The following is a 120027-nucleotide window of genomic DNA, read 5'->3' on the forward strand; positions in this document are numbered from 1 at the left end:
TTTACAATCGTGGTTTTTAGCAAACACAAAATTCCCAAAAATGATGCCTCAAAAAAACAAAAAACAATTTAACCAAGTGAACTTTGAAGTTGATGTTTTTATCTCTTACTATGCTTACAGCAGACAGCTCAAATATACAAACTTTATGTTGGAGCTGTTTAATCTTTTAAAAATATATGGTTGCTCAAAGAGCATTATGGCAGCCTCACAACTGTCATAGATTTGCATTGAAGCAGCCTCACAACTTTCATAGATTTGCATTGAGGCAGCCTCACAATTGTCATAGATTTGCATTGAGGCACCCTCACAACTGTCATAGATTTGCATTGTGGCAGCCTCACAACTGTCATAGATTTGCATTGAGGCAGCCTCACAACTGTCATAGATTTGCATTGTGACTTCCTCACAACTGAGATTTGCATTGTGGCAGCCTCACAACTGTCATAGATTTGCAGTGTGGCATCCTCACAACTGTCATAGATTTGCATTGAGGCAGCCTCACAACTGTCATACATTTGCACTGAGGCAGCCTCACAACTGTCATAGATTTGCATTGAGGCAGCCTCACAACTGTCATAGATTTGCACTGAGGCAGCCTCACAACTGTCATAGATTTGCATTGAGGCAGCCTCACAACTGTCATAGATTTGCATTGAGGTAGCCTCACAATTGTCATAGATTTGCATTGTGAATTCCTCACAACTGTCTTAGATTTGCATTGTGGCAGCCTCACAACTGTCATAGATTTGCATTGTGGCATCCTCACAACTGTCATAGATTTGCATTGAGGCATCCTCACAACTGTCATAGATTTGCACTGAGGCAGCCTCACAACTGTCATAGATTTGCATTGAGGCAGCCTCACAATTGTCATAGATTTGCATTGAGGCACCCCCATAACTGTGTCGTATATTTGCACTGAGGGAGCCTCACAACTGTCATGTATTTGCATCATATTTTTAGTTGCTCAAAGAACATTGAGGTAGCCTCACAACTGACATGCCTTTGCATAATTTTTTTTTCTTTCTATGTTTTTGGGTTCGGGTTTAGACCATCCTATAAATTAATTTACAGATTATTTAGATATTATCCAGAAAATCTGAATATAGATACTTAACAAAAGAAATATCCCACAAACTATAATAAGTCTGTTTGTAAAGACCTTTCAGCATCAGATGAAGACTTTGCCATAATATTCTTTCCTCGTGCTCTTGGGTTCCTTTAGAGTCATTGCACTTGGACATAATGCTTCTTATTGATGCGGGGGTGGATAGGGAGCATTCAGAGTTCTTTTGGAAATCTTGATATTCTCTGATGGGATTATTTAATGTACTGACTAATCTGAGTCACAGAAATGTATATGACTATTTATGTAAATATTATGCAGATAACTAGGTCACCACAAACAGCATATTGAATTAATCAGTTTGCATCAAATTGCATTTGTCCTTTTTATTTACTGCTGATCACTTGCTAGGAAATTTTTAATTTTGTTTTTATTTTTATTTTTCATTTTGCTTAGACTTTTCATCATCTTAGAAAGTTTACTTTTGTGCAAACATGTGAATATTTATTGTTCTGCACTTGTCATTCTTTCTCTTAGGTTGTGTCTGTGTATTTCTTTGTTCCCAGAAAAGACAGTGCTTTAGGTTGAAATGTAGGCTTTGTGTCATTATATGTATATATACACAAAGTGAAACCCCACTCTCACACTCCTCATTATAAGTCAAATTCAGATATGGCACGGTATGGTGTCTGGTCAGAATTCATCTCTGCAGCCCTTGCAGAATTTGATTCACTGACCATGCAAGGTCAAAGTAATTACAAGGTGTGGGACCAGTATGTATGAAACGTGGAAGAATCTGGCATATTACAATAGGATTGATGTTGTACTTATGATATAGTTATGAGCAAGCAAAATCATCTTAAAGGCTAATGTGTTAGAGTCACTCTCAGCTTTTATATCATTGTCTCCCAAAAGGATAATGACAGTATTTGGACATAGAAAACAAAGAAAATACAGTAGTCCCCCTCTTGAACGGCCCCCCGACCAGCGGCCACCCGCTCCTTACGGCCAGAATCCGTTGGCACCGACGAGTTTGTGTTCAAAAGTACCCCTCGCAAAAGGCCACCCGGATAACGCGACCAGCGGCCAGCATATTAGTGCAAAATTATAAAATTTACCCCTCACAAGCGGCCGCATTTTATTTGAATATGTATCCAGAACAAGTATTTTATTCATAATGTGTGTTAAGTAATCCGATTTCTGTTTCCCGATGTCAGGTTTTCGTTACTGAAAGAAGTGTTGAGTAAAGTACATTTACCACTAAGGTTAATATTATATCATTTACGCCTCACAAGAAGCCAAATTTATTCCATAAAAACCGAGAAAGACTCAAATTTTAATCCATACAAAAGGGTACGTACATGTAATCCAATTAGCCTTACTGCTGTGTTATCATAAGATGTCCGGTTTCGTCACTCTGATAGTTGTTAAAATTACAATTATTGAACAGTAGTAACAGCTGAGAAGTGGCAGTATCGATATACAATACCCAAGTCAGCAGGAAAATGGTTTGGTAGCCTTTATGGCTTCCCTAAGTAAGATGTTGAGATTGTTCACTTTGATAATCAGTGGCTATTACTACTGACAATAATTGTCAAAAAATTACGAATCCTAGCGGCCGCGAGGTCAAATCTGCGTGATGTTAATGGTACATATCGAAGCCATTTTGGCTTCTCTCACTCAGTTTCAAGAAATGTATAAAAACAATAGGGTACCAGACTGCGACTAACGAATCACATGACAAGATCACTTCCTTTAAAAACACACGGCAATTTGTTTAGATGCATACAAAATTGTTTTATCAGTATTGTAGTTGGCAACATGAATAAATTACTGCAAAAAGATCAACATGTCATCAAGGAAAATAAAAATTCTCAGTTTAGAGGAGAACGTGAAAGTAATTCAACTGACGGGAGGGGGGGAGGGTCGTCGAGGATCCTTGCAGAAAACTAATGTCGGGAAGACTCCGATAAACAGTATCGTGAAAGATAATGAAACAATTCTGCAGAAGTGGAAAGGTGAAATGGACGGAGAAAGGAAGATTGTTTGAGCCAGGAGACGTTTGTATCCTGATTTGAATGACAAGAAAAAGCAAAAATTTTGTCAGTTGAATTGGGATATGATGACCACAAGTAACGGTTGGTTGCACAGATTTCAAGTACGACACAATATCAAGTGTTCTATCCTTAGTGGCGAATCGGCTGATGTTAATAATGAAGTTGTCGAAGATTAATAATGAAGTTGTCAAAGATTGGAACAAAAGACTAAACGATATATGCAGGGGATATAACAGAAAGGATATTTTTAATGTGACGAGACTGGTTTGTTTTTTAGACTGTTACCAACAAAGTGACAGATGATGTGAACTGTAACATAATTATAAAGACAGTTTTAAAACTATATCAATGGTTATTCATAGCAATCTTTTGAAAATGATGACAAAGTTTGCTTTACGTTTATTTCACATCATGCATGTGATTTTTTAATTAAAATATTAAATATTTAAAATTAAATGTACTTGTGACTTTTTTCATATGTATTTACTATTCACATTTGTCATCCCCCTGTAGAAAGGCCACCTGCATTATAAGGCCACTTCCCTGCTGCATTAGGGGTGGCCTTATAAGAGGGGGACTACTGTACATGTCAAACTTCATCATTTCTTCCAGTGCTCTACCTCCAAGACCATATAACTTCATGCAAGTGATGTTTGTTAAGTCAAAATCTGGGGCAAGATGATTGCCTGTGCCAATGATGAGAAACCATGCTAGCCATTTACAAACAGAATTAGATCAGGAGGTATATTTAAAGTAGAAGTAAAATGGTAGTTACATTACAGAGCCTCAAGAGCTGTAATGCACTGTATTAACTACTTTGCGAAATGTAGCCATGCGAAGGTGGGAATTAAATTATACAAGCTATTTTTTTCTGAATAAAAGTTTTGTCTCTCCTCTTTTGTCATTCAGTTGAAAGTGATGCTGATTACAATTCAGTTAATTGTGTACAGTTGCAAGTCCCACAATAATTGGTCAGTGAAACCCATGTGACCACTAAGGGGGAGTTCAGTTGGATCTTTAGGGGTCAGCCCATTATAATAACAGTTATGTAAAAAGTAGACCGAATCTCATTACATCATCCATAAATGTACTTATGCAAGCATAAGTAGTTTATATATATATATATATATATATATATATATATATATATATATATATATATATATATATATATACACACACACACACACACACACACACACTTCACATTATACTGTAAATTCGGATATAACACAATAGTGGCATGTCCCCCACATTTTTCAATAATTTCACCAATTTCTTGAAATATTACAATGTTTTAGAGCCAAAAATAAACAAGAGCTTGATCTAAGAATTTGGCAGGATATGTTGTATTCTTTAAGAATGAATGATGTTTGATTATTATTTGTTTGACATTTGAGTCCTTTAAAATTTTATAATTGTTGATCTAATTATTATCAATCTGTTGTCAATAAAGCCATTAAGTTTTCCTTGTGTTTGTATTCAGTATATATTTGCTGCTAAATTCAGGGTAAACAATAGCCAACAGATGTTCACTCAGCCGTCTTGCATACACAAACAGAGACCTCAAAATAGTGATCTAAAATGTTTCTCACCCAAATTTATAAATCAATAAATATAACTACTGAAACAAGGTCATCGTCACGCTACTACTACCCCATTAAGCTTAATCTTTTTTTATTTTGAAGTCAGAAACGCAGACAGCAGTTTCTAATCATTCTCATACAAGAGTGGCTTCCTTTTCATTGTAATCTATAGTTAACATGGTAAACATGTACTTACTGTTGTCAACCATTGACTGGGACAGAATCATTTAATTTTTTGGGGTGGAGGATTTGATACTGTATTCAGACGTACTGCTTCCTGTCCTTGCTCTGCAGTAATGCAAAGTCATTGGTATAAGTTTTAGTAATGTTAAGTTTCTGTTGTCTTTTTGATGACTAAGCTGTTTTATGGAGATCACTCTTTACCTTTGAAATTTAATGCTTTTGTCCCAATGTTCATCCAGGCGGTGTATACACACTATTTAAATTTTCATCTCAAGTACATTAGTAACCTTTGCCTCAGCTATCAATTTCAGTTGAATTATTTTTCAAGCATAAATACAAGTTTTTATTATATAAACTCCTAGTATCTGATTTTGCTTTAATTGTCAGTAATAAATCATGCCCTTTGTTCACATCCAGTAAATATGAATGTTTGTAAAGACAGTGTTTCATACATTAATGTGAGTGTATTACCAAGTAGGTGAAATTGAAAAGAAACTAGCAGAAATATTGTGGAAATTATGTTTATGTAAACTTTTACTGGAATTACTCCATTTGAAAAAAGTGAGATTGACTGGTGAATACATGTATTCTAAATAACTTTGTTATCCACTTATTTGTATGTACCGATGAAATATTCATGCCCCCCCCAAAAAATAATTTTAATTATGTAATAACTATTTGAAATATTTCTCCATTAATATGCATTGGGATGGTAACAGCATCACTTAAGTCAGTTCTGCCCCCCCCCCCCCCCCCGCCCTGTCTTGTATAGCTAAGACGATAGACATACTATCTCATAATAATGCATAACATGATGGCATTTTGTGGACGTTATTATTCTAAAGCTGGGTTTCACAGCATATACATACAGTATGATGGCACTATGATTAACTTCATTATAATGCACTTTCTTTTAATGAACTCCATTGTAGTGCAGTTTTAATGCATTATAATGAGTGAATGCTGTGTGTTTGTAATTATATATATATATATATATATATATATATATATATATATATATATAATCATTTCATCATTTTTCCCCTAACCTGGCTGGTCAAAGGGGCACTAATGATTTTGCAACAATCTCCATTGGGGGGGGGGGTCCTGTTCTCCGCTGTTCTTTGGGACAATGAGAAGTCCAAGCCTGTCCACTCTTTGATGTTATCTTCCCATCTCTTCTTCTCTCTACCTCATTTTCTCATACCTCTCACTAGGATTGTCTTCATCAGGCCAGATGAGACTGAGATGTAACTGTACCATCTTATCTTGCATATCTTTACAGTGGTGAGCAGATCTTTATATGATCCAATTGCACTCTGATGTGAACTGCCTCATTAGAAACATGGTCAGATTATGAGATGTTCAGGATCCTTCAGACATAAGGTTTCTAGGCATGGATTCTTCTCTCTAGTTCTGCTGTCAGGGTCCATGTCTGCCATGCATACAGGAATATGGACATGACAAATGAATACATAAGCTTGATCTTGGACCCAAGAGTTATTTTGCTGTCCTTCCAAATAGGTTTCAGTCTAACCAGTGCAGTCGTTGTTTGGAACCTTCATCAAAGACAATAGCATCAAGGTTCTTGAAACTTTTCAGTTCGTTCACTCTTATTCCTTATGGATGCTACTCAAGTTGTTTGTCATTAACTTGGTCTTTTCAGCAATGATCTCCATCCCATTCCTCAGTGATGCTTTTGGTTGAGGTGGTTCACTAAGGTTTTCAGTTCTTGTTCATCTTCTGCAAAGCCATTGATATCATCAGCAAAACGCAGGTTGGTGATTGTTCTGCCTCGAACACTGACACTGCCCTCATGGTCTTCCAAGGCATCAGACATCATTTTTTCTGGGTAGAATTTGAAGAGAGTGAGTGAGAGGATGCTCACTGTCTCACACCTGTGGTTCTTATATCTCTTATTTTGCCATTGACAAGAACTTTGCTAGTCACCTTGTCATACAGATTTTCTATGGTACTGATTAGTTTTGCATTTATATTGTATATACACATGGTGGCCCACAGAGCTACGTGGCATACCTTGTCGAAATCCTTCTTGAAGTCACAGAGGATTCTAAGGTTTAAGATCTGATCTATAGTGATATGTCCTGCTCTGAAACCAGCCTGTTATTCAGCAATGATGTGCTCTGCTTGGGGTTTCATTCTGTTGAGGATCATCTTAAGCATAACATTGCATGTGTGACTGATAAAGCTGATTGTTCGGTAGTTCTGCACAGCTGCAGATTCCCATTCTTAGGGAAAGTGTTGATTAGAGACTGGGTCCATGGGGTAGGCCATTAGGAAAAGTGTTGGTCAGAGACTGGGTCCATGGGGTAGGCCATTAGGGGAAGTGTTGATCAGAGACTGGGTCCATGGGGTAGGCCATTAGGGAAAGTGTTGATCAGAGACTGGGTCCATGGGGTAGGCCATTAGGAAAAGTGTTGGTCAGAGACTGGGTCCATGGGGTAGGCCATTAGGGAAAGTGTTGATCAGAGACTGGGTCCATGGAGTAGGCCATTAGGGAAAGTGTTGATCAGAGACTGGGTCCATGGGGTAGGCCATTTGGGAAAGTGTTGACCAGAGACTGGGTCCATGGGGTAGGCCATTTGGAAAAGTGTTGATCAGATAATGGGTCCATGGGGTGGGCCATTCTCCTGTTTGCCAGATTTTGTTGCAGATTGTTGTGAGGACATCTCCTGCTTTAACCAGTTCTCCTATTATATTTATCTAACCCAGCTGACTTCCCTTTCTTTAATCCCTTTATTGCAACCTCTATTTCTTCCCTGAGGATCAGGTGGTTAGCCTCTGTTGTGGTCAGTGGGAAGTTTTATTTAGCTTTATCTCAAGAAGTGTCCTGGTTATAAAGTGCAGAACAGTATTCTGTCCATCTGTTAAGAATTTCTTAGTCTTTTGTGAGACTCTTGCAGGCCTTGCCTAGGATCATGATAGATCTCACCTCTTTCTCTGTTGTCAGGTCTTTCACCTACTGGTATGCCTTTTTTACTCTTATGCTGGTTCAGGCTTTCCTTCACTCTTTTTAAGCTACATGTGTTGTTCGTAAGGTACGTTTGTGGCCGCATATATGCTTCACACAGGTTCCACCATCCAGACAGGACATCCTTGCCGAAGGGGACATGTTGTGCATAAACTATAGTCATCATAGCATTTTCTCGCTACGTAATGTTTCACTCATTTTTGGCTTCTATTTTTGTTATCTACAATTGCTTGTATTGTACCAAAGTGCTTATGAACATTTGCGATAATTTTCTTTGCTGCGCCTGTATTGATAGTATGTTTTAAACCTAGTGACACCCAGTCACTGGATTTCGACAAGTGTCGTATTCAAAGATACCATCCATTTTCAAGGCTATATCACCCAGTAATAAAAATACACAGACGAACAGCACTGTCCAATTTTATTTGTAAAGAATATATTTAATTCCAGAATTTTGTCAAAATGCTTCAAAATGGTATATTCTGTCTATATTTATTTAAAGCAGAGGAACTGAAGCTGTTCAGGAATTCAAGAGAAGACCATTTTAAATGTCAAGTGTTGCAACACTCTGTGATATTCCTCAGCGATAACAAGATCTTAAAATTAGCTAATGTGGTACACATATTGGGTATTATCTTGGCACCATTTTCATTTAGGACGGAGTAAACATCATTAGTTGTTTTTCGATCATAACACAGGTAATCCTGATTATCCTTGGGGCGGATGATAACAAGATTTGTATGAGAGGTTTTGTGACAGCTATATGACTGGCACAATTTTCATTTGGGACCAATTAAGTATCATTAGAGGTCAATTGGTAAAAAACCAATATTGATATAGCCATCAATTTAAGAGAAGTAGAGATGATATTTTCAAGATATTGCTTGCATTCAGGAGGAGTAGCGATATCACAATTTTCCAGAATGCTTCTATGGTGGCATTCTGGAAATGTCAGATTGACGTTTATAGGTTACTGCATTTATATGTGAAAATACGAACGAGTTTTTTCGGATAGATATACTGCACGACCTTGCATAAACAAGTTCATATTTTCCCATACAAATGCAGTAACTTTTTTATTATATGCTCATTTTATGATTCTTCCTTAGGCTTAATTATTGTGGTGGCATTGTTTTGGTGTTGGTGGTGTGGCTGATTGGCAGATTGTACATGAAGTTCGCTTTGTTTGGTTATCGTTGTCTAGAGGGTGGAGCCCTCGGTGTTGTGGCCAGGATCGAGTAAATATTGATATAAAGTGTGAAACTTAATAGATGAAATAGATCTGAGCAGATATATAGAACAGAATGACACGAGAAATACAACAATTTAATCAATTGCATAAACAACTGTGATAATACGTTACATTATGAAGATACACTTCTCTTTTGAAATAAATCATTCGCCGAATTTCAAACATATATATACTTATATAAATAGCGATCTGTTTTAATGATAGAATTGGTTCATCATAGAATCGAGTGAACAGTCAAAGCCAACATCACTGTGACTGTTCTTCCTGGTCCTTTCTCTTTTTTTTCTTCTCCATACCCTCTATTGTCTCGACTCTTTCAGCCCTCAAACTTTGTGTGGGTAGGTGGATACGTAAGTAGGTAGATGCTTGGATAAGTAGGTACGTGGATACGTCAGTGGAGCTATTTCCCGTTTTAAAATCAACAAAGAAGCAACCTAATCTTCTGTCAGATATCCTACTGGAAGTAGATCATTACTCCCCTCTCGTTCTGTCAGATATCGTCCTATCAGAATTCAGACAGATAACAAAGGCTATCTGGTCAAGCCAAACATGGCAGACCATATACAAACCTAGTTTCATAAGATTAATGTTCTTCCTAACTGCTATTTTCACCACTGTCTCACATTAACATCACAGGAGACACAACAGTTCCATTCTCGTCTCAATTACACAAATGAATGAATGAAATTCATTATATGACTTAACCACGTTATTTTCAGTGAATACACACATTCATGTCTTTAGCATAAATGAAATATAACTTAATGGCTTAAAACGATAATTTCAGTCAATACGCACTCAAGTCTTTATTATACGTTTATATATCATCTAAAATCTGAGAATTCACACGGATTCTCGTAACTCGTATCAACTAAAGTAATGCATGAAATTCTTAGAGTATCTGATTCCTTCTAACGTTAAAACGATAAATTCAAACAATTCGTCAAACTTATATCAAGAAGATCATTGTACGAATTCAGATAGATGCACTCAGAGTTATACTCGTAAAAAGAAAATTGATCTTCGGATTTAAACAAATAAATTCAAGCAAATCATTTTATTGGTACCAACGAATTTCATGAAATTGACGCAAATACCTTGTGCTTTCAAGCTTTGCTCGCTTCTACCGCCAGAAATGTGTCCGTCGACTTTCCAGACATGCGGTCCCTCGGATAAATGTTTTACGAGAGAATTTCTTCTAAATTCAATCTATTAAGAAGTATATCTCCATAACAATACTAAAACTTCGATGCACAAGTTTATGTGTTAATTGTGACATCACTGAAGAACTCAATCAGCCACCTGAAACGGACTTTAATTCACACCATCTAGCAGTGTGAAGGGGCAAATTTCTGGTGATCTAACAAGAATACATTAGTTGAGACCAGAGAACCATTAATTAGATTTATGGAGACAGGCACGTATCATATCGCCATACTACCGTGGTTCGGTAATGTCCTTTAGAGAGAGAATTTTATTCTTAATTAAGCATTTGTTTATACAGCAGCCAGACGGACTGTTAGGGACACGGTAAACTTTATTTTCATGGTAAAGTTGTCACAATTGAGAAATCGCAGAAACTCTGTTACTCAAACTACCAGGTCAAGCTGACCCCGACTTTGGCGCCTCTGAAATAAAGGCGGCAGAGATATTTGATTCTGATTGGTTACGTTAAATAAGGAGAGTGTTTCCAACACAAAATTCTCTAGGTTTTAATATCACCCACATCGGAAATTTTAATCAGTCTAAGCTTTTCTGGAAGAGAAATCAGAGTAGGCCCCGGGGATTTGCAAGAAATTCCTCGTAAAAGAACTGTTGTCCAAAGGGGACTGTTGTCGAAAGAAACCGACGAAATAATTTGGCGATTAGAGGGAGGAACGTTGAAAGCAAAGGGAGAAAATAGCTCCTGGAACGTATGATGTGACGTAACCCTGAAACATATACTGAGAAGTATAGAGAGAATTGCAGTAAGACGTATAATCCTGTGACGCAATCCTGCGACGTATTAATTTATGAAACGTATTCTGAGAGTATCCTGAGACGGATGGTGGAAAGTATCATCCTGAGATCCAAGGTACTGAACAGCTACAGTGGAAGCGGAACAAACTGAGGACGAGCAGGTTATGCAATCGTACAAGACGTTGACTTCGATTGTTCACTCGATCCTATGATGAACTAAATCTATCAGTAAACAGATCGGCTATTTAATTTAAATCTATTTGTGTTTTCTTTGTAATTCGGTGAAAGTTTTATTTCTAAAAACAGAATATATTCCTGGTGTAATGAATTCTCACGGTTGTTTTATGTAATTGATTAAGCTGTTTGTTTGCATGTACGGGGGCTCGTGTTGGTTTGTTCTATATATCTGCTGAGATCTCTATCTATTTCACCTATAAGTTTCACCACTTATATGTATATTTACTCGAACCGGGCAATAACAACGAGGGCAGTCAACCCCTAGATAACGAAAACCAAATTTGGCGGGACACCCACCAGAGAAAACATCCCCGCCTTACAAGCAGAAACTTGGAGGAGGTGGAAGCAGACTATGCAGTTTTACTTAAATGTTGCGCTTGCAGATAAAGAAGACAAAGAATAATTCAATACTTTCCTATATATTATTTGTTAGGATGGTAGAGACATTTACAACACATTTACATTTGAGGCCAATAACTGAAAAAAATTGCTCCATTTATCAAGAAGTTTGAGGACTATTGCAGTCCGAAGCAGAACATTACATTAGAAAGACACATATTCAATACAAGAAACCAACAAAAGAATGAGACCATTGACCAATATGTAACTGAACTTAAATTGGTTGCAAAGAACTGCAAATTGGAAAATCTACAGGATAAAATGATTAGAGATAGAATTGTCTGTGGGACTAATTCTGATAAAGTAAAAGGAAGACTTTTATGAGAAGATCAGCTGGCACTACAAAAAGTACTTGCTATCTGCAGAGCAGACGAAGACTAAAAAAAGCAGATTAAAAGTATGCAAATTGAAGCGCCTGCTTCAAAAAGTTCATGGTGTGAAAATGAAGATAAAAGAAAAGAAAATGGCACAACCAGAGAAAGCGGAAATGTTATATATTTAATCAGTCTCCAGATTATTCAACTATGGTAAATGTGGCAAATTACATGCAAAAGGTAGGTGTCCAGCTTATGGAAAAACATGCTACAGGTTTAGAAAACATCATCATTTTCTGAAATGCTCAAGACAAAACGGTGCATAGTATGCAAGAATACTCAAGTGGAGAGGGAGAAACATCTTTTTGTAGGAACAGTGAGAAAGGCAAACACTGAAAAATCAGTGACAAAGAATGCTACGTCACTCTGACTCTTCATGGTACTGATGTCAAATTAAAAATTGATGCTGGCTCGCAAGTAAACATTCTAAATCACAATTTTGAAACAATGAACATTGACAACGTTGAAGTAAAACCATCCAAGACCTGTATCACAAGCTACTCTGGTGACAAACCAATTGTCATAGGCAAATGCAAATTAAACTGCATGAATTAAGGGCTTGATTTTTATATCATAAAAACAAACAAACCGCCTATTCTTGGGTTCAAAGTGTCTCAAGATTTGCAATTAATGCAAGTTGTTTGCATTGTTCACAGGAATAAGGACAATTATATCGTGAAAGAATTTCCCACTGTGTTCACAGGTCTAGGATGCCTGCAGTTGACAAAATTGTGAAACCTGTTATCATTCCACCACAGAAGGTTCCTACAGCTTTACGAGAACCACTTAAATCAACTGTGGAAGAGATGGAAGGGAAAACTATAATATTAAAGTAGATGAGCCAACATAATGGGTCAGTTTATTAGTAGTTGTTGAAAAAAACAAGTCGGGAAAACTACGAATTTGTCTGGATCCGAAAAACTTGAATCAAGCTATCAAGCGAGAGAAATATTAACTTCTTAAAATTGAAGATATAACCACAAGGATGGCTGGAGCCAAGTTTTTCTCCAAACTAGATGCCAATCATGGTTACTGGCAAATACACTGAATGAGGAAAGCCAGTTCTTGACAACATTAACACCCCGTTTGGTAGATATTGCTACCCGATAATCCCTTTTGGTATTAAATCTGCTCAAGAAGTGTTCCAGAAACGCTTGGCACAGTGTTTTGAGGACCTGCCTGGGGTGGAGACTGATATAGATGACATAATTGTTTGGGGAATTTCAAAGGAAGATCATGATGGAAAACTGAAAAATGTTTTAAAGAGATGCCAGGAAATAAATCTGAATTTGGAGAAATACCAATTTGAACTAACACACGTGTGCTACGTAGGACACATGTTGATGTCGTCAGGTATTAAACCTGACCCAGAAAAAGCAATAACAATCACAGAAATTACCGCTTCGACGGACAAGAAATGAATTTAAAGATTACTTTGTACGGTCAACTACCAAGCGAAATGTATCCCAAATATGTCTACAGTGACAGCCAATCAGAACAATTTTGAAAATTGACACTGAATTTGTTTTGGAAACTGCACAAACACATGCATTTCAATAGATCAGATTCTAAGCACACAAAAAAACCTGTGCTGAAATACTTCGATGTTGTGAAGACTGTCGTTGTTAGTTGTGATGCATCAAAATGATGACTTGGAGCAGTGTTAATGCAGTCAGGCAAACCCCTAGCATTTGCATCAAGGTCTTTGACAGATGCAGACACAAGGTATGCACAGATCGAAAAAGAACTGCTTGCTGGGTTATTTGGTTTTGAAAGATTTAATCAATATACTTATGGTCGTCAAGTACAAGTTGACTAGCATCATAAACCTTTGGAATCAATCCTCAAGAAACCTCTATCTGCCGCACCGCATAGACTTCAGAGAATGCTTTTAAGACTGCAGAAGTACAGTTTTGACTTAACGTATTGTCCAGGAAAAGGGTTAATTGTAGTAAATACATTGTTGAGAGCATACAGACAGACGAACACATCTGAGATGAACATGGATAGTGAAATTGAGTGCTATGTACGCATGATCATGTCAAATATACAGATTGCAGATACACAGTTAGAAGCAATAAAGAATGGAACTAAACGTGATAATAGAATGACCAAATTACGAGAAATGATTCAAAAGGGATGGCCAAACGATAAATATATCGTACCTTTTGAAATCAGAAATTTCTGGAACTGCACAGATGGACTTTCAGAAATGAGCGGATTAGTTCTTGAAGGAGAGAAAATTGTTAATACCAGATGCTCTTCAGAAACAAATGATAAAAGAGTTGTACAAAAGTCATATGGGCATTGAGAAGACAAAGCAAAGAGTAAGAGACATTATGCATTGGCCTGGCATAAATGCACATATTGCAGACACAGTATCGAATTGTCCTACTTGCCATGAATACAGAAAATCAAATAAAAAAATAACCATTGTTGTCTACACAACCTACTGCACCATGGGAAATGGTTGGAACAGATTTACTTATGTGGAATAATTACAATTGTCTTGATAGTAGACTATTGCTCCAGATATTTTGAAGTTGCCAAGTTAGAAAATACACGAGCAAGCACAGTAATCACACACACACACACAGTCAGTTTTTGCAAGACATGGAATACCACGGGAAGTAAGGAGTGATAATGGACCACGGTTCTCCTCAAAAGAATATAGTCAGTTTGCAAAAACCTCGGGATTGAAACACACTAACTCAAGTCCCAAGTATCCACAGTCGAATGGTTTAGCAGAAAGAACCATTCAAACTGTCAAAGGAATTCTCAATAAGGCAAAGTGGTATGTAAAAGATCCATATTTATCGATATTGGAGTATCGAAATACACCAATTGACGATATAGGATCTCCCGCACAAATACTGATGAGTTGAAGACTTCGATCGACTTTACCTACAACCAACATACAGCTACATCCCCAAGTTATAAAAGAAAGAAACCTAATGTGGAAACGACCAACTTTGTCAAACGTCAATACTCGGTCAAAGCCCTACGCTGGTTACATTACTTGTGCGACAAGGAAGACAAATCGATCCAACATGCCTGCAATGGAGGAGGCGAAAAGACTATCGGAAAGTATTCGATGGATGGCTGGGACTTAGAGAACCCCAAGATCGTGTACGAATTTAACGGTTGCTTATTTCACGGATGTCCCCTCTGCTACCCTGAACGTAACATTAAAAATCAGGTTTTACAGCGTACCATGGAAGACTTGTACGAGACCACTTGTCAGCGGCGATTGAAGTTAGAACAGCAAGGATACCAAGTGGTGGAAATGTGGGAACACGAGGACGATCACCGTTTGAAAACCGATCTTGAATTTAAACGCATCGTAGAAAGTTACAAGTTGATGGACCCCCTGAACCCGAGGGTCAGTTTGTACGGAGGAAGGACAAATGCCACTTGTTTGCTGTACCAAGCCAACGAGGAGAAAGGAGAAGTAACCAAATACTTAGACGTGTGTTCGCTGTATCCTTACGTGTGCAAATTTTGTCGCTTTCCTGCAGAATACCAGCAATTGCACACGAACACACTGACCTGGGCAACATTCGACAATACGAAGGGTTAATCATATGCAAAGTCTTGCCTCCAACGGACTTGTACCATCCCATGTTCCCTCACCATTGCCAAGGAAAACTGATGTTTCCCTTGTGCCGAAACGTGTAACCATGACCAACCTTGTCATCACACCCAGGAAGAACGTGCCTTGACGGGAACGTGGGTCAGCGTGGAATTGTTCAAAGCTCTGGACATGGGATACCAACTGTTAGAAATGTACGAAATTTACCACTTTCCCAAGACACAAAAATACCACAAAGGTGACCAAACTCAGAAAGGAATTTTCGCAGACCACGTGGATGCTTTTTTGAAACTGAAACAAGAAGCCAGCGGCTATCCTTCCTGGTGTCACACTCCCGAAGACCAAATTAAATTCAAGGCGAAATACTGGGAACATGAAGGTATTACTTTAGACCACATCGAGAAAAATGAAGGAAGGCGATCGTTTGCCAAAGTGATGTTAAATTGTTTTTGGGGTAAATGGCACAACGACCGTGTTTCCTCAAGACAGAGTATTTGGCAGAACCTTCCCGGTACTTCCAGATGATTCACGACAAAACCAAATACGTGAAACACCTGGACGTCGTTCCTGAGGATTTGATCATACTCAATTACGTAGAAGATCTGGACTTTGTACAAGGCGACGAATTTGGAAATGTCATCATTGCGGCTTACGTGACAGCCCATGCTCGCTTAAAATTGTACGAAGCTTTAGAACTGGTAGGTGACCGTGTCCTGTACTTTGACACAGACAGTTGCATCTACATCGATCGCCTGGGTCAACGTCACCCTGAGATTGAAGGAGACTGGTTAGGAGCCTGGACAGGCGAACACCCCGACGACAAGATTTTAACTTTTGCTAGTGGCGGTCCTAAAAATTACGGCTACGAATACCGGGACCCAGAAGGAGAAGTGCACACCGAGTGTGAAGGGAAAGGATTGACTCTCTATCGCACCAGTCAAGTGGTAAACTTTGGCGTATTGAAAGAGGCCTTGCAGTCTGGAGAGGATGAAAACTTTAAAGTTACCACCCACGAACCGAACAAGATTGTACGTTTACCCACTCACCAAATCATCAGTCGACCGTTGGAAAAGTTGTATCAAATCGTGTACCAGAAGCGAGTGAGGCTTCCCAACCACTTCACTTTGCCGTACGCTCACGTCGATATTGGTCAGCATATAAAAGGGGACAATATGCAAGACCGATAGTTCATTGTCACTACCAACGTCAATCGACAAAAATGAATCCTTTCAAACAGCAAGTATGGAGCGTAAGACTCAAGTCGAACGAGAAACTCAGGTGCGATTCTATGCCTCACGATCACATCGCCAATGTAATACCACATCTTAGTTGTTTATTTACTAATACCATGACAAACTATGTGCAACCAGTGCAACTTCCAGACCACAAAACTTTACCTTATGGACATGCTGATATCACCCAGTATAAAACGGGACGACTTCCAAGAACGACACATCATTGCGAGGACAAGCGACGAGAAAGATGAATCACTCTACGCGATGAAAAAAGAGAAGGAACAAACATCATTGGCCTCTTTCACCACCATACCGTCACAGCAAAGTGTGCCCAAAAAGGGAAAGCATTCAGTAGACCTAAAGGAGTGTTTTAGCATCCAAATGACTCAGACAGCGACCTCAAGAAAATTTAGGACGACAACTTACACCTACACGGTGAAATTTAAAGACTTCACTTCTGACGTTCCAGCCGAAGAAGTAGCAGGTTTCATTACGGACCTACTTGACTCACTGTCAGAGGAACTCAAATGTCATTGCCAAGTCAAAGATCGAGATCGTTTGAGCCTATCTATGTATCACGACAATTTGAACTCGCCTGTATGTCTTGGGTTTAGCACTCCTGCAGAACTAACTTCTTCAAACCTTTCGAGGGCTATAGAAGACGTGCAGACGATGTGAGAAAATTTGACATCACCGATGGAAAAGTGACCATTCATATAACATACGTTGTACCTCCATGGGAAGACGACGATAACTGCACTTGATCTGCTTACCGATAAGTGTACCTAGCACGATGAACATAGCAACATATCTACGAATGAAAGGGAGTACGTGATGGGAAACCTCTACGCTGGGACATAAAGTGTAGCTGACCAGATTTTTAACAATGTGTGAGACGGATATAGAGAGAAACATGAAATTTGTCCTCTTTGATTAGTTGTTACTTGTTTTGTTTGAGCTTTTTCTTATAAATGAACATTAAATGTTAATACGTTGCATATGAAGTGATTTTAGAAAGGAGTCAACTTTAATTTTAAACAGTAGTTTACTAAAGCCAAGAACTAAATAACTCGTAAATAGGTTTGTTTCATGTCCAAATGTTTATGTATTAAATGGATAGTTCTTAAACCAATGCACAGGCCAGAGAGCCCATGAATATACTTGAATAAATGTTTTGAACCCATACAATAGACTTTTCTTTTTCGAGTCTCTATTCTATCTGTGAGTCTTTATTTAGAACATTTCTGTCCTCTTTTCTGTGTGTTTGAGTGTGTATTTGTTTGTTTCTGTATGTCTATGTTTGTCCCTATCAACCCTTTGTCCCTACAAATACATTTAACCCTATAAAAAGTTTTGACCCTATAAACCCCATGACGTCACCAATGTTCAATTCCCACTGACCCCCAGGTGACATTCCCATGTTAAATTCCCATTGACGCCAAAGTGCAAACCCCATATTTTAACGTTAAATTCCCATTGACGCTATTTTGTCCCACTTAACAACTCATGAATATGCTTTTGTAAAGAAAAGCACAAAACTCATTTTTAGGGGTTCTTGTGGTAATATACGGTATTAACATTTTGTTGCTACAAATGGTCTGACATTTACAGGTCACCTAAGGTCAGCTCCAGGCTCTCGCTCAGTTGTAATCCTATATGCCTTTCGATAACATTAGTGTCAGAAACTAGTGTACGTGTTTCCACTGCTTAAGAGTAGTGATCTAGCCACTGAAGTAGTTAGAACAACCATGTTTCGTGTTATCTAGTTGTTGTTGTGGGGTTTAACGCCATTTTTCAGCACGATAGGCTATACATGGCGGCCAGTATTAATGGTGGAGGAAGAACCCGGAAAACCCCGGAAAGAACCACCGACCCACGAGAAGCTACTGGCAAGCTTTCTCACATGCCCACATTGGCTGAATCTTAGACTCGAACCGCCGCAGACAGAGGTGAGATGGCAGTGATCCGTAACGAAGAGCGCTTTAGACCACTCGGCCACTCGGGGCCCCTTCGTGTTATCTAGCAAAACATAACAAAATTCATACATGACATGGAAACCCGCGTCTAATAGAATGTATACACAGGATAATTGCTTGAAACGAGTGAATAATGGCGTCAATGTCGGATTAAACCCTGTGAAGGCCCTATGCAATCGAAATCTTGCCCCCCCCCCCCCGTCCCTACATTAATAAGTATTTTCTCTAAGGAGTCTTTAACGTAAAGTTTTCGTTTCTTTTATTCACTTTTTTCTTCTATCTTTTGGAAACAATTTCAGAAGCTTGATTGTAATTATCTTTCAAGATCAAATCAATATTATTTTGATCCCTTGTCGCCTGGCCCCTAAAAGGTGTGGGACCAATATGCCGGTGCCTACTCTGCCTATTAGCAATCCGGCACTGAATGGAGTGGGTGAAAAACTATTTTATATTAGACGGTGAACAACAATACATATGTTGCTTGAAAACATACACTCGCCCATAAAAGCTAATTTTCTTTTTCTTTTAAGCTCTAACAGGTGATAAACTCGGTTAAAAAATACTTTTTTTTCTCTCACCACGATATGAGTTTTTTCACCACGATATGAGTTTTTTCACCACGCCATGAGTTCTTTTCACCACGACATGAAATATAGCCATTATTCACTTCTAGCAAGCAAATTTTGTTATATTTCATGCTCAAATGTTTTGTCTAGCAAGAGGTCCTGTATAGCAGATTGAAGTATAGTATTCGTAGACTATTCGTACCCCAGAGAGATGTAACTCCAATATTTACGGAATTATTGAGATTATGTAAGACATCCGTTGCTTGAAAACATAGCCATTCTCATGCAACTATGGCGACCATGTTACTAAAGAATCCCCATTTTAATTAGAAACACCAAATAACTTGACAGTGTCGGGACCCCCTGGAGACAATCTGGTTAGACATTATACACTGATGAATGAAATGACTAAGTTTTGTGCATTCTTTATATCCTGGATGCTTTGCATTATAGATTGCACTGAAGCGTAATGTGAAAGGCCACTTCCATTAATATACAGTCTCGCTCGGTACGTCTGAGATAGCTATGATAATAATTTACATGGATTTAGAGTTTCTTCGCTATTAGAATTAAACAAGAATTATATTTATAATACTTTACCGTGTCATTTTCATCAAATAAAGAATACAGTCTTCCTTTCTTGGACTGTTTGTCAGTTTACCAGTGTTGTGGTAAACTATGATTTGAAGTTCTAAATTGTCATAAATGATTTGAAATTTGTGCCAAACAAACTACATGATAGGATTTAAAGTTTGATTTTAACACAATCGATATGTAGTTACATTGCTCGAAGAATCTTTATTTACTGTGCCAGGCTTGACTATAATAGTGAAAAAATTATTTTTCCCTCTGATACAGCTTTCGTTCTTTTTATATCTTAAAAATACGATAAAGTTTAACAGGTCGGTAGGTCATCAGTCAGCCAGGAATAAATCAAGATTTGTAGTTATATATCAATTCATGTATTTATTCGTCAAGTCTGCTAGTTGCGTGAGTCATTATGAACAGTTAAGTCTAAGGAAATAGAGTATGTTATGTTCCAGATGTAATTCAAGTCGATCCAGTAAATTTAGAAAAAGTATGTTATGTTCCTGCTGTAATTCAGATCGAACCATTAAATTTAGAAATAGAGTATGTTATGTTCCAAATGTAATTCAGATCGATCCAGTAAATTTAAAAAAAAAAAAAAACTTGCATAATTTATCATGGCTGATAAAGATGATAAACATTTCTTGCTTGCTGTAAACGTGTTGGAATGAATTGCAATTTTTTCACTATTGTAAGAAAGATTGAACTGGACAAGAAAACGTTTTATGTTTATATTTTCTAAGAGCAATACTGTAACCTGCGAGAACTAGGGAACGCGCAAAGTTCATAAAAACGAGGTAGACAGTACTTGTGCATTTCGATACATTTATTTGAACGTTTATATCTTCTAAAATGTGTAGCTATGTGAATAAAAACTGTACATAAAATACACTTGGGCATTTTCCTCCTTTTCACGTGGACGCATCTATACTGAATAGAATATGAAGCAAATATGTAAGCCTTATTAGTAATATCAATGAGATTACAAATCAGTGGTTACCCTTGTTTTTGGATCGTAAAATGTTAAAAGGTCTATTATTTATTGATAAATCAATTGCAACCCGCCTGACTGAGCTCAATGTCCTCCATCTCCTTCGTCACAATGCGTATTATTACCGACGTAACCGTCTCCCATGCATTCTTGGTGGATTTATCCATTTTACTTCCCAGAGTATCCTCCAAAAATGTCATGAAAACATCAAAAACGTCCTGAAATGGAGTAGTTGTGTGTATATATATATATATATATATATATATATATATATATATATATATATATATATATATATATATATATATATATATATATATTCTTTTAGGTTCGTCACATTTGCTTTACTGTTCTGTTAATAGCAATTCTGGTTTGATGCCGTAAATACAACTATGATTCTATCAGAATGAATACAGTTTAACTGAATCTGCTGCACATTTGCAAATTGATGCCAACCCATCCCATGGAGATCACCGCCCTTGCAGATTTCCTATATTTACAACTTCACCACCACCAATAATAATAATAATAATAATAATAATAATAATAATAATAATGATAATGGCAACAACATTTACGATAAAAAATAAGATGCCCTTTTAAACACGAAATACGAGTATGCTCCAAAATTGTTGTTGTTGTTGCTGTTGTAGGGTTTAACGCCATTTTTCGGCACACGATACATGGCGACCAGTATTAATGGTGGAGGAAGAACCCGGGAAAACCCCGGAAAGAACCACCGACCCACGAGAAGCTACTGGCAAGCTTTCTCACATACCCACATTGGCCGAATCCGAGACTCGAACCCACGCAGATAGAGGTGAGATGGCAGTGATCCGTAACGGAGAGCTCTTTAGACCACTCGGCCACTCGCGGCCCCTCCAAAATTGTCAGGAAAACCGCATAAAAGGTCCTGCAATATATATATATATATATATATATATATATATATATATATATATATATATATATATATATATATATATATATATATATAAATTTAAAATCTTCCATCATGTCCAGTAAAAACCACAAAAATGTAATTTATTGCGACAGATTTTCTCAATCCAATCCTGCTGCTTTCTTGAGTCAGTTATATTTATGTAATCAGCCTTGAAAGTGAAGGGTATTTATGGAAAGGGGGTGGGGGTGAGCATGTTGTACCGAATAATGAGTTTAATATTGTTAAGTTCGAGTCTGGAGCAAGAATGGTATATAATAAAAATACATTTTCTTTTCCTAAGTTAATACCGGATATATTTCATCAAGGGGTAATATATATATATTATAACCGATAGGAATACCTGGATTGCCATATTGTAATTTCAGATAGGTTAAAATATTTAATCAAATGTATTTTGTATATTCGATTTGCTTTGTTTGTTAGTTTTATTTCATTTTATTTCATTGCATGTTATTGTAATTTAATATTGTGTATTGGACTTGACCTTGTTCAAAACTGTGTTCAATTCTGCTTGAGCCAAATTGACTTTTTTGTTATTTTATTCACTATAAACAACTAATACATGCTAAATTATTCTCTATATGTGGGTTGAAAAATCAGTATTATTATTATTAAAAACAAGTAAATATGTTTGTTTGGGTCTAAGTTTTGGAATTTCCTGAGTTTAATCCAGGTTATGGATTTGATTTTGTAAACATCAGGATCGTTCTAGAAGGTTATTTTCCACTAGGCAATGTTTTTGTTGTTGTTGTGGAAAATGCTAAATGTGACCTGAGGTTAAGTAGAGAACTATATATATATTGTAACCGAGTGGATCTTATCATTCGTGCCTTAACATCTAGCACTTTCAGGTTGTATATTATATGCTGTGACCCGTAGTTTTGGGATGGAATCTTTTTTGTTCAAATTATTGAATTCAAGTGATTATTTTCTCTGAAAATACAAAAGTGCTCTGATAAAATTCTTGGAAAAAGACATTCACTAGAACTTATAGTGAATTCAAACCTGAATTATATTACTGTGAATCAAAAAAATACTTTTGGCACATCAACACACTAGGAGCTATAACAGACACGTCATCGCTTTCAGTTTTTGGATTTATTCTGGACTTTTACTGAATTGTATTCAGGGATTTAAATTACTAGGACTTGTGTCTGTAATTCTTGGATTATTTTGGGATTTAATTAGCAATACCGTAAGTTCTTTTTTCTCATTTTCACTTTGTATTCTAGGAAAATAAATTACTTGTTAAATTTTACATAGCTTGTTGTCTTTCACTCTTTTCTGTTACTTATTTTAAGAGTATAGACTCGTAACAAACGCCACTAAAACAATTTATTTTGTTAGTTGCCAAAACCTCATTAAATATTTACTAAGTTGCACATTAGCATTCAAATTTGAGTTGATCCTTAAAACATATAGTCGTTAATTTGAGGTTACTTTCCAGTAAAGTAAATGACCAATATGGTTTGAATACATAACCAGTGCGACGCCAAGACATCTCTGGCTGTGCTATCCTATATATATATATATATATATATATATATATATATATATATATATATATATATATATATATATATATATATATATATATATATATATATATATATATGTGTGTGTGTGTGTGTGTGTGTGTGTGTGTGTGTCTGTGTCTGTGTGTGAGGGGGTTGTCTTTACAATAAATTTAAAATTTTTTTAGCTTTTCATTTTTAGTAACGTTTTAGAAACTAACAAAGAATTACTCAGTTGTTCCAATGGCATTTAAAAATTTTTTTAAAATCCATTATTATATCCATTATTATTATTTACCATTCTGTATTCCTATCTGTTACAATTAATTACAGTGTGGTATAATGACTAAATGGGAACGTAAGCACAGAGAAAAAATTTCAACTACTGTTTCCAAATAAATATCGTGCTGTATGATCGAAAAGCTTATAAAAGCGATCGTGATTGTTTGATTGTTTATACTTCCACAGCAATGCTTTGATGCAAACATTGTATTAGTTTTTATAGCCGTGTAATTTGGAGCTGATGATTCGCACATACACAATGTATGACCTACTTACTGTTTTCAAAAGTGATATTTACATTAGTGTTCTCAAAAGTAAACGAGTATAACACACCTTAAAGTTTTGCGGTTTGATACCCCTCTTATGGTGGTTTATGGTAAGCTTCTGTATTATACTGACTAGACACTCAGCGTCATCCAGGCTGTCTATCATCCCGGTCACCCCGTGCATGAAGTTTGAGGCATGTGCACGCAGTTTGCCCGATTTCTCCACCTCACTGAGAGGCATTCCATCGAACGTCTTGAAGAAGCTCAGGGCGACAGGTAGAGTTTTGAAGAGTCTAAAACAGACAGAGACTGTCATTAACTTCAAATAATAATAAACCGTGCGTTCTTTTTTGCTTTTTGTAAGTGGAGTATCTTGCTTATATGTTGCGTCATATGTCACGGACTTTTAAAGGTAAAGTATTCCACATCTGGTAATAATTAGTTAGGAAAACAGACTATTTTTAACATAAAGACTTGGACGAATAGACAACGCAAAATATAAACAACGAACGGCTTCGAAATAATTACAGAACACTTAGCTAATGAAAAAGAACCTTTTTGGAATTTGAAAATATTTCTTAAATTTTTTCCCCTCTTTTGACACTGTTGTGCAACAACGTAAAGTTAATTCAGTGCAAAAGTTTGTTTTAAACTGTACTGAATATTTGGAAAATTAAATGTATGCGTTAATATTTTGCAATAGAGCTGGGTACCACGCATAATTTTGTAACACGTTAATCCGTGGTATTTCTGAGTATACCGCGATATGTATCACGATATACCGCAACTATATTATGGACCAACAATTCAGGGACTGGAGCCTAAGACTTGTTTGTTTCATTTCCGCCTGTCATTGGCTGGAAAAATATCTTGCTCCGATTGATAGCAAAATAGTACCATATTATATTCAGGACACTTTTTAGGAAAAAAAATATTAATTATCTTGAGAGAAAGAAAAGAAAATATTTCAACTCAGACGAACATCACAGCTCTCCCCACCCCACCCCAAAAAATCAAGTTGTCAGTACGTTAAATTAGATGAATTTGCTACGTGTATGTTAAAAGGTGTATACACTGCATTGAATCGGGATGATTAATGCTACACTATGCCTGATATTGTGAAACACATCGTGCTGTCATTATAGAGCATATTGATAAAAAGGAAGTGTTGGTAATTAAACCTACAATTTTCTAGCTACACTATAGATATAATAGGCAGGGAAACTTTGAGTGGAATGCCATCCACTCAGCGAGATATTTATGAGAGTAGGTAAGTAACCATGAAACGCATTTACTCGGCAAAAGAGAACATATTTAGTGCACTGGAGAAATTACGTAAAGTTCAGACAGGAAACAAGTGCGCTCCTAAAAAACGATGATTCGTGATCTTACAAAGTCATACGTATACTTAACACATTCACATACGCTACTAAAAAACTAAAACATGACACGTATTTTAATACATTTTTACGAATATACAATACAGACATAAACTAAGTAACCGAAAGAAGCAAAATCAAGACGTTTTGTAAAACTTAACAAGCAATTTAATTATCAAAGTTATAACTGAAAATGTGACAGGAACTTGCAGTATTATGAAGTGAATCCAAAATAATCCTAAAAAGTTACATTCAAGTCCAAAAGAATGAACAGTTCCGTATAACTTTCGAAACCGGAAATGTACTGGTCTGCCAAGAAAAGTGACGATGTCAAAATGGCGTTGTCCAGAACTCCTTTGAATAATTCTCAATAGTTCCAAAAACATATTATAGTTTAATGAATACTTTACATTGCCAGTGAACAGTGCAAACAAATGTTTTTTTTCCTATCAGGACTTGATGTTACAACAGAACACAAGAAATAAGAATGACTCCAAAATAGGAATGAATCTGGTTGCTCAGTTCTCTCCTTATTTATACCTTCCACATTTATTTACGACTATATGTTGAAATACACCCCACCTGACAGATCTTACTACTCCATCGACTATTTAAAATTACATATTCATGTGACCTAACCCATGCAGTAGGAATTAACATAATTCTTTGACGATACCACCTGACCGATCTCTCCAATACGAAAAGGCCGAATCTTATCAACATATTTTACTAATAATCATATTCTTAATAACAGTCAAAATGAACGTAAGCATTTATTTAGATCATATGCAATTTTACGTTCTTTAATATCTTAAAATAAACCTTATATAGGTACACCAAATCCAACTATATAGATCATCACTACAATTTACAGTCATAAATATATATATATATATATATATATATATATATATATATATATATATATATATATATATATATATATATATATATATATATATATATGAATGATATAATTCCGATATTTCTTCGAAAGTTGGATTAGTCTCGACTATGTTTCACAACATTCCCAAACATTTGATTAAAGGATCACAAATATAGTTATATTTGTAATATGCACCATTAATTTTTAAAGATACAACCGTTATGTAAAAATAATATAATTTAACTATTTTTGACATGAATATCGAAAACATTATGTTAATATCTTTCAACTCGGAACAAGATTCGCCGGGAATTTCCGTACTGTCACGTGCCTCCTACGGTATTATTTCTAACACCGGAGAAGATGTACAATCAAAATTTAAGTAGCTTCGAGTCCCCAGTCAGCAATGCCGACAGTATAGGTGTATAAATAACTTAAGATGAAAGGTATAATTTAATAAAATATATCAAATGTATTCAACTTTTCATCCACAAATTTCTCAATCGCAGTTTCTTTGGAACAATTACAAAGAATGACATATTCACATTTGCCACTTACTATCTCATCATATAAAATTAAAGTCTTCAATGAGAATGTTTCCCTTCAGTATTGTGACTGTTACTCATCTGTCCGCCTCTTGTTTCTGTTTTGGTACTTCCTGTATCCTTGACTATAGTGCTCTCCTGACACTTCCGGATCCGTCCTTCAGACACTTGTTCCTTCCGGCACTTTGCTTCCATATAAACTGCTGACGTCACAATAAACCTCCCACGTGCTCTCAATGTGTCTTCCCTCTCTCCGATTCTCGGGTGTCGCCTCTCACACCCGCACGGTAAGCTTCCTCAAGAACCCTTCGTTCGCAATCCAAACTTAGAATTTCCTTAGAATTCCTTCCCACCGTTTAACGAGCGCACAACTCGGAGTACAGTCTAATGCCTCCCGACTTCTCTAAGATCCATGAGGTTACAACAATGATCGAGATCAATCCATATCATTGAGACTACAACCATAATTGAGATTAATCCATATCAATGAAGTTAAAACCATGATCGATATCCACTCATATCAATGAGGATACAACTATGATCGAGATCAATCCATATCAGTGAGGTTACAACCATGCCAGTAAGGTTACAATCATGATCGAGATCAATCCATATCAGTGAGGTTACAACCATGCCAGTAAGGTTACAATCATGATCCAGATCAATCCATATCAGTGAGGTTAAAACCATGATCCAGATCCAAGCATGACAGTAAGGTTACCATCGTGATCGACATCCACCCATATAAATAAGGTTACGTTGCACATGATAGTCTGTGTTTGTCAACACATTAGCCACTGTATTTTGAATCCAGTTTGTAGCATAGATATTAAATAGCCTGTTAACACATTAGCGATTGTGTTTCGGATCCGATTTGTAGCATACATAGTAAATAGCTTGTTAACACATTAGCGACTGTGTTTCAGATCCGATTTGTAGCATACATAGTAAACAGCTTGTTAACACATTAGCGATTGTGTTTCGGATCCGATTTGTAGCATACATAGTAAATAGCTTGTCAACACAGTAGCGACTGATTTTCGAATCCGATTTGTAGTATAAATAGTAAATAGCTTGTTAACACATTAGCGACTGTGTTACGGATCCGATTTGTAGCACACATAGTAAATAGCTTGTCAACACTTAGCGACTGTGTTTCGGATCCGATTTGTAGCATACATAGTAAATACCTTGTTAATACATTAGCGACTGTGTTTCAGATCCGATTTGTAGCATACATAGTAAATAGCTTGTCAACACATTAGCGACTGATTTTCGAATCCGATTTGTAGCATAAATAGTAAATAGCTTGTTAACACATTAGCGACTGTGTTACGGATCCGATTTGTAGCACACATAGTAAATAGCTTGTCAACACTTAGCGACTGTGTTTCGGATCCGATTTGTAGCATACATAGTAAACAGCTTGTTAACACATTAGCGATTGTGTTTCGGGTCCGATTTGTAGTATACCTAGTAAATAGCTTGTTAACACATTAGCGATTTAGTTTCGGATCCGATTTGTAGTATACATAGTGAATAGCTTGTCAACACTTAGCGACTGTGTTTCGGATCCGATTTGTAGCATACATAGTAAACAGCTTGTTAACACATTAGCGATTGTGTTTCGGGTCCGATTTGTAGTATACCTAGTAAATAGCTTGTTAACACATTAGCGATTTAGTTTCGGATCCGATTTGTAGTATACATAGTGAATAGCTTGTTAACACATTAGTGACTGTGTTTCGGATCCGATTTGTAGCATACATAGTAAATAGCTTGTTAACACATTAACGATTGTGTTTCGGATCCGATTTGTAGAATACATAGTAAATAGCCTGTTAACACATTAGCGATTGTGTTTCGGATTCGATTTGTAGCATACATAGTAAATAGCTTATCAACACATTAAGATCCGATATCAGCATACATAGTAAATAGCTTGTCAACACAATAGCGCCTGTATTTCGGATCCGATGCGTATCATACACAGTAAATAGCTAATCACCACATTAATGATCCGATTCGTGTCATACACAGTAAATAGCTAATCACCACATTAATGGTCCGATTCGTGTCATACATAGTAAATAGCATGTCCACATATTAATGATACGATTTACATCATAAAGAGTAAATAGCTTGTCAACACATTAACGATACGATGTGTATTATACATAGTAAATAGCTTGTCAACACATTAACGATACGACGTGTATTATACATAGTAAATAGCTTGTCAACACATTAACGATACGACGTGTATTATACATAGTAAATAGCTTGTCAACACATTAACGATACGACGTGTATTATACATAGTAAATAGCTTGTCAACACATTGACGATACGATGTGTATTATACATAGTAAATAGCTTGTCAACACATTAACGATACGATGTGTATTATACATAGTAAATAGCTTGTCAACACATTAACGATCCGATTTGCATCATAAAGAGTAAATAGCTTGTCAACACATTAACGATCCAATTTAGCGACTGTATTTCGGATCCGATTTTTATCATACATAGTAAATACCATGAAATCCTGGAGATATTCTTTAAGTTTAATTACCAGCGTGATCTATTTGAGGTGCACTTGCATTTAATTGGCTAAGGGTTTCTTTCTATTTATGTTAATGAGGTGGACTAGCATTTGATTGGTTAGGAGGTTTCTTTTACCACTCTATTATCTGTATTTCTAACCCCAATTTAATCAAACTTTATGAATAGGCTTATTTCATACAAATGCTGGATGGCTTTACTTACGAGTAAGACCTTTCTATAATCTTGTATATGATGGGTTAAGCATGCTACCTACCACTCAGGAGATCGTATTCCAGTCTTTTATTGCTCATGCTTGGTCAGTAATATCATCTTTGTCATACACAGCGTCTACATTAAAGCGAGATCTACGTATATTATTTAATGTTTATTTATGGTCTACAAGGATAAGAACAGAGCATTATAAATTTCAGTCTTGTGAATATGTTTGTTTTTAAATCTGCTTGAAATTAATGTTAAAAATTATTGCATGCATAAAAACTCTTAAAGATAATTTTAAACCGCATAATTCCCGTAATCATTTCAAACAAAAACTGAAGGGAGATAATTGCTTTCCCCTGATGAGTGTGCATCTAATGTCGCGAAACTCTTTCTGTGCATTGTGCTAATTACTAATCTTATAACAATTTCTGGTATTCGGATGTGTCTTAGAGTTTAAATTCCACCAATGATGAGGGAGGGGCAATGCTCAGATAGTTTACAGTGAGGTATATCAACAGCTGAGAGTAAAACGAAGGCAAAAGCCGGTATGATAAAAATGATTCAAGTTTAAAGGTTTAATGAAACTGAGCACGCATGAACTAAGTGTAGAACCTACCTAATAAAGAAGGCAACACCCGTGGGGACGGGGTTGACTGAAACCACCTTCCAGGTTGATCGTAACGCGTCCTTCTGGCGAGGCGTTAAGCCGGTACTGGGGTCAGGCTCGTCCATGTCGATTCGGGTAAAACAAGCTGTTAAAGAAAATGTTGAACATCGGCATTATTACTATTGCTGGTTTCTTTCTTGTTATTCGGGTATATTATCGTATATTATGTATTATATTGACTACTTAACATTACAAATGATTTAATTATCAAGAATAAAAAATATTAATAAATGGTTCAAACAGGGCTATCAATAGAGAAACAATCAAGATGGCGGTCGTACTCAAAACGACAGTTGTTTACTCTCAGGATTCTTTTTTTTAATTCTTTATAGAACACCAATAATACAGATAAAACCTATACAAACGCTACATCACCAAGTGAGCTGAATCACGATGTTGAGACATTGATCTCGAAGCTCTCTTTCTATGATCAGAGCCAGCGTGTATCTACAATTTAAGGTGGATTGTACTCTGAGATTAAAAAAATGCAAGAAATAGGTCACATAGATGATCGAATGGTTCGCATCAAGCAGTGGTCGTATGTTGCTCAAGCTACGATCTGATTGTTCCAGTGGGGTCTCAGCGTTAACAAGAAAAACAATGAAATACCTAGGATTGTCATGTGATTTAAATGTTGTCACGCCGCGATATTAGTGCAGAGGTGGAATAACGTTTTAGTTCCAGAACAACTCGCCAAAGTTCAAAACAAAACAGCTCATCGGCTGAAGCCTTTTATCGAATCAAACTGCCAAATAGACAAGTTCAGTAATTCTCGAATTGAAAAGCGAGATAAATACACTGAGTGCTGCTCACACACAGTGCCGGGTCAGTACGATGGAAAGAGAAAACAGTTTACGAAACTTAACAGGAGCAACTAAGTAAGCTTGATGCACTAAAGTTGTAGGTCCCCGTCAAGTTGTTATTGCAATGCAGGCCACATACCCATATCATAAATAACACATTTTAATTGTTAATAACACATCTGAAAAAGGAAATGAGAGCATAAAAATTGCGACAAGTCCTATATGGCGGTTGTCATACTAGAATGTTTAAGTTCCTTTCTGAGTACAACTACAGTGAATTCAAGGAAGACAATCGTTCTTGCTTCTGAGGGTTGAAAAGACAAATATTTTGGTAATTGTAACTGACCTTAAAGTTGAAAGATCTCACATACACAGGCAAAATAATATTCAGGCTCAGACCCTGAGTTACAAAAGGAAAATATTTCTTCATAGTAGAGTGTATGATCATTCCTTATTGTATTTACTCAACGACTCAAACAAACGCCTCCTAATTTACACAACACTCCGTTACATTATTACATCAGTTATCGGGCGGTTCCAGTCCAGCATAAGCAATTGAGAACCATTGTAGTAGTATAAACAACATTTTATCTTAAACCACCTTTCCAACAGTATGTACTATACACGTGGGCATATGGGGGAAAAAATCAGCTCAACCCGTTCTATTGGAATGTCAAAAATATATAGCTCTAAGACATCGTGTTCTTTTTACCTTATTGACTTAAAATAGAGGCATTATTATTCCGTTTTTCGTGAACTCCGATACAATTAATACACAGTTGATGCTGCAAAACTTCTAAAATTATCACAGTGCTGCTGATCCATCCATGGATCAAAAACCTCGCTTGTCTTTCCTTAGTGTCTTCAGATGATTGCATTGAGGTGATTATTTTCTCTGGAAATACATAAGTGCTCTGACAAAATTCTTGGATAAAGACATTCATTGGAATTTATACTGAATTCAAACCTGGAATAATATTTCTGTGATTCAGCAAGAAAATGTTGACACAGAACTTCGCTGATCATAACAGACACGTCATCGACTGCAATTTTGGATCTCATCGGAACTTGAACACTGTTTCATTTAGGACTTTTTGTTACTAGGATTTGTGTCTTTAATTATTGGATAATAATTTTGATTTAATTCACAATACCGTAAAATCTTTTTCTCATTTTTCACTTTGTATTCTACTAAAAAAAAGTATTTGTTAAATTTGACAAAGCTTGATGCCTTCGTTCTTTTATGCTACTTATTTTAAGAGCATAGACTCATAATATAAATTGGGGGCTCGTCCGGGATATGAATTTCGCTAAACTATTGTAGAAATCATTATTTTTTAAATTAAAATTCCCCTAGTTTCGGAATGTGTTAAATCCCAAGTATTTTTTCACGTTTTATATATCTTTACTGAAATAAGCAAGCTTTTTACATTGTCATCAAAAGTGGAGATCTTTATTTCAAATCCTACCCAGGAGCAGTTAGACTTCTTGAAAAAAGATGAATTGCTTCGACTTCCCAGAAAATATGATCTTTCCGAAGCACGAGCTTCTTTAAAGAAGCAAGAAATAAAACATATTTTGGTCCAATATTTGGTGGAAAAGAAGTTTTGGATAAAAGTGCTTTGGTTATGATTAGTAAGTCTGTATCAGACTCTAACAAAAAAATAAGAATTTAGAAATAAAATACAAGATGGAATTAAGAGTTGAAAAAAGATTGAACCTCAGAAAGAAGAAAAACAAATTCTGTTGGAGAAAATGAAGACAGAAACAAATGCAAATACAGTCGGAGAGAGAGAGAGAGAGAGAGAGAAACAAATGCAAATGCAATTGGATAAAGAGGAGAGAGAGAGAAAAAAGTTACAGAAAGAAGAAAAACAAATGCAAATTAAATTGGATACAGAGGAAAAAGGCTAATGCAAATGCAAAGAGAAAAGGAAGAAAGAGAATTTCAAATTTATTTAAAAGAATTAGAGGTGGCAAGTGAAATGCACATTCCTACTTTACATACAAATTCAAATTTTGATGTTACTAATAGATTAGTGCCACCTTTTAGAGAAAAAGAAATAGACAAATATTTCCTGATTTCGAAACAACTGCTGAACATTCGAAATGACCAAGGGACAATTGGACTATATTATTACAGAGTGTACTTTTTGGCAAAGCCCGAGTCATATATGCATCCTTGTCAATATAGCAGAGTGCTGGCTAAGATCTGGTTAAGAAATGCATCTTAAACAGTTATGAGTTAATCCCTGAGGCTTATCGGCAAATACTCAGGAACTAAAAAAAGGAAGCTGGAAAAACATATCGAATTTGAAAAAGAAAAAAAGCAGTTATTTGATAAGTGGTCCTTAGCCTAGAAACTTGATCAAGATTACGAAAATCTCAGTCAAGTCGTAATACTTGAAGAGTTCAAGAACTGTGTCCACAGTGACATTAAAACTTATCCTGATGAGCATAAAGTCGAAACCTTGAACAATGCTGCTCATGCTGCTGATGAGTATTCTTTAGCTCATAAAGATTCTTTTGTAAGTAAGTCTTCAACTCAGCCGTCATCTGGTAAAAAAACGTATTTCAATATAATACCAGCCCTTTTAAATTTCAATCTGGCACAGCTTTTAGAAATCAAGTTTCTGATAAGGTTGATCAGAAAACCTTATCTCTTCCTACTTATATCTATTACAAGAAGAAAGGACGCGTTATTTCTGATTGCTACAAATTTAAAAAAATAAGCAAAAAATCAAGACAGGCCTATTCCAAATGCTCTAATTTCTAAGAGGTCAAGGTCACGGTCATGTATTGAAAGCAATACATTTGTTGGGTCTAATAAACCCCAGTTTTGATTGTATTATGGTGAATTATGAACCATTCGTGCCGAAGCGTTCTATATCACTCATGAGTGATTCAGCCAATCCCATCCCTACTAAGATTTTAAGGAACACGGTAGCTTCCCAGAGTCTTCTATTGTCAGGTACGTTGTCTTTTTCTGAAAAGTCTTCTTCTAATGAGAGTGTTCTCGTTGAGGGAGTAGAGTGCGGCTTTGTTCCTTTCCATTGTATAAATTTGTCATCTGACTTAGTCTCAGGACACGTGTCAGTCGGAACAGTGTATTCTTTATTCATTGAGAGCGGTCATTTATTACAAGGCAATGACCTAGCTGGAGATAAGGTTGTAGGAAATCCATTTGAAACTGAGAAGCTTTGTTTGGATTAGAAAGTCGATCCTATTGAAAAAGAATTCTCTGATTTATACCCAGCTTGTGCAGTTACTAGAGCTATTGCACATGCATTGGTCATGGTTTCGATGAGGCCACTTTCACTCCTTAACTGATAAATTAAAGGGCATTGATCACAGTGATCCACTTTTAACTACTCATTCTCTTTATTCTAATCAGGGTAACAAACGACAACCATTTGTGGTCGAACAGGAAAAAAATCACGAGAGCTCCTGTTTGCTTCAAAATGCCATTAGTGAAAATGAAGCCACATAAGCACCTGTCTGTTATTATATTAAAAATGGAACTCTTGTGAGAAAATGGAGACAACTCGAGGTACCTGATGGTGACGAGTGGTCAGTGAACTATCCAATTTGTTGTTCCAAAATTATACAGGCAGTAAATTCTTAGTCTGGCCCATGAAACTCCTTTGGCTGGTCATTTAGGGATTAATAAGCATTAACACAAGATCTTGAATCAATTATATTTGCCAAACATTTAAAAGTGATATTTATAAATACTGCAGATTTTGTCACACTTGTCAAATAGTAGGAAAACCCAATCAGAAGATTCCTAAGGTTCATCTGCAACATATTCCTACATTTGATGAACCATTTAGCAGAATAAGGGTAGACTGTGTCTGTCCCTTACCTAAGACCAAGTCAGGTAAACAATATTTGTTGATCATAATATGTGCGTCAGCAAGATTTCCAGAGGCACATCTTTTGAGGAATATCAAAACTAAAGCAATAGTAAAAGCTTTGATAAAGTTTATTTTTAACTCAATTTGGCCTTCCCAAATCTGTCCAAAATGATCAAGGGTCAAGTTTTATGTTTGGAATTTTCCAGCTAGTTGTGCTTGAATTTGGCATCCAGCAATTCAAGTCAAAAGTGAAGTTATGGTTTGACAGAACTACAATGAAGAGAACGTTTGAGTCTAGTAATAGAGTTCTGTCTCTCTTGCTCATTCATCAAACTTTTCTTTAGATAAGGTATTACGGCCCTTACAAAGTTAACAAGAAAATGAATGAGTTAAATTACGATAAAATTACTCATGGGTTAACCTTAAATCCGTTTGTTTGATTACTGTGCAAAATATACTTGTATCTCACCTATATCCGAAACAAGCAATAATTATTACTTTCATGTATATTACTTCTTATCAATACAATATTCTTTTGTTACACACTATAACATCTTTTTGTACCGCATGATGTATGGATCTGTATCACGGGTCAGTGGCCTATATTACAAATAAGCACTATGACGTAAAATATATGCATAACATATGCTAGAATATATAATATATATATAAGTGCTAGTCATTTTCATATATATATATATATATATATATATATATATATATATATATATATATATATATATATATATATATATATATATATATATATATAATTATATAATTGGCTTCATAACTGGTAGGTGTTATTTGCTGTCTGATTCGGCAACTGACAGTTTAAACCACGATAAATTCAGAAAAAATAGCGTCAAACTCTTAATTATTACCAAGACAGTTGCTTTAATTTGAGCAACACGAGCAAGTTATCCAGTACCTAGGCAAATGGGGGATAGTGCCTTTCCCAATGATACACCATTGACGCCGACCAGGGGCGAGTGGATGCTAGGATTCTAACCCGCAAGCTTTCAGTTATGAGTCCCGCACTCTAACCACCAAGCCACAGCCATTACCGAGAACTACTGGTAAGGACACCATCCAAACCCACCCCCGTCATTATTTCATGCCATTCTTCCTATATCGGCCTCATTTCTACATTTAAAATGTTTGCATCAAGATAATTGTCACCACTTTGTTTTTAATCGATTTATATGCACGCTGATTTCTACGTCCTTGTGGAATAGAGGGAAACGGCCGCTAAGAAATTTTTATACTTTCCAACAGCACACAAAAATGAATACTTACACATCTTCAGAGAAACAACGGAGGCAGTACCAGTCGTGGTAAAAGACTCACTATTTTAGTCCTTTAGACACTGTGGTAGTACCGATATGTTGGCAAACTTGTTTGATTTATATCACACAAAGTGTGCAGTTGTTGATTTATAGCCGTTTTACCTACATTAGACGTAATTTTAGTAGTCAATAACCACCATGCTTGAGGAAGCTATGTAACTGAGTTTTACTACCGAATCTTCTATGTAACTTGTTATATCTTTATTGATAACATTTTAGAGCATCGGGTAAAAACATGATCTAGCCGCTCCAGTTTACAAGAAGATATAGAGGATCCCAGATGGGTAATGATTTAATATTGAATTTATGAAACGAGTTGAATAATGTCAAACTCTTCAATTAACTCACAGTTTAGTAGATTAAATGTTGCTTCATCATCTTGCTCCTTATCTGATGTCATTGTTTTCTTTTTTCCACAGAGTGGCAGTGTTTCATTTTTGCAAGAGGGAGAGACTGGAAACAGGAGTGTTGACAAATGACAGCAGACAACACAGGGTGGAGCTCAATAATATTTATTTCCTGGATTGAGTATGTTTTTTGTGCACAAATATTGGTTTCTTTAAAAATATTTTACATGAAAATCATTTTCTCGTTTTTTTCTCCTTTTTAAATGTAATAGTCCAAGAAAGTCATATCAAAATAGCTATACAAACATGGTCTTTGTGCGTATTCATACGCCATGAGCAAATCACAATTTGATATACCAATACTATTGGTATATGAAGTTGCTTTATACCAACACTTTAAATGCCATGTTATTTTAAATGTATATGATATAAACATCCATCCATCCATCCATCCATCCATCCATACATACATACATACGTACATACATACATACATACATACATACATACATACATACATACATACATACATACTTGACATGACTACAAAATATTTTCTGTTTGGGCAAGATTTGTTGTGATTCATTGATATGTACCATTCTCTTGTCGCATATATATATAAATCGTGATCAGCAGTTTTACATTGTTTGTTTGCATTGTCTGAATGCTTTAAATTACAAATTTAATAGTTTCATGTACAAATAGGTATTCTGAGACTATGTTAAGTAAGATGTTTTGCCCAAGAATGTCCTGTATGATTGATATAATGGGCTACGTTTGATGCATTTTACGATATCTGCCATCTTTGTTTTCGATGCAATTTTAAGTAGTGAAGACACCTCCAGTTTTCACTATGAGGAAAGTGCAAGTATAATTCAAGATGAGTAAACAGTTTATATAACAAGGTTTTACGTAGAATACGTTATACTGAACAATAAAATAATGCACTTGCTGTCTCCTGCAAAGATGACATGTCTGCATTGTGCATGCTCTAATCCCCCACCCCCAACTCATTTGGTGGCCCACTTTTACTGCTATACATATGATACAATGATTTTTGTGTTTGGTCATGCATTTGTAATTTAATCTGTAATAATATAATTAACATTCAATATTTGTGTTGAATCACACTATTTTGACTATTTTGACAATAGTTAATATGTATTATGCCTCAAATAGCTCTTAGCGATATGCACTATTTTTGGCGGAGTGTTACATGGTGTAGTGCAACCGAAGGTTATGAATAGGGGTGTTGAGCACAGCAGTTAATTTCCCTTCGACCAGCATCGGGTTCGTATGAAAATGCAATATATACTACATTACTAATTTGAAAATCGTCATGCAAAAGTGATAGGGAATGTTATCATTAGTAGTGAATGGGGTCACCCTACGTACAATGGGAATTAGCATTACAGGGACCCCTGGGTCACTCTACGTACAATGGAAATTTAACATGGCGAAAAATCGTGGGTCACTCTACGTACAAGGGAAATTTAACATGGCGAAAAATCGTGGGTCACTCTACGTACAAGGGAAATTTAACATGGCGAAAAATCGTGGGTCACTCTACGTACAAGGGGAATTTAACATGGGATTTTTTTTAAATTTTAAAAAAAATTTTTTTTAAAAAAAGGGTAGGCAATTCAAAGACTATCTCTTTTCGAGAAATATGGGGGCCCTGAAAAGGGCCTTTGGGTTTTTTCTTCTTTTAACTTCTTAACTTCTTCCACCATCCTCTTATTTTGTCCATCATTCCTTTCTTCTTTTTCTTTTCTGTTTCCGGCAACCAGTCCGGGTGACCCATGGCTCGGAACTTCTCTTGGATTTTCATCCAGTTTGCATTTAGTTTCTCTAGTTCTTCCTTTTTCTTTCTATTTTCTTCTTCTTTTCTTTCCTTTGACCACTTTTCTTTGATCTTCTTGACCTCTTCGGTCAGCACATTCCTCATTACTTCTTCCGCTTTCTTAAGCTTGTCTAAGCCCCACTTCACAAAAGACCAATCTGTCCATTCCACAATGTCTTCTAAAAAACACCTTACACTTGTCACATAAACTATCGCTTCTTTCAACTTACCCACTTTCACATACGGTGGGTTAATTAAACCTCTGATTCTCTTCTCCTCATCCTCTATCATTTCTTTTACTATATCGATGGCTAAGTGGAGGCTGGTTACTTGTCTTGAGACGAAGTCTTTTGTCACTGCATGCCTCCATTCCTGTTCAAGCCTTTCTGCTACATTCAATCCATCCACCATCCAATACCAACTTCCCATAAGGTTGTTGTACAAAGCTGAAGCTGCTGGCATCTTCTTGTTTGCTTATTCCGTAGAATGGGCTCCAATGGCAAACACTGTTAGTTTTATACTTAAAGCGCGAACGTGAAGGAAAACATCCCCCTAAAAACATAAAATTGATATTACCTAGATCATGACCCAACAAAGCGCGTACGTGAAGGAAAACATCCCCCTACTTTCTCATTTCATATAATAAAACCCTAACTTTACTCTTCACATACGCTAAGAAACCCATAATCTACTATTCACACAAACATACCTGAGCTCTTACAAACACAAACACACAAACACACAAACTCATACCCTCACACTATCTTAAAAAAGAGTTAGTGTTTATTTACACACTACTCTACCTACACACATTGGCAGATTAATAGTTATTTCTTTTCTAGACTATTGGGTAGCCCTGAAAAGGGCTGTTTTTTTAAACTCCAGATGCACCTATCTAATGGTTGCACCTTCCTGGCCTGGCGCCGCACACGCATCTTCTTCCCCAGTCTTCTTTCACCTTTCTTCTGGGGAGCGCAGAGGGAGGATGATTCGCTTCAGCACCCCAATCCTCTGTTTCAGGAATATTAAACGACATCATCTCTTCTCTTTTCTTTTCCTCCTCTTCCCTCTGTCTTCTCTCCTCTTCTTCCTTCTTTATTCTTGCTTCTTCTACTATAGCCTCCGCTGATAGTTCGTTTACTATCCGCCTGGCATATTCCAGGTGCATCTGGAGTTCTAACAGTTTCACTATTCTGCTAGTCATTCTTCTGGCTGTGTTGATCAATCAACAAGGGTAGCTGGACTGCCGAACGAGTTTCAATTTATACTGAAAGCGCGAACGTGAAGGAAAACATCCCCCCTAAAAACATAAAATTCATCTTACCTAGATCATGACCAAAAAAACAACAACAACGCGCGGACCTAAAAGAAACACTCGCTCACTTTTTTATGCTACCCATCACTTCAAAAGACTATCCACATACTCAAAGCAATCCAATCTAACCCCAAATATACACCTCAAGCAGCCCAAAAAAAACAAACTAACATCATTTTAATCTACTATCCTCACCAACCTACTTTATCACTTACAAACACAAACACACCAACACATACCCTCAAAATTTTTAAGAAAGAGTTAGTGTTTATTTACACACTACTCTACCTACACACATTGGCAAATTAATAGTTATTTCTTTTCTAGACTATTGGGTAGCCCTGAAAAGGGCTGTTTTTTTGTTGTTTTTTTTTGCTATGGCATTCTTTTTTAGTTTCTAAGAATGCGATGTCCTCTGAGGATAGACTTTCTGGCAATAGGTCTGCTTCTTCGGAAAGAGAAGAAGAATTCTTTGGTGTCGATACGACAATCGACAAAGCCTCTGTCAGCTTCAGGTTGTTGCTGCTGTTGTTGTTGCTGCTGTTGTTGCTGTCTCTGAAGTCTGTACTTCTCTGTCCATTCTTCTTTCTCCTTGTTCATTTCTTCTCTGAAGAGCTCTTCTATCAGGTCTTCAGTGATTTTTAACATTCTCACATTCTCTATTTCTTCTGGCTTCGGTATCAGACTGTGTCTGACCCTATGCAAATTCACGTAGGCTTCGTTGAGCTTAGCTAGTTTGGAGCACATCTTCTTAGGAGGATGAGTCGACAATGGATGGCTAGACTGGGAACAACCCGGTTCTTAAAGTTAAAGCGCGGACGTGAAGGAAAACATCCCCCCACACGGTTTTCGAGCCGCAACGTTCATGAGAGGGATAGTAAGAAATGAAAGAGCATCAATCCAACATTCTTCTAGCTAAACAAAAGACAAAGGCATTTTTTCTAAACACAACATTTTTTTATTCAAAAATCACTTAACACTAAACAACAACATTTTTAACAATAATCCAACACTATAACATCAAACAATTTTTTTCAAATCACAAACATTTTTTTCTTCAAATACAATCTACTTTAAACAAGGCTGACAACGTTGTGAATGAAATTGTGATTTCCACTGTTGGAAATCATTAGGCCATTGATGGACACTACGTTTCCTAGCTTGAGACAAAAGATAAGCATAATGGTCACAAAACCATCGATCTACTTTCACATCGTTTCTAGCAGAAGAACGAGGATCAAAATGAGTCACTAAATGTTCTAAGGAATAGCCCAGGCTGCGATGATGCAGAAAATACACACAATATTGTCCACACACCAAGGAATCTGTGCCTTGTAATTTCACGTTATTGAATCGGGTGGTTTGAGCATTTCTTCTCATAAAGTCGATGATATCGTCTTCCAAAGGGGGCAATCCGTACGAATCGAAATATTCCACACAGCCTTCTTGAGGAAAGTAGACGGCTACCCAGTGGGTTCCTGGGAGATGACTGTCGTCCGTGTTGATCACGTAAGCTTGATGGTCTTTAGGTTTGCGATGAGGGAGTTCATCTTTAGCACAGACGACGGGATTCCAAGAAGACGTATACGAACTGTGGTTCAAAAGGTAATAAAGTTCCCAGGTATCCATTGATTTGTGTGTGTTTTTTTCTTCTTCTTCACAGGTAATAATAAGTCGTCAATTCGATCCTGACTTTTTGCTTGAAAATGTCTGACGAATAAACGGTTATTCGTTCTGTTTCCTCACTCTGATTCAGGAGAGCTTCGATACGATGGATCTCTTGAGTGGTTAATGGTGGACAAGAATGTTCACGCAAGTCTTTATACCACTGGTGCAACACGTCTTCGTTCGAGATGAGACTCCAAGCTTCGTCCAGATACTCGTCCAATTTTTCTTCTTGACTTAACATCAGGCATTTATCGTGTTGAATTTGACTGGGATGATCGTTTTGACATCCATAGCAATTTTTCTTGATCAATTCCGTCATTTTGTCGACCAAGTGTTTGGCAAAACAGGAGACTAAATGGGCTTCTTGTTCTGGCCATCTCGACTTCATCATGATATCTTCTTCTCCTTCCACGGTCTCCTTACATTCCATCTCCAAAGTTTCTTCACTAGGTAAAGAGGGATAACAGTCTTCCATGGCTTTCTAATAATCTAGAATGACTTCTCTCAAACTGTTGATTTCTATGGTATTATCGAATTCTGCATACAGGATGACGTTCACTGTTGCTGGCAGAGGATTTGCAAACTGAAGTTCCACACGAATCTGGCCAGATTTTATAGGGTGGAAATGTCCCTCGTCGCTGCCTTGGTCTGGAGTGAAATCGAAAGCCCACAAAGCATAGCCTCTTGCATATTCGTCGTAATCAATGCCGTGACTGGTGTTGGTTCCTAACTGACCGGTGGCTTCGTACAGGGACAAGTACGATCTCAAGTAATTCTTCGCATCACCAAAGTCAGGTTCGAAAGGTCGGGTACACAAGGTCTTGCCATCACGACTGACTTCGATTTTCTTCACATCGAAGTGTTGAAAATAGAAAGGATTTTCAATGAAGGCTCCGTTGAAGGCTGCATTCGAGACCATACCAAGGATTAAACGTTTGGGTAACTGTCCTTGAAACAGATGATCTTCGGTTATGGATTGCAGTCCAGCAGAAATGGTGAACGTTTTCACTTCCACACGTCGTATGGGATACTTGGCGGTCGTTCTGCTCAACGTCTGACTGATGTCATTTCCCACTTTAGGTAACACTTCCACGCGTCGTACGTAGAGTCTGGCCACTTCGATTTGGGTTTTAGGATTGCCATTCTTAGTAGCATCACCATTAGCCAACAAATGGAAAGCGGCACTGCTACGATTCAGTCTCAGGCGAACATTGACACCGTTCAGCAAATATTTCTCTTGCAACCACATGTCCAAATGCAAACGATCCATCAGTTCTAAACTCTTTTTGCCTGTGATTCTGCTTCGTCTTGCCACAAAGCCGTCATTGTCTTCTGCGTCAGCTATCTTAAACTTGTTCGCTTCGTCATCTGCCCACAGCACACAGGCATTGAGATGACTTGTCTTGGCATCTGGTCCGTACGTCAAGAGATTTTCCAGGTAGGCACGGTAAGGGTAAGTATCCATGCTGCTGCTAACCAGTTTGTTATTCAAGTACAAGTCCACTGAGCTGAACAAGGAATGCATGAAATTGTTGACGGGAGCTATAACCTCAGCGGGATCTACTCCACCATTATCCTGATCTAGAACGTGGACTTTCAAGTACAAGTAACTGCTATTCAGATCGATGTAATCTTCGGGCTGTCCTTTGATTTCAAACTCGATGGGAGCTGAGGCTGTCAATGAGGAGACGGGATGAAATTCCACCCATTGGGATTCTTGCATCGTCATCATGGTGGGGGGCATGGCAAACAGATCCAGTTCCGTCTTGGAACAGGCGCAAGACTCTCGGTGCATCATTTTTTGTTGTTGCTGTGTCTCAATAATCGAAAACGTCTAAGTCTCGAACGGTTTTTCTTTTCTTGGCCTTTCTCGCTTGAAGTCTGGTGAAAGGGTGTTTTCTTCGTCGTCTCTTTCTGCCTTGTCCTTGCTGAATGCCTGATTCGGTAGCCTGCAGGGCATTTATAGGTGTGTCTCGTCGGCCTAAAATGTCTTTGCCTGTTTGCAGCAAGACATTTTTGCCTGCCCTCATGAAGGCTTCTTTAGGGTTTTGTTTGTCGATGATGACATTTTGGAGAAATTCTTTGCCTTGTGTCAGTGCCGCATCTTTCAAGGCGTGCAATCCTCGTGTCACCATCGGTTTCAAGACTGGAGCCACCGAACGAAAGGCCGATTTTAACATGTCTCCTAAACCGTGTCCTCGCTGTCGAGCCACCCCTTGGTACACTGGATACATGACTTACTTACGAGTCGTGAGAGAACCGTTTTCGAAAATGGAGTTTCACCGTGACTTTTCCTTTGGTGAATGGAATATCTTGTCCCAAATCTCCTTTTATAGTAATGTTGACCGTGTCCAAATACGACTTGCTGACCGGCAAATAGTGAGGATGGACAAATTCGCGGTGGACGTGGTAAGTGTTTCCACCTTCCTCGTCAGCGTTCGTGGCAGAATCCACTTTGAAAGGAATGACACGCAGTAACGGTACGGAGGTGTGTCCCACCACGTTGTACTCCACCACATCGGAATACACGAACATCAAATTCAGTCCTTGGTTCAGTTCTACCGGGGTATTAAAATACTGGCCAAAAGACTCGTTGTCGTAAACGATGGATAATTCGGGGGGGGGGTTTGTTGTTCTACTTTCTTCCTCATCTCCATGTTACCGCCCAACATGTCAAACAATTCATTACAAAAATAGAAACCCATGATTTTATCCTCAGGAAATTTGATCAGGAAGCGACGAGCTGTTTTGTGGTATTCCAGGGTGACAGTTTTGTTCCTGACATTCTTAAAAGCTTCCCCAAACACGCCATTAAACCTGGTGGCTATGGTGTTTACCAAATGTTGACCACTAAAATAATAACCTGGGGGAATGAACAAGTGATAGGTGGTGTAATGTTGTTTTTTTGTGTTAGGGGTTTTATGCTTATATTTGCTATTGTCATCCATCCACTTTTGCAGTTGTTCGTCATAAACTTCCACATCAAATTTATTTTGATTGGCAACGACATTGAGGACTTGGGTCGGGTGAATCATTTCTACTAAAGCCACTTCCCAATGGGCTTCGTGATCTAAGGGGATGGCTTGAGGTAATTTGGCTGTGTAACAGCACAACGTGTTGTTGGGAAACACCTCCATGGAACTGTCACTGGGTAAAGTTAAGTAAAATTGGTTTTGGTGACTCATAATTCCAGAGTTCTGTGGCTGTCCGAGGGGTTAGTGGATGTCAGAGGCGTGTCTCCGCCCAAAATGGGGTTCTGGTTGTGGTTGTTGGAGTGGTGACTGGCACTGGCACTGGACACAACGTTCCCGTTCGAGGAGAATTTCAGGGACGGATTGGGAAGCAGGTAACCGATGCAACTGCTCAATAAAATGGTCCACAATTGTTTGTCTCCTTGTTGCAAACTCAAATTGGCGATGGCTGCCCCGATGACACAATACACCACGAAGATTTGGCAGAAAAAGACGATTTGCGTTTTAGGCACACGTTCTCCGCACCACACCCACAAGGGTTGTTTTTGTAAATCTTGCACAGAAGAACTAGGGGAAGAAGGACTGGTCGACGTAGCTGCGTCTGCTGTGTGAAAGGGCATGATGGTCACTTCTTCTTTTTATAGTCGATGACTTGCGAAGCGTCGATCCAAGAATCGAAACTGGGTGGATATCCTTTCCAACGTACTTTGACTTCTTTGACACGTCGTTTGCCCACTTTACGGGTTCTGCGTTCGAGAATGCTTTCGATGTCGTACACGTCGTCTTCTTTTTTGGTGACACGTTGTAACTCGGGCAAATAAAACGTTCCTTTGAGTACTTCTCCGTTCATGTCTTCCAATTTATAGACGGCAGGATGACGGCCATGCACTCGTCCAGTGACGCGAAACAATTCGGTCGTCCAGTTAGGTAAGTAACCTTTGTCGAAAGTGCGTTTGGTTTTGCCAATGCGCACCCAATCTCCTACGGCCAACTCTCCACTTTTCTTGGGGACAGCCCTCGTCGGGGACGTACCAAACAGGCGCTCAAACACCAGCACTTCGTTGTCGGGAGTCACGTCTTGCGGGGCACGTCCGATGCTTCGATGGTAAGATTGGTTGTACGCTTGCACCAGGTGCGGTAAGATGTCGATGTACTTCAGAGTGTGGTGATGCGTAAAATATTTCCACATGCGTTCTTTCAAAGTGCGTTGAAAACGTTCCACGATGCTGGCTTTGGTTTCGGGATTCTCGGTGGTAAAAAAATGAATGTCACGTTTCTTTAATTCTTTTTGGAAAGCTTGGTTCAGAAATTCGGTGCCTTTGTCCGTTTGCCATCGAAGAGGGCGACGACCGCTTTGTTTCAACACCCGTTGCAGGGCTCGCACTAACTCGCTGCTCGATTTGGAAGTCAAAGGCACGACCCAGGCAAATTTGGAAAAGACGTCGATGACACAAAACAAATATTTGTAACCACGATTGTAGCTGGCCAAATGAGAGACATCGGCTAAATCGGCTTGCCATTGATGATCGATGCCTTCCACTCGGGTGCGACTTCTGGCAAACTTGCGTCGAATGGGTTTGTGTAAAGTGTAGGTAGCTTGTTCTTGTAACCATCGTTGCACTTGAGGTAAAAGGAGACTTTTCAGTCGCGTTTTGGCAGCACGATACAATTTTTGAACTCCTGCGTAACCTGCAGGATGGGAGGGATCGTAGTAAATGCTAGCTAAGACTTTTTCCATTTTTTGTGTTGATTGGCGTCTTAATAAGGCACCCACTCTTGGAAGAGGCTACTCTTTTTCTCTTGGGGTATTTTCTTGGATTGCAAGGCTTTGCGTGTGCGACCGGCAATAGGTGTCGAAGAGGAGGAGGATGTCTGAGCGGGGGATATCGGTTCTTGTTTCACTTCTGTCTTCACTTCTGTCTTCACCTTCTTTTTCTCTTGTGAGGAAGAAGGGGTGGCCATCATCTTTTTAATCCATCCAATTCTGGAGGTAGGTGGTGTTGTTAACTTGCGTACTTTTTCTGGTGGAGTTTGAAACCCTTCTTCTTCTTCTTCTTTTCCTTTTTCTGTCTTGGTCACGGGTACTGGTGGTACTGGTACTGGTACTGGTGATGGTGCTGGACTTTTCATCAAGGTCTTAAAATCTTTCAAAGTGGGTAGAGCTGTTTCGTCTAAAGCTTTCTGGTGAAAGAGTTGCAGTCTTTGCAAGAGTTGACCGTACTTTTGCGATTTTTCTGTTTCGGACAAATCTTGGCGATCCAGCAAGGATTGCAATTCGTGTTGTAACTGGGACATCTCGTTCAAATTGGGATTGGGAGGTAAATGCGGGGTGCGTTGTTCTTGCCACCGATGGTATTCCATCCATCGTTTGTAAGGCACTAAAGCTAGTTTTCGTCCTTCCATGGGGTTGTCAGGGGTGTATTCTGAGATCTTGGGACTTCCGAAGGCCTTTTTATCTTGCTCCCACCAGTCCTCCCAACATGGTTCCCAAGACCCCTTTCAGTATGGGGCCTAACAAGAGAGGTAAAATGCCTCCACGTTGGACCAACATCTTCTTTTTTTGACGAATGGGAATTTTCTTTTGAACCATTTTTCGAAGAACGTGACGATGTTTGCCTAAGCATTGTTTCTGGTGTTTGGACAAAGGGATCGTGCCTTTCAAAACGTTCAAACAACATTCGCAGACGGTATCGATGACCTCTTTGGAGGCCGTTTGAATGAGTTTTTTTCGTAGGGGTGGAGAAGCTTTGGACAGGACAGATAACAGGTCCCCATGTTTGGCTAAACGTGGTGGTAGTCCTTTCCTTTTCTTTCCTTGGGGTTTTCTGGAGGGTGACATCTTTGAGTCTTTAGGAGCACCTAAAAACACTGATACCCGACTTGGTCACAGGCCTTTTTTATACTGGAACGCGTCGCCACTGATTGTCTTTACGTTTTATCAGTTTGAGGACAGGCATGACACGTCGTGCAGGGGTACGTAACGGACTAAATCGAGCCAGTTCTTGCTTGGACAAATCCAGTAAACTTTGTAACATGCCCGATCTTTCTTGAACTTTGATTTTGGGAGAAGGTACTTTGTGAGCAGCAGCCACTGCTGCTAAATTGGAAGGTCCTGCCACTGGGGAAGTTCTTTTGGGGGTCATCAACGGAGAAGTTCTTGGTGTGATCAACGTCTCCAAGTACTCTTCAGTTCCTGGTGACATCAACGGAGAAGTGGACAAACGTGAGGCTGCCGGAGACGTTGTGGCAGGTCGTGGCTTGCGAGTGTAAGGTTGCGTCCTGGCTGAAGTGCCTCTCTTGCGACTAGTTTTCTTCTGTGGACTTTTCTTTTTTTGAGGACTTTTTCTCTGTTTCTTTTTCTTGGGGCTTCTTTTCTTTTTCCGGGGTGATGGTGGTGGTGTCTGGTAAGAGGAGGGTCCCGCCACTGGAGAAGTTCTTCTTGGGGACTTGGTCTTTTTCTTTTTCTTCTTGGGGCTTCGTTGGACTTTTGTCTTGGGGATAACTTTGGGGGCATTAGGATCCCATCTTAAGAGTGAGCGAATGATGACCCCTCCTAGAGTACCGCTCCCTCCAGGTTTCAAAATGATTTGTTTTTTGGTTTGAGTGTCGATGCGGGGATCGGCCAGTTGGACCAAAGCGACTTTGTTTCGATCGAAAAAGCGTTGGGTTTGATGAGGAATCTGAATGATTCCTTGGAGTAATTGACGTGCCGTCACCGTGAACCATCGTAAGACTTCTTTGAGACTAGCTTCTAAGACACGGGCTCGTGTTTGTGGATCTTTTTCTCGACTGATGCCATACAAGGCACGAATCAATTTGACGGGAAGATGAGACTGAAGGGACGTCATGTTCACACTGTGTGAGACAGACGAAAAAGGGTCTGAGGTTTTTATAGATTTTTTCATGGGGAGTGAAATGAAGTCGAGGACGGAGACGTGTACAGGACAGGCCCTCCGTCTTGGCACCAGTGGTGAAACAAGTGGGTACGAAATCGCAAATCCTCGGGGGTCGTAGGTTTCAAATCGACGAGTAAATAGGCGTGTGGCGTTTGAGTGGCATCGTCGTACGCCTGAGTCAGCCAAGGCGTTCCTAACTGTTTGGCTAAGACTTGCACTTGCGATTTATCTCGAGGGCTTTTAAACAAGACCACGTAATGCGCATTGAGACTGATGGTGCGATGGGCTTTACTTTGTTGAAACAAATTTTGGGTGATGTAAACGACACTGGCATTACGGTGATGCCCTTTGCGCGTGAACCACAATTTAATTTCTTCTTCGTCTTCTCCTAACATGTCGTCGAAAATGACCAAATGGGTTAGACGGGAGTCAGAGACGATGCCATCGTCTTCTTTAGGAATGCCTTCCACAAACACGATGGAATCGCCTTGACTTTCACGCAAGAGGCTGTACGCCGATTGCCACTCTTTGTAACACCACACGATCCGTTGAGGGGGCCGATCGATCAAATGATGTTTATGTTCGATCAAACGTTTGACGAATTCGGTTTTGCCTGAACCGCTAGGTCCAGCAATGAGCATGTTAAAGGGATGGCGAAGATACAAAGCCTCCCAACTGGCACGATCTAAGTGTTCGTCGATGACTTTGACAGTAGAGGAAGAGGGAGCAGAGACAGCAGAGGTAGCCATGGTGTGAGAAATGTCACTTGTGACACGAAAAAACAAACAAGACAAGAGTTTATATACTTTTTCAGAACACGTTTATTGAATGTTTCAAATATGAACACGAAAGACAAAAATACATACAACCCAAATAGTGATGTACAGGAATATAAAACACAGCAAAGCGATCAAAGTGGAATATAAACAAGTGTCTGTACAACATGTTTTGGTTAACCAAGATGTCCTAGGGACAGTGTGTAATGTTCTTACAGTCTCTACATGAGGTATTGTCACACAAGTGTCCTCCCGGAATGACCTTTCAGGCATGTCCATGACAGTCCTGTCCTGAAGCGAGTGGTTGTTCTCGGTGACGGGTTCTTCTGGCACCGTCACTAACACGGGTTGAAAAGTAACTTTTTTCCTTGAACAACTCTTGTGCATACTGGGCCACTTCTTGGGTCCAAGCCTCAAAACCCCCCTTTTTCCAATCACGAACATCTGTCCAATGAGGGTGTAAGTCACAAGCTACACACACATCGTCATACACGTCTTGGGTTGCTAAAAGTTGACGAATCTTTTTTTCCTGTTGAGGTCGAGAAGTATCCAGATGAAAACGCAAGGCTTTGAACAAAAGGAGTTTTTCGTGACCATTTAAGGCCATGGAGGTGGTAAGTACTGATCGTAAAGAGTCCACAAAGAATCGGCTGGTAAACGAAATCCCAAAAAACAAGTCACTAAGACACACACCACTTGTCGTCCAAAATTGAATGGATATAGTTGTTGTAATAATTGATGGTAATGATCCACGGTTTGAATATGGTCATTGAGTTCCTTCCACGGAATCTGTTGGATGACATGTGACATAAACCGTGGCATGGCAGCCTGTTTTTATATTCTCTTTTTTTCGGATGCAATAGACGTACTTTCTAGCCAGAGATCTTCCTTCTCCAGTAGGGAATCTAAATCTTGCATACTGTAACCGAAACGTCAGAGTTCGTTTAGGTGTTTCCTCTTCCTCTAAGTAGATTCCACGTAAAATATGTTTGTAATCCTTTAACTTGTCTTCCTCAATGCGTTGCACTAGGTGAATCTCGAAGTAACCATAATTATGAACATGTCGATCATTAGCGACCTCAAAGTGTTGAACAATGTCTGACCATTGAAAGAATTTCTGACGAATCAGTTCTCTTATACCATTCAGGTACCAGTGGTTAAAGATCTGGTGACGTAACGGATGCAATTGTTCTTTACGTTTCACTTGTATTTTCACCAGCTCTCGGTAAATGCGTTCTCTCAACTCCACAGGCAAAGCACGAATGTTCTCTAGCAAAGTATCCATGAATAGGTCATACTAAATCCTCTTTGGTCTGACACAAGAAATGTACTCTTTGCACAAACATGGTTTCACTTCAGTGTCGAATTTAAATCGTTGAGTCACTAATCTACACATGACAATTCGTTCAGAAGTTTCCTCTTTCACCAAGTTGACATTGCGTGAAAGATGTTGGTAATTCGTTAACTCTTCCTCTGGAATTCGATGCAGTACGTTTACAATGTAGTAGATAGAATCGTCAATACCAAACCATTCCTTTTTATAACCAGGAGGTCGTTGATCAATGTCTGTCCAATGGAACACTTTCAATTGAATCAGTCCTTGTATAGCCTGAAGGTACCAGTGGTTCAAACACCGGTGACGTATCGGATGCAATTGTTCTTTACGTTTCACTTGTATTTTGACCAGTTCTCGATAAATGCGTTCTCTCAACTCCACAGGCAAAGCACGAATGTTCTCTTGTAAAGTATCCATGAACAGATGATTATGGTAAGAAGTTACTTCAATGTCTCGGTCCCACTAAGGGTAAGTAATGACAATTCGGTGACCATCGAGCATGTTCTACGTAGGCCGAATCTTGCGGTTCCCAGTGGTGAAGTGACACACCGCAACTGAAGCACTTGACTTTATCTCCTTCGCCCAAGTAGAAAAATCCGGCTCTGGCTAATTCTTCGGGGGTCGGTCCTCCCAGATACTTTGGCCATTTTCCTTTGAACGATTGAAGACGATTTTCAAAGTCGCAGTATTCCGACAAACGCACAGGAAACGAATATTCGTCTTTCACAGGTTCGTTTCGATGAGGGTTGAGTGACATGGGTAGGAGTTTGCTCAGGGCTGGATGACATCCGTAAGGGGGTAGACGTGAAGGTGGACATTCCCCTTTAAAACGAAACCCAGTAAAATGTCCAAGAGGACGAGCAGCATCACTTTCGCATCCCACAGGTCTGACACGCACAGCATCACTTTCCATGATAGGGGTAGGGGTACTAAAGTTCCCATGATGCTTTACGGCATCGCTCAGGTCACAAGGTACAGCATCGGTCCCATCGCAAGGCTCACAATCGCACTCGTCTGCAAACTCCGTTACGCAATTACAATGGTAACCACATGGACAATCGCAGTTTCCTTCCGGACATTTTCCGTCGCAATGCATGGGTCTTATCCATCCAGTATTAGTCACACTAGAGGAAGATACAACTTTTTTACAATCCCCAAACTGAAACGATGTCTTTTTCAAAGTATTCATCTTGTTCGCTCGGTCTTGGTAGTCACAATGAACTATCGATCTTGACCATAGCCCCTTTTTTATACTAGTCTCAATGCAGTCTCCAACTTGTACATCTTTCCTTTTTTACGTTTTTTATGTCCTGTTCTGGAAGGTACCGTCTCTAAGGTACCGTCAACATTGTACCGTAGTGTGATGGGTGGAAAGGCCATAGAAAGGTAAGGGCAATTCGGAGACCATCGAGTATGCTCCAGAATAGCTGAATCTTTATAGATACATAGATCCATTCGTAACTTCAGTCCGCAAGCGAAACACTGTACCTCGTATCCCAATCCTGACTCAGGTCCCAAGTAGACAAATCCTGTTCTAGCTAAAACATGCGAAAAAGGTAATCCTTCCCTATCCGTAGGCCATTTCTGAAACGTGTCCAATCGACGGGCACAATCACAATAGTCAGGTAAGAAGACTGGAAAATGGTAGGGTTTGAACTTGGAGTTCTCATCGGGTTTCTCACTCGATTCTTGCTGTGGCGAAGTCATCTTTCTGGTGGGGTAACTATCCTCTTACAACCAATGTTTTATACCAACGTGTCCATACGGTAAGGTGAAATGATTGGGAAGTCGAACTCGCTTCTGGTACACGATTTGATAGACTTTTTCCAAGGGCCGACTGACGATGTGGTGAGTGGGTAAACGTACAATCTTGTTCGGTTGATAGGTGGTCACTTTAAAGTTTCCATCCTCTCCCGATTGCAAGGCTTCTTTCAATACCCCAAAATTGACCACTCGACTGGTACGATAATTCAGAGTCAGTCCTTTCACTTTGCACGTCGTGTGCACTTCTCCTTGTTTGTCCCGGTATTCGTAGCCGTAATTTTTGGGACCGCCACTGACGAAACTTAGAATCTTGTCGTCGGGATGCTCGTCTGTCCAGGCTCCTAAACGGTCTCCTTCGATGTTAGGGTGATGTTGAATCGGGTGATGGATGTAAATGCAACTGTCCGTGTCAAAGTACAGGACGCGTTCTTCTAACAGTTCTAAAGCTTCGTACAATTTTAAGCGAGCATGAGCTGTCACGTAAGCCGCAATGATGACATTTCCAAAAGGGTCGTCTTGTACAAAGTCCAGATCTTCTTCGTAATTGACCAAGATCAAATTCTCTCGAACGACGTCCACGTGTTTCATGTATTTGGTTTTGTCGTGAATCATCTGGAAGTAGCGGGAAGGTTCTGTCAAATATTCCGTCTTGGGTAAACACGGTCGTTGTGCCATTTTACCCCACAAGCAATTTAACATCACTTTGGCAAACGATCGCCTGCCTTCGTTTTTCTCGATGTGGTCTAAAGTGATACCTTCTTGTGCGTAATATTTCTCTTTGAATTGTATTTGGTCTTCGGGAGTGTGACACCAGGAAGGATAGCCGCTAGCTTCTTGCTTCAGTTTCAAAAAGGCATCCACGTAGTCTGCGAAAATGCCTTTCTGCGTGGGGTCACCCTAGTGGTACTGTTGTGTCTTGGGAAAGTGGCAAATTTCGTACACTTCTAACAGTTGGTATCCCATGTCCAGAGCTTTGAACAATTCCACGCTGACCCAGGTTCCCGTCAAGACCCGTTCTTCCTGGCTGTGCTGACAAGGCTGGTCTTGGTTGCACGTTTCGGCACAAGTACGGCACAAGGGAAACATCAGTTTGCCTTGACAATGGTGAGGTAAGACGGGATGGTATAGGTTCGTGGGAGGCAAAACTTTGCACTTGATCAAGCCTTCGTATTGTCGAATGTTGACCAGGTCGATGTGTTCCGTCAGCAATTGCGGGTGCCCTACAGGAAAGCGACTATATTTGCACACGTAGGGATACAGCGAACACACGTCCAAGTATTTGATTTCTTCTCCTTTCTCTTCGTCGACTTGGTACAGCAAACAGGTGGCATTGGTCCTTCCTCCGTACAAACTATCCCTCGGGTTCAGCGGGTCCATGAACTGGTAACTTTCCACGAGACGTTTAAACTCGGGATCGGTTTTCATACGGTGATCGTACTCGTGTTCCCACATTTCCACCACTTGGTATCCTTCCTGTTCTAACTTTAGGCGTCGCTGACAAGTGTCCTGGTACAAGTCTTCCATGGTTCGTTGCAAAAACTGATTTTTAGTACCACGGTCAGGGTAGCAGACGGGACATCCGTGAAATAAGCAACCGTTAAACTCGTACACGATCTTGGGGTTTTCTAAGTCCCAGCCATCGACCGAATATGTTCCGATGGTCTTTTCGCCCCCTCCGTTGCGGGCATGCTGAATCCACTTGTCTTCCTTGTCGCACAAGTAATGTAACCAACGTAGGGCTTTGACCGAGTATTGACGTTTGACAAAGTGGGTCGTTTGAGGACTGATGACAGCCACGGTGTTTTCAGGCATGAATCGTTGTCGATACACTAAGGTGGCGCTCACCAGATAATAAGTACTTTTGAGAGAGTGACGTATGTAAGGTGAAGTAGTTCGCATTTAAAACATGCACAGTGGAGAGAATGTTTGCATACCTCTATGCTACATTAATGTAATGTGGATGATATTTCTTTTGGATATTGTACTTTTGGAAATTTTACATGATTTAAGCACACTGCTAACTAAAATGACTGCTCCCTTGTGTTAAAAAAATCAGTCTGAATTAGTCTAAAGTACACTATACATAGCAGCTATTAAAATAGGGAAAATGAATTTTGCCAGACTAGACAATACCAGCTTCTGAAAGTGCAATGAATGAATTACCAAATATATAAAATGTAAAAAAAGTTATCGGCTCTTTTTTATACAAATGACCTCTGAAGTTCAGGAAGTGAAAATGACCAAGTAGAGCTAGCACTTTTTTGAAAGGTGCACATTTGAAGTAAGGCCAAGCTGTATACTCTATAACCCATAGTACACCCATCAATCATACACCAAAATAAAGGGAATTAAAGGTTCTTTGCATTATACCTAAGATATACAAGGTCTTTTTTAAATAGCCAGTATAACCAGTGAGGAAAGCCGGGGACATTCTTTTTCTTTAAATTCCTAACCCTATGCAAAATGCGAAACTGTATAGCGCCACCTTAAAGAAAATAAAAAAATGTTTGCAATTATTTTTTTTTATTTTCATATAATTATGTATGATGTTCTGAATAAAATGGTACATTCATATTGCGTTTAAGCATGAAAATAAGCTAATTATGATCATTTTTCTCTTGCTTACATAATTTGCCATGAGGTATGTTTGTGTGAGTAGTGACCTTAATTATGGGGAAATTAGAAGACTTAGAATATAGGAATAGAGTCAACTTAAATTTAAAACTGTTGCAATAAGTGACAGAAATATATGGTGAAAATGTTTCTTTTCATTTATTTGCAATGAAATAAAAAAATAAATGATGAGAAAGTGAATTCGCTTCTTCCATATTAAACAATAGGCAAATATTTTACACTTTGACCTTTGACCTTTATGAAGCTGATGAGTTACCTCCCTTTTCTAATTGCAAAATTCATTGTTGATATCTCAGAAATAATTCTGGCTAGTTTCATGTTCCTATCATTCAGCATAACATTGGTTGCTATGTTTACAAAATGTAATGTGCATTCTTAAAATCGCTCACTTTTATCATGGGGGGGGGGAGGCTGGACTTGTTAGAGACTCTGACACTCATAAATACTGTTCTGTGGGGAAAAAAGCAGGAGAATTATTCATAAGGATTGTTTTGATGCTTGCGACTTAAATGTTTCAGCCATATAAACATAATTAAATCATAAAAAATAATACCTACATCTTCTTTATGGTGGCGCTCACCAGATAATAAGTACTTTTGAGAGAGTGACGTATGTAAGGTGAAGTAGTTCGCATTTAAAACATGCACAGTGGAGAGAATGTTTGCATACCTCTATGCTACATTAATGTAATGTGGATGATATTTCTTTTGGATATTGTACTTTTGGAAATTTTACATGATTTAAGCACACTGCTAACTAAAATGACTGCTCCCTTGTGTTAAAAAATCAGTCTGAATTAGTCTAAAGTACACTATACATAGCAGCTATTAAAATAGGGAAAATGAATTTTGCCAGACTAGACAATACCAGCTTCTGAAAGTGCAATGAATGAATTACCAAATATATAAAATGTAAAAAAAGTTATCGGCTCTTTTTTATACAAATGACCTCTGAAGTTCAGGAAGTGAAAATGACCAAGTAGAGCTAGCACTTTTTTGAAAGGTGCACATTTGAAGTAAGGCCAAGCTGTATACTCTATAACCCATAGTACACCCATCAATCATACACCAAAATAAAGGGAATTAAAGGTTCTTTGCATTATACCTAAGATATACAAGGTCTTTTTTAAATAGCCAGTATAACCAGTGAGGAAAGCCGGGGACATTCTTTTTCTTTAAATTCCTAACCCTATGCAAAATGCGAAACTGTATAGCGCCACCTAAGGAACACGCTTTGGCAATGGTGCAAGCTTCTTTCAAAGGATCGACCCCTCCGTGTTCCATGAACAGTTCTCGAAATTTTCCACAGCAACGCCGTAAAATGTCCACGTCGGAACGACAATACTTTAGCATTTCTTCCTGAAAGTCGAAAGGGTCCGAAGCGTGAGCCTGGTACCAAGCGTAGAAAGCTTCTCGTTGTTCGGTACGCATGTTGTCGGGGTCGTAATAGTGAGCCTCAGGTAAATGGGGTAGAACGGCGTGTTGATTGGCTTCCGTATTGAAAAAGTGTGGAAAGTACCCTTTAGCCATTTCTGTCATTCCAAACGTTTTAGGCATTCGACTCAAAGGCATGGCCAAATAGCTCATCGAATCTTTAAACTGTACTTGTCCCACTTGCATGAAAATGATTTTGGCTCCGTTCAAAGTCACTTTAGGACGCTCGGTGCCTTGTTCCGTATAGTACCTCAAAAGAAACTGTCCATCGTATCCGGAGAAATTGTGAGCCATCACCGTGGCATGACGATGACAATCTCCGTAACGTTCGATGTCCTCTTGGCTCCACGTCTTGTCGATGGGGTCTAAGACCCATTGTGCAAAATCGGCTAACGTGTTCGGTCCCCGAAAGATTTTTTCACGTCCTCCAGGAATCTTGCTGCAGTGAGGGCAATGACTGAAGATAGGTTCTTGAATGCACTTCTCGCACGCTCGATGAGCCACGCAGAAATTAGGAATGTGAATGCCGGTCTCTTGCATGCATTCGAAATCGAAAAAGATGAAATTGCCTTTCTTCTTGTGACCGTCCTCTTTCTCTGGTGGGGGTTGGTATTTTTGCACGTAGCATTGGTGTTCCAAGTCCACGATGTGGTGACAAATGTGACATTTTTTCTTTCCTGAACATACGTGTGCCTTGACACTATTGGTACGTATGCCTTGTCCACACGCGGGGCACAATCTCAGCAGTTGACAAGCGCATTTCTTCTGTGAACCTTGCGTCTTCAAATGTTGTTGGTAACAGGTAGGGCTGACAAACGTGCGCAGACAAGTGGAACAAGGCACTGGTTCTTCGCTCAGACAGGGTGGAGAGGCCAAACATCCTGAGCATTTCCATCCACAATGTTTGTGTTGCTCTCGATTATTATAACCATAGTCACATTTCTCACAATAATAAATATATCTCAGGAATCCAGTGATACTGGTAATGGTATCGAAATGGTCATCGTGATGATAAAGGTGAATGTATTTTCCGTCCTTAAAATCTTGGCCTCGAAACAATAGAGGCCCGCGCATTTCTTGAGGGTGCACTTTCAAGGTGTATCGTGGAGCTAGGACATCTTGCAATTTTTGCATCTCGGGAATGCCACAGGGTGTGTCTTTGGGCAGTCCGGCTTGTTGTAACAGGAGTTCTGCTTCGTTTCGTTGTTTGGCTCGGTCGGAACGTTGAATAGTGTTCCAGGTTCTTTTCCATTCTACCGTGTCGTTCTTGTTGGCATAGGTTCGTCCCACCACGATGGCACGGGCTAAACACATCTGGTCATGAGGGTTGTTAATTCGGACGAGACTCGTTTTGGTGTTGCGAAGGTCGTCCACCAATAACATCTTTTTGCGTCCGGTCCCTTGAGGAGGAGAGACGTGGGTCATGTCCAATGTGGCTTTTCCATCGGTGATGTCAAACTGGTCATTAGATTGTTGCACGTGTTGAATCTTGTCCATGACTTTGGAAGCGGTCAATTCTGCAGGGGTGCTAAACTCGATCCAAACAGGGGATTTCAAACCGTCGTGTTGTATGGAAAGTCTCAAGCGGTCGTCTTCTTTGGGTTGACATTGTCGCTTGAGTGCAGTGAGCAGAGAATCCCACACTCCGGTGATGAACCCTTCTGCTTTCTCTAACGGTACTTCGGACTTGAAATCTTTAAACTTCACCGTGTATTTGTAAGCCGTGGTTCTAAATTTTCTGGAGGAGCGCTTTTCCGTCTCTCGAATGGAATAGTATTTTTCAGGGTTGACTAAGGGTGGTGAACTTGGTTTAGAGGTTTCAAATTCTGGTTCACTCATGTCCTCTTCAAAATCACTGGCATGAATTTGTGCCAAGATCTCAGCCCTGGTACGAGGCGATAGATCACGTTTCTGCCTCTTACTTTCTTCTTTCTTCTCGAATGAATGGGATCGTTTCATCTTGAAAGCAAAAAGTCAAATGACTCAAGTTCAAACACCATAAACTACTTTATAGTCATAGCAGACCAGCGTATATAAAAGGGTGTGTGTCTTGTCCTTTCACTATTCATTTCACTCTCGAGCCGAGCACAACGATGGAAGAGACTGACCAGATGGAACGTTTCGTCAGAGCTTTGCGAGGGGTCATTAGAAAATTCTCTTCAGACCAGCCTACGGACTACTCTCCTTCCTTTAGAGATAAAAGTCAAGATACTTGCTATATCTGTCAGAAGAAAGGGCATTGGTCTTCAGAGTGTCCAGACCGTCAAAAAAGAAAAAAAAAAACAGGGGATAAAAGAGACAAAAGTCAAGATACCTGTTATTATTGTAAAGAAAAAGGACATTGGTCTCCAGATTGCCCAAAAAAGAAACAAGAGGAGTCAGAAGAAAAGAGGAATTCTTCAGAAGAAGAGAGGGATTCTTCAGAGGAAGAGAGGGATTCTTCTGAGGAAGAGAGGGATTCTTCTGAGGAAGAAAGAAGACAGGTGAAGAAAAAGAAACAGGAGAAAAAAAGAAGAAGGGAAGAAAGCGAGGAGGAAGAAGAGGAAAAGAGTGTGACGGTGAAGAAATTCAAAAAACGGAGAGACTAAACAAGGAGAAAAGAAGAAATTAATGAACTTTTAATTAAAGTGTTGTGTTATAAATTGTGAATTGGATTGTAAAAAATGGAGAAAAGAATAAATGAATGATATAAGGTAAGTGTCTTTGAGTTGTGATTTTAAAATAAGAAGCTACACTCACGCACTCATACACAGACACGTATTAAAAGGGTAACATGGGTGAGTTTTTTTGAGTTATTGGCAAATTGAAATTGTATTTCTTTTCGAGAAATGTGGGTGGCCCTGAAAAGGGCCTTTTTTCTTCATGGTGTAGGGGTGAGTTTAAGCAATCAATTTTAACTGCCTTAAGCCTTTGCCACGGCCAAGGCCTACTTCTGGACTGCGTAATGTTGATGATGATGATTGGGTTGAAATCACTAAGGGTGGTACGGTAGGCTTAGTCACAGGATTGACATGTTTGGCTCGGGAAGGTCGTATTCTCTTCGGTCGTGATAAAGAAGTCTGATACATTTGTTTCAGACTTCTTAACTCCGCTAAAATGTCCAACAGTACCGTGACCGTTTGATTTTCACCCTCTTGTTTCTTTGCTGCTACTTCTTCTTGCTGTTGTTGCTGTTGTTTTTTTCTTACCTCTTCTTCTTGTTGCTGTTGCTGTAGGAGAAAAGTCTGTTCCGCTTCCTTTTGTCGTTGTATAAATTTCTCCAATTCTTCTTTCTGTCTCTGTCTAAAATTCTCCACTTGCGGTAATGAAGAAAGTAACGAAGGTTCCGGAACAAATTCTTGCGAGGAGAGAAAATCCACAAAATCCCAATTCACCTCTTCTGAAAGTAAGTCCGGGTTCCCTTGGGCAGTCTCCCCTGCTGGTGCACCCCACTGGATCGTTTTCTGAGTTTCCGTCATGTTGAATCACTGTCGCATAGATTGACTGCACACAAGCGCTAGCGAATCTATATTGACTACGTGACGTCACAGACTGCTCTCTTCGGATTGGATGCGAGCTGACTGAATTCTGTAACGCGTGTTCGGATTGGTAAATGAACTCAATCCGTTTCAATCCTTCCTCCGCCTATAAATAAGCGCCGTTCAATGCATTGATTCACCTGTTCTCGTCGCTTCAAGATGTGGACTACAGTTGAGTCATCCACCCTTGTGTCTTCCATGATGTTTCGGACAGACTTGCTCATGTATGTCCGATCGAAGTGGACCGTTGTCCACAGGACAAACACCAGCCTGTGGATACGTAGGATCTACGTCGAAAGACAAGGATGCCTGAAAAGAGTGCTGATGTACGGACCAACAGTAAGACGCAGCCTAAGGACAAGAAGAAGACCAATGCGGTGCCATTTATGTTAATGAATACATTAACATAAAACCCAAAGGCCCTTTTCAGGGCCCCCATATTTCTCGAAAAGAGATAGTCTTTGAATTGCCTACCCTTTTTTTAAAAAAAATTTTTTTTAAAATTTAAAAAAAATCCCATGTTAAATTCCCCTTGTACGTAGAGTGACCCACGATTTTTCGCCATGTTAAATTTCCCTTGTACGTAGAGTGACCCACGATTTTTCGCCATGTTAAATTTCCCTTGTACGTAGAGTGACCCACGATTTTTCGCCATGTTAAATTTCCATTGTACGTAGAGTGACCCAGGGGTCCCTGTAATGCTAATTCCCATTGTACGTAGGGTGACCCCATTCACTACTATCATTCTCTAGATAGAAATTAATTTAAAGTAATGATATTTTAAAAGATACATTCATTTCTGCTATATAAATATTCAGTAAATTTCACTACTAAAGACATTCAGTAAATTTCAGTACTAAAGAAAATAAAAACCAACAATAAGGCGTGGAGTATATGTACGTAGGGATACAGTGTCTCCATATATCTTTTGTTATTTCAGTACATTTTGTATGCTTTGTATTATTGTATCAGAAATGGTCATCCATGTTGCATGATAATTATGTTTATTTAGATTTGTTTGTTATTGTGATATGTATTTAACTCCTATGAATATTCTTAAATCTTGTTAGAATATTCTTTTGGATCAATATTATTATTTTATACAAATTATTTAGACTTTTGGTTATTATGACATGTTATGAAAAGGAGGGAACATATTAAGAGAATATATAAATTCTGTTATATTAATTTGTTTATTGGTATTTAAAGACTTATTTTATCATTCAGAGTGTTCCATCTCGAATGTGCTGATGTATTAATAGTCTTCAAAGCATACATAGGCCAATAGTCTCTGATGTATCACAATGATATAATCTAAAATGTCTTTGAATGTATTCACAATGATCACAAATTATTAATCATCACTTTGTAATTCCAGTGAATATTTGAAAGAAATAATTTCTCTCAAATTATACTTGAACACAACTAAATTTTGTTGCACAAAGACTGTTAGTAATATTGGAAGGAATAATTGTGTTGATCTTAACCTTATATATCCCCACTTTAACTAATACACGATAACTTGATCATCCTGATAGAATATTACCCGAATCTGTAACAAATTCGTTCTTACAACATTCTAAGGTCGTAAACATGGCTAGGTCTTGAACTCATACCCAAGTAAACAAACGTCTATTTATAACCTGCACACAAGGCAAAAAACCAGGTATGCACCAAATCTTCAATTATGGACAAAAATCAAGCACACAAAATAAATTAAATGTATGTTACAATATTCTTAAATAATATTTCGATGCTAAGGGAACCTAGAACAAATCATTTTAGAAAGATCAATGTGACACAATTTCTAAAGTCAAGGTCGCGTGTTCTATTGTGGGGTATATTTTCGCTTTTGTTATTTAGATAAGACCAAGTTCACAACAATTCACCAAAATAAATTAAACAGGTTTATGTTTGTTTTTTCAGTAACACATTTTTAGATTTGTAAATAAAGAAAGAATGCACTGTTTACCATTTTTATAAAACTTTTTTTTTATAAAACATTTAGAATTTAAATATTAAGGGACTATCCTGCAGAATATGACATTGATCTTGGAAATGGTGTCATTTTCTGCTTTTCTGATACTGGATTTACACTTTGTTTTGTATTATTGTTTTAAAAAAACAGCGGGGGATGGATGATTAACATTCGTCCCAGCATCAAAAGTAATATATATAGATATATGTGTGTGTGTGTGTGTGTGTGTGTGTGTGTGTGTGTGTGTGTGATATTTACCCCTCATATTCTGACATTTTCTCACTACGGCGATACATTTTCAAAGGACTGTACTCTATACCAGAGACAACTGGTTTTTACTTCTTTCAAAAGCGAATAATGTATTTAAAATCGAAAAGTCCTTATCCCTGTTTGAATTGTTTCCTGCAAACATCAAGGAGAGATCACATCAAATACGAAAAACATATAACCACCCACACACTCTCTCGACAGACCATTCAATAGTCCAGCAGTTAACTAGCATGACTACATAAGTTGACCATGTACACATTCTTTTAAACTGTATATAGTAACCATAGCAATAAACAACGTGGTCAACGAATTCAACAAGAATACCTTTTTGATAGCTCCGAATGGCTTTCATTAAGGAATTAAAGGACTCATGATAATAATGATATGGAAGAATGGGTACCAGACTAGAAATGGGTGAACATAAAATAGAGTACATATTGGTCTGGCAGGACTAGATTGATTAATAATGAAAGTAAAATTTTACGAAAAGAATCTTTTGAGAGCTTAGCCAAGTTATAACAGAAAAAACAGAGACATTGTTTTATTGATGGAATCTCAGTCCTTTTACAGACAGAAATTACAAACTGACATTTTGGTGTGCAATTGAACGCACATGTTTCAAACACGTGAATTTAGAAAATGCTGTGGGCTCAAATGGTTTTCTCTGAACAAAAACGGTCATCAAGGGTGTGTCTGTACTGTTAAATATAAGTTTGATTATGAGCATTCCGAAATTTAAAGTTATTTAATATTTGATAGCATGGTATTTGAGAGGGATTACTATGGGAATTAGTACCCTGAGTCCTAATCACACTTTCAGATATGGCAGATGTTACCATGAAAGGGAGTGTGATAAAGTGTTGATTTGACTCTGCTAGGTGGAGTGTTTTGCATATTGGTTAATATCCACTCACTCAGTATATAAAGTTTATACAATTCACCATTTATAGGGTAATTATGGTCAGCAGTGTAATATATATCCTAGAAATTTTACTATGGGAGTTAAATTAGGACTGTGAGTCCTTCAACACCACAAAGAACATAACTACTCCTCCTGAAACTATTTAATACTAGTCTTCTCCACTTGCATGAAAATTACATATTTGAAAACGTTTTTGTAATTTGCTTTTGCTTTATCGAACGTTTCAAGGCATTATTTTACGGACAACTGCACATCCCCTGACCCCCGCCAGCTTTTTTTCACTGAAGTCATGGCTTGAACAGCCAGAAGGCTTTTTGCATTACTCTTGAATTTATAATGATACATTCTCGTTTATGCTGAATTGTGATAAAAATATCCACAAGTTATTGTATACTTCAAATGAAATGAAGATGTGTAGATACTAGGTATCTCTTTACATTCTTGCTAATTAGTACACGGTTCAATGGGCAAAAATGTGCATGATCATTTCAATTCTTAACAAAACAACAAGAATATGTAAGTTTTACACACTTTACTTGGCTAATGGCTAAATAGGCTTTACACTCTTTACCTGGCTAATGGCTAAATAGGCTTTACACACTTTACCTGGCTAATGGCTAAACAGGCTTTACACTCTTTACCTGGCGAATGGCTAAATAGGCTTTACACTCTTTACCTGGCTAATGGCTAAATAGGCTTTACACACTTTACCTGGCTAATGGCTAAATAGGCTTTACACACTTTACCTGGCTAATGGCTAAATAGGCTTTACACTCTTTACCTGGCTAATGGCTAAATATGCTTTACACGCTTTACCTGGCTAATGGCTAAATAGGTTTTACACTCTTTACCTGGCTAATGGCTAAATAGGCTTTACACTCTTAACCTGGCTAATGGCTAAATAGGCTTTACACTCTTTACCTGGCTAATGGCTAAATAGGCTTTACACTCTTAACCTGGCTAATGGCTAAATAGGCTTTACACTCTTTATCTGGCTAATGGCTAAATAGGCTTTAAAGGTAGTGTCTAAAGGCGTAAATTCTGAATCAGGTTTAAACCAAATGACTCCAAAAGATGGTTCTAGGCATGTGGTTCATCAAAGAACTTGATAGAATGAGCGTTATAATTTTCTAAAGATTTAAAGTTCAAATGTCATATGCCTAAAAGGCTAATTTCTGCAAATAATGTGAAGGCCTCCATTACGACGACTAGCTTATAAGAAACCAACTCTTGTTTGATATTCAGTTCTTGTGCTTTGATGACATCCTTATTGACCTATCGCCAGTTGTCAATCATTCTGCTCGATTGACCAATCAGCGAGCACTATTATACACACCTCCAGTCACTGCTTAAGTCCGTCATTTTCCTCCGACAAGCTGCTTCTGTCGATATCGACTCGGCTATTGTATATATTTACAAATTTCGCAACGGTTCGGAGAAGTCGCCCCACTTCGTCTGGAGAAGTCGCCCCAAGGATCATATATAGTAATTCTGAGATATAGCCACATGGTTAAGGCTTTATTTATTGTTGTTTTTCTTCAACTTAATAGCTTATTAAATCTATAAAATTTGCAATTTTTCAACTTTTCCATTTGATCAACTCCGCTTCTGTACTTAACGAAAAATAAGTGTTATCTGTCCATTTTGCTCTGCTCTTCAAATCATTAGATGCATAATTATAATTTTTTTGTCGAGATAGTGTTATCAATATTTTTTATTACATTTACATCTAAAAATGAAACATGCGTACTAGATGCAGTATAAGTAAATTTAATCGTCGGGTGAAAATGATTTAGGCGATCAATCATTTTTTTTTCAGTTCTTCAGTTGAATGCTTCCAGATCATAAATATGTCATCTAAAAATCTGAACCAAAGAGATGGATTAAACTTTTCGTTTTGAATAAAATCCTTTTCTAATTGACCCATGAAAGGGAAGAGTATATATGAGCCATATTAATACCCATTATCTGTATGTAATTCGTATTATTAAATTGAAATTAATTATTTTCCAAGGTAAGTTTTTTATTTTTTTACAAATATCTTTGCTAGATAGTGTGCTATTTTTAGGATTGTTATCAAGAAAATATCTGCACGCTTCAATACCATCTGCATGCGGAATGTTGGTATATAGTGATGTTACATCTAATGATACCAGGATTTAAATTATCAGATAAATGTGGAATATACTTCAACTTTTTAATCAAAGTAGTTGTATCTTTAATGTATGAAGGAAGTGATTTCATTAAAGGTTGTAAAACACTATCAATAAATTTGGATATGTTTTCAGTATATGAATTACAACCTGATATAATGGGTCGTCCTGGAAAATTTAAAGGTAAATTATGGTCAGGATTTTCATGAGTTTTGGGTAATATGTAGAATTGAGGTGTACGTATGTTAAGAGGGATAGTATCAAATTCCTCATATACGGAATTATTATTTTGAGGTGTACGTATGTTAAGAGGGAAAGTATCAAATTCCTCACTTACGGAATTATTATTTTTAGTGATCTCATTAATGCATGTTGAAATTTTTTATTTAATTTCTAACTGATGTTCAACTTCTTTAACATAATCATCTTGATTCACAATAATAATAGTGTTTGACTTATCATCCTTTTTAATCACTATACTGTCGTCATTCATTAGATTATATACAGACTTAAGTTCGTCCTTATAAATATTACTATGATATTGCTTTAATTTAGTGAATATCTCTTGTGTGATCGCGTATATATATATATATATATATATATATATATATATATATATATATATATATATATATATATATATATATATGTATATATGTATATGTATATATGTGTGTGTGTGTATATATATATACGTACATATACATATATATATGTATATGTATATATACGTACATATACATACATACATACATATATATATATATATATATATATATATATATATATATATATATATATATATATATATATATATATATATATATATATATATATATATGAATCACGTAAAAGATGACTTAATTGTGTTATTAAAAGGTTATTTGGGTGACAAGCTTTGGGATGACTTCTCCAACCAACTGGGCGACTTCTCCAACCATTCTGGGGCGACTTCTCCAGATATGTGGGGGCGAGTTCTTCGCATACCGATGTAACTTAGAGAAGTGCAAGCGATGGATAAATGCTCTCGCTTTCTGTCTCTGTCTCAATGTTGCTTCATATGGCAAATATTGTTCACCAATATCGTCTGGTATATCTTTTAATGTTATCACGCACGCCATTTTCACAGAATGTTTGTCAGAGGTTAAGACGTTGTCAAGTCACGTGTTCGGTAGGCGGAGCGATCTACCTTCAGGCGTAAGGTCAATTGGAGACATAAGGGGATTAGTTAATGTGTTTTTGAATTGTTTGAGATGAAGCCAGTTTACGTTTCTGCTACTTTTATTAATGTTGGTATATATATATAAAAAAAGAGAGGCATTAATGTTAACATTCAGCAATCAAACTTGATCATTGGATGAAACGTTGCAGGGCCATTTTATAAAAAAAGCCTTTGCAGTTTTCATTTATTTATTTTTCTTCTCACAGTGGCTATTTTATTTTAAAGACTGATATTTCGTAATCCGAGAGGCTATGGTAATCCCAATCTAACTGAAGTAGCATCCGTTCTTTGACGTTTCTACACAAAAGGTGACTGATTTGTTGTGACGGTGGCAATATTGTTTGCTATTCAGTGAAATGACCATATTTGATCTTATGCAGTGATGGAAGATTTGTATCATTTGCTTCAATAAAATGATCTGATGCAAGACAGCTCGAGCTGGATTCAGTCACAAGTAGTGAAAAGTTTTCTAATAAAAGATAGTTTCATCGGGTATCTCAAAAACTTGAAGTATACTTATTAAATAAAAAAATCTCAACATAAATTTACTTAATATACAATCGTCGAATATTAGACTATAAATCGAAGTGTGGTAAACATGTACTATTTACAATCGGAACATCATTCGGCCATTTTCGTCAAGTTAGAAATAACCTCGGATGTAGTTGTATGAATACACCTAACTTGGATGAGTTGGTGATTCACCTTTGGTAAAGAGCACCACATATACTGCTGCAGAAAAAGCCGATGATAGTCTGATTGTGACTTTGTCTCCTTCCACCGCCCTTTTGTGAACAAAGTAGTTTCAAATATTGTTCTGAGGTTTCTTTCTTGACTTGACGGAAAAGGCAGACGATGTTCCGATCAGTAGTATTACCTGTGTCAGCTTGAACAGCTTAGGCAACGTACGCTTGAAGGGAGGCACTTTATTTCGAGAAAGGTTAGTGTATTTAATTTTCTATGTAGAAGTGCGTGCTCTGTTACCGGGGGATCTCAAAAATCGCACTAATTTAATTTCCTAAACGTGTAAATATGTACATTTACGGTCACAAATCTGATACGAACCTGGCCGTTCCATCCACGACAGCCTTAACAAGACAACAAGGGTACTCTGAAGGGATTGACGCTGTACGTGGTGAAAAGTATTTCCACAAATAGGACCATTTCTTCCTATTAAATGCTGAGTGTTGCATCCATCTCAAATTTGCTGCTGTGGTGGACATACTGGATATAAGATGATACCACTTTCATTGCAGTCAAAGTAGAAATCATTAGAAGCCAAGATGGTCATAATCCCATGTGATAATATTAATACATCTAGGCAGTAAGTGGCAATCGGATATTGGCTGCACTAGTGCTACCACTTCCATTTGGGACCGTCTAAGAATCATAAGAAGTCTGCTTGTGAAAACATCATGTTGATATAGACATACAAGTGGAAGCAGAGATAACAATATTTTCAAGATAGTCACCACAGTGTACATATTGAGGGTTAGTCGTTTTCATGTAAGGCTGTAAAAACTCTTCTAATGAAAGTCCCGTTTCAAAATGGCTTTGCCTCTAAGAAGAGCAACTAAATCAAGATTTTCAAGGTGGCCATCGTTTGTATGCCAGGTCTGACCCATATTAATTTCAGATCAAGAAAACAAAACGTTATAAGAAGTTTTTCAGTGATAACCCCATGCTAATGTGACCATTCATTCAGAAGTAATGATAAGATTTTCAAGTTGGTCACTATGGCAGCCGTATCAGACCCCCAGATCAACGTCTTTTCATTTTGAAGAAGTAGACATCATCAGATGTCTTTTGGTGAAAATGCCATGTCAGTATGACCTTCTACTTTGGCGGCCATATTAGACATCTAATCGGCACCATTTTCATTTAGGACCAAGAATACATCATACGAAGTCTTTTAGTAAAAACTTTATGTTGATAGGACCATCCAATCAGGAAGAGTAGCAATAACAATATTTTCAAGATGGCCACTGTGTGGCGGCCATATTGGATATCAGGTCTACACTATGTTCTTTCAAGACCAAATGGACACCATAAAAAGTATTTTGGTGAAAACTCCACGTCAATATAACTCTCTCTTCAGGAGAGTTTGAGATACGTATAATGCAAGATGGCTACCATATTTGACATCAGAACGCATCGCGCGCGCGCGCGCGCGCGTGTGTGTGTGTGTGTTTTGTTAACGTAGCTTTAACAATTTTACAGTCATATCGCTACGTTGTCTGCATTGTAACATTTTATAGTAATGTCTAGCACTGAGACATTATGCCGCAGACAGGTAGCATCATGTTCCACCCAGTCACATTATGCTGACACCAGGCCGCCCAGTCCTAACACTAACCTTAATGCTGAGCGCTAAGCGAGGCAGCTGTTAGTACCATTTTTGTAAGTCTTTTGTATGACTCGGCAGGGGATCGAACCCACTACCTCCCGCATCCGAGGAGGACGCTCTAACCACTAGGCCACCGGAGCGGTTCAGAAGGGCACAATTTTTCATTAGTACCAACTAGATATTATAGGAAGTCTATTAGTGTAGGAGGAGTAACGATAACAGTAACAAGAGACAGAAAAGCTAGAGAGAAGGTGGGTGCGGAACATGTTCAATTTGTTAGTACTATTATTTTTTTTTTTGCTGATTATTTTAACAATAGATAATGAGATATGAATTGCATAGAAATTATACAAACAAAGCAGGTGTTACTCGTAAAACTTATTAATACAATTAACGACTACATATGGAACCAAAAAAAGGAAATAATTGTCATCAAAGGTACTTTTTGTGAATCTCTTCACTCTTTAATTGAGATATTTTGTTCAGCTATCAATGATTCGTTTCCAAAATTAATATAGTTCAAAAGTGAAAGTTCATGTTAAGGAAAGAGGCTTTAAAAATATATGCTGATCACTTTGCACACAAAAAAGAAATAATACTCGTTTTAATTGGATATTAGCATGAACACAGTCGCTCAGCAATTAAGTTAGTTGAAAATGAATCGTGTTATGGAATACTGCATTTTTGTTGAATTGGGCCAAGTAAATCACAAGGTAACGATTTCAGCAAGATAACTGAGAATGTTCGCAGATAAATTACGTTCTCTGGTGACTCCTTTGTACGTTTTATGATTAAAGGTACCGGTAACTCATTCCATGTGTTTTTCAATAATGGGAAAACAATCATGGTGGTGACTCCTTTGTACGTTTTGATAGTTGGACCCGTTTATTATTAAAGGTAACTCATTCCATGTGCTTTTCAATAATGGGAAAACAATCATTTTTAAACAATAACGTGCATATAACGAAGTTGAACAAACCTGTGAGAGCTTCATAGATATATCTATTTAGTTATCTGATTATAGGTATTTTTATTATTTGTAGAAGACTGGAGTCCGTCAGTTAAATCATAACATCTACTTTCGTATCTGAGGTATTTTAATCGTGTGTAGAACACTGGATTTCGTCAGTTCGATTTCCACAATATTGCTTACTAGTAATGTTGTAAAAGGTACAGAGATGTTTTTGTCCCTTCTTTCCGCTAAAGCAGTTACTTGTTTACCAGATAATAGTTTCACTGACCCATAATTGCTGGCTGAGATTAGAATTACGAAAAGAAATTCACACGCGGCTCCATGTTCGTATCAATGTTTTGAATATGAAATTATTCACATGTCTTATTCGTTGATGATAATTCAATAATTCAATAAATTTGAACACTGTTTAACGTTCAATCGATAATCTGGTTATTTGATAACTTTCACAGTCAATCATAAAAGTATATACCACTGTGTTAAGTAGGAGTAGGAAATGATCTGTTCCATCTACCAGTTTCTATGTGCAATTTATGTCATGATGATACAATAGCTTTTCCAAATGCATACTTATCTCGAGGATTCCTCTCTTCCTCAATAATAGTTTGTAACAAACCGGTCAGCTAAATAATGTTTGACAAGTCATAACAATTACCTTTATACTGAGAGCCACATGATTGATCCAAGCTTCTCCAAGTTGTTGTTCATTTAGTAATTGCCTTTCGAAGAATGCCCAATTTCAAAGAATGCACAATTTGTTTCACCAGATAAGGTTCTAGATCAGACAATATTTAATTGTAGACTATAAAAATGTATTTCTTATTAATAACATAAATAACTTTGGAACATTGCTTCTATTATTTTGCTCGTAGAGACATTATTCCTAATTCACCACGACGAAAATTCGATACTATCTATTTGCATGTAGAGGAATTATCTCTAATTTGCCATGCAGAAAATCATTTCGAGTGCCCTTCATAACTCCTAATACTTTGATTTTAAGTGTGCTCTCTCGGAAGCTTTGCCGAGTAAATATTCTAATTATGTGTTAATTGTTTTGTATCCGTTAACTTTACATGGTCAGAATTGTGCAGTATTTTTCCATATTGCAAGCTTCATCCTGCACGACGCGTATGTGTAAATATGTTGTTGTTGTTGTTGTTGGGTTTAACGCCATTTTTCAGCACACGATAGGCTATGCATGGCCGCCAGTATTAATAGTGGAGGAAGAAGCCGGGAAGAACCACCGACCCACGAGAAGCTAATTGCAAGCTTTCTCACATACCCACACTGGCCGAATCCTAGACTCGAACCCACGCAGACAGAGGTGAGATGGCAGTGATCTGTAACGGAGAGCGCTTTAGACCACTCGGCCACTCGGGGCCCCTATGTGTAAATATAACATGGTGAATTAGGAACGACTTTGTAAAAAAACAATGTACGCTCGTTAGCAGAGGCTTTTTTTTAATTCATTTCTTAAATTTGTTTGTGGGGGATGTAAACAAGGTTTTATTTATTTAAAAGTAGAAGTGATAAAGATAATGATGTGAACGAGTTCACGGAGACACCAAAAAAAACTTTCAAACAGACTGAAGGTAATATTGGCAAGGTCCACAACAAGCGTGAGAGATGCAGTACTGTAAATACCATTCAGGTCATTTAAACAGTTATTTAGATGAAATTTTCGTAACTTTTCGCAAATAGAATCATTCAGACTATAACCAGTGCTATCTAGGGTCCATACAAATAGCACAGAAAAGCATATAGATGCTAAGGGGATCCATCGTATATATTCAGAGACGTACCACTTAACAAGAGAAAACAAATGAAGCTGAAAGGTTTGGTAGAAAACTAAGAGCCTCGGAGCTAATAAGCCAAGACAACGAAGATTTCAAGTTCCAACGGTCACATGCCTTTGGCTAATTTCTGCAAATGTAGCCTAAAGAAATCAGTTCAACAGGCAATGTGTTTTTATTTGATATTCATTTATTGTGCTTTGATGACATTCTAATTGGAGATATATGGAGATTATTTGGTCTTATTTCCGCTGGCTGTCTGGAGTGTCCCAGAGCAGCTCGTTTGATACAATGTTTTGGATTTAGGCTAGCCATAGAAGTCATACATGTCACATACATAGATGGGTCCCTTCAACAATGATCATGCAAGTGACAAGGCATAACATACGTCTTCTTCAGCTGGTGATAAGAACGACAATAAATATAATTATATATTTGCATCTTGAAGTTCCTCAAAATGAAGTATTTTAGTTCTGTAAATCCTAATTACATGACCGATGTCATGGGTTCCAAAACTTGATATATGCCGTGAAATTGTACTGTAATTTCGGCTACATATCGAACTTAAAACATACTCTCCTTACTAGACTCAAAATGAAATGAATGTGATGTTCCATAGCATCTTTTTGATAACTTCAATTTAAAGAATTAATATTTACCCCACATTATGATTCCAAACAATCAATGACATAATAGAAAAACATATGCTGTTTATTCAAGTCTTGTCCGTCCCTGCTCAAATAACATGTATATTATATGAAATTGACATAGCTATGTAATAAATCCAGTCCATCACAAAGAGAAATGAGCACAATCGACATAAAAACAAAATCCATCTATCCTAGACAACTGGAAAAGGTCAAAGGTCGCTTTGCGGTGCTATGTACGCATTAATGTTATTGCTGAATCTGCGGTTGTGAATTTATTTTGGAATACAGCATAAATTCAAGTACTTTGTTTCTTGCGGTGTATGTTTTATTATAAAATCTCAGTATAGAAAGAAAATGAGTATATAATAAAAAGGTTACTGAATTCGTATGGGAAAATATGAACTCGTTATTTTCTGAGTAATACTTCACTCCTAAGGTTGTGCAGTATGACTCAGGAAAACTCTCATAATTTCCCATTCAAATGCAGTAACCTATGAATACTTTAGTACCATAATTCAAAATTGGAAATTTCAAACAATGTGCAAACCAATTTGGGAAATGTGTCACTAAATATGTACAAGTATTTATCCCTGCTTTAGAGGACTGTCCAACGCATGTTTGTTGAGCATCATTTAATGTGCATCCAGTATTAACACCAATGCAAATACACACATGTTATTGACTATATGTTTATATTTTTCACATCATTAACTTCAATACTTGGAGAAAATTATCTCATATCATAAGAATTACATATATATATATATATATATATATATATATATATATATATATATATATATATATATATATATATATATATATATATATATATATATATATATATATATATATATATATATATATGTGTGTGTGTTGTGAAGTCGAAAGTCCGATCTCATAAGTAATTACAAATTTGCCACATGCATGTTCAAAACGTTATTGATATTTTAAAGAAACTTGATGGCACAAAATCAATAGAACTAGATGAAATCTCACCAAAATACTCACACTATCATTTCAAGTTCCTTCCTAATTAACTGCCATCTTGAATTGCTACCGTTCAAACTAATCAGAAGTTAGCCCGAATGTTCTTTAAAACAAACAATTATAAACCAATATTAATTGAACAAACCTTATCTACAAATTTAAAGAAAGAGAAAAAAACATATCACTCTCCATCTTTGCCGATTTTAAAAGAAATATAATTTTCTACGTAACTCGCATAAGATTTCAGAGAAAATCATTCCCCCTAAACTGCCTTCACAAAGCTGTCTGATATATAGCTAGCAAATATAGATGATGGCAAAAAAATCGGAACAATTTATTTAGGGTTTAGAAAAGCGGTTGATTTAGTAGGTCCTCGGGGCAAATAAAAATCAGCGATATATCACTTACTTGGTTTGATTCTTACCTATCATGAATGAAATGGGGCATTTCTGTAGCCAATACTGTATATTATTTGCATTACGTCAAAAACTGAGCCACTTAAGATTAGGCTTGGCCCGGTCTGATAAATCCGTTACCCAAATCTGCGTTGATACTGATGGACGATATGTCAGTCTGATGTCACCTGTTCATTAAAATATACGATTTTGCTGGGTGCACGTCTTTCTGGAACAAACCTGCGTACACTTTAACACATACGGGTAATTGGTAATAGCCATATTTAGCGCGAAATTCAAAATAGTTACAAGGCAAAGGGCTGTGCTATTCCACGTGGATTTATAGGGCACCAAACGTAACATTTACTTGGCACTCAGCTCTCACATGTGGCTCCAAGAAGCTCTGGCTTGCGCAGCGGCCACGTCCGGAAAACAGCATCGACTGGCCTCCTCAGCTAGGTTGAGGGTAGCCAACGGGTCTTAAACCCTCAGTAACTTAGGCTTTGTCTACCTAGCATGTGAAGACTGGATTCGGCAGCCTACGCAGAGAAACCATCAGGTGGTCAACAGGCAGAAAGGTGATTCCCAGCAAAGCGCCGTGGAGCACTAAGAGTTCGACGAGACACGTAGAACGTCCTGGTCACCCACTGCATTCAGCCCCGTCTCCAGACGTCTCGACTTTGTCATGCTGCTGCACTGAGATGGTTTTGGGCGAGCGAGAGAGAGAGAGAGAGAGAGAGAGAGAGAGAGAGAGAGAGAGAGAGAGAGAGAGAGAGACGAACTGCGTAGTTCTTCCTCACTTAAAAAAAGTCACCGCGCATGTCACTCTTGTCATCCACCCATCTCATTGCATCACCCACTAAAGTCCTGTGGCAACAGGCAAGCGACGAAGCGGCAGGTGTGGATACACTGGCAGCTGTAGCCGCAAACATGCACGCAGGGGGCTCATGCCATTAGGGTCATTCACCACTGACACAGAGCAGCAGTAGAGTTGGCAGCCCCCTCAGCGATTAAGCAGCCCTCTTCAGGAATGCACAGCTCACCTCCTTTGCATGAGAAAGGGGCTAGAAAGGTGCACTAAAAAGTGCCTGCTGTAAACCTCCATAGACAGCTTACCGCAGCTGGAGGGGACCATACTTCAGCGGTCAAAATACAAGAAGAAAATGAGGATTGTTCCTCTCACAACTGACGCATGGAATGTGCACACCTTATGAACAGAGACGACGCTGAACGACCCCAATGAAGAATCGCCCTAATAGGAAAGGAACTCGCCAGATACAACGTGGAAATTGCTTCCTTGAGCGAGAACGGGCATGGAGGAGAAGGCGAACTCTGTGGAAGGGACTCCGAATACACCTTCTTTGGAGCGGCCGAGGAAGTGAAAAGTATCGTGAGGTTGGTATCGGCTTTGCAGTGAAGACAGCACTGATTGGCAAATTGGCTGGACCTTCCAAGGGAATAAAGACAGACTAATGACCATGAAACTCTCCCTTTTGTCTGGAAAAAAGCACCTTACCATCGTCAGTTGCTACGCTCCAACCATGACCAACCTGGAGGAAGTGAAGTTCAAGTTATATGAGGATCTTCACTCCGTCATTGCGGACGTTCCAATTGCAGGTAAGCTCGTCATTCTTGGCGACTTCAGTGCAAGAGTAGGTAGTGATCAAGTTGCCTGGGTTGGAGTGCTAGGAAAGCACGGAGTGGGTCACTGTAAGACCAATGGACTCCTTTTGCTCCAGTCTTGCGCGAGCATGAAATGCTGATCACCAATACAGTCTTCCGCCTCCCTATCCTTAACCGGACGTCATGGATGCATCCTGGCTCTAAACACTGGCATCTCCTCGACTACGTCATTATCAGGAATACGGACAGACAGGATATACTTATGACCAAGTTCTTGTGCAGCGTCGACTGCTGGACAGAACACCGCGTCATCATCACCAAGCTCAATATCGGCATTCAGCCCAAAAGACATCCGCAGGGAAAGAAGGCTCCTAAACTACTAAACATCACCAAGCTGATAAACACCAATACCAAACAGTCTCTTGTGGATGCCCTGGAGGAACGTCTGAACTCCACCCCTCCGGACGAACAAAATAACACGTGTAACATAGATTGATCTGAATACTAAAAAAATCCCACAGAGATCTGTGTATCAATAACACCGTGACAGTCTTTTCGTCAAGACAGTGAACAAAGGCAGTAAAGAAAACAAATCAACCTCGTATTCAGATCTTATCACGAGTATGGCGGCTGGGTGTTTAGGTGTCTAGTCAAACTTTTCGATTTTACAGGCAAGCTAATTTTATAGAAAAACGACAAAACGCTGAAACGAATGGATGCTTAATTTATCATGTCTTTAAAATTTACATTAGAACATATAGTCTTCTATGATTATGTACTGAACCATTACTAGATCCACGTATTAAGTATACTGAGTTATTATCCTGCGGATGGGACAATACGTATTCCATTGTATCTAGATCTGAACATAAATGGTGTCTCCTTTAATAATAATAATAATACTCTTTATTTTACGAGGATAACATATTTGATCGGGAATGGCCCATCTGTTACATGATCCTCAATTTTTGTAAGCGGTTGTTTTTTGTAAAAATATGAGAGAAAAAAGAATGCATACATACACGCATGTGTCCTCTAGCAGGTACTCACACAGATTTAAACTGAATATTCGTCAACAGATGTACAAATGAACAATATATTACACACATGTATACACAACATCGAATAAAACATGCCCATATTATTTCTGGACAAAATGATAAGGTTCATTATTGGGAGGCGTTTATATGTCATTCCAGCTGGTCATGAAAGGAATTCTATACAGTAGGTGCTGATACAGTGAATGAGCTTTTGTATTGGTTGGTTTTCGACGTCGGAGTCTGGAGATCTTTGTTGTAGATAGAAGATTACGCTCCGTATTTGATAAATTCAGTTCAGTTAGGTTAGAGATAAAATCTTAAGAAAGACCGTGTAAAAGACTTATATGGCGTGACTCCTTTGGGGATAAAAAGAACACCTGTTTGTAAGTGTAGCCATTGTAGGCGTATAAACTTGAGGGATTGGTAATAAAAAATTCAGAATTATTCGGGAGGCCATTTTACTGGAGTTTGTAAATTCAGAATAGATTAATATTGGAATATGTTTCCCCATATGTTACATCTGTTATCTATCAGTGGTATTATCTATCCCGAAAAATAAAGTTGAAGTGACTGGGGAGGCAGAAATTGCAACAGTGATGTGAAGAGAGTTCGTCTTTTGACTACCATTGCATACGCGTGAACGATATGTGTATTACAGCTGAGATGTTGATCAATGTAGATACCAAGAAGTTTTTATTTTTGACAGTAAACTCGTCTAGGTCATTTTGATTTTGAAATAAAACTTTCAAAATTAGTTGTTACTAGCGGATTCGTAAATGACTAAACAAACAAAATCGCCATTATATCAACAAGTGAATCAATGAACTCTTTGACCTCAGTTAAAGTTTTCTTTTTCTCTCACTCAAAGTCTTAGTTTGAATATATTCCTAAACTGAGTGTGAGAATACGCTTAAAGGTCACTGGCCACATATATTGTTCAAACGTATGCTAGTATTATAGTTATGTATGCACACAATAAAAACATTTAATTTGACTTAAAAAATCCGCTTTTTTAATGAAAAGATTATTCGGCAATCTCCATAAACAATCGGTAGTTTCCGCGTGTCAAAAATGGATATGACTTAAATTTATCCCTTCTATTCAACCTAACCGTTCAAGTGTTTAATTTCCCCACGTAAATGTCTATGTAATATATCTTGCGATCGTGCTTTTGTACAGCAAATATGGTTCACTGTTGCATATGTATGTAACCGAAAGAGTGATTATGGGACAAAATGGTTCTTTCTTTTTCCGAAAGACAATGTTTACCAGGAAAGTGGATTGAAGCTGTGGAATCGAATAGGTCGAAGGATGGGAAAGTTGTATCATTTATGCCGGATTATAGTCAATTCGGCCCAAGATATGTCGGCCCAAATTGGGCCGAAATTAAGAATATTCGGCCCAGCTCGAAAGACAATTCGGCCCAACTTAACAATAGTTTTAACAAGTTCGTTTTCTTCAAACAACAAGTTGATACATTAAAAATAATATGGCTTTTAAAGTATTGGTATAAAGCAAATTGATATACAATATTATCGATATATCAAATTGTGATCCACCCATGGCGCAATAATACGAATATATAATCATTCCTTTAACTGCAGGCATATAGATCAATTATGAATTTCTACTCATTAATCATAAATGAAATATGAAAATAATGATAACAAGTCTTAGTTGTCCCTGTTTTCTAAATTAAATTAAAATCGTACACAATTTCATCGGCCCTTTAATTTTTCCGTTACCTTTTCCGTCTCATGGGTAAGGGAACACATGTGCAAACATCTGGAGTGAGAGAGAAAAACTAATTGTGCTGGAAAAACATTACAACTTGCACCTACAAGAATATGGTTCGTCGTAACCATATGTTTACACCTTCCTTGCGATCTATCTACAGTGTTCATAATATCAATGATATATAGTTCAATAGCCTGTCGATACGATAAGTTAAATGTGTCGGTTACGAAGTACACATACTGTAACGTATTTAATGCGCTGATGTTGTTCTTAGACACCTCTCTCTCTCTCTCTCGATTATCGTATATTATCCACGAAAATACGAGCATAGGGGATTTTTGGTTGTGTCATTCGACATGTCTCTGGACCTATGAATGATAGTAAAATTAAGTCAAACGTTGAGAGAGAAAGAGAGAGAGAGAGAGAGAGAGAGAGAGAGAGAGAGAGAGAGAGAGAGAGAGTTTAATAGTCTTTAGAAATGTTAATTAAGCAGAATAATGACTTAGATCAACTACAAATATATTAAAATATTTTAATTACCTTTGCTGGTTCGTCATTTCGTTTAGTTTATATTCCACACTAATCCATATACGTTATAACGTGAATGCATGAGTTCATGTTCAGTGTGCAAAAAGCTAGCCGTGTTTGTAGTGCACTACTTTCTTCATAAAAAACCAGCTTTCGAATTAAATCATAAGTGTGTCTTACATTGATTTAATAATGTGAATAAAATAGAAATCAAAAAGAAAACAAATAACTTATCAATTTGCATATGTGATTGCTAACAACAACAAAAAAAAATGAATAGAACTACATTTTGTAGCGGACACACTCGCAGGGATGTGAGGAGTTCATTCACTCGGTCAATACGTAGTTGTCTGAAGCATATCCTAACTCCGTTCAAAGAGCAAATATATGTATTTGTATGTGATATAAATAAAATATATGTATGTTATGTACGGTGTACCAATGATATATCACTCGTTGTATAAATATTACATTAAAAGGAAACTCGGCAAGCGTCGCTTCCTTTTAATGAAAAATTAAAATGTATACATCTCGTGGAATATCGTTGATACAGCGCAATACTATATATATATATATATATATATATATATATATATATATATATATATATATATATATATATATATATATATATATATATATATATATATATATATATATAGATAGATAGATAGATAGATAGATAGATAGATAGATATATATAGATATAAAATTTAAGTAGGACAAAATGTTATTGACTGTTTGTATAGGTTGTAAAATAGAGTAGGTTTCTGGAAATAAATTTAAAATAAACTTAAAGTAACTAAACTGTCTTATATTCTTTAAAAGAAAATAATCATGCACATAAATGAGAGAAACCATAAACTGACATACCTTGTTAATTCTAATTAAATAAGTTATATATATATATATATATATATATATATATATATATATATATATATATATATATATATATATATATATATATATATATATATATATATATATATATTTGTTTATTTCTTTTTTTATGCTAAAAATATATGCATCTACCCAATGACATTCTGAATTTAAGTCTTCTGGTCAAATTATAAATATTGATTTATAAAACAATAATATCCACAAATAATAATCTACAGATTAGGTATACATTTTTCTAAGAATAGCGAAACAGTACATGAGATATTATAACAAAAATATACTTAATTTTAGGCTTCAGGCTGTAACACTGCTGCATAGCATGCACACTCGATTACACATTCATGGGGGGGGGGGGGATAATGCTGAGCATTTTGTCAGTGTTTAGTTGCTGCAATATGAAGCTCTTACCAGCAAATTGTATTTGTTTTCATTTTCAACTTGATGTCTTAGTGTGTGCGCGCGTAAATTGAAAACTTGTCATTACTAGCCAATATCATCAGCCATATTTGCTCCATTATTCCATACAAATAAGAACACTTATTTGAAAACAAAATTAAAGAAACTAACCTTCAATTGTTATCGTTTTTTTTCCTTCATTTTCATCACGCGAAATTTATTAAAGAAACAAATATATCCGCGTATATGTAGCGAATGCCGGCTGGTGTATGCATCCTTACTGTAGTGTGTATCGTTTATGTCAGATAATAAAATCGCAAAAAAAGATGGGAATATCACCCGCTTGTTTAAAGGCACCTGCCATTCACACATTATATGTTATAAGGTGCAAAATGACCAAGATTGTATTGTATCCAAGGTAACTATACATTGGAATCTCGCAAATAAAAATCATTATTTGAAAATACATTCAATGAGACCGCAAATGATAATCTTTTTGCTCGCATGGGTTACAAAAGTATTATTAAAGCAATTTATTGCAGTGTATACTATTTGCCCTGCGCACATCAATTATGATTGCATATGGCAAACAAATAGAAGCCCGGTAGATGAATAAACACAACTAGCAGCGAGCAATAAACTGCTTGTTTAAACTTACCGACAGGATATCCCAAAAAAAAAATTAATTTATAACAAAGCAAGCCAACCATGGAAACTGAATTTTAATGTGCCAATTTTTCTTGAAGTCGAGCGACATAAGGAAGCCAACTTTGGTTCCTTTGGATTCTTTTAAGTGTGTCGATTTCTTTTTCTTTACAAAGTTTTCCGACAAAGGGAAGCCAACATTGATTCCTTTTTACCTGCAAAAACTGGAATTTTGAAAGAAAAAAATGAAATAATGGAACAGTTTTGAAAGAGACACAATTTAGTGCGTCGTGCACGCACATCCATATAAGGATAAACAGTAAATTAGTTTTTAGTAGTTTCATTTAAACGTTCTCTATTCATAGTTTATAGTGTTTTATTTTTCGACAACAAGAAGCATGTACTTCGTCTTGTGGGAATAAATGTACGTCATTTCCGGTTGGCATCCTCTATTGGTGGGAAATCGTAGCCAAGGGGAAGTAACAGCGTTGTATACTTCTATTTCGAGTAATCAAATTATTATTTCTTCTTTACACTTGATTAAAAAACATATTTTTGTGCGAGTAGGACTACTTTTAATCATTTAATGCAAATCTGATGTGGAAAGAAAAATGTCGGAGTATGGCCGGTGATCTTTAAAGGAAGGTTAACTGGTTGTACCACACTTATATGAACCAATTAGACGTCCTCAACCTTTTCCGTGAAGTCGAGAAAGAAGCCTCGGATATATTCGGCACATTTCAGAACTATATTCCGAAACACGTTGTTTCACAATAATGTGGCGGCAAAGAGAGACAAACAGAAGCTTAACATTTTCGGCATGTGCTGTCGTAACGTATGTGCTGCACTCCGCCACAGCGTTCTCACCTAACACGTCAAATTAATTTGTATTTCTAACAACTGTGTCCGAGGTTATTTCACGACTTGAGGGAAATAGACGAGCGATGCTCCGATCGTTACAGAAACGCGGACTGGTTGTGTCACACTTTTCTTATAACTAAGACTAATTGTGCGTCTTCGTATAACGCTGACCTTATTCCCTCGTTTCATATCAGCAATGGACTCAGCATTTGTTTGAAAATTTCATGTTATTTTTGGTGTTTTTTTTTATATAAAAAAAAACATTTTGTGTTGTTTGCTGTTAATTTAATGTCAAGATGCCTCTTTCATACTTACAGGAGTTACAATATTTGATAACGTTTGAAAGACAAGAACTTTCATTTAGTGCTGAACAAAGAGATCTCAGATTCAAGTATGCTGACTTGGCTTACATTTGTGAAATGCACGTGACTACTATTTTCTTACCTCTTGAAGTCATGAAGCTGTTATATACATTTTTCAAGATGAGCCTTCTACTACAGTAAAATCTGTGCAGAATCAAAGTCAAATTAATTTGTGTTTCTGTGTTAGAACATATTTAATCGTGTAGACATGGACACATAATGAGTTTCAAGGAAATTATTGTAATCTTCCCTGTAAAATCCATGTCCACTAGTCGATATTTTATTTTCTGGATCACATTCGTATTTTGGCTCTCAGACCTTTGAAAATCTGTTAAAATGATGAGATAATTTCTATGCAACAAGCGGCATGGTACGAATTAAATCTGAGCACAAGACTAAGGAACAATCGCCTGACGAATGTGTAAAAACGTACAGTCCGCCTTGAGAAGGGTAAAGGTATTCAACATGACCAATGTGTAAAATTCACTGACAGTTTTCTCAATCAACCTTACTGTGAACCTAAAATAACCGGGCCTAGACAAAACAGCGGATATACAGTAATTATCACATTATTGGGAAATACTGATCAAATGTCTGAAGTAATAACAAAAATACTATATGACCCATGTTGCTGTGTCAGCAGCACCAAACTAAACTTCATAGTTTCCATAAGTTGGCGTACCCTACACCAAAACTAAACTTCATAGTTTCCTTAAGTTGGCGTACCCTACACCAAAAATAAACTTCATAGTTTCCTTAAGTTGGCATACCCTACACCAAACTAAACTTCATAGTTTCCTTAAGTTGGCATACCCTACACCAAACTAAACTTCATAGTTTCCATAAGTTGGCGTACCCTACACCAAACTAAACTTCATAGTTTCCATAAGTTGGCGTACCCTACACCAAACTAAACTTCATAGTTTCCTTAAGTTGGCGTACCCTACACCAAAACTAAACTTCTTAGTTTCCTTAAGTTGGCGTACCCTACACCAAACTAAACTTCATAGTTTCCTTAAGTTGGCGTACCCTACACCAAACTAAACTTCATAGTTTCCTTAAGTTGGCATACCCTACACCAAACTAAACTTCATAGTTTCCATAAGTTGGCGTACCCTTTACCAAACTAAACTTCATAGTTTCCATAAGTTGGCGTACCCTACACCAAACTAACTTCATAGTTTCCATAAGTTTGCGTACCCTACACCAAACTAAACTTCATAGTTTCCATAAGTTTGCGTACCCTACACCAAACTAAACTTCATAGTTTCCTTAAGTTGGCGTACCCTTCACCAAACTAAACTTCATAGTTTCCATAAGTTGGCGTACCCTAAACCAAACTAACCTTCATAGTTTCCTTAAGTTGGCGTACCCTACTCCAAACTAAACTTCATAGTTTCCATAAGTTGGCGTACCCTACACCAAACTAAACTTCATAGTTTCCATAAGTTGGCGTACCCTACACCAAACTAAACTTCATAGTTTCCATAAGTTGGCGTACCCTACACCAAACTAAACTCCATAGTTTCCATAAGTTGGCATACCCTACACCAAACTAAACTTCATAGTTTCCTTAAGTTGGCATGCCCTAGGAGTTTCATATTACACATCCTCTACTGAGTATTGTCCAAGAATGCACTCGTGATTCCCAACACAAGTGGTGATTTGTTTTTCCACGGCATGAACACAAGTTGGTGTTCTTAAAAAAAAACAAAAAACTTCCAACTTTGATTCTTGACACCGACAGAATTTAATCTGCATTACAAAGTTCATCAAAGTAACAGCTCTAAACTGAGAAATCCCGTCCAACTCGGTAACAAACAAAAGCATGATCTGACATATATCCAAATAAGAGCCAACGACGCTCCCTAACATACACTACTGGTCGGAGCATGGATAATATCCAACCTTGTATGGTAATTCACCTTAGCGGCGATGGTACTCAATAGCATATTGCATGCCACATACAAATTATTTTATGTTTACACTCACTCTTAAGTTTTAGTGCATATTGCAATGTTCATGAGAAATAGTTGAAGCAGGCGATTCAGTTATGATGTGTTGAAATTGTGACACACACACACACACACACACACACAATTTTTAATGACTTTCCTTGATAAAACAAAGTTTTTGTGATTTAGTTATGAATAATTTATTGTCATATGTCATTACTCTCTGATGAGTGGCTAAATATAACGGTCACGGTCAAACTGCGAGATCAATATGTACAAACGTAGCATTTTAGTGGTTTTTGTTTGGTAGAACTTATCTAATATTTTATGCAGAAAATGTTTTTCATTGTGAAATCCTTTTAACATGTATGCCACAATATTGTAGAATATCTGAAACTGGAAAGTATCAGCAAAATTGGGATATATCGACAGAAAATATTAATTATGTGCCGCATATGATATAGGTGATGAATTCACGATCTTTATCAATGGTAACATTTTGCTGAAATAATACAGCAATATTAGAAAAAATAAAATGTTAATACGTGCAAATTTATTAAACAGCTAAAGAAGACAAATATTAAGATTAAGTTCAATGTGTTAAGTTACAGATCAGATTAATTATGTCTTTCACATTTTGTCCCATTTTGTAAAATATATTATAACTCTTTATCAGAATAACTCTCTTTTTGACCATCTCTTTTCAACTTTTTGCATTGTCCTCAATACCACCGTCATTAAAAGCAAATCTGAAAGGTATATACTACAAACGGGAATCCTGAGAAACTGTCGAATTGTATATAGGTGGGGGTGAGTGGATGTATTTTGACAGGAACATTTAAACTTAAATATCTCGCTAGCCTTGCATGGTATCGAGTCTAAATGTCCAATCTCCCATAAATAAGCCTACTGAATAAATTAAAGTGATATCTCACTAGCCTTGTGTCGCATCGAGTCTAAACTTCCAATATCCCGTAAATCAGCCAACTGAATAAATTATAGTTATATGGTTGTCTCAGATCCACCTTAAATTCTGTCAAACCTGTCCTAATGGTCATGTAATCAGTGGTCACCTGTATTCCGTGGAGAGTGGTCATGTGTTTCTTCATCAATCAGTGGTTTACCATGCCTTCAGCGGTCACTGTAGTCTGTCTGCAGTGACCACTGTAGTCTGTCTGCAGTGACCGCTCAAAGTATACAAAATAAACTTCCTTTGTTTGATGAGCAATGCATGGTATTTATATATATTTTTAATATAAAGGAATATTACGCGAATTGATAGTTGAACATTTCGTATTTTGATTATACTTATCCAGTGTGTTTATCTCTGTCAACATCATTTATTTATTATTTTAAGATTTTGAATTAAAACTATCTCCGAAGAAAAAGAAAATACCGGTAATCGAATAGCGTATGTATTATTTAACACAAACGTGTCGTCTGCATTCCGGGTGTTACGCAATTCTACAAGAGGTTCAGAACATTGCATCGTAAGTATAGGTGTCGTACGTCTCTTTCTATCGGCCTCTGTGTAGAAAATTAGGACCATTGTGTCATTGTTCACAATCAGTTGGTGTAATAGGAGACCATCCCTACTTACATTATCTTCTCAGCAAGTCCTAATGTGTAAAACATAAAAATCAAATAAAGTTTGCAAATAATAGAGTCTAGCGTGATAAAAAAACATAATCAATGGAAATGGGAATTTTTGATCTGATGTTGTTAACAAAAAGTGGTGTAGTAAACGCAATCGATGTAAAGGTATGATATAAAATTGTATACCTTACCTGAAAGAAAATCGTGTGAAAACTTATTTTGTATAATACGGTAGGAATGTAGGTGGTAAGGATTGCAACATTTGTCAAGATATTATTCACTAGTTCAGGGATCCGCATGTGTCATATTATTACAGAAATCAGTATATGTCATAGTAGTATGCATTAAGATGTTCAAAATTAGGATACAAATTTGACACGGTATAAAAGCAGCATTCTTTAAAGCGATACTCAATCGTAATCAATCAGTAACAAAAACCCATCTCCTAAATGTCTAATTAAATAGAAATAAAAGTCCATCTCCTACATTCCTAATCAAATGGTAACAAAAAACCCATCTTCTACATTCCTAATCAAATGGTAAAAAGTCCATTTCCTACATTCCTAATCAAATGGTAACAAACGTCCATCTCCTACATTCCTAATCAAATGGTAACAAAAGTCCATCTCCTACATTCCTAATCAAATGGTAACAAAAGTCCATCTCCTACATTCCTAATCAAATGGTAACAAAAGTCCATCTCCTACATTCCTAATCAAATGGTAACAAAAGTCCATCTCCTACATTCCTAATCAAATGGTAACAAAAGTCCATCTCCTACATTCCTAATCAAATGGTAACAAAAGTCCATCTCCTACATTCCTAATCAAATGGTAACAAAAGTCCATTTCCTACATTCCTAATCAAATGGTAACAAAAGTCCATCTCCTGCATTCCTAATCAAATGGTAACAAACGTCCATCTCCTACATTCCTAATCAAATGGTAACAAAAGTCCATCCCCTACATTCCTAATCAAATGGTAACAAAAGACCATCTCCTACATTCCTAATCAAATAGAAACAAAAGTCCATCTCCTACATTCCTAATCAAATAGAAACAAAAGTCCATCTCTTACATTCCTAATCAAATGGTAACAAAAGCTCGTGTTATAAAGATTAACACTATCCTATGACGAAAGCCAGTGTCTACCACTTCTTTAAGAAATCAGCCTTTATCAGGGAGCGGAGGATCAAAACCATCTTGTTGATGGAAGACTGACATCGCAGTTGGTGCCCACAAACTTAGTGGATCGCTTGAACTGCACGACAAAGCACCGTACAGACAGGATACATATATTTATCGGATGTGAAAATTAACATATGGCCAGACAATGGTGGCTGGGCTGGTCCCACGCAGGGAGCACTAGTCAAGTCCGGGTAATGCGAACTAAGGACACTTGGCAATGAAATTTTTAATGTCTTTGAATCAATTATCCGGGTGACCTTTCACGCTGACGTTCAGAATTCTTTTTTTGAGATCATATCTGGTAAGCTGGAGCACTTCGGAGGTGGTATATATTCTCACGGGTTCTGGAGTATCACTTGTACGGCAGAGGTGAAAAGGAAGGTTTTTATCTAACAATCACAGTTTACGTGTCAGACTATGTGTCTGCCAGCCGGTATATTATCATCCTTTGTTTGCCTAAATTAGAGAGATGTATTCATAAATCAGGAATGAAAGCTTTCGATTACATTCAAATGAAGAGTTAGACAGTTTATATGGCAAGTCGTCTGCTGTAATAAATCTTGCATGACTCTCCTTGTTGTATATGTATTTCCCCTGATTATGTTCAAATTATATATATATATATATATATATATATATATATATATATATATATATATATATATATATATATATATATATATATATATTAACTTAATGCAATTATCTTTCCATATATGCAACACGTTGGACTTGATGACATGTAAAAAGATCTTGACATGCAATAAAAGAATTTCAAATTAAATGCAAATTTAAAAATTGCGTACCCATCAGTTTCTCATCGTAACTTGATCACGGTCTGTTATTTGATCCAGTACTAGATGCTAGTTACGAGCAGAGCTGAAACGAATAACCGAACATTCAGATTAGAACAATTTCTTGCGAATATTCGAATAATTAATTCTCTTTGAAAAATGTAGTGCCTGAAGAAGCATACATGCAAAACTACTTGCACATAATTTTCGGGGTTTGTGTTGTTTTTGTAATCCCAATTTTACGGCTAAGCAGAAGCTGACAGTCTCCGATTTGTGCATTTTATAACGCCGTTCTCATTTTTCAAAACCAGTACAGACGGGTTTTGTAAATTGCGTTTCTTCTAACATTGCGCATGTCGTCCTGTAACTGTCGAGGACCAGTCACGTGATCAACATTGAAGTAATTTACCAAGATGAGCAAATATTGTTATCTTAGTTTAAAAATTTAGGAGATTCTACCTACCAAGTCAACGGGGTAAAATGACTAAATACGATAATATATAAGCAATCGAAATAGGTCAGGAAATCCAACCTTAGATAGAGAGACGCTGCCATTTCTAATTATTATTCGTAATTTGTACTATTTTACAGGATGTTCTGTTTACACTGCGTTGATCTAATATCCCTCACACAACGCCTTGATAGAATCGAAACAATATTGTATTTACATAATCCAGTTGAAGTCGTATCCAATGTATCTCCACGGTCCTGTGTCCATTAGTTTAATGTAAGAATACAGCCGTGCTATATAGGTCATAAAGTTATGTTTGCAGAGGAAATCTATTGGCTTGCGATACGGAAGTCATTATAACCCGTAATGATGCTATTATCTTTGGTTTCAATTTGCACGTGCTTTTGTTCCGCTAATATTGATGTTCTTGCATGGGATGTTAATGAAGATCGGAATAATTTAAATATAATAATATATTTACAATCAAGTATCAATAAAAGATGTAATAGTAAAAAATTGCATATTTTCATTAACATTTATTTATTTATAGCATTTCAACATATTGGCTAGTCACTATGTCACCCTCGAAGGAGAATTACGGGTAATATAGTGAAAGCAGTTTCACCCGTAGTGCTGTAAAAAGAAGTTCTGTACCAGAAGCGACTATTAGATCCAGAATTTTATAAGAAGCTAATTCAACCATTACCTTTTAACAGGTCAGTAGTGAATGGGGCCACCCTAGCGTCAATGGGAATTAGCATTACAGAGACCCCTGGGCCACTCTAGCCTCAATGGAAAATTAACATGGAGAAAAATCGTGGGCCACTCTAGCCTCAAGGGGAATTTAACATGGGAAATAGTCTTGGGCTACTCTAGCCTCAAGGGGAATTGAACATGGAGAAAAAACCCTGGGCCACTCTAGCCTCAAGGGGAATTGAACATGGGATTTTTTTTTTTAATTTTTTTAAAATTTAAATTTAAATTTAAATTTAAAAAAGAGGTAGGCAATTGAATAAAGTCATTCTCTTTTCGAGAAATATGGATGGCCCTGAAAAGGGCCTTTGGGTTTATGTTAATGTATCCATTAACATAAAGGGCACCGCATTGGTCTTCTTCTTGTCCTTAGGCTGCGTTTCACTGTAGGACCGTAAATCAGGACTCTTTTGAGGCATCCTTGTCTTTCTACGTAGATCCTACGTATCCACAGACTGGTGTTTGTCCTGTGGACAACGGTCCACTTGGATCGGACATACATGGGTATGTCCGTCCGGAACATCATGGAAGACACAAGCGTAGAAGATTGCACATCGGTCCACATCTTGAAGCGACGAGAACAAGTGAATCAATGCACTGAACTGCGCTTATTTATAGGTAGAGGTAGGATTGAAACGGATTGAGTTCATTCACCAATCCAAACACGCGTTACAAAATTCAGTCAGCCCGCATCCAATCCGAAGAGATTAGTCTGTGACGTCAGTTGGTCTATATAGATTCGCTAGCGCTTGTGTGCAGTCAATCTATGCGACAGTGATTCAGCATGACGGAAATTCAGAAAACGATCCATTGGGGTGCACCAGCAGGGGAGACCGCCCAAGGGAACCCGGACTTACTTTCAGAAGAGGTACATTGGGATTTTGTGGATTTTCTTACCTCGCAAGAATTTGTTCCGGAACCTTCGTCTCATTCTTCATTACCGCAAGTGGAGAATTTTAGACAGAGACAGAAAGAAGAATTGGAGAAATTTATGCAACGACAAAAGGAAGCGGAACAAGCTTTTCTCCTACAGCAACAGCAACAGCAACAAGAAGAGGTAAGAAAAAAACAACAGCAACAACAGCAAGAAGAAGTAGCAGCAAAGAAACAAGAGGGTGAAAATCAAACGGCTACGGTACTGTTGGACATTTTAGCGGAGTTAAGAAGTCTGAAACAAATGTATCAGACTTCTTTATCACGACCGAAGAGAATACGACCTTCCCTAGCTAAACACGCCAACCCTGTGACTAAGCCTATCGTACCACCCTTAGTGATTTCAACCCAATCATCAGAAGTAGGCCTTGGCCGTGGCAAAGGCTTAAGGCAGTTAAAGTTGATTGGTTAAACTCACTCCTACACCATAAAGAAAAAAGGCCCTTTTCAGGGCCACCCACATTTCTCGAAAAGAAATACAATTTCAATTTGCCAATAACTCAAAAATAAACCCCACCCATTTTACCCTTATAGTACGTGTCTGTGTATGAGTGCGTGAGTGTAGCTTCTTATTTTAAAATCAAAACTCAAAGACACTTACCTTATATCATTAATTTATTCTTTTCTCCATTTTTTACAATCCAATTCACAATTCACAACAGAACACTTTAATTAAAAGTTCATTGACTTCTTCTTTCTCCTTGTTTAGTCTCTCTGTTTTTTTGAATTTCTTCACCGTTTTTTCCTCATTTTCTTCCCTTCTTCTTTTCTTCTCCTGTTTCTTTGCCTCTTTTAAATAGAATTGTCTTCTTTCTTCCTCTTCTTCCTCTGAAGAATACCTCTCTTCTTGCGAAGAATCTCTCTCTTCTTCCGAAGAATCCCTCTCTTCTTCTGAAGAATCCTTCCTTTCTTCTGACTCCTCTTGTTTCTGTTTTGGGCAATCTGGAGACCAATGTCCTTTTTCTTTACAATAATAACAGGTATCTTGACTTTTGTCTTTTTTAGCCCCTGTTTTTTTCTTTTTTGACGGACTGGACACTCTGAAGACCAATGCCCTTTCTTCTAACAGATATAGCAAGTATCCTGACTTTTATCTCGAAAGGAAGGAGAGTAGTCCGTAGGCTGGTCTGAAGAGAATTTTCTAATGACCCCTCGCAAAGCTCTGACGAAACGTTCCATCTGGGTAGTCTCTTCCATCGTTGTGCTCGGTTTGAGAGTGAAATGAATAGTGAAAGGACAAGACACACACCCTTTTATATACGCTGGTTTGTCATGACTATAAATTAGTCTATGGTGTTTAAACTTGAGTCATTTGACGTTTTTCACTCAAGATGAAACGATCCTATTCATTCGAGAAGAAAGAAGAAGAAGAAGAAAGTAAGAGGCAGAAACGTGATCTATCGCCTCGTACCAGGGCTGAAATCTTGGCACAAATTCATGCCAGTGATTTTGAAGAGGACATGAGTGAACCAGAATCAGAACCCTCTAAACCAAGTTCACCACCCTTAGTCAACCCTGAAAAGTACTATTCCATTCGAGAGACGGAAAAGCGTTCCTCTAGAAAATTTAGAACCACGGCTTACACCTACACGGTGAAGTTTAAAGATTTCAAGGCCGACGTACCATTGGAGAAAGCAGAAGGGTTTATCACCGAGATGTGGGATTCTTTGCTCACCGCACTCAAGCGACAATGTCAACCCAAAGAAGACGATCGCTTGACACTATCCATAGATCACGACGGTTTGAAATCCCCTGTTTAGATCGAGTTTAGCAGACCCGCAGAACTAACCCCTTCCAAAGTCATGGACACGTACAACAATCTAATGACCAGTTTGACATCACCGATGGTAAAGCCACACTGAAAATGGCCCACGTCTCTCCTCCTCAAGGGACTGGACGCAAAAAGATGTTATTGGTGGACGACCTTCGCAACACCAAAACAAGTCTCGTCCGAATTAACAACCCTCAAGACCAGATGTGTTTAGCTCGAGCCATCGTGGTGGGACGAACCTATGCCAACAAGAACGACACGGTAGAATGGAAAAGAGCCTGGAAAACTATTCGACAATCGGACCGAGCCAAATAACGAAACGAAGCAGAACTCCTGTTGCAACAAGCTGGCCTGTCCAAAGACACACCCTCTGGCATTCCTGAGATGCAAAAATTGCAAGATGCCCTAGCTCCACGATACACCTTGAAAGTGCACCCTCAAGAAATGCGCGGACCTCTGTTGTTTCGAGGCCAAGACTTTAAGGACGGAAAATACATTCATGTTTATTATCACGATGACCGTTTCGATACCATTACCACTATCACCGGATTCCTGGGATACAGATATTACTGTGAGAAATGTGATTATGGTTATAACAATCGAGAGCAACACAAGCATTGTGGATGGAAATGCCCAGGATGTTTGGCCTCTCCACCCTGTCTGAGCGAAGACCCAGTGCCTTGTTCGACTTGTCTGCTCACGTTTGTCAGCCCTACCTGTTACCTACCTGTTGAAAACACAAGGTTCACAGAAGAAATGTGCTTGTCAACTCTTGAGATTGTGCCCTACGTGTAGACAAGGCATACGTACCAACAGTACCAAGGCACACGTATGTCGAGGAAAGAAAAAATGTCACATTTGTCACCACATCGTCGACTTGGAACACCAATGCTACGTGCAAAAATACCAACCCCCACCAGAGAAAGAGGACGGTCACAAGAAGAAAAGCAATTTCATCTTTTTCGATTTCGAATGCATGCAAGAGACCGGCATTAACATTCCTAATTTCTGCGTGGCTCATCGAGCGTGCGAGAAGTGCATTCAAGAACCTATCTTCAGTCATTGCCCTCACGGCAGCAAGATTCCTGGAGGGCGTGAAAATCTTTCGAGGACCGAACACGTTAGCCGATTTTGCCCAATGGGTCTTAGATCCCATCGACAAGACGTGGAGCCAAGAGGACATCGAACGTTACGGAGATTGTCATCGTCATGCCACAGTGATGGCTCACAATTTCTCCGGATACGATGGACAGTTTCTTCTCAGATACTATACGGAACAAGGCACCGAGCGTCTTAAAGTGACTTTGAATGGAGCCAAAATCATTTTCATGCAAGTGGGACAAGTACAGTTTAAAGATTCGATGAGTTACTTGGCCATGCCTTTGAGTCGAATGCCTAAAACGTTTGGAATGACAGAAATGGCTAAAGGGTGCTTTCCTCACTTTTTCAATACGGAAGCCAATCAACATGCCGTTCTACCCCATTTACCTGAGGTCGCTTTGGTCCAACTGGGCGATCCCCGCATCGACACTCAAACCAAAAAACGAATCATTTTGAAACCTGGACGGAGCGGTACTAAAGGAGGGGTCATCATTCGCTCACTCTTAAGATGGGATCCTAATGCCCCCAAAGTTATACCCAAGAAAAAAGTCCAACGAAGCCCCAAGAAGAAAAAGACCAGGTCCCCAAGGAGAACTTCTCCAGTGGCAGGACCCTCCTCTTACCAGACACCACCCCGCAAAAAGAAAAGAAGCCCCCAGAAAAAGAAACAGAGAAAAAGTGCCCAGAAAAAGAAAAGTCCACAGAAAACTAGTCGCAAGAGAGGCACTTCGGCCAGGACGCAACCTTACACTCGCAAACCACGACCTGCCACGGCGGTGACTGAGTCTCCGGCAGCCTCACGTTTGTCCACTTCTCCGTTAATGACACCCAGAACTGAAGAGTACTTGGAGACGTTGATCACACCAAGAACTTCTCCGTTGATGACCCCCAAAAGTACTTTCCCAGTGGCAGGACCTTCCAATTTAGTGGCAGTGGCTGCTGCTCACAAAGTACCTTCTCCCAAAATCAAAGTTCAAGAAAGATCGGGCATGTTACAAAGTTTACTGGATTTGTCCAAGCAAGAACTGGCTCGATTTAGTCCGTTACGTACCCCTGCACGACGTGTCATGCCTGTCCTCAAACTAATACGACGTAAAGACAATCAGTGGCGACGCGTTCCAGTATGAAAAAGGCCTGTGACCAAGTTGGGTATCAGTGTTTTTTGGTGCTCCTGAAGACTCAAAGATGTCACCCTCCAGAAAACCCCAAGGAAAAAAAAAGGAAAGGACTGCCACCACGTTTAGCCAAACATGGGGACATGTTATCTGTCCTGTCCAAAGCTTCTCCACCCCTACGAAAAAACTCATTCAAACAGCCTCCAAAGAGGTCATCGATACCGTGTGCGAATGTTGTTTGAACGTTTTGAAAGGCACGATCCCTTTGTCCAAACACCAGAAACAATGCTTAGGCAAACATCGTCACGTTCTTCGCCAAATGGTTCAAAAGAAAATTCCCATTCGTCAAAAAAAGAAGATGTTAGTGCAACGTGGAGGTATTTTACCTCTCTTGTTAGACCCCATACTGAAAGGAGTCTTGGGAACCATGTTGGGAGGACTGGTGGGAGCAAGATAAAAAGGCCTCGGAAGTTACAAGATCTCAGAATCGACCCCTGACAACCCCATGGAAGGACGAAAACTAGCTTTAGTGCCTTACAAACGATGGATGGAATACCATCGGTGGCAAGAACAACACACCCCGCATTTACCTCCCAATCCCAGTTTGAGCGAGATGTCCCAGTTACAACACGAATTGCAGTCCTTGATGGATCGCCAAGATTTGTCCGAAACAGAAAAATCGCAAAAGTACGGTCAACTCTTGCAACGACTGCAACTCTTTCACCAGAAAGCTTTAGACGAAACAGCTCTACCCACTCTGAAAGATTTTAAGACCTTGATGAAAAGTCCAGCACCATCACCAGTACCAGTACCAGTACCAGTGACCAAGACAGAAAAAGGAAAAGAAGAAGAAGAAGAAGGGTTTCAAACTCCACCAGAAAAAGTACGCAAGTTAACAACACCACCTACCTCCAGAATTGGATGGATTAAAAAGATGATGGCCACCCCTTCTTCATCACAAGAGAAAAAGAAAGTGAAGACAGAAGTGAAACAAGAACCGATATCCCCCGCTCAGACATCCTCCTCCTCTTCAACACCTATTGCCGGTCGCACACGCAAAGCATTGCAATCCAAGAAAATACCCCAAGAGAAAAAGAGTAGCATCCTCCAAGAGTGGGTGCCTTATTAACACACCAACCAACACAAAAAAATGGAAAAAGTCTTAGCCAGCATTTACTACGATCCCTCCCATCCTGCAGGTTACGCAGGAGTTCAAAAATTGTATCGTGCTGCCAAAACGCGACTGAAAAGTCTCCGTTTACCTCAAGTGCAACGATGGTTACAAGAACAAGCTACCTACACTTTACACAAACCCATTCGACGCAAGTTTGCCAGAAGTCGCACCCGAGTGGAAGGCATCGATCATCAATGGCAAGCCGATTTAGCCGATGTCTCTCATTTGGCCAGCTACAATCGTGGCTACAAATATTTGTTTTGTGTCATCGACGTCTTTTCCAAATTTGCTTGGGTCGTACCCTTGACTTCCAAATCGAGCAGCGAGTTAGTGCGAGCCCTGCAACGGGTGTTGAAACAAAGCGGTCGTCAGCCACTTCGATGGCAAACGGACAAAGGTACCGAATTTCTGAACCAAGCTTTCCAAAAAGAATTAAAGAAACGTGACATTCATTTTTTTACCACCGAGAATCCCGAAACCAAAGCCAGCATCGTGGAACGTTTTCAACTCACTTTGAAAGAACGCATGTGGAAATATTTTACGCATCACCACACTCTGAAGTACATCGACATCTTACCGCACTTGGTGCAAGCGTACAACCAATCTTACCATCGAAGCATTGGACGTGCCCCGCAAGACGTGACTCCCGACAACGAAGTGTTGGTGTTTGAGCCCCTGTTTGGTACGTCCCCGACGAGGGCTGTCCCCAAGAAAAGTGGAGAGTTGTCCGTAGGAGATTGGGTGCGCATTGGCAAAACCAAACGCACTTTCGACAAAGGTTACTTACCTAACTGGACGACCGAATTGTTTCGCGTCACTGGACGAGTGCATGGCCGTCATCCTGCCGTCTATAAATTGGAAGACATGAACGGAGAAGTGCTCAAAGGAACGTTTTATTTGCCCGAGTTACAACGTGTCACCAAAAAAGAAGACGACGTGTACGACATCGAAAGCATTCTCGAACGCAGAACCCGTAAAGTGGGCAAACGACGTGTCAAAGAAGTCAAAGTACGTTGGAAAGGATATCCACCCAGTTTTGATTCTTGGATCGACGCTTCGCAAGTCATCGACTATAAAAAGAAGTGACCATCATGCCCTTTCACACAGCAGACGCAGCTACGTCGACCACTCCTCCTTCACCTAGTTCTTCTGTGCAAGATTTACAAAAACAACCCTTGTGGGTGTGGTGTGGAGAACGTGTGCCTAAAACGCAAATCGTCTTTTTCTGCCAAATCTTCGTGGTGTATTGTGTCATCGGGGCAGCCATCGCCAATTTGAGTTTGCAACAAGGAGACAAACAATTGTGGACCATTTTATTGAGCAGTTGCATCGGTTACCTGCTTCCCAATCCCTCCCTGAAATTCTCTTCCAACGGGAACCTTGTGTCCAGTGCCAGTGCCAGTCACCACTCCAATCACCACAATCAGAACCCCATTTTGGGCGGAGACACGCCTCTGACGTCCAGTAACCCCTCGGACAGCCACAGAACTCTGGAATTATGAGTCACCAAAACCAATTTTACTTACCCTTACCCAGTGACAGTTCCATGGAGGTGTTTCCCCACAACACGTTGTGCTGTTACACGGCCAAATTACCTCAGGCCATCCCCTTAGATCACGAAGCCCATTGGGAAGTGGCTTTAGTAGAAATGATTCACCCGACCCAAGTCCTCAATGTCCTTCCCAATCAAAATTTTTTTGATGTGGAAGTTCATGACGAACAATTGCAACAGTGGATGGATAGCAATGTCAAAGATGACAAGAAAACCCGTACACAAAAGTACACCACCTATCACTTGTTCATTTCCCCAGGCTATTATTTTAGTGGTCAACATTTGGTCAGCACCATAGCCTCCAGGTTTAATGTCGTGTTTCTGAAAGCTTTGGAGCATGTTAACAAAAGTGTCACCATGGAGTACCACAAAACAGCTCGTCGCTTCTTGATGAAAGTTCAACGGAGTAAAATCCTGTCCATTTTATTTTGTCCTGAATTGTATGACATGTTGGGCGGAGACATGAACCTGAGAATGAGCATGATGAAGAAAAGCGAATTACCCGTCGTTTACGACAACGAGTCTTTTAGCAAGTTATTTCGTGCCCCGGTAGAACTGAACCAAGGACTGAATTTGATGTTTGTGTACTCCGATGTGGTGGAGTATAACGTGGTGGGACACACCTCCGTACCGTTACTGCGTGTCATTCCTTTCAAAGTGGATTCTGCCACGAACGCTGACGAGGAAGGTGGAAACACTTACCACGTCCACCGCGAATTTGTCCATCCTCACTATTTGCCGGTCAGCAAGTCGTATTTGGACACGGTCAGCATTGCTATAAAAGGAGATTTGGGACAAAATATTCGATTCACCAAAGGAAAAGTCACGGTGAAACTCCATTTTCGAAAACGGTTTTCTCACGATTCGTAAGTCATGTATCCAGTGTACCGAGGGGTTGCTCGACAGCGAGGACACGGTTTAGGAGATATGTTAAAATCGGCCTTTTGTTCGGTGGCCCCGGTGTTGAAACCGATGGTGACACGCGGATTGCACGCCTTGAAAGATGCGGCACTGACGCAAGGCAAAGAATTTCTCCAAAATGTCATCATCGACAAACAAAACCCTAAAGAAGCCTTCATGAGGGCAGGCAAAAATGTCTTGCTGCAAACGGGCAAAGACATTTTGGGTCACCGAGAAACACCTATAAATGCCCTGCACGCTACCGAGTCAGGCATTCAGCAAGGACAAGGCAGAAAGAGACGACGAGGAAAACACCCTTTCACCAGACTTCAAGCTAGAAAGGCCAAGAAAAGAAGAACCGTTCGAGACTTAGACGTTTTCGATTATTGAGAAAGAACAAAAAAAAAATGATGCACCGAGAGTCTTGCGCTTGTTCCAAGACGGAACTGGATCTGTTTGCCATGCCCCCCACGATGATGACCATGCAAGAATCCCAGTGGGTGGAATTTCATCCCGTCTCCTCATTGGCCGATTCCGCTCCCATCGAGTTTGAAATCAAAGAACAGCCCGAAGATTACATCGATCTGAATAGCAGTTACTTGTACCTGAAAGTCAAAATTCTAGATAAGACTGGAGGTGCTATAGACGATGAAGCAGTAGCTCCCGTCAACAATTTCATGCATTCCTTGTTCAGTGGAGTGGACTTGTACTTGAATAACAAACTGGTCAGTAGCAGCATGGATACTTACCCTTATCGTGCCTACCTGGAAAATCTCTTGACGTACGGAATAGATGCCAAGAACACTCATCTCAATGCCTGTGTGGTAATGGGAAGCTGACGAACCTACCAAGTTTGAAATATTGGAAACTGATGAAAAGAAAGACAACAATGATGGATTTCTAGAACGAAGAAAGAGAATCACGGGAGTCGACACAAGTTTAGAACTGATGGATCGTTTGCATTTGGACATGTGGTTGCAAGAAAAGTATTTGCTGAACGGGGTGGATGTCCGCCTGAGACTGAATCGTAGCAGTGCCGCTTTCCATTTATTGGCTGATAGTGACGGTTACAAAACCAAAATCCTAGAAGCCAGACTCTACGTACGCCGTGTGGAAGTGTTACTTAAAGTGGGAAACGACATCAATCAGACGTTGAGCAGAACGACTGCCAAGTATCCCATACGACGCGTGGAAGTGAAAACCTTCACCATTCCCAAGGGACAGCGATCCATGATCGAAAATCATCTGTTCCAAGGACAGTTACCCAAACGTTTGATCGTTGGTATCGTCGAGAATACAGCCTTCAACGGAGCTGCCGAAAAAAATCCTTTCTACTTTCAACACTTTGGCGTGCCCAAAATCGAAGTCAGTCGCGATGGCAAAACCTTGTGTACCCGACCTTTCGAACCTGACTTTACCAAGAAGAATTACTTGAGATCGTACTTGTCCCTGTACGAAGCCACCGGCCAGTTAGGAACCAACACCAGTCACGGCATTACGTAGGAAGATTATGCAGGAGGCTATGCTTTGTGGGCTTTCGATTTCACTCCAGACCAAGGCAGCGACGAGGGACATTTCCACCCTATAAAATCCGGCCACATTCGTGTGGAAATTCAGTTTAAAGACCGAGACCCTGATGAAACGGTGAACGTCATCCTGTATGCAGAATTCGATAATACGATAGAAATCAACAGTTTGAGAGAAGTCATCCTAGATTACTAGAAACCATGGAAGACTGTTATCCCTCTTTACCTAGTGGAGAAACTTTGGACATGAAATGTGAGGAGACCGTGGAAAAAGAAGAAGTGATCATGATGAAGTCAAGATGGCCAGAACAAGAAGCCCATTTAGTCTCCTGTTTTGCCAAACACTTGGTCGACAAAATGACGGAATTGATCAAGAAAAATTGCTATGGATGTCAAAACGATCATCCCAGTCAAATTCAACACGATAAATGCCTGATGTTGAGTCAAGAAGAAAAATTGAACGAGTATCTGGACGAAGCTTGGAGTCTCATCTCGAACAAAGACGTGTTGCACCAGTGGTATAAAGACTTGCGTAAACATTCTTGTCCACCATTAACCACTCAAGAGATCCATCGTATCGAAGCTCTCCTGAATCAGAGTGAGGAAACAGAACGAATAACCGTTTATTCGTCAGACATTTTCAAGCAAAAAGTCAGGATCGAATTGACGACTTATCATTACCTGTGAAGAAGAAAAAAAAAACACACACAAATCAATGGATACCTGGGAACTTTATTACCTTTTGAACCACAGTTCGTATACGGCTTCTTGGAATCCTGTCGTCTGTGCTAAAGATGAACTCCCTCATCGCAAACCTCAAGACCATCAAGCTTACGTGATCAACACGGACGACAGTCATCTCCCAGGAACCCACTGGGTAGCCGTCTACTTTCCTCAAGAAGGATGTGTGGAATATTTCGATTCGTACGGATTGCCCCCTTTGGAAGACGATATCATCGACTTTATGTGAAGAAATGCTCAGACCACCCGATTCAATAATGTGAAATTACAAGGCACAGATTCCTTGGTGTGTGGACAATATTGCGTGTATTTTCTGCATCATCGAAGCCTGGGCTATTCCTTAGAACATTTAGTGACTCATTTTGATCCTCGTTCTTCTTGAAGAAATGACGTGAAAGTAGATCGATGGTTTTGTGACCATTATGCTTATCTTTTGTCTCAAGCTAGGTAACGTAGTGTCCATCAATGGCCTAATGATTTCCAACAGTGGAAATCACAATTTCATTCACAACGTTGTCAGCCCTGTTTAAAGTAGATTGTGAATTGAGAAAAAAATGTTGGTGATTTGAAAAAATTGTTTGATGTTATAGTGTTGGATTATTGTTAAAAATGTTAGAGTTGTTGTTGGTTAGTGTTAAGTGATTTTTGAATAAAAATGTTGTGTTTTGAAAAAAATGCCTTTGTCTTTTTTTTAGCTATAAGAATGTTGGATTGATGCTCTTTGACTTCTTACTATCCCTCTCATGACACTCACTGTACATTGCGTCTCGAAAACCGTGTGGGGGATGTTTTCCTTCACGTCCGCGCTTTGACTTTAAGAACCGGTTTGTTTCCAGTCTAACCATCCATTGTCGACTCATCCTCCTAAGAAGATGTGTTCCAAACTAGCTAAGCTCAACGAAGCCTACGTGAATTTGCATAGGGTCAGACACAGTCTGATACCGAAGCCAGAAGAAATAGAGAATGTGAGAATGTTAAAAATCACTGAAGACCTGATAGAAGAGCTTTTCAGGGAAGAAATGAACAGGGAAAAAGAAGAATGGACAGAGAAGTACAGACTTCAGAGACAGCAGCAACAGCAGCAGCAACAAGAACCTGAAGCTGACAGAGGCTTTGTCGACTGTCGTATCGACACCAAAGAGTTCTTCTTCTCTTTCCGAAGAAGCAGACCTATCGCCAGAAAGTCTATCCTCAGAGGACATCGCATTCTTAGAAACTAAAAGATTGCCATAGCAAACAAAAAAAAAACAGCCCTTTTCAGGGCTACCCAATACTCTAGAAAAGAAATAACTATCCATTTGCCAATGTGTGTAGGTAGAGTAGTGTGAAAATAAACACTAACTCTTTTTAAAAAAATGTGAGGATATGTGTTTGTGAGTTTGTGTGTTTGTAAGTGATCAAGTACGTTGGTGTGGATAGTAGATTAAAATGATATCTTTATTTGGTGTTTGAGGTGTAGATTTCGGGGTTAGATTGGATTGCTTTGAGTATGTGGATAGTCAATTGAAGTGATTTATAAAAATTTTTAAAATAGTGATGGGTAGAATAAAAAAGTGAGTGTTTCTTTTAGGTCCGCGCGTTGTTGGTTTTTTTTGGTCATGATCTAGGTAAGATCAATTTTATGTTTTTAGGGGGATGTTTTCCTTCACGTACGCGCTTTCACTATAAATTGAAACTCGTTCGGCAGTCTAGCTACCCTTGTTGATTGATCAACACAAGAATGAATAGTAGCAGAATAAGCAAACTTCTTGAACTCCAGATACATCTGGAATATGTCAGGCGCCTGGTAAATGAACTGGCTGCGGAGGCTATAATAGAAGAAGAAAGAATAAAGAAGGAAGAGGAGGAGAGAAGACAGAGGGAAGAGGAGGAAAAGAAAAGAGAAGAGAGGATGTCGTTCAATATTCCCGAGACAGAGGATTGGGGTGCTGAAGCGAATCATCCTCCCTCTTCGCTCCCCAGAAGAAAGGTGAAAGGAGACTGGGGAAGAAGATGCGTGTGTGGCGCCAGGCCAGGAAGGTGCAATCATTAGATAGTTGCATCTGGAGTTAAAAAAAAAACAGCCCTTTTCAGGGCTACCCAATACTCTAGAAAAGAAATAACTATCGATTTGCCAATGTGTGTGTGTGTGTGTGTGTAGGTAGAGTAGTGTGATTATAAACACTAACTCTTTTTTCATAGTGCGAGGGTATGTGTTTGTGTGTTTGTGTTTGTAACTGCTCACGTAAGTTTGTGTGAATGGTAGATTATGGGTTTCTTTATTGTTTCTTAGCGTATGTGAAGAGTATAGTCTGGATTTTGTAACCGCTCACGTACGATTGTGTGGATAGTAGATTATGGATTTTGTTTATTGTTTCTTAGCGTATGTGGAGAGTATAGTTTGGGTTTTGTAACCGCTCACGTACGATTGTGTGGATAGTAGATTATGGATTTTGTTTTAATGATTTGCGTGTGTAAATAGTAGATTTGGGGTTTGTTTATTGTTGCTTCACTTATGTGGATAGTATATTATATGAAATGAGAAAAGTAGGGGATGTTTTCTTTCACGTCCGCACGATGTTAGGTCATGATCTAGGTAATATCAATTTTATGTTTTAGGGGGATGTTTTCCATCACGTACGCGCTTTCACTATAAGAATCCACAGTATTCGTCGTTCAAACCATTCTACAAAGAAGATGGCTTCTAACCAAATTGACAAAATGTAAACATTGCAAGACGTTTTGGACAATTTAGGAATAATGGAGCAGATGTTAATAAGACTCGTTGAAGACCACTATTCCTATAGTCCCCATCGTGTAAAGATGGAAATTAATAACTTAAGAAAGGTAAAGGATAAGATAAGTGGTGTAATGAAAGAGATAAAGGAGGAGAAGGAGGATGAAGAGGAAAGGATAAGAATACGCAAATGGAACGAAAAAATTGAAAAAGAAGAAGAAAATGAGAAGAGAAAGAAAGAAGAGGAGGAGAAAAAAAAGAAAGAAAAGAAGAGAAAGAGTGTAGGAGAGAAAATAAGAAGTTGGTTGAGAAAAAGAAGAAATTAGAAGCAGAAGAAGAAGAAAAACCAAAGGCCCTTTTCAGGGCCAGCCATATTTCTCGAAAAGAGAATGACTTTATTCAATTGCCTACCCCTTTTTTAAATTTAAATTTAAATTTAAATTTAAAAAAAAATTAAAAAAAAAAAATCCCATGTTCAATTCCCCTTGAGGCTAGAGTGGCCCAGGGTTTTTTCTCCATGTTCAATTCCCCTTGAGGCTAGAGTAGCCCAAGACTATTTCCCATGTTAAATTCCCCTTGAGGCTAGAGTGGCCCACGATTTTTCTCCATGTTAATTTTCCATTGAGGCTAGAGTGGCCCAGGGGTCTCTGTAATGCTAATTCCCATTGAGGCTAGGGTGGCCCCATTCACTACTCAGGTCACCCTACTTAGGGAGAAAAAAAAAACTTTTCGGATAATGAGCTTTGGTTATGGATATACATGTATACAAAGAGACAAGTATAGGAGCTTTAATTAAATATTGCACGGCTTATAGCTAAGAAAGTTCAACCAAAACATTTTGGGGGTGGGTGAGTGGGTGGGTGTTTTTCTTTATTACAAAAATCCCTAAGTTGTAGATGGTGAAGCCAATGGAATGTGAAAAATGATCTTTAGTGTTGCCGAGTCTGGCATAACATTTGATCATACCCGCTCTGAAGTGTTGATGAGTCTGGCAAAAGACTTGACCATACTCCCCACACTGATGTGAATAGTTGGAACGGATTCATACTTAATTTGTTGTTGTTCTAGGGTTTAACGCCATTTTTCAGCACAATATAGGCTATACATGGCGGCCAGTATAACTGATGGAGGAAGAACCCTGGAAAACCCAGGGATGAACCACCGACCCACGAGAAGCTAATGGCAGGCTTTCATACGTAATTAACTTCAGCAAATGAATAGCTACAACAATTGTTGCAACTGGAAATGTCTTGAGTGAATGTCGTACTCAGTATGTCATATACAAGGGTGGGGACTTGACTAAGGAACTTGTATATACGGTAATTCAGGAAGCAAAGTCTGAATCTGGATGGACAAATTCTAAAATAGTGGTATACATTTTTCAACATTATTTCATTTCTAAAGTCAGCATTCGTCCCTGTATACTTTACGATAGGCACTCCATACACATCAAGAACCAAGTTACCGTCTTGCTAGAAATGAAAATATAAACTATCAGACGCCGTAGCGGACAAAAACTGGTCCAATCAGAACATTGCCGTTGAAAATATAATGTCATATGTTCAGAAGTCCAATTTCACGTGTTATATCAAAAACGCTTGTCCTTAAAGTTCCATTTTCTAGGTCGAGATTTTAGATTGTATTTGTTTAATTAAACAGTAGTGGTTGAAAGTTATATTTTCTATGTCAAGGTTTTAGATTGTATCGTTTGAATTACACGGCGGTGGTTGAAAATTTCCAACGTCATACGTCGAGAATTCCCAATTTACGTATTGGTTCAACGAGTTGATGTTGAAAGTTCCATTTCATATGTTGAGTATTTAGATTTCATCCGCTGAATTACAGCGCTGGTTGAAAGTTTGATGTCCAATGTCGAGTGTTTAGAAGGTATCTTCTGAATTACACGGCGTTTATTGAAATTTTAATGTCATAAGTCGAGATTTTCAGTTAAACACGTTGAATCATATTGATTGTGATTAAACTTCCGTTTCGTATGTTGTTTTCATATTGCATCTGTTGAATTACACAGCGGTGATTGGACATTTTATTGTGCTTGTTAGAATTGTTATCTTTATATGGTGAAATGATGTGTTAGTGTTAAAAGTAACATTACACAATGTCCACTTTAACAATTCAAAATAATATCAAGTATTAAGATACATCATTCGTGTATTCAGTTGTGAGGCGCCATTACATTTCATGCATTTACAATTTGAAATTTACAATTTACATGTCGAGAATTACTATGAATTTCATCGTTAGACGTCGCTCTCGTGAACGGACCGCGTTATTTTTAAACAAGGAGGCTGCGTATCGTTGCTGTGAAATTCAACAGATGAAAATCTAAATGCTCGCCATATTAAATGGAACTTTCATCACAAACAGTTACATACAACATGTGAAATAAGGGATTCTCGACATATGATATTGAAATTTCAACCACCGCTGTGTAATTCAAAATATACACTGTAAAACGTCGACATAGGAAATAGAACTTTAAACCACCACTGTATAATTCAACATATAAAATCTAAAATCTCGATCTTGAAAATGAAACTTTAAGGACATGAAATTTGATCCAACAGGTGATATTGGATTTCTCTATATACGATATCGAAATTTCAACTGAAACTTTCTCATTGGACCAGCTTTTGTCCACTATAGGCCTACTGTAAAACGTCGGCATATGAAATAGAACTTCAGACCACCATTGTATAATTCAACATATAAAATTTAAAGTCTCGATCTAGAAAATGGAACTTTAGGGACAAGCAATTTGATCTAACACGTGATATTGGATTTCTCGACATATGAAATCAAAATTTCAACAGCAACGTTCTCATTGAACCAGCTTTTTCCCGCTACGGCGCCTCATAATAAACAGATTTGTTTTCCATCCATCGATCGCGCTGATGAAAAGTTATTTTCAAGTCCTTGAACTGCCATAACACGGAGTGTCATGCTAAAAATGCGATTTTTACTCCCAAAACCCCTGATACGGTCGTGTTTCCAAAAACCACGATATTTGGTAATTCTCAAAAGTAGAATAAAAAAGACCACTTCATTATATGCCCATTACATATAGCATGTATACATAAACAGTTATAGTTGGAGCTAATGAAAAACTATCCTTTGGGCAGTTTAAATAGAGGCTAAGAGGGAAAGCCAGTTATGTAAAACATGAAAATGGTGGTTTATACCTGACCTCCTGAGGCCCCGAGTGGCCGAGTGGTCTAAAGCGCCCTCCGTTACGGATCACTGCCATCTCACCTCTGCGTGGGTTCAAGTCTCGGTTTCAGCCATCGTGGTATATGAGAAAGCTTGCCAGTAGCTTCTCGTGGGTCAGTTGTTCTTTCCGGGGTTTTCCCGGGTTCTTCCTCCACCATTAATACTGGCCGCCATGTATAGCCTATCGTGTGCTGAAAAATGGCGCTAAACCCTACAACAACAACTGCCCAAATAATAGTTCTACATCAGCCCCAGCCTACTGGCTGTTTATCGTTTATACACGCCATATGAAATGGGTATGCAGCTTTAACACAACATCTGAGGAATGATGAACACATGGATGGAAATTCGACACTAATGTAAGGCTCGGCATCTTCATTCCGTCATTAATGTAACAAAAGTTTGCACCTTCTGTGCTTTCATTTGTTGTCAGTTTAATGTTCAAAGTTTTGTAAAACAAAAATTGACGTCCAAAGCTTTGTGCATTTGGAATGCAGAATACAAAGGGGAAAATTGCGTAAATTCAAGTAACGCGTAATTTGGCAATTTTTAAACATGAGCGCAGTTCGTCTTTTCACTAGACGAAAAGGACGATATAGCCGATGATGATGCTGATTAAAAAGTGTTAGAAAGTTTGCGATACAATTATATTTAGTTAGAAAGTTTGCGACGTAATAGGCTTACCGCCATGTCGGCCTATTCTGCGCGTTGGGTAATTCTGCGCATCGATACGTCATTTCTGTAAACATTTGATAACGTGCTATTTTGGGTCAAAAATCCATTTTGTATCCATAAAGAAGAATCGTACACTAATTAAGAAAAGTGATATTCATAAAGTGTACAAAAATATCCATCATTTATACTCGAAATGCACATAAAAATGTGATTTCTACATGAAAATGTGAAAACCCACTCCATGACCTTCTTGAACCTGTATCCCAGAAAATTATATTTACTATGCATCTTTTAGAATCATACAAATTAATACATTATATAAAAGGTGGAAATGTGTACCATAAAATAAAACTGTATTTTAATCCAAGTTTTCATCTTTGCAAGAAGTTGTCCCACACGTACAAAATCGTCTGCTACCCAATGTGTCTACTTGCCGCTAGAACATAAACTCTCAACAAATTCCCCGGCGTATAGTCTGTTTAAAAATTCTATAGTGATTTTTTCCCCATCAACAAGATGTAGTAAACACATTCCATCCAAGTCATAGTTGTTTCTCTTCCACGTAATAGCTTTTTTCCCATAAAATGTTGAACTTTACTTACTTTTTAACAAGATCGGTTTAGTTTGCTTAATATCTCTTGCCATTTGTTGGCATTTTTACCTTGAATTTTGTAAAACTAGCTATAAACCTGGCCTAATTACTCGACTGAACTGCTGACAGAAACAGTCCAAAGTAATATATTTCATTTATGTAGCCCGATGAATAAAAATTATATCTTTTCAAAGAAATCGCGGGGGGGGGGGGATCCCCTGTGTCCAAAATTAATATTATTATGAACAGAATATTCTGGTGACAATTGCATCTATTCAAATGGTAAGCACTGCTGTATTTTTTTTTTTTTCAATCGCTCGAATTCGGTATGCGTTTTGCTTTAATATTGGAAACGAAAACCTTAGGTGCGCAGAAATGCCCGACAGCAGTGTATATGTCTATATTTCATGGTTTTGTTTCGAAAATATACAAATACAATTATATTTAGTTAGAAAGTTTGCGACGTGATAGGCTTAAATGTCTATATTTTCTTGTTTTGTTTAGAAAATATACAAAATAGCATTTCCACGGCTATGCTCTGGCGGTAGACAGCAGTGTAGAGAGTTCTCGAAAAGGACTTTGAGAAAGTCATGGCAAGTTTTCATTCAAAATTGGAAGCGAAGTCAATACTTAACGTAAATCAATCAATTACTAAACTACCCACATTAAAGGTCACCGGCCACCTATATTGTACAAACGTGTGATATTATTATAGTTATAAACAAAACGCATTGGTTATGTATGCACACCATAAAAATGTTTAATTAGACTTATAAAATGAAAAAATTATTCGGCAATCTCCGTAAACAATCGGTAGTTTCCGCGTGCCAAAACCGGATATGACGTACATTTATCTCTTCTATTCAACCTAGCCATTGAAGTGCTTAATTTTTCCACGTAAATGTTTATGTGATATAGCGTACGATCGTGCTTTTGTACAGCAAATATGGTGCACAGTGTTGCATACGGATGTAACCAGAAGAGTGATGATGGGGAAAAGCGTTCTTTCTTCTTCCGAAAAACCATGTTTACCAGGAAAAAAAAGTGTATTTAATTTGTGGGATCGAAATGGGGAGGGATGGGATTTTTGTTTTTTGTGCGAGTATAACTATTTTTAATTATGTAATGCAAATCTGATATAAATAGGAAAATGTTGGAGTATGGCCGGTGACCTTTAACGTAAATCAAATCAATACTTAATGTTTTTGAAAAAAACTGTGTAGCTGAGGATAAATATATCACGACTTCAATTAAGCGACAAAATAGAGTCTTTAAGAAAGTGAAGGAAAAATCAAAGACGTTCAGAAATAGTAGGTCTTGTAAATGGCCGCCGTCAACCCAAAAATACCAATACCAGAGACCATAGATTGTAAATGTAGATGAAACCTGCTATCATTTCAGTCTGTAATTGTTAAACGGACGGCTAGTTATTTGCACTATTTTGATAAAATTACATAGGTATTTTGAGGTACAGATCTCTGTGCTAATCTTGAATTCTACTGTGAGCATAACGTATGTAATCACGGAGAAGTCGGGTCCAGCCGCAAGAAACATATACACTGAACTGACGTTGCATAATGCGCTGGCACATCGGGGTATACGGAGTATTCTGCTTGTTCAACTTGTTACTTATAACAAACTACATAGACCCATATCTACCAGAGCATTATGCGACAGTAGATTGGGATAAATGCATTTTGCACATGGTCTTGACATAGAATGTAGACTTATTATTTCATTCCCGGTGAAGCAAAATTACAGATCATACATAGTCGTATTATATTCTCATTTACTCTGTAATTCAACGAATCCAGTCAACGTCCTTTCACTTTACGATAAATAAATTATACTTACTTAACTGGTATAATTTGCTGATTTATATCTTGCTTCTTAAATTTTCTTTTATGTCCTTTCTCGGTGAAATGATTACTTGGAATGGCAACATATTCCAACTATCAATTACTTGTTGGAGTAAGTTTCTTATGATTTCATTTTTAGTGCAAATAGTTTATCGAGTTGCAATGACTGTCCACAAAGAGAAAACGTGATAGGTTGAAACATTATACATTTCTTTATGGCCAAAACCTTTCATAAAAAAAAACGTAGCAGCACTGAGAATATAAACGGTAAAAACTTGACATTTTTTAAATATGACGTCATACTGACGCGCTCATGACGTCATATTTTACTATGATATAGCCATTTTGTAATTTTAACTATTTTCTAAAAATGTAACGTGTTCACATGCAACTGCCATTTCAAATTTTTATATACGATTAAATTAATATGGTTGGGTATTTGTCGATGTGTACATTTTGCCTAATCCCTCAAAAAACTGTGACCATTTAATCCTTATAATTCCAATTGACTTCATTTATGTCATCATATCAGCTGATTTTATCAACATAGTATTCTGGTTTTCTTTCATTAGCTACTTTTACTACGCCAAAATACCTTCACAAACTCAAATTCGTCGACTCTGATGTTGGGTTGAATGTCAGAGCAGGTCATGACAGTTGTCTGATGCCACTTAGTGAGGCTATACATTTTTTTCTTTTATTGTTGTTATTGTTTAAACCTGGCATGTTTTTTTTTTTTTTTTTTTTTCTTTTTTTACATCAGGCTTGCATATGGCACGTGTTGTTTTAGTATTCGTTATTCTTGCTTTCAACGCATTTCGATCCTTTAAAAACCAAAATCGTGTGAGATACCCTGCTCGTCATATGACCCTGGTGATTTTTAACAGCTGAAATTAGATAATGTGGAACAAAATGCAGCGATTTACGAAGATGGCAGTGATCCGTATAGGTGAGCGATTTAGAAAACTCGGCCACACGGGGCCCCTGCAAAGTCGGTGCATTGAATTGACGATCAAATATGTCGTGTCCATACGTTGAAGCTTTTTTTTCTTCTCGGTTTTGTTTAGATCAAACTTTTTTCTTGTGTACGTTTTTATAAATTAACACAGTATAATAATACACATAGGTTCTAATATTGACATAACCCGCAATTTGTGACCGAAAAGTGTGTGCGCTTTGAAAACTGACATTTCCTGCAATAAAACATTTGTTGACGCTAAAAAATAGACAATCGCTTTAATTAACGCTCTGTTAATAGGCAATTGCAATTGTGGTTCTTTAAACCAAGACATGTTATCAATTTATTTTCAAAATGCTTGGAACAATATGGCGGTTGTTCCTATGCATAGGTTTTCATTGAGGACTATGCCCAATGAAACATGAAGCCAAGCTGGCGAAAAGAACAGGTCTTTGCAAATATTTCTGAAGAAAACGGTTCTTTTCTATTTTAATATAGCCATCCATGCAGACATGAATTTTGCAGCGGCCGATAATCTGTCCCCAATTGCTATAAGACAGACATTGTAACTCGGAAATGCCAACAACATGCATATTACACCCCCTCCAGACACTATATAAGGGGGACGCTGTCAGTCCAATGAACATCACCCTGTCCATTCCACCTGCTGGTCATTAATCCTGCTTTGTCTGTAAATGGAGTGGTCAAAAAATGTGGTCGTTATATAATCTCCTTTTTTTTAGCTCGACGACGCTTATCCCTACCATTACATGCTACCGTAGTGTTCATCTGAAAGACGGTTCCATCAAAATTGGCCCGTTGTATAAGATTTTTCGTACTACAAAGGGTGGGTAAAATTTTAACCGAACTGAAATTTTAGACATCAAGAATAAAATAGGCAGTATCGCCTTATAAACTGGCCAAAGAAGAGTCAGAATTATGCGTACATGTATTGCTTTGGACATGTGCAAAATAAAAACTGGAATATCAAACGAAGTGTTTGTCCACTGTCTTCAACATCATCTAAAAGTTAGGTAAAGCGGGCAATATCATTGACAAACACAGTACTGATGGCTTCCTTTATTCTTGGAACGTATGCAATTCAGGTTTATAAACGGCACACACACACACACACACACACACACACACACACGGACAAGTTTTGTTCCAAGCATAGGTTCTACAGGATGTTCGAACAATGCGAAACCAACGATGGTTTTTACTACCAGTTGATAAGGTAGGTGTTTCCATAGTGTGTCTTTGCTAGGGTAATGACAAAAGCAAGGACGCAGACGTCATTAAACATATGCTTGGCACAATGTAAAGTGTACATCAACGTGATCATGGAGTCGCATTTACTCATATTATATAAAATACTAACATTTGTTCTAAAATTGAATACAAATATAATTTAACCAAAGCCTACTCAATCATGACTGTTAAATATTTAGAGCCTTAATTATCATAAACAAACTTCCATATTAAAATGATTGACCTCGTCGGACTTTTACACTGGTGGTCAGGTGCGAATTGGGGTAGAAAAATGATGACGTTTGGTCTAATCATAACAAATAACAGGGTTGTAAAAAGTTTGTTCTCTCTTTGTGACATCACTACGCCTGACATTTAATCCCGTTTGTCCTATATCACAATTTTAGGTGGACCTGGCCTAAAAATGTCTATGTGTTATAACATTGATTTTACCGTACGCATTTCTCGCGTCGTGTATATAATAACCTTGCAATAAATGCGGATTCATGAGGATCAAAATAAAGTGAATCATCTCCATTTAAAGGTGTGTGTAATCAAATTCCAGAAAATGATACCCATTACTGATATTGTCGGTGCTGAAAGCCAACAAAATGTAAATGATGAATGCATTTTCTGCATGAAACACGACGACAAACGTCTGAGGAAATAAATCATGACTTAAAATTCTATTTAAGGTCTTGCTTCAAAATTCATGAACCCTCTGTGCAGACGTTGCCCATACTTAAAAATCAACAATTTGCAATTAGGATGTCCAGAGTCAAGCATTTAAATGGCTTACCCAATTGTGTCATCACGATGACGCTGCTCAGCTATGCAAACTGTCGTAAATATTTTTTAAATTATTGACTGACTTTTTCTCCATAATTACATGTATATCTGTATTTTGTATTAGACGTTATTCTAAATTAAGGTCGGGATGTACCTGACCAGTAACATATTATTTTGTATACAACACGACCCATAACTAACAGATTTCTGTGAGTGTAGATTAAATATTCAGATCATTATTAATGGTAAACATGTTTATTTGAATCTGAGTCTAAGACATTAAGTTTTTAATTCGAAATTCCTAAACTTGTGATTTTTTGTATAGAGAAGACTGACCTACATCCTGACACTATTATTGTATTTTAGCCTTTATAAAACGTTGTTTACTTGAAAAATGACTCATTCTTGCCTTAACTTCTGAATCAGAATCAGTCTTATTGTTGTGTTCAGTTTTTCATTTGGTTGGATTTATTTATTCAAATTATTATTCACTGGAATTACGAAGTGCTCAATAATATTCTATGACTAAAACAATAATTTGGAAGTAGAGTGAATTTAGATAAGGGCATTTTGGATTATATTATTGAGATACATCAAAAGACTTAACACATTAACATAATCCAGACCATTGGCACAGAAGCATATTCGAGACTGCAGACAAATCAACACATTCAATATGAATTTATTTGGAATAGCAATGTAATTCAGTTGCAACTTCTTACATCTGGACTTGTGACAGAACTTTTAGGACTGTTTGGGATTTAATTCACAATACTACAAGTTCGTTTTAAATTTTCACTTTCTATTCTAGGGAAATACATTATTTGTTGAATTTTACTAAACGTTTTGGTTTTCACTCTTTTCTTTTGCTTAGTTTAAGACCATGCAATCGAAACAAAATGCAAATTTAGATTTTAACTCTTACGGAATAACAGAAAATCAACATTTGCAGGGAAGAGGGGGCAAGTTGTTAAATTGATAGTAGTAAGCGTAACCACAAAATTGTTTCTATCTGAGAGCATGACCCGGTCAAGAGTAAGCTGATAAACTGTGTAGATTATATTGCTCATTAATTTCAGAACAATAATTCAGGGTCCATGTGTCCTAGGGGAAAGGAGACAACAACAAAACAATTAATCTCGATAACATGTATGGGGCAGCGATTGTGAACATAGGTTGGACGTACACTGATTAACGGCGTCATATTATTATTCCATGGAAGGTTTAAAACCCCATCTATTCAATGCTAAGTGCTCTACCGACTGTGAAAGATTATTAGTTTGGTTGTATTTACATAACAATGCCTTTTAAACCAGGTATACACGTCTTTGAGTGTGTCTTGTTTGTGATATGGATCATTTTACCTTACTAGTCTCATTCGCTTCTGTTGTTGACACGTGTCCCCTTTTGTCAGGTACAAACATGCTGTCAAACGATGAGATTAGACTGTCAGATGACGAGATAACACAGTCAAATGTTGAGATAAGGCTGTCAAAACGTGAGTTGCTCGCGCTGATCTTAGTTGTATTAGTTCGAGTTTCCTCTGACCCTTGCCACCCAACTTTTGTTATTTGGACGTTTATGTTGGGGTGTAGGGTCAGAGTCCATTCCCTATCGAGCAGTTGGAATTTGCTGATACCATTTAGTGTCGGCATAGGGTAGCCGCTTACTAGCCGGCCAAGCAAACTATAACGACCGTTTTTAGAGATATATATGCAAGAAATCGATAGGAAGAACATGATTTATTTTCTCAGAAATAGCGAATATAGCATTCATTTTATCTTTAATCCGCTGACAGGCGGGATGCAACTACAGCGTTGATGAAATTTGACCTGGAACTCGCCATTTGCATTCCGAGTCACATGACTACACAAATCTCGCAATCTACATCTCAATCACATCAGTGGTCCAATAACCACGTGATATCAACAAAATACCATTTCAAAAGTTGTTGTACATATAATTCGAAAATATTAATTAAAAGTCACGTAATACTTGTACATAAATATAACGTACACTTAATTCCTAACATATTTATTTTGAGAACAATGACAAGAAACCTGTCGGTATCGCAGCAAAGGTGGAGAAAACCAGATTCATCAAGTACTAAGCACGTGTCTGCAATGTATTTTATAGGTAGCACGTGACTAGCGCATTGACACGTGCTCTCCGCTTATTGAAAATGCTTTTTTTCCCCTCCAAGTTGCTGAAACAGTTACAGATTTCTGGTCGTAGTTTTCAGAACAACTATTTTTAGAAGTTTATGTTCTTTCATTTTTCTGTAAATAGTACGTGACTTTCATTTATATGTTCGATTTGTTTTCCTACAGCAACATTAGAAATGCTTTAATGTTAATATCACGTGACTATTTGAACTCTGATGTCATTGACATGTAGGTCGCGAGATTTGTGTAGTCATGTGACTCGAATGCAAATGAGTTCCAGGTCAAATTTCATCAACGCTATTGTTTCGGCTAGTCTGTCAGCGGATCAAAGATATAACAAATGCTCAACTCGCAATATCTGAGAAAATAAATCATATTCCTATTGATTTCATGCAGATATATCTCGGCGAAAGTTCGTTAAAGTTTGCTAGGTGGCCAATAAGTCCTGTGCCAACACCAAATGATGTCACTGAATTCCAACTTTTCCATAGGGAATGGACTCTGACCCTACACCCCCACCTAAACGTCCAAACATATAAAAAAAAAAAATGGGGTGGCATGAATCAGAGGAAACTCGGACTAAGTTGTATGTGCCACAACAAAATATCTGTATGATCACGATCAATTTGTGCGCTTGATACATTACAAAAAGAAACTGGGATGGCTGCACTAAATTTAACCACTAACAGCCCTAAATGGAACAACTCATGACCTTTCTACAAAAATCACCTCTCGGACACAGGGACTCGTATCGTTGTTTACAACTGACCTGTCATATATGTACTATATAATAACTCCAAGAGAGGACACTGGTCTCCTTGTTCGCGCGAACTATTTAAGAATAAACGCCGATATTTCAAGCTAAGCTTTGCTTAGCTTAATATATTTGATACCGATATTTAGCTCAGGCATTCGACTGCGTATCTCTTCAAAAGTTTGACTTCATATCATACCTTTATGGAAAAACAAATCATTTCCCCCACCCTACCGCTCGACATGGCCCTGATGCTCTCGGATATACTTCGATGGAGTGATACAGCGTACAATGGGGAAAAACTGAACAAAGTCAAAAGCATTTATACCTTTATCAAATTATTTGCAATGTGTAGTACAAGAAAGTTGTTGTTGTGTAGTAAAAGAAAGTTTTTTGTTTAGTGAGTTCATTCTTGAAAGAAAAAAGCAACTTGGGAATGTTTAAGCCAAATTAAGTCATCTTAGTCGAGTAGCCCGTAATGAACGCATTGACGGTGTGATATGCAATCGAGTAGCCCGTAATTAACACAATGGCGGTGTGTGATGTGCAATCAAGAAACCCGTAATAAACGCAGCGACGGTGTGATATGCAATCGAGTAGCCCATAATGAACGCAATGACGGTGTGTGATGTGCAGCCGAGTAGCCCGTAATGAACGCAATGACGGCGTGTGATGTGAAGCCGAGCAGCCCGTAATGAACGCAATGACGGTGTTATATGTAATCGAGTAGCCCGTAATCAACGTATTGACGATGTGTGATTTGCAATCGAGTAACCCGTAATGAACGCAGCGACTATGTGATATGCAATCGAGTAGCCCGTACCTAACGTAATGACGGTGTGTGATGTGCAGTCGAGTAGCCCGTAATGAACGCAATGACGCTGTGATAGGCAATCGAGTAGCCCATAATCAACGCAATGACGGTGTGTGGTGTGCACATAACGTGATTTGGTAACAAAGAACATAACTATGCAAGGACGGTTCCTTGGACCATTGGCAGAAAGATTCGAGCTTGTTCAAACTGCAATCGTACATGCTTATTGCTGTCTCGGTGAGAAAATAAAAGTTCACGTAGATGCAACACAGATACAATGAATTACCGGTTATTACAAAATGAATTTGCGTGCATAAGTCCCCCTTATGTACAAATAAATGTCCTAAAATGCTTCACTATAAACGAGCTTTCTGTAAACAGTCGTTATATTAAATCTGCTAGCTAAGTTATTTTATAAGTACATTCTTATACCATCTTTTTAAACTGACTAAAGAAGGTGGAAAAGAGCATGGCAATGAACTATGCATATATTTTATTTACATTGAGTATATTCATTGAATCACGTACTATCCTGTAATAGTAATCAGGAAGATCAACATGTAAGATTTATTGAAAGTGATAAAAAGGTCAGGCATTTTGTCTTTCGCCCAGGTGTAAGCTCGTTTTCGTACAACCCAAATATTAGAAAGGTTGGATGTATACGCTATCATAGTGTTTGTTTTACCCCCAGGTAGCATTTGCCCTTTCTGACCTCTTTAGATTCTCTAGACAGCCTAGAGTATCTGGTAGCACAACATGTACACAAGATAATCTAATTTAATACTTTACTCTATCTATCTATCTATCTATCTATCTATCTATCTATCTATCTATCTATCTATCTGTCTGTCTGTCTGTCTGTATGTTTGTACATCTATCTATCTACATGTCTGTATACCAATCTATCCGAATATATATATTTATCTCTCTATCTATCTGTCTGTTTGTCTGTATATCTATCTATCTATATATCTGTCTGTCTGTCTTTCTTTATATCAATATATAAATATCTATATATCTGTCTGTCTGTATATCTATCTGTCTGTCTGTATTTTTGTACATCTATCTATCTATCTATTACCTATCTGTATGTTTGTATATCTATCTATCTATCTATTACCTATCTGTCTGTCTGTATGTTTGTATCTATCGATCTATCCATCTATGTTCAACACCATCATCCTTTATTATGTACATGCGCTCTGATAGTGTAGATAAAATTACATGAGATGTGTGTTAATGGTAATAAAGGGATTTACAGATGAAAACAGGATAAAACTGTGATTAATGATCTACATTGCTTCAAAACTTTAGTTTACACACCCCAACCCAACCTCTCCTCTCTATTCGAGTGTTCTCTCGCGTCTTTATCTCGCATCAGAATCGCAAGATGATTGGAAAGCCTAGATATAGCCATTCAACACTACACTAATGAATCTGCAGATAACACTCAGACAAACGTCAATTAAATATAATCAGGTGAATCAGACCCTCTTTTCAGTATTGCACATATAAAGTCTTTGCACATGACTCCATCAGACGGAAGTAGTCAACTGAGCCAAATTTTCGTCGCTTTGATTTTGTTGATAAGTCAGACTAATGCGGCTTTCTGTGACAGAAAACCGACGTGATCCAAATAACTGGCATACTGAAAAAGCCCACTTGCTCACATAACCTTTTCATTTTGTACTCGATAAGAGTAGTCTGTGATCGTTACATTCACAAATTTGGCCAATTTCAAATACTTATTCAGCTGTTACTTTTTAGCCAGTTAGTGAGATGTTACTTTTCCCTAACATTTAACAAAATCTGATGACTATTATTTTATTCAACTAAGATCAACGCAAGAATATACCACAGACATGTACATTGTGTTAGCTGTTTTGGATTGCTTGCACACTTATTTATGTATACAACATAACTTTTTATTTAAGAAAAAGAATAAAAAGGCGTTTAACTCAAACATTGACTAGGGATCATCTCTAATTGCATTTACTTAACATTTCGATAGAATGCAATTTCCCAATTAAATCTTTTAGTTCGATAATTTTGAACAAGTTGGTTATTCTATGTGAACCAATTTAATACATCGTTAGCACCTTGCTAACAGCGATAGTTCTTTCTAAAATTGGGAACAGTAAGACAGTCATCCTCTGTCCTTACGTGTTTAAAGTTTATAAAGAAGGCGAAATTAGTATTCAGCGTACTTGAGCAGTGGACACATAATTTTCACTATAAAAACAAACTTTAAAAAATTGACGGCAGGAATATAGGATATTTAACGTCAGTGTTATTAGCATACTAGTTAGTGCACGGGCTACAGTATGTTCTACCTGTGAAGGTTCTACGTGCTCTGCTATCATACTTAGATAACGTTTCTTGTGTTTTGCAATATCTGTCAGCTGTTTTATTAACAGAATAACATTCTGCTTACTACAAAGGTAACAATATGGAAGCCTGAAGTTATTCGATAACTATTAAAGAAAGAAAAATGTCAGCTGTTTTTGCAAGAAAGCGCCTTTCAGTTGCGTAATTTCAATAATAAGTGGGTTGTTCAGATTTGTTTTTTTTTCTTCTAATCTTTACAACAGGTGCTTAAACTGTTAAACTTAAACTAATGGAAGATAACATTTGTGTGAAAACTTTTGAATGCGCTTTGATAATTTAGCTGGAGCAATCTGATGTCAAGGGTCGATTTACACCCAAGGAGTGCTGGGGTCAGCAGTTACATGCACACCCCAAAAACGCGAGTAATACAGCATGTATCACTAGGTACTATGTGTAGGTAATAAAGAGCATATTACAGAAAGAGCACATTACAGAAAGTTCAAAAATGATAAATCCACGTGCTTTTAAAGGCGAAATGAAATAATCTATCAAACTGCTTGTTTAATGTTTTTTTTACTTAATTTCGTCTTCAAAAACATTTTAACAAAGAATATGTGATATCGTTTTAAAAAGAAAACAAACATCTTACCTTGTAAGATGAAGGAATCAAAACGCTTGGAAGAATACGTCCGAACAGAGCTATGAGAGAAAATGACTGCACAGTCAAAACGCTCACACGGTTATGATAAATTTTTCTGTTTCATCTCATCTGGCTATACTTGACTTTACCCCCAGCTGAGCTGCAATGTACAAACAACCACAACAGAGTTTTGCGAATGTGCTTTAAGCTCCGCCCTAGTCCGAGTTTCCTCTGACCTTTGCCACCCCATTTTTGATATTTGGACATGTATGTTGGGGTATAGGGTCAGAGTCCACTGCCTATCGAATAGTTGGAATTCGCCGACACCATTTAGTGTCGGCATATAGTAGCCGCTGACTAGTCAGTCTAGCAAATTTTAATGACCTTTCATCGAGATCAACCTGCAGGAAATCGATAGGAATATGATTTATTTTGTCTAAATTTGCGAGTATAGCATTCTTTATGTCTTTAATCTGCTAACAGACGAGATGAAACTACAGCGCTGATGAAATTTGACATGGAACTCGCCATTTTCATTCCGATTCACATGACTACACAAATCTCGCAACCTACATGTTAATGACATACGAAGTCCAATAGTCACGTGATATCAACAATAAACCATTTCCAAAGTTGTTGTACACAGAACTCTAAAATATTAATTAAAAGTCACGTAATATTTGTACATAAATATAATGCACAATTAATTCTCAACATATTTGTTCTGATAACAACTACCAGAAAACTGTCGATATCGCTGCAAAGTTATGAATTCCAGATTCATCAAGTACTAAGCACGTGTCAGGGATGTATTTTGTTGGTAACACGTGATTACCGCATTGACCTGTGCTCTCCTCTTGGTGACTTTGATTGTTTCTAAGTTGCTGCAACATTTACAGATTTCTGGTCGTAGTTTTCAGAATAAATACTTTTAGAAGTTTGTGTTCTTTCATTTTTTGATAAATATTACTTAACTTTCAATTATATGTTCAATTTGTTTTCCTACAGCAACATTATAAATGGTTTATTGTTTATATCATGTGACTATTTGAACTCTGTCGTCATTGACATGTAGGATTTTTATAGTCATGTGACTCGGAATGGAAATGGCGAGTTCCAGGTCAAAGATATAGTTTTGGCTAGCCTGTCAGCGGATTTAAGATATAAAGAAAGCTATACTCGCAATTTCTGAGAAAAGAAATCATATTCCTATCGATTTCATGCAGGCATATATCGATGAAGGTCCTTAAAATTTGTTAGGCCGGCTGGTAAGCGGCTACCCTATGCCACAGGTGATCGATGCGAGCTTGATGTTGAGAAAAAAAAATCTGAAGGAAAAAGTCATACAGAGTGATAAAAAGACCTTAGATTACCCCTATGACCCGTTCTGGCATAGTGTGAGGGTGCAAATATCTGTCAATCTATGAAGAACACATAAATTTGGACCCGAGAACAATTAGTTAGATTTATGGGAACAGGGGTTGTTAAATCGCTATACTGCAATGATTTATAATGTCTATGTCGGGAGAGGAAGTGATTCTTAATTAACCCTTCGTTTATTTAACCGTGAGACAGACCATCGGATGGCAGGTAATTTCGATTTTATATCGGAACAGTCAGAAATTGAAATTCTCCAGAACAGTTATTCGGAAAAGTAGAAGTCAAGTTGACACTAATTTTTTATGTCTAGTTATAAAAAGCGGTAAATATATTTCATCATGATTGATTACGCTGAATAAGAGGCGTGTTTCCCACACAAAATTCCTTGGGCTTTCAATATTCCCCCGCCTCGAAAACTCTAGCCAGTCTGCATTTTCCTGCAAGAGTGAAACTATAAGACTCCGAGAGTAAATTTGGAAGAAATTCTCTCCTAAAACATTTACCAAAGGGGACCTATGTCTGGAAAGTCAACGGACACAATTCTGGCGGGATAAGCGAACAAATGCTTGAAGCACAATGGGAAATATCTTCCACTGACGTATACAGTGACGTATCCACTGACGTATCCACGTACCTACTGATACAAATATCTACGTATCTACATGCCCACGTATCTACCTACCCACACAAAGTTTTAGAGCC

At 38.0% G+C, this 120027-nt stretch overlaps 1 protein-coding gene across 6 annotated transcripts; it reads right to left on the reverse strand.

The window, feature by feature from the left end:
• Positions 1 to 20870: 20870 nt before the first annotated feature.
• Positions 20871 to 118110, reverse strand: LOC149788613 (globin-like). 6 transcript variants are annotated; one of them, XM_089974687.1, is made up of 5 exons: positions 117955 to 118097; positions 87172 to 87244; positions 30275 to 30410; positions 24147 to 24372; positions 20871 to 21271 (listed from the first exon to the last, which is right to left on the reverse strand). In XM_089974687.1, exons 2-5 carry the CDS (start codon positions 87173 to 87175, stop codon positions 21113 to 21115), a joined length of 525 nt encoding a protein of 174 aa, XP_089830813.1. In that variant the 5' UTR covers positions 87176 to 87244; positions 117955 to 118097; the 3' UTR covers positions 20871 to 21112. The 6 variants fall into 6 exon arrangements, with proteins under 6 accessions (XP_089830813.1, XP_089830814.1, XP_089830816.1 ...); XM_089974688.1 differs by lacking the exon at positions 117955 to 118097 and adding an exon at positions 108242 to 108260; XM_089974690.1 differs by lacking the exon at positions 87172 to 87244 and having other exon boundaries at positions 117955 to 118110.
• Positions 118111 to 120027: the final 1917 nt, after the last annotated feature.

This window comes from Sinohyriopsis cumingii, chromosome 11 (assembly GCF_028554795.1).
Source record: "Sinohyriopsis cumingii isolate HCF-2022 chromosome 11, ASM2855479v2, whole genome shotgun sequence".
Classification (NCBI taxonomy): domain Eukaryota; kingdom Metazoa; phylum Mollusca; class Bivalvia; order Unionida; family Unionidae; genus Sinohyriopsis; species Sinohyriopsis cumingii.

What these genes read in the sequence shown, in the direction of transcription:
- LOC149788613 (XM_089974687.1), bottom strand. An exon ending in GGTGTTGCCTTCTTTATTAG is followed by an intron (nt 24,373 to 30,274) that starts GTAGGTTCTACA and finishes TGTCTGTTTTAG; the next exon opens with ACTCTTCAAAACTCTACCTG. An exon ending in TCAAACCGCAAAACTTTAAG is followed by an intron (nt 21,272 to 24,146) that starts GTGTGTTATACT and finishes ACTCCATTTCAG; the next exon opens with GACGTTTTTGATGTTTTCAT.